The sequence below is a fragment of the Colias croceus genome, chromosome 13 (assembly GCF_905220415.1).
Source record: "Colias croceus chromosome 13, ilColCroc2.1".
Lineage (NCBI taxonomy): Eukaryota > Metazoa > Arthropoda > Insecta > Lepidoptera > Pieridae > Colias > Colias croceus.
The window spans coordinates 668,178-812,356 of NC_059549.1; the positions used below are offsets into that span (position 1 = coordinate 668,178).

A 144,179-nucleotide genomic window follows, 5' to 3' on the forward strand; every position below is an offset into this window, starting at 1 on the left:
TGTGTGCAGTGTGCTGTGTACACCCACCTCCCGCACGTGCACGGCGAGCTGCGAGCGCGCGGCGCCGGCGAGTGGCAGCAGCGCGCCCGCCACGTCCATGGTGTTGTTGATGTTGCGGTGCTGTACTGTGTGCTGCGTGCTGTGTGCTGAGTGCTGTGTGCTGTGTGCAGTGTGCTGAGTGCTGTGTGCTGTGTGCTGAGTGCTGTGTGCTGTGTGCTGTGTGCTGTTTTCTGAGTGCTGAGTGCTGTGTGCTGTGTGCTGTGTGCTGTGTGCAGTGTGCTGTGTGCTTAGTGCAGTGTGCTGTGTGCTGTGTGCTGTTTGCTGTGTGCTGTGTGCTGAGTGCTGTGTGCTGTGTGCTGTGTGCTGTTTGCTGAGTGCTGAGTGCTGTGTGCAGTGTGCTGTGTGCTTAGTGCAGTGTGCTGTGTACACCCACCTCCCGCACGTGCACGGCGAGCTGCGAGCGCGCGGCGCCGGCGAGCGGCAGCAGCGCGCCCGCCACGTCCATGGTGTTGTTAATGTTGCGGTGCCACAGCTCCAGCACCACGCTGCGCCGCTGCTACTTGTAGCGGCCCGGGCCCAACCACCCGCAACCGAATACCTAAGGCAGATACGCAGTAAACTTTATTTTTAAATCTTTTTACAAAAAAAAAATCAAGAAAATTCACTGCAGTACGTTAATTTACGCATACGCACAAACTTGAATAATAGTCAATAATTTTCATAGCTGAAAAAAAAGTATTTCCGAAAAAAAAAATATCTCATTTAAGAGCAAAAATAGAAGTTTTAACCAACCAAATTATATCAAAATCACATTTCAACAATGTCAAAACCAACACAAATCCAATCCCAATTGTACCACCTACCTGGCACACGACGAGCGCCAGCAGCAGCAGCACGAGCAGCGCCAGCACGGCCCACAGCACGGCGAGCTGCGTGAGCGCGAACACGTACAGCGTGCGGTGGCACCACTGGTTGGGCTCGAACAGCGTGGGCGCGTAGTCCGGCCACATGATGCCGAGCGTCCAGTAGTTGCCGAATGCAAACCTGGACACAATTTTTTTGGATTGCGCTTTCTTTCCACTTCATTCGCTTGGAAGGTCTTAATATTTTTAGTTAAAGAGTAAACTGTCCACATAAATAAATAGTTTAAAGATAGCTCAAACTGTACAAAGTTTTATTTTGTATAGACGCCCCGTATGCGTAGGCCACTCGCTACAAAGTGACGCTCACTTCTGACCTCTAAGCTTCTGACACTTACAAAAGTGGCGGAAGCGTGCGATACTCACCTGTGGTTGTGATCGGCCACATAAATAAATAGTTTAAACACAGCTCAAACTATATAAGTTTTATTTTGTATAGACGCACCGTATGCGGCCACACGCTACAAAGTGTTGCTCGCTTCTACCACTTACAAAAGTAGCGGTACCTTACGAATACGATAACTTCTTTGTGCATATTTTGTACTTGTATTCGCGATATACAAACAAGTATTGACATTTCATTAAAGTACTCAAAAGTAAATTCCTGTAGCAGCAGACTAAATCAATGTTTACAATTTACATACATAATATACATAAAAGAAATTGTAAAGGTCTACAACAATAACACATTTTCATATGTACTAAAAGAAAACAACTGAAAGCCTGATCTCCAAAAACACTCCATAGTAAATTTCCATATTACGTTACACATTCCCAATGATGGATTCACACGAGGTTATGAATTTCCGACCGACGTTCCTGTCCTTCTAATTCTATTTGCATTTGGTGTACATGAGTGCTCATTTTGCTTGCTTTTGGTATTTTATGATGAATCAGATTTATTAATAGGGATAAATTATTTATTTGAAATGTTTGTGTTGATTTGCAAGTAGAAATTTTCGAAAATGTTTTTGAAGTTAATCTTCTTTTTGGAGCATTGGGAGTAAAATTTCAAGGTCACGTCATGGTAATATCGTTACGTCATGGAGGCGACGATTTTGGTATTTTTGAATATTGCCAAAGAAGTTTCATTTCTGACACGTGTGCTCGGATCGCACACACTCTTTTTTATTTATTACGTAGTAAACAACACTACTTTTTTCAGTAAAAAAAAACAAGGGTATGTAGACCATCGTGTATAATACTGATTTATATCTTGTCTCATGTAAGTTGTCATGGTGATAAAGTTTTTCACAACATTCAGTCATATAAGTCACAAACGGTTTAATTTAACTGAATAGGTAGTAATCACTTATGTTACTAAACCCTATTCTGACGATATACTGTTCTCATCAACGTCATATTTCAACAGGGACGGAGACTGGAGACCTCGAAGCGAACGTGACCTAATTGAACGACTCCCACGAGAACTTGCAGTGAGATAAACAATCATAATATAAAAAACTAGATTTGAATATATTATTTAAATAACAAATGCTAGATTTTAAATTGACTCATTTATTCTTATATGCCCGGTTCCTATATTTGAAAAACGATCCGTTTTAGTTACGAATAGTAGTATAATTAACCAAGCGTAAGCGAAAATCGTTCCTATAAAAAACGTCTCGTCAAGCAACTTACCGACGGCTTCCTACTGACGGATGGGAGGGTTACTATTAACGAACGGTAAGCATATTGTATGGAGAAGACAGTTTATCGCGTTCCTATAAATATTTTTAACGTCATTATGCTGTCAAAGTTACTATTCGTATAGCATTTTGTTTACCCGTCGATTTCGGGCGGTTAAATTCTTACTATTTCATTGTTTCCGCTTCAATATCGAAATGTGGAGTTCAGATAGTGATAGAGAAGTGTTTAATATTATATCGAATTTCGGAAGAAGATAGTGGACGTGAAAGAGTATATATTATAGAGAAGGAGTGGATTTTTTTGCGACCCTGGATTCTCACGAATTTCAATTGAGATTTCGACTTGATAAAGAATCTGTTGAACAATTACTTCTTGAAATTTATCCAGACGTACGAATAAAAGGAGCCAGGTTAGTTTAATTAATATTATACCAAACACGTCTAACCTTATTACATACCTAATTTATGTTGTCATTTCAGGAATCATGGGGTATCTCCATAACATCAATTACTGTTGACGCTGAGGTTCTATGCTTTAGGCACAATATCGATATCAGTGGCAGACCTATTTCCCTTGGTCACGGCATCACGCGTGAACGGGTGGACCGATTTCGATAATTATTTTTTTATAATATTCCTTGAAGTACGAGGATGGTTATTATGGAAAGAAAACATAAACATGTACCAAGGGCGAAGCCGGGGCGGACCACTAGTATATATATATGTCTATGTTTGCAATGTAGAAATCAATTTTTTAAACATTGTATTGTAAATAATAAAAAATAAATAAAAGTACATAATAAAATGGAATAAAAGTTTTATTTCTTTATTACAGTTTAATTTTACATAATAATATATGTAACTACATAATATATGCTAAAGAACTGTCCTGTGATTCTTACGCGACAACCCTCCATTGATTATCATCTTCTATATTATATTCCTTAACGCTGTAATAGGCTCTCTGAACTAAATACATTTTTTACATAAGATTTACATTTAGCACTAACAAATTCTTTTTCTACCGTATGTCTAGATATTATATTGCTTAATAATATACAAAAATTAATTAGTTATTGTGTGTTCAGTATTTCAATTATTTCTTCATAATATTTGTCAATCATCCTTATTATGTTTGAATTTTTTGGCTGAAAATAAAAAGTTTTCCTGGTATTTGACCACTTTTTGCATTAAATGTGTTGGTCAACGAAGTCCAACATTCATCCTTTAATTTATTAGTAGAAGCATTAGTCTCCTTACTGGTTATAATAATTGAGCAACCTCGTCTTTACTCATAGCCTTCTTCGATTTCTGTAACAGAAATACCTGTTTGACTTAAGAGTGTCCGAAGCAAAAAGTAAGCGGCAGACGATTTTAAAGAAGAAATATAAAGGCGTACTTACCGGCGTAATATCCATTTTTAATAAATATATATACAGTCGTCGTTGTATTGTTATTCTTTAATTATAAAACTTGACAATGAATGACAATAATTTGACAACTGACAAGCAATGCACGCGTGCGCGAGAAAAACGTTCCGTTTTTGCTTTCTGTGTAACGCATTAGGTTGTTTAGAAGGAAAATTATCACGCAGATGTCTACAAATATATAGTTCTTTAGTATTAGTTCTTTATTAATAAGAAACTTTATTCTTAAAGTTTATAATTCGGCTGTATATTTAACTTATTTTGTCCTGAATTTTGTGTAATTTTAATTTCAATTTGGCTTATAACGAAACGCACATCTGTGAGTGAAGAGGGCTCGGTATTTTTATGACCAACGGATGTCCGTCGATAGCACGTCAAGAAATAAAATTGTGGAACGGTATTAACGACTCGTAGTTAGTTCTAGAAAAACGGATAGTAGCTTTGATACTATGACGATCCGTTGAATATAGGAACCGGGCATATGTCATCTATTTATGTTCTAATGCCCGGTTCCTATATTTGAAAAACGATCCGTTTTAGTTACGAATAGTAGTATAATTAACCAAGCGTAAGCGAAAATCGTTCCTATAAAAAACGTCTCGTCAAGCAACTTACCGACGGCTTCCTACTGACGGATGGGAGGGTTACTATTAACGAACGGTAAGCTTATTGTATGGAGAAGACAGTTTATCGCGTTCCTATAAATATTTTTAATGTCATTATGCTGTCAAAGTTACTATTCGTATAGCATTTTGTTTACCCGTCGATTTCGGGCGGTTAAATTCTTACTATTTCATTGTTTCCGCTTCAATATCGAAATGTGGAGTTCAGATAGTGATAGAGAAGTGTTTAATATTATATCGAATTTCGGAAGAAGATAGTGGGCGTGAAAGAGTATATATTATAGAGAAGGAGTGGATTTTTTTGCGACCCTGGATTCTCACGAATTTCAATTGAGATTTCGACTTGATAAAGAATCTGTTGAACAATTACTTCTTGAAATTTATCCAGACGTACGAATAAAAGGAGCCAGGTTAGTTTAATGGAGGCATTAATATTATACCAAACACGTCTAACCTTATTACATACCTAATTTATGTTGTCATTTCAGGAATCATGGGGTATCTCCATAACATCAATTACTGTTGACGCTGAGGTTCTATGCTTTAGGCACAATATCGATATCAGTGGCAGACCTATTTCCCTTGGTCACGGCATCACGCGTGAACGGGTGGACCGATTTCGATAATTATTTTTTTTATAATGTTCCTTGAAGTACGAGGATGGTTATTATGGAAAGAAAACATAAACATGTACCAAGGGCGAAGCCGGGGCGGACCACTAGTATATATATGTGTCTATGTTTGCAATGTAGAAATCAATTTTTTAAACATTGTATTGTAAATAATAAAAAATAAATAAAAGTACATAATAAAATGGAATAAAAGTTTTATTTCTTTATAACTATGTTTAATTTTACATAGTAATATGTAACTACATAATATATGCCAAAGAACTGTCCTGTGATTCTTACGCGACAACCCTCCATCGATTATCATCTTCTATATTATATTCCTTAACGCTGTAATAGGCTCTCTGAACTAAATACATTTTTTACATAAGATTTACATTTAGCACTAACAAATTCTTTTTCTACCGTGTGTCTAGATATATTGCTTAATAATATACAAAAATTAATTAGTTATTGTGTGTTCAGTATTTCAAGGGCGAAGCCGGGGCGGACCACTAGTATATTTATATGTATGTCTATGTTTGCAATGTAGAAATCAATTTTTTAAACATTGTATTGTAAATAATAAAAAATAAATAAAAGTACATAATAAAATGGAATAAAAGTTTTATTTCTTTATTACAGTTTAATTTTACATAGTAATATGTAACTACATAATATATGCCAAAGAACTGTCCTGTGATTCTTACACGACAACCCTCCATCGATTATCATCTTCTATATTATATTCCTTAACGCTGTAATAGGCTCTCTGAACTAAATACATTTTTTACATAAGATTTACATTTAGCACTACCTAACAAATTCTTTTTCTACCGTATGTCTAGATATATTGCTTAATAATATACAAAAATTAATTAGTTATTGTGTGTTCAGTATTTCAATTATTGTGTGTTCAGTATTTCAATTATTTCTTCATAATATTTGTCCATCATCCTTATTATGTTTGAATTTTTTGGCTGAAAATAAAAAGTTTTCCTGGTAGGTATTTGACCAATTTTTGAATTAAATGTGTTGGTCAACGAAGTCCAACATTCATCCTTTAATTTATTCGTAGAAGCATTAGTCTCCTTACTGGTTACAATAATTGAGCAATCTCGTCTTTACTCATAGCCTTCTTCGATTTCTGTAACAGAAATATATGTTTGACTTTAAAAGTGTCCGAAGCAAAAAGTAAGCGGCAGACGATTTTAAAGAAGAAATATAAAGGCGTACTTACCGGCGTAATATCCATTTTTAATAAATATATAAACAGTGGTCATTGTATTGTTATTCTTTAATAATTATAAAACTTGACAATGAATCATCAATCAACAATGAATGACAATAATTTGACAACTGACAAGCAATGCACGCGTGCGCGAGAAAAACGTTCCGTTTTTGCTTTCTGTGTAACGCATTAGGTTGTTTAGAAGGAAAATTATCACGCAGATGTCTACAAATATATAGTTCTTTAGTATTAGTTCTTTATTAATAAGAAACTTTATTCTTAAAGTTTATAATTCGGCTGTATATTTAACTTATTTTGTCCTGAATTTTGTGTTATTTTAATTTCAATTTGGCTTATAACGAAACGCACATCTGTGAGTGAAGAGGGCTCGGTATTTTTATGACCAACGGATGTCCGTCGATAGCACGTCAAGAAATAAAATTGTGGAACGGTAATAACGACTCGTAGTTAGTTCTAGAAAAACGGATAGTAGCTTTGATACTATGACGATCCGTTGAATATAGGAACCGGGCATAAAAGTACCTCGATGAAATTACTTTTAGCTGACTTTCTCAACTTACCAAACACTCTGGAAATCGATTTGATATTATTTTAAATAAATAAATCAACATTAATACATAATACATTATTTACGAAATTTTCAGCAACTAACATATTATAGGGATGTTTTTTTATTAGTGTTTTAGAATTACCGTTGTAAGTACCGTTCGATTCAACTATACGGCTGGATATCATTCAGTTCGTCAATTAAACGTCATTTCATCACGAGTTTAGGCTAATAAAACAGCTGATATAACCAGCTACCATAAATTATTATTATATTCGACAATATTCCACAGCAGAAGTAGGTTGAGATTGTCTTGTAAATTGAAGCTTTATTCAAATGGGGCTTCAAACTTAGCAATACGAGATCTAGAGCAAATACTAATCGAGTTAGAGAATTCAATTTTCGCCCAACTAGATAATATTAGTAATACGTTCATTGTTTAATTCGTGTTTAGTTAAACGCTTAGTGTACTTCTGTAATCTATTAATTTAATATAGAGAGTATGTATTTGTGAGTACATACCTGCGTATGTATTTAATCACTTTGAAATGGTTTCGTTAGATTAGTTTAGATATTGATTTAACATGTTAGTTCTAAGGTTTACGTCGATTGTTTTTCGACATAACTATTTTTTGTTAAAATATACTTTGCACAGTTGTAAAATGTCAATTTTCTTTATTTTATAAAAGGAAGTAATTTAATGTAATAAAAAATTAAATTAAAAACTTTATCACATAGAATGCTCGTTACTAAACTTCCAATTGAGAATATTGTCTACTAAGAACCATACAAGATACAAGATACATGATTTCGAATCTTTCTGCAACTCAAGACGTTATTACCCCCGTACGTCTGTAACCCGTACTACGTAGTACTTATTATATATTCTGTGCCTGTATCATGCATAATAATTCTATTGTGGAAAATGACGGAACTATATAGGTAATCTAGCGCCATCACTTTGCCAAACTGGAAATAATACTGCTTAAAATATCCATCTAAAGGACAATAAAATGTTCAATGATCCCCCGGGAATGTACCAATTACAGGAGGCAAAAATGCCGGTATGTTCTACGCTAACAAATTTAATTATACGTCCAAAGTTGTGGAGCAGCTTTGATGTTAATTATATACTGTATATGGTAATGTGATAACGTTTTTGAATTTGATAGCTTTAGTTCTTTGAAAAATTTAGTTGTTATTTATAGAATCTTTGTAATTACAATCTGAGTTTAGAAGTATACAATTATACATGTCACAGTAAGTTCGGTTTATTATACCATTTTGTAAAAAAACAGGGGTTGGGTGATGGCCCTCCTAAAAATAAACATGACGCCACGTCCCATACTAAATCTGGCATTGTCCTTTATAAGAATAATCTCTCGAAGTAAACAAATACAAAATGGCATATTATTACAATTAGAATATTTCACACGTCCAAAGCAATCTTCTAACGTAGGTAACGTCTCGGTTATCAAATAAATGCATAAATTCCGTATGAATAATAAAATTTTACAACATCCAAAGGTTCAAATCGATAGAAAGGTGTAACCCATGTCTGCTATAATCCACACTGACGGTGCGCCCCACATAATCCTGTCTTATCGAATTCCTTACGTGACTTAGGGTCTATAACAACCTTTAACCTTTGGCCTGCTTCATTTTGTAGTACAACAATGAACGCAATCTCAATCAATTTTATAAATTGATGTTTGTCAAAGTTACGGAAGTTTTCCGCTTTTAAAGGAGTGTGTTGTTGTTCATAAAATGGAAAGCTGAAATAAATTAATGAAAAATGCCTTAAAATACTGATAGGAAAAGAAGTAAGTACATTTCTTGTTTGCTAGCTGACCCACGCAACTTCGTGTACTCTGCAAAGAAAATATTTGCTTCTGAAACATTTTTATTGTTGCTCTGTTTCTATTGAATCAAGATATTATGGTTTAAAAAGAAGAGCACGTGTGCCTACGTGTCAGAAGTGAAATATCTTTAACCAGATTCAAAGATACCAAAATCGTTGCCTTACTCAACGGTAATGCCATGACGCGACGATAAAGAAGATTCACTTCAATAAAAAAAAAACCACATCAATTTATATAGTTAACCCATTGAGCCCCAAGCGGCCCGATCGGTCCACGACACAATAAATTTTCTATTGTGTCTGTGGTTCCGGGACCTGAGTTATCTCACCAGCCCATGAGGAACACGGTGAGGGTATAAGCCACGACCTGCTTGGGCACCAACTTGTATATTGTATACTGTTAGACGAGGTTCGGGGAGCAGTCGCGGGTATATTGCACTCCTAGCAGATAGGTCTATAGCTGGTGATGTCTACTGTCTAATAGCACTCCTAGCAGATATTTTTTTTTTAATGAAATAGGATAGCAAACGAGCATACGCGTCACCTGGTGTTAAGCGACACACGCCGCCCATAAGCATCCACTCCACTGGGAAGTGGGAAGTGGATGTGTTGCTGTCCTCAAAGGGATTTGGAAGGAGTTGGGTAGAAGGGGCGAGGATGGGAGGGAATGAAGATAGGGAAGGAGAGGATGGGTAGGGGATGGGAAGGGATGTGGGCCTCCGGACCCCTCACTCACCGTATGGAACGCGACAGTGTTTAGTGTCTATAGTGTACCTATATATTTATTTAGTGTCTATATTTATTTAGTGTCTATGGCCGAAGATATACTGTGTACAACTCACCAGCCCATCAGAAACACGGTGAGCGTATAAGCCACGACCCGCTCGGGCACGCTGGCGGGCGCGGTGCTGCTGCGGCCGGCGAGCTGTGCCCACAGCAGCCAGCTCAGCCCCGCGCCGCCCGCCGCGCCCCCCACCACCATGTACACTGGCAGCCGGGGCTCGGCGGGGCAGTCGCGGATGTATTGCACTCCTAACATACAAATAAATGTATTTTATTTATTTCCCTGTTTCTAAATGTATAATGTAATTATGTTGTACAGTTTGGCGGGGTACTAGATATTATTATGTTATTGTTATTTCTGGAATGTAAAAAAAACAACTTGTGGCACACGGGGACTGCCGCGGTAAAGCTATTGCATGCTATGCCTTCAAGCCACACCTCCGCCCGTCGGAGTGGGGAGCGTGAGGTTTTTCGTTACGCAATTTCTGAATTCGGTCCCCGCACTCAAAGCCCACGATAGAAGCTATGCAATAGCTTAATACTAAAATGATCTCTTGATTTGATCAAATCATCCAATTCTGCTAAAATAAACGTATTTAATATGTTACTAAGTGTGCTCTGCGGTTTTACCCATAGTGCTCCGCTCCTGTTGGTCTTAGCTTGATGATATAATATAGCCTATAGCTTTCCTCGATAAATAGGCTATCCAACACAAAAAGAATTTTTCAAATCGGACCAGTAGATCCTGAGATTAGTGCGTTCAAACAAACAAACTCTTCAGCTTTATAATATTAGTATAGATTTGTTTTTTATATAGAAGGATGTGTGCTATGGATGCGTGCTGCTAATACACTGTGTATGAATCAGTAATATTAATTTGCCTTTAAGTTCTATTATTTTTATATACACATGTAGTAGGTAATAAAAGTTATCTCTTGATTCATTCAAATCATCCTACGCTGCTAAAACAAATAAAAAGTTGGTATTTTATGTGTTACGTTGAAACTGTCTGTACAATTTGAAAATACAATAAAACGTCTTTATTCTCTCACTAAAATAATAGCATTAACAACCCCAAAGAAAAGAACTAAATCCAAGAATTGCCGCGTCAATTTTAATCAAATAATTGCTTAAATGATTTCCTCGTGAATATTTTATTCTACTCTTGTTAAGAAGTTAGCTCATCTTGAATTATTAACGTTGAAATAACACGCTGGAGATTCTCAGATTTTGTCGTTTGCTTTGTTAATTTTATTGCAGTCTGAAATTGAATTGTTTTTTCGACTGTAAAATGGATTGCTACTTAAAGATGTCTCTTTATCTAAGAAAATAATCTCTATGTAAGATAATCTAAGAAAATAATCTCTATGTAAGATGAAAAATATACCTATTATTTGTACTTTTAAGAACCTTACAATACAATGTCAATTTTGATTAACGTACCCTTTTCTTTTAAATGTTTTTAAATTGTAATTGGGAGAAATACCTAAATTTAACTATAATTACCGTTTATCATACACAATTAGGTAGGTACATCACTCATAATTGACCACCTGACAACCAAACAATATGCAGGTTGACACTTTTAAAGATTTATTCGAATTTGGATGGAACATTTGACAGGCCCGCCCGTAACTAATATGAAAACAAGATGGGTCATATTTCGCCTGACGTGTTTCATTCAATATATTATATTGCTATGTTTTGGGCACATTTTCTTGTAAGAAATAAGGTGTTAAATGGAAGTATGAATAAATGATAGTGAATTTTAATAATGATCGGTTACATAATATTATATTAATGTCACGCAAAAGGGACACAGTTAATTTTCAATTTATTTGGATCGAAAAACGTAAAACGGAAGAATTAATCAATAGAACAACAGACGTGAAAACGAAAACATCAAAAAGAACATACAAATAAATAAAAAATCACAAAACAGTTTTTCCTCTTTTAAGAAGAAACATTTTCCATTCAATTGAAATAACTACGAGCCATAGTTTCTCGGCAATTGTTCACAAAATCGATTACACGCCGTACCAAAGACTTAAAATATTTAAGAATTGCTCGCCAAATAGAATTCTCAAAATAACTGCCGTAGGTGTTCCTTGACAAAGGTTTTATGTAAGGAGGGTTTAGTACTTGACGAAAATTGCTGTAGGTTTCTTCTTTATTGTGTACAAAAGAGTATTTATGTTAAGTATTTTCTTTTGTTTGATTGCTATTAGTGGGGAATAAATATAGGTGATAAAGCTACAACGAGGCTATTTAATTGTCCTTAACTACGCTCGTTCTTAAGAGTTTAAAACGTAAGACCTGTATTTGACCTTCTTAAGCTTTTTAATGTCCAAAATTTTTTATTGAATTTCAAAACGAAACAAATTGTGTACACCTATTCCTTAAATATTCGTTGGTACTTACTTTTAGACTCTTCTCACTACTGTTTTAATAATAGATTATTAGATAAAGTTTAGGACTAGGAGTATAATTATTACATAATGACGACCCTTCCTAGATTTCAAGGTTATTCAAATAATTGCTACCATTATTACACGTTATTCGATACGAATGAAAATAATTAAAACTAATTGAGTAGCAGGAACACAATATTTAGTTTACAATTCGTCTTGTAAATACAATAATTATGAAGTAGGCAGGTATTTTCATTCATTCATTATATTGATATCTTCCAATGTTTACTTTTTAGTTTGTTCCGTTAAATAAATAATGAATCGCGATTTAAATCTGTTATAAATACTTAATTATCTATATAGTACTAACCACAATATGTAATGTTAAGGTACTTACATTACATATACATATATTATATATAGTGGGGAAATCTTGCATAGATACCCACGGCCTCCGGGGAAAGGGCCGTGGGTTATGTCGGATTCCTACCGACCAAAACGCCACTGTGTTTCGTCAAGCCACATCAACGACGGGGCCACGGGTATATAAGTAGAATTCGTCCGTGACCCCATCAGTAGCTGCCCGTCTCCAGGCCAACACAAACTATGAGCCCGCCAGCTCTGACCTCATGGGGCGGCGTGAGCGGAACACGTCTCGCGCCGCCTCATCTCACCGGACGATGGACTAAATCCCCGCTCCATCGCCCGGACATTACATATACCTAATGATTCTCTATTAGGTTTTATTATTAACTAGCTTACCGCCCGCGGCTTCGCCCGCTTTGTCTAAAACCTAATAAATTATATACTAAAACCTTCCTCTTGAATCACTCTATCTATTAAAAAAACCGCATCAAAATCCGTTGCGTAATTTTAAAAATTTAAGCATACAAAGGGACATAGGGACAGAGAGAGCGACTTTGTTTTATACTATGTGGTGACATTACTCGCATAAATCGAATGGAGAAAATACTAAAAAATGGTTAATTGATGCAATCAATCTTGAAAGTTTATTCTTTGTCTTATGATTTATTAAAATTTCAATAGAATTCCAGGTGCTAGTAAATAATAGTTTATTTGAAATCTCTCATTAAAGATGTATTTCACGTATTCAAAATATTATTTGAACTCGACCAATTAGATCATAATAAGTATTTATATAAGTGTTGAAGCAACACACAAATATTGTATCGTTTGTGTCTAAAAATATACAAAATACTTCGGTATATAAATAGAATTGTTTGGTACTAATATTTGATATTGTCAAGCTTTTAACTATTTGCTATGATTCTATATTTGATTTAGGTTTCATCTGTATCTAGGTATATGATATTTTTTTGTAACTTTGTCATATGATTTTAATAGTATATACATGTTCGAATGGATATTTGTCAATAAAATTTTGCCCAAGCAATTTTTAAGACTGCTTTTCACTTTATGGAAAATAATTTTATTTTTATAATGACACGAATTAAAAATATATTGTACTTTAAGCATGAAATGAATCCATTAAATAACTATACTAAAAATATCCCATTTCCTTTCCTACCAGGTTGGCCGCCTAATAATTGTGCATAATTTTTGTACCTCATTAATTTGTACCAAATTTCCTACATTGTTTTGTACAATGAAGTATTATAAATAAAATAAATAAAAATAGCAGTGTCACTTACCCATAATCAACATAATAACAGGTAGCGTGGATAGACAAGCCAGGAACACCGTCATTACAACTGAAACAAAAAGCTTAATTATTTAATGCCATGCCATTTTAATATTCCATCGACGTTACTTAGTTTAATAGGAAATGTTACTTTGTTGAAAATAGGAATATAATCAATACTTGTTTAAAAATAAATTGAGTCATCCATTCTTCAGTCTTTCTTTATAATTAAAGATTATTTTTCAAAAAACTAAACCACCATCAAATTGTCAGATCTAGACAAAATTTAAAAGCAATCATCTGAAAGGCATCAGCTTGCAAATATAAAAAAAAGAAACATCTTTTCACCCTGTCGAAAGTTCTGAAGTGAAAATACAGCCGAAATATTGTATTCAACACATATCAAAATTTTCTTATTTAATATTATTTATACATCAATTACGATATAACTTTCATTCACCCACAATTCAGATGATATTTGTGGACACTGTACACTTTATTCAGTAGAAATAGTTTACAAAATAAACTCACTAGTCCTATTCATAATCTTAGCAGCTCTGCACACAAAGTCCACGGTTCCAGAAGCTTCCATGTTCGCGTCCTTCAGCTGATAAGCAACAGAGCCGTACGTAGTGAGTCCCACCCCGAGCCCCAGCCCCGTGCGCTCGCTGTACTTGGCGTGCTCGCCGCACAGACGGCGCTGTTCATCCCCTGATACCTTAACGACAATTATACAGGGTTAGTTTTCAATGATTGGCCAAATTTTCAGAAATTGTTCAGAATCGATAACTTTTAGATCTATCTTTATATATATTTTAATCTAATTTAAAAAAAGTTTTTTTTTTTTAATTAGATTTCATTCCTGTCCGCCACTAAATTAAAGCGAACGTGTGGACATTACAAAAGCACAATTCAGTTCAACAACCTAGATATGTAGAAGTTAGCACACACATAAATTTGGCGATGCGCGCACGCACACAAGTGCATTGATTCTGGCGGTGTTTATGATTTAGGAAATTTTTAAGGCATTTTCAAATGAATGCTATTATTATTTTTATTTTATTTTAAGCGACAATAATGTTTCAAATGTACCTTTGGTTTAATATCTAGATCTTAATATTACATTTTAGCTGGTCATTGAAAACTAACCCTGTATTCTAATTCAGAAAAATGTGTGCGTGTACTAGTGTACACACGTAAGAAGTGAAACTATAGGACCTATTTTTAAAAAAATAATTTACCATATGCAACTTTACAGAAATACGTCGAATCACGCAAGGGATAAAAAAAGATGGCGCGAAGCGGAAAAATGTCACGCGTAACGAAAAAAAATGTGACACAACATTTTTTTCCAACCCCGATAAAGAAGTTTCACTTCAATAATTATTTCAATTATACTGATAAAATAATTGCTAATTGAAAATTTAAAATAAGGGAAATATTTTTCTTTTTATTGCATTGAACGAAGCCAGAAAAATAGCTTTAACGTACTATGAAGTTTCTGACAATTTTTGTCTTTATAACATAAAATTAATGTTTAAATGAAAATTAATAAATGTGAATATAAAAGTGATGTTAAGAAAGGATAAAATTGAAATCTAAATTTCTTAGAGGGATTTTAAAGTTAAATAATTGAGAGACAATAAATAAAATGGGAACATATAAGTATACGAACTTGACTAACAGAGCTGGAAGCTCTTCTCGATCCAGTATCGGATAGAGCCTGTCTTCCTCCGACTGATGCTCTGTATGGTGACACGCTTCGTCCTCGAGTATCTGTAATAAATTCAGTTAATTTAAAATTATTGTACATAAAAGTGAAATTAAGTAATTTGTCCGTAAGTCAAATAGAGTAAAGCTTACAGATATTAATAACGCAAATCATATTTGTAATTGGTAGGTACATAAAAAGCAAGGTAAAAGGAACTCACTTGCTGTCTGACTATCTTCACTTGCCCGCCTCTCTCTAGAAACCAAAGGTTCTTGAAAAGTTAACGTCAAACTTCCCCGCGGGCTGACCCTCGCAGCTTCTATATCACCAGCCACCAAACTACCCCTTGCACTACGTTCTGATGGCGCGATACTTCCTCTAGGGCTCCTTTGGCAATCAGGTATTAACGAACCACGCGGGGTTCTGTTCAATTCAGAAAAATCTTTCCTCAAAGCATCAGGGGCTATGCTCCCTCGCGGACTGGTCCTAGGACTTGGCCCCAATTCTTTCTGATTACGAGCTGGATCTATTTGTATACTCGCTACGGAATGTCTAGGACTTCGCCCCACATCTGGTACCAAGGAATTCCGCGGTTGATTCCACGACGTGCCTTCTGGGACTAAACTTCGTCGAGGCGTTCTGGCGGTTGCATCTGGAGTAATACTATTACGCGGCGATCGATTAAAATCTTGTGGATTAAGGCTTAAACGTGAACCATACGCCTGTTCAACGCCTAAGTTATTTCTGCTTGGTGCAAGACTATTTCTGATTAAAGCAGTTTCTGGTGTTATTGAGTTTCTGGCTGATCTTGTCTCTGGAACGAGGGAATGACGCGGGCTGCGATGATAACCCTCTAACGCTGCATCAGGAGCGAGACTTGCTCTGGGACTCCTTTGTGGTGGTGGAGGTTCGAGTTCATCGTCAGTTTCTGTAGTAGCTAAAGATGCTCGTCTTGAAGTTTGTGCAGATGGTCGAGGTGATCTTGTTTGTGGTGACGTTGCCGCGCTTCTCGAAGCACGCCTGCGTCGGGAGGATGAACTTCTGTGCAGCATTTTGACTGTATTATGCAAGCATTAAACAGAGCATTCTGCGCTTTCGTTCAATTAGTCCTTGTGCATCTGTAAACAAAAAAATATTATAAGTAAATAATACGATTGTTAAGTTGCTACAAAATGTTAACATTGCTTGTATATAACAATCGCTACGCATTTCAATATAAACGCTTCATAGAAAATAAATACCTACACCATAATTTAATTGACGAAATAAAAGCAATCGAATCGTTGAGACAAAAATAAAAACCTCAAGGGAGATTTCAGTACCTATTCAATCCAAGGTATTTCGCAAATTCCCTAAGCTGTCTCAGACCTTAATTTAAAGTTCTTAGTTTGGAAGCGGCCAATTAATCTAAATTATATTTGAATGGCGCTCAAGTAACCGACACAATTTGTAGCAAAGGATTTACAATACTGACGCTTCTCAAGACAAATTAATTTTTACCGTAATTCAAAACGTGATCAGAATTTTAAAACGCTCGAATATAAATATGATAATATTAACGAAAATATGAATTTACAAAGTAGCGAGCTGGTCGCTTACTTTGTAAAGTTCCATTAAGCAGAGTGGACCTAGTGTAGCATGTGATTTTCCTAAATTAAAATGTTAGCGAGGGGAAAGTTTATGAAGAAAATGTTATATTAATATTTCATTATATAAAAGTAACATTACATATCGTAGAATAGGACAAGTGGTAATAAGGATTCGATACTCATTTTCTATTAAGAAATTATAAGACATACAATTTAATGTTTAAATCACATTGCATAGATATAATATACAAATAACAAACAAGTCTTGGAATAACAAATACGTGCATAACCAAATACCAATAGGAATTTAAATGATACAAAAATAATTTTAACATGAAACTTGTACGTCACCGTGTAGCCAGATAATAATATCCAGAACATTATTATTTGCACAATATAAAAACAAAACTAAAATCTATTATCACTTAACACGCAAATAAAAATATATTCACGAATTACTAACAATAACAAAAATTATCAAACGTGTCGAGAAAAAAAAATAAGTTGAAATTAAAACCACATTAAAACGCAGAAAAAAAATAGCATTCCAAATTTAAACTCCGCGCGCTTAGCACATGCCACACGTTCAGAAACTTAGAAAAAAGAATGCATTCGCTATGGATTTAATTTTTTAATTTTCTATGGACGTATGTAATTGTTGCCAGCCTACCCAAAGAAGTTTTATTAATTTTCAAATTTTACTTACACAAAAAAGAAAAGGATTTGAGTATTTAAGTGTAATAAATTAAATTACGCAAACATTTTTCACAGTTTCTTTTAATAATAAAAATCTGTATAATAAGAATAAGAATAAATAGATAATAACTTACACACAGTCATTAAATTCAAGGACAGTACCTTAGAGTATATATACTATCTATAGAGTGCGAACAACCAAGTGGGAACAGTAGGCACAGGTGGGAACAACACGACGCTCCCGCCGCGAGCGCTCGCAGTCGTGGTTGAGTGCTCACGAAGTGCATTGCTCTAGATTTTTTTCATATTTACGAATAAACGTGGTGAAATGTGCAGTTCTATCTTGCAAAAACGATACTAGAAAATAAACAAAATTGAAATCCACTATCAAATTTCATCAGTAAGTCGATTGTTTTACATAATTTGATGAAAATAAATCTAGCATCGCGGGGGTGAAGAGTAGGTGGGAGGCGGACACGCGCAGGCTCGCTCGCGCGCCTCACTGCCGCCACGTGATCGTAGTGATGTGACCTGACCAACGCTGTACTCGATATAAAGTTTACTAGAAGAACTATATTTTAACAAATTATTTATTTAACTTTAAAATTAAAACTCTTTTAAAAATGTATTATAAATAAATTTGTGGTGTGTTTTGTATGATACACTTTCTAAATTATGAATACGAATGTATTATAGTGTAAATGTAAAATATGTAATGTTACGATATATTTTCTGAACCGCTAAATTGATTTTGAAGATTTTGATAGTAGAATGGATAAAATTGAATAAAAAAATTATTAATATTATTTATTATATTATCATTTTAAATTATTAATTATTCCTTAATATTTTTTACCATTTTTAAAACATTATTATTATTGTTTGATTTATTATTAAATAAATAGCACTAAACCCGAACTTTTATTTTATTAACTTTATTATATTTTAACAAGTACTCACGTTTTTCTGATATTCCAATCAAACATATTTTTTAAAGTACTTATAATTAATACAAGAAAATTTCTTATATATTATTTAATATTCAAATGGAATAAACAAACTTTATTCAGTTGGTAAACAAATTTAAAATTACATATTTATACTTTATTCATAAATATTTTTCCTTTAATAACTTATTGAACATAAAATTTACTTATGATACATATTTATTTACATAACTTATCGATAGTTCAACACGCAATTGATATCTACCCATCCCTATTTGTCACACACACATCTATATAGTATCTATAGCTCATCTGCCTACGATGCGCACTATGCAATTTGTGCAATACACTCGCTCTATACTATTGTAATATATACTCTAAGGACAGTACAGAAACTAAACAAGCCATAAATCCCACTTTATAAGAGACACGAAAATGTCTCTCTTAATTCACGTTGGCAGAACAGTTTTTAATATCGTCACCATAAATCCACGTTAGCCTCTAGCGAGTCATTTTTCACGACTTTTGCTAAATTGAAACGCTTAGTCGAGATTTCTTTTGTGAGTTACTTTAAATAAGTTTCACAAACTAAAATGGCGTCGCTTTTTTGGTCCTTTCAAAGGTTACTAACATTTAAGGACTAATGAAATCTTTTAAATAAAATCATATTTGAATTAAACTTGGTAATAACGAAACATTTCCTTTCGTTTATTAATGGCGGTTAACGAATAATTTAGCTCTAAAAGCGTTTATTACTCTGCTTTTTCAGTCGAGATTCATTTGTAATTAAAACGTTTACTCCGGTAGTAATAAACTTTATTATGAATATTATAACCGTTCCAGTAAGTAATTACGACTTATTTTTCTTAATAAATAACTTTGCGAGGGTGAAGAATATTATATTACGATTTTTACTAGATTGGCAGAAAAAGGTACAGTACTCCAAAAGTGATAATGCGCATAGAAATCTTCGTCACAGTTCGGTAACTGACATATTCTCGGAGCGTCCGAAGACGATATGTATATAGAGTGGTAAAATACATTTTCTTCATGCATAATTTAGTAAAATTTGTTTAGTAAAATAAATACATTTTGGAAATACACACAGCGAGCGTTTCAAGCGGGAGCAAGACAATTGCAATTTTTTGTCCTGCACGCACCGTAGAACGACTCATATTCGTGCACAAATTATCCATTGCGGAGTAAATATGAGTGTACGCAGATCGCCAACACGTTTAACCAGCAGTGGTGCAGTGGGTACTGCCGGTGGATCGCATCCCGATCTATCGAAGCTAAGTTCGTTTTCAACGAGTTCTACGCCAACTGATACTCAAATCACTTACAGAAAACGGAAACAACCGCTAGAACAAGATTGCAGATGTAGTGATGATATGAAGGATATTCGCTCGGAGTTGAGCCGTATTAGTACATTACTTGAAAAATATGTTTGCTCAAACGAACAAATAATAAACAAAATTCATGAAAACATTTCGGAGGTAAAAACACAAATTACCGAAATTAAATCGTCCAACGAACAATCCTTGAATTTAATTCGCCAAAATACGAATCAAATCAATGAAATTAAGTCATCAGCATGTATGATAATTACTGAACAAAACATATTGAAGAGTACTATTTCTCAATTAGAATCCCAGATCAACCAGGGTGAGAGTAAAATAAAATCACTGGAGTTAAATCTTCAATCAATAAATCAGTCATCCAATCCATCGGGTTTTACGTCTAAAAATCAACTACATATAAATGAACACTTAATCAAGGAACTACGAGACAGAAAAAGCCGCGAAAAAAATGTAATTTTTGCTGGTTTCCCAGAATCGACATCTCATCATAACTCAGAGGAGAGGATATCTAAAGACAACTACGAAATTTTAAAAATTACCTCGCTAATAAGTTCAGACCTACCGAAGCCAGTAAAGATATATAGAATTGGCAAGTATTCACCGGGGAAAAATCGTAGAATAAAGGTTTGCTATGACACAATTGAATCTGCTAAAATAATCCTACGTAACAAAAATAAACTACCCAACAATATTAAAGCTTTTAGTGATCAAACGCCAGCTCAGGAAAAATATCTTAAAAGTTTACAGGATGAACTAAACCGTCGCATTGGTGAAGGAGAAACAGATCTCACAATAAAATACGTTAACGGAATGCCTACTATAAAGAAAATTATGTCAAAAAACTAGAAATAAATTTAAAGACAAACAACCAAAATATCAACTCCTACGAAATACTAGACAGCTATGAAAATTTGCAACTCTCCCGATCCAGGCTTAGATTTATATACTTCAATGCGCGAAGCATAAGAAAAAAAGGTAAACTAGATGAAGTAAAATGTATCCTGAGCTCATTAATAAAACCTATCCACGTAATTCTAATTACTGAAACTTGGATAAATTCTGATGCGCAAGCTTCAGAATTAAATATTGATAATTACACACATTATTTTAACTACCGGACTGACGCAAGAGGAGGTGGAGTCTCAGCATACATCCACAACGATTTAAAACACAATCTTATTGAATCACGATACGAGGAAGGGAACAATTACTTATGGATAAGTTTAGAACGATGTAAAATTGATGTAGGCGTTATCTATAAACCGGGCTATACTAACTGTCAAAAATTCCTTGAAATGTATGAATCGCAATTACAACAAAGGCACAGAGCTATTATTTTTGGAGATTTTAATATCGACTTGTTAACAAAAGATAAAAATACCAAACTATACAAATATACTCTTAAGTGTAATGGACATATATTACTCAATAAACTAACTAAAAAATACAGTACAAGAGACTCCTCAAAAAAATCTATCATTGACCATGTAAGTACGAACCTTCAAAATGATAATATACCATATGACCATATATGAGATATGACCATATGACCATAAGCACATATACGTAGAATTAAAAAAATATTTACCCCCAAAAAGTGTTAAAACTCAATATAAAGCAATTAATTACGAAAGATTATCATCCCTGTCTGACTCCATAGTTGATACTGAAATAAACAAAGATTATACAATATTAGAAAATAAAATTAAATCTATTATAGATAAAAGTAAGATTACTAAAACTAAATTTCTAAATCTGCCCCGAATAGACTGGATAAACAAAGCAATTTTAACAGAAATTAACGAAAGAAATTTATTATGGTCTCAACTAAAAAACAACCCTAAAAATAAAAACCTTCAAATAAAATTTAACACTCAAAAAATAAAGGTAAAAAAATTTATTCAAGACACAAAAGATTCTTACTATTACCAAGAATTTACAAGGAATATAAAAAAACCCAAGAAATTATGGACTTTAGTAAATAAATTAGCTAATAACAAAACTGTAAAATGTACTTTACCTACTAAATTACTTATAAATTCTGAATATATTACCGAGCCAAATGAAATATGCCAGATATTTAATCAATATTTTTCTACAATAGGATCTCGTCTAGCAAATTTAATACCCCTACAATATCAAACCAACTCTTCCTCAACCTTACCTAAATCACCATCAAAAAAGTACGAATTATCCACTTTTGATCCCTGTACACCTAATGAAATTTTAAAAATTATAAATAACCTTAATTCAAACTGTAGTACAGGTCTTGATGGTATTACCACAAAAGCAATTAAATGCATTAAAGAAAAATTAAATCATACCTTAAGCGATTGTTTCAACCAAGCTATAAGTCAAGGACGTTTTCCGGATTCGTTGAAAATAGCGAAGGTAACTCCTATCTATAAGAATGGTTCAAAATTTGAACCTGGTAACTATAGGCCAATTTCGGTGTTGCCAGTGTTGTCAAAAATATTAGAGAAAATTTTACACACGAGATTAGAAAAATATTTAGACTCATTTAATTTTATTTCAGTGCGTCAATACGGTTTTAAGCCAAAAAGTAACACTCTGTCAGCGACTATAGACCTGACTACTAAAATAAAACAGAACATTGACGCAAAAAATTTAGTTTTGGGAGTATTTATTGACCTACAAAAGGCCTTCGATACCGTTTCTCACGAACTTTTAATAAAGAAATTAGCATCCATTAACATTACTGGTAAAGCACTAGACATGCTGAAATCATATTTAAAAAATCGATCACAAATCGTTAAAATAGATAACTACAATAGCATTCCCTTACCAATTACGTGTGGCATACCACAAGGTTCGATTTTAGGCCCATTGCTTTTTTAATTTATATTAATAATTTACAAGATTTAAAACTAAATGGTCATCTAACACTTTATGCGGATGACACCTGTCTGTTTTATTTTGGTCCCTCTATACATGACATGATAAAGCAAGCACAAAATGATTTAAATAAATTAAATAAATGGTTTCAATACAATCTACTAACAATAAATATATCTAAAACGTGTTATATTAAATTCAAAGCTCAGAACAAAATTATTCCACCACACGCTCCACTTAAAATTAATGGTGTTGTATTAGAACATAAAACCCACGAGAAATACCTAGGTTTGCGAATCAACAGCTCTCTAAAATGGAATTATCACATCGACCACCTAAAAAATAAATTATCAGCACTTCTTAGATCTCTGCGTAATATCACTTCTTGCATTCCTCATAAATTACGCCACACCATCTACAACACGTTAGTCAAACCTCACCTAATGTATTTAATAGAAGTATGGGGTAGCGCTTACAAAAATAAATTAGCGCCACTACAAATTTTACAAAATAAAATTATTAAAACCATTTTTAAATATCCTTTTTTAACTTCTACAAATAAAATCTACGACGATACTAAAATAATGAATTTAAAACAATTATACTTTTATAATACGTGTATGTTCATCCACAAAGCGCTACATAAAAACATAAATACAAATATAATATTCTCAACATCAAATCGCCACTATCCTAATAGACGAGCTAGCTATCTTGCCCTCCCGAAGATCCGAACGAATTATGGAAGGCGAACGGCAACATACGAGGGAGCACGTTTCTATAACGGTTTGCCAAGCAAATTAAAAAGTGTAAACTCCTTCATTGTATTCAAAAAACAATTAGCGAAACACATCCTGGAAGACCACACGCTCAAACTTTGAATGCAATGAATGAGTACCTAACCTAAACTTATGTTTATAGTATGTAACTTACTCTAAATTTTTATCTAACGAATGATATTTTTTATAAATACCTATGTTTAAAATTTAAGTTTCTCATGTAAGTGACTTTATGTCTTAATGGGAATAAATGTCTTTAAACCTTAAACCTTAAATACGACAATAAGCGAAGATTTACATGCGCATTATTAATTTTGGAGTACTGTATAGTATTGTATCCGTGGTAATACTTTTTCGCTTTTCGAGTAGATAATATATTTTTTTTAATTCACACAGAAATGTATCGTTTTATTCGTTTTTTTGAGGAAATACTAGAAATTTTTAAATGTAGTGTCTCGCAGAAAAAAATTGCTTATTTTTGGTGCCATATTAAACATTTTTTTTAAATATTACCTTATTAGATACTTACTTAAAATGACGAGTACTGCACTGATATAGTATAACATTATTAACTTTTCTGGATTAAAAATGGATGAAGAATTTGCATTGTCGATGCAATAAGCAGAAATGAAACGCCTACGATCTAGAGTTCGATTCAATGGACGAAAATGTATTATTAAATTTTCCTATGTAGGATTTCTGAGAAGTAATACGGAATGAAATTATGTTCGGAATATGGCATGTGAGATTAAAATATAATTTGAAAATTTTTAATATGCTCTTGCAGTATTACAACCTTCAGTTAAAATATTTAATTCAAGTTGATTCCTCAGATTGTATATATAATTATAGAGTTTGTGTGTATGTTTTTTTTATGTAAGTACTTAATTGAATATAAATTTATGGGTTAGTCCCGCTATGGTATGGTCCCGGTATGGTACCCTCTTAAAATACCTATCAAAAAGTGCCGCTATGGTACCCTTCAGTTTTTGGTACTGTTGTAAAGAAAAGTTATACAATGCGTTAAGAAAAAAATAGTATTAATAAAAAATATCTTTTCTTAACTATTATAGTTAAGCAAGATAATATTTATTAATACTATTTTTTAAACAAATCACGCTCGGTAATTGTCGTTTCACTTCAGGTAGTTACCTGACCAACCGGTTTTTTCGTAAAACAATAGAGACGAGCCCTTCCTCGAATTCGTATCTAGCTCTTCCCTTTTGTTTTTATGAAAATAGAGAGAGACAGTATTATTCCGGGTTTAGTTTGCTATTTGCAGGATAGCTTGTTAGTTTTATTGCAATGTCTGGGTCAAGTAGTGCACGTGGTGTAAATTTAATAATTATTGACAGTCGACGCGGTGGAAAAACTTTATTACGTGCCGGACATAAATATATTAAACGCAGAGAAAATAAAAATTCAAGTACTTGGCATTGTGTAAATAGGAGAAATAGTATTAAATGTAGTGGATATATAACTATTGACAATACCAATAATACAATAATTAAAGATTATAAACACAGTGATCAGTGCGTGCCACATTCTGAAGACAATGAAGTTCAAATGGCTATAATTGAGTGCAAAAAAGAAGTAAATTCAAATTACGGATCAGTACAGAAAAGTATATTATTGGCTGTCGCCTTCTATTACAGACGGTTACTGAAAAAAATATAGCTTAACTTAAATAACTGATGATTTTTGTTATAGCTTTCGACTAAAAAGATCACCTATAAATTCAAGAAAAAGAACAAGTATAGAAATCGACCGCCAGATTCAAAAGCTAACAAAAAGTTACGAAAATAAAGCTATCTCCATTGGTGATTTTCTGATTAACATATCAAAGTCAACATTTCGATCAGAACATTTAAAAAAATAGTTTATTTTAATTTTGTTTTTAGCCTATTAAAATGTTTAATACTTTTTCTCGATGTTGATTATTTTTTGTAGTTTATGTTTACAATTTGCGCCTTTTTCTCCATGTTGATTATTTGTAATTAATATATTTGTCTAGTTGGTTGTTGATTATTTTTGTAGTTTATATAAATTTACAATTACTGCCTTTTCTTAATGTTGATTATTTGTAACTAATATTTATGTCTGGATGTTGTTTTTATTTGTAGTTTATAATATTTACAGTAATACTTTTCTGAGATGTGGATTTTTTATATTTTTTTATTGTTGATTATTGGTAATTAATATTGTTGATTATTTTAAAAATTACATTGCAATTAATATTTCGTTTTACTGTTTGATATTTTTTTATAAATATTTTGAATTAATAAAAGACTGATTTAATATCGCAAACAGACGTTTTATTGATACACTCCTAAAAGTATTTATTTATAGATACACTTTTCTTTTCAGTTGTACCTTCTATTGTCTAACGTAGATCTAAAAGATGGGTACCATAGCGGGACTTTTTGATAGGTATTTTAAGAGGGTGCCATACCGGGACCATACCATAGCGGGACTTATAATCTTAGGAGTTGTAGAATGATTATAAAGGATAACGAAACTTTTAACATTACAGTATATTTATGTATTTAAACCAATAATAGCATACAGCTCTCTTTTAAAAGTCATCTAACAACAGACTTCAGAATTCATAAAGAAAAGAAAACAGTAACTCTTTTTTTCATTGTCACCCGTATATCAAGCCAGTTATATTTATAAAACTCCGTCTTCAAACCCTCATGTTCATATTGAGGTTAAAAATAGCTTAGCAATAAATAACAGTGCGAAGTTAATTTAGCACAAGGGAAGTTGTAAGTGCGTTGCTGAGTTTTGCAATATCCGCAGGCGCTCGCGCGATCGGATGCGCGCCATTTTGTTTTCCCGCCAAAATTTTTTCCACATTCTGTCTGTAAAAGTTTGCGTGTGAAAGTTTTGACGTTTTTGTGCGTTTAGAAATAAAAACAATATTTTTTGAGGCGTAAATTACTTTTATTTACAGTAAGGAGATACATAAAAAACATATTTTATGAACTTGAGTAGGTATATAATCAAAGCTTTAAATATAAAACACATATATCTTTTAGCACAGAATTACATAGATAAATATATATTTATGCTAAGAGTTAAGAGTATTTACTATCTTTATTTGAAACCGAAAAAAAGAAATTCTTACCAAAAGATTTTCTCTTAAAATAGAATCTAAGTAAATCTTTTTCCACTTCCCTTGAAGCTATAAATAAAACAGACAGATAAGTAAATAAGTAATGAAAGGAAATCGTAAAAATAGTCTTCGAAACAATTTTATACGGTTGAAATAACTTAGCACATCGAAACCAATTAAGTTAAAATACTTAAAGCTGGGAGCTTAAGAGCTTGAAAATAATGGAAACGGCTTAAGTTTTTACAGGCTTTTGGAAAGCGTTTTCATGTAGCAGCCATTAAGATGGGATTCCTGTTAAATTAACCATCACTAGTGGAACACTTCGGATGTATTGGAGATCTATTTGTTAGTTATTTATCACATTTGTGGATGAATACTAAAATAATAAATACCTTATACTTGTAATAACTATATTGTAAACTATTATATCGTTACATCATAGAAACGTTGGCTCAGGATTTTTCCTATTGATAGGTACATACCTTTTTAAAGACAATTTTACGATCGATATGAAATTTTTGATCAAAAATTGCCAAGGGAATTTTTGGCAAGGGATTGCCTTATCTAACTGTATAGGATATCTTAATGTATAGTTTAAAAATCTCAACTCATTTTATTACTACATAATAATTAAAATCTTAAATCAAACACCAGCCAGCCCTTATCCAAATTAAAATAAATAAAAGTAAATTAAAGACATGAAAATCTGCTTAAATTACCGGAGCTTCAGTCATACTTCTGAAACATCGCAGACAATTATCATATTATTATATCGTTGCCATGGAAACCGTAATTACCCGTCAATAACGTGCTTGTGCTTACGAGGACAAGAATGATGGTGAATGTTTATTAATTTTGAGTTAATTACTGATAGGGTGTTGTTACTTTTTACAATAATTATAAAATACGTAGTATAATTTTTTCATTCTTTTTACGTCTTCGCTTTCTGCATTGAAAAATTAAGACGGTTTGGCTTTTATCAAATGAATGTTTGAAATTCTAACTCAGTAATATTACCTATAAATGTGAAAGTAATTATACCTATTAGATGAGCACTGAACCAATTTGGATACAATTTGGCACATACACAGTTTGAAGTCCGAGTAAGCACATAGTTTTTATCCCGGACAATTCACAAGAACGGGACATATACGGTATTTCCTTCTACAAAGCGGGCGAAACCACGGGCGGAAAGCTATAGTACAAAATACATACTGAGGAGATTAGTCAACGGTACCGGATTTATAACAATGTAGCATGTCACTGTATGTTAAAATGAATAAGTACGCACGTAAACACAAATACCTTCGCTTTCCTTGGCACAAATACATAACACACGAACGTAGGGAAATCACTACATCACTACATATTAAGTATAAAACAAAGTCGCTGTCCCTATGTCCCTTTGTATGCTTGAATATTTAAAACTACGCAACGTATTTTGATGCGGTTTTTTTAATAGATAGAGTGATTCAAGAGGAAGGTTTTAGTGTATAATTTATTAGGTTTTACTAAAAGCGGGCGAAGCCGCGGGCGGTAACTGGTAAGCTAGTATATCTATATGATTAGGTAACTAGGTACTTAGAGTACTAAACCGAGGTAATTGAAACAATCCAATTGAATAAAATGATTCCTTACTTCCCTGTGTCATTGTAACAAAATTTTATTAGAATAACAACCAAGAAGATCAATTTATTTCAATTTCATAATTCACTCCCACCAAATTTAATTTGGGGAAACAAAATCAAAAGTTTGTTCGTCGAAGTTGTAAGAAGATGGAATCTAAGACAAAAGTTTTGAAGCGAGCTTAATTCATATTAATTATAACAGACTCTATTTGTTATCAATATTATGATATGTATAACTTTCTTGGTTATGAATAATGTATGATTTGTTAGGATCGAGCTAGAGTTATTTATTTAATAATAGGTCTTGCTGGTGTTTTGTAAGAAAATAGGAATTCTAATTATAATGCCTAGGAGATATAATAGAAACACTAGAAGTCAATTTCCTCAGTCGGCGTCTTATATAAAAATATGACTCAATAACAATAAAAATTTGTATTTTTTCATGGAAATTGGCATTAATCTTGAATGTATGATGTCCAAAAGCTCACTACGGATAATGTAAGATCGGGCTTGTAAATCGTGATTCATAGTTATGAAAATAAATCGACATCCTTTTGTACAAAAAGGTTTTTCACTGTTACTGTTATTGCTTGATTTTCTGCTTCAGAAAGTAGGTACTATTAAGATTTTTATAAGTATACTAGCTTACCGCCCGCGGCTTCGCCCGCTTTGTCTAAAACCTATCTATTAAAAAAACCGCATCAAAATCTGTTGCGTAGTTTTAAAGATTTAAGCATACTACAAAGAGACATAGGGACAAAGAAAGCGACTTTGTTTTATACTATGTGTAGTGTGTAGTGATTTTACTCTTTTGTAATGGAGATAGCAGTCTGGATTTTTCTTATGACATAAACCCTGATCACTATGGATGTGGATGATATCGTTACGAACATTTTAGAGAATTTTCTTCAACACTGATAGCTATAGATTGACCTCATTGGACATTCCCTCTCTATAAGGAGATAGTTTTCTTATTCCTCAAGAAAAATCGATAACTAAATGCATCTTCCCCTTAGCTTGGAAAAAGATAAGAACTTTTACAATAGAAAGGACATCTCGAACTTTCCAATAAATAAAATTGAAGTTTTACTCCTCCGTAGAGTCCAACGTAGTTTTTACGAATTTGCCTGAAGAACTCGTAAGTTTATTTCAAATCGTCTTGGAATAAACTTGTGTAATACGAGATATATAATTAAAAAAGAATGGAAAAATTTATTCGAGCATCGCGATACAATACATACATACAATACAATACAATACAATACAATCGCGATACAATTTTTTTATTCCTAAATATTTCAATTACGTCACGATGTTTTTATTAATTTGTAAGCGTAAATAACTGAATCTGGAATGTTCTTTATTTTTCCTTTGAATTATAAAAGAATTTTTAATCCACGAGGTACATAATAATTCTTAAATAATTTATACTAATTTCTGCCCTTTCTTTTGTTGTCACTAGCTCCAAATTCTTTTCAATTATTTTCAACTTCTTTATTAGAGTTGCCCAACATCATACATAATTCAAAATACAAAAATACAAAAATCTTTATTATTACATAAACATTTGGTAGATAATACAATGCACTAATCTCCACACTAGGATTCCCTGTGTTGTGGAGAATAGTCTCTTCCAGCTTACGTCTATTTACACAGTTTATACAGAGGTAAATTCTTAACTACGAAAATACATACAATATGCTAGTTGAATAAATTTCTGCGAGTGAATGAGATAGGATGAATGTCTTGAGTGAGTTTGTGGAATTATTTTAATGGTCTGAGGAAGTTTTCCGTGTGTTCGTAGTCCAAACCACAAAGGAAATTTTTTACATGTTTTTTGCATTGCCTCTTGGTCAGGGGTAGGAGGTTAGTTGCTAAATTTAGTTTTTCGTAAATAAAAGGACCCATGTATAGATATGATTTTTTGCCAAAATTTAGTTTAGTTTTAGGTCTATTCCATTTTCTGCATCTTTGGGAACGAGAAGTGACATACATATTTGATGGTGCAGTTTTGTGAAACCGAAGAGCGACCGCCATAATGTAAAGTTGTCGCACTCGCATACAACCGGTCTCCTGGTAGAGGATATCAGTTGGGTAGCGACGAGGTTTAATATATGATACCTTTAGTATGGCTCGTTGGGAACGCTCTACTCTCATTAAGTGTGTTTTATGTGCAGCACCCCATACTACAATGCAGTAGTTGATTATGGATTCGCATAATGAGCAGTAGATCATTTTAAGCAGTTTGTCCGAAGCGACTTGGCCCATTCTTTTAAATATATATATTAGCTTACGTAGGCGACCAGAGACATAATCAATTTGTTTTTGAGTTGAGATGGTTATCTACATAGACTCCAAGATAACGAATATTTTGAACTTCTTCGAATACGGGACAGTCGCATATTATGTTATTTTGTGAGCAGTTGCCATAGTGGAATTTAATGGCGAGAATTATGAATTATAATATAATACATTATAAAAATACCTGTAGGTCAAACTATCTGATTTCCTAGTTGCAACTAGTACTAACTAGGGAAAACACATTGTAAAAATAGAAATTTATAAAAGATTTTCGCCTGCAGCTTCGCCCGTGTACCTAGTCAAAGAAAAACAAGACACACCCGCAGTCTTAATCCAAGTAACCCTCTAAGTGTTTGCTAAATTTCAAGAACACGGTTCACAAGTTATTGCCTGAAGAAGTAAAAAACAAACATACAAACTTTCGCATTTATAATATTTGTAGGATACGTAGAAAACTACCATTAACCAGATTAATTTCTCTCCGGTTTGTTTCAATAGACAGGTGCTCGGAATTCAGATGCCCTCGACTGAATGGCAATCGGCAAGCTTTGATCAATGTGATTTAGTTACCACTCATCTTATAGTGTTAAAGAGTGATGGGAAAGTGAAAATGTGCTGTAAGAGACGTTTATTAATAAATAAAACTGTTTTAAGAATAAATTTATGGCATTGTTGTTTACGGAACTCGGGAAGGAAATTATAAAGTGCTATGTGATTACATGTACGAGTACAAAAATGAGCGGTAAGTTGTATAAATAAACAAAACTATTTTGGATCGAATCCATGATAGAATATAAGTGTTTTAAATTATATCATTGGTATAATTAATATACTTTTAAAGTACCTATTATAGGAAAGATTGTCTATAGAAATTATCAAAATAAGCCACAGTTCGGCAAAAACAGAAGGAAAATCATCTATTTTACAGGCAGTAAAGAAAATCGCTCATTAATGTATCTGCTCTATATCTAAGGCTCTATACTTCACAAAGTAACAATACTTTACATTTTAGAAGTCCAATAAATTGTAGGCTGTCACTTGCAAGCAAGACGTATTAAAATTAATGATTATTCCATTGACTTCGAATTGAAACATTGAATGATATATTAAACCCAGTCTAGACAAGTTATTATACTGACGTTTGAATGATAGTGCCTTAAGTGACCGTCTCGCAGAGCCTCGTATTCGTGGTACTCATTTGTTGAGTTAATCAACAATGTTGTTGAACTATGTCTTAATAAAAACACAATAAAAATAATTTTTGACACATGACTAATGTATTTTTTCTCGATAGTTCGACAGATTCGTTTACGCTATTAATATAATATCAAGCTATGAACTTTGAAAAACGCTTGGTAAGGTGCTTTTTATTAGGTAAATATTCTCTAAGCGGTCCACCCCGGCTACGCCCGTGGTACATGTTTTTGTTTTCTTTCCATAAAAACCATCCTAGTATCTACTTCAAGGAATCTATTAAAAAAATAATTGTCGAAATCGGTCCACCCGTTCACGCGTGATGCCATGACCAAGGGAAATAGGGATTCATTTTTATATATAGAGGCAATGTAATATAAACTGTTAATTACACCGAAATACTTTAGGTGTATTATTCCTTTGTAATTCCCATTCCATAGACAAGCACAAAGAGGAAAGGTCATAAAGACAAACGAAAATATACGATATAATCCATTCACGAAATTTGTCATATTTTACTTTAGAATCAATGTATTTCGGTTCATTAGATGCAGAGCGGTTTTGAAGTGATGCGTAAAATTATATTCCATATAATATACTGTTCCAATTCTACCTGAATTCAGTAGATTTATACTTGAATGAAAAAAGGGAAATTCAGCAAGCAGAATGGATACATGCAAAACTATTGAGACAAATAATTTGCGTAAAATAATATCTCTTACAAAACGTACTTATGGATAAAAATAATTTAGTTTATTTTCGCTATATCGTATTTATTTTTATTTTATAAACTAAAATATAAACTGTGTATAAAATATACCCTTAATCGAGTAAAGCGTTTGTATTAACTAGTATAGTTACTGTATACTTAAAATAAAATAAATTTTATGAAAATAGTTTTGTCATAGAGCAATTGAGGTAGGTAACTAACTTTACATCGTAAACAGTATTATTATAAAGAAAAAAAAATGAAATTTGATATAATATTTCCATCGAACCTTTAACGAGCATATAATAAAAACTTATGTTTTCTTATAAAATAATAAATTTTATGAAAACACAGTTGTCACAGAAGAAATAATTACACTTTACATTTCAAGAATCTTATATTTTATATTTAAAACAAAGGTTGGTTTTAAAGAACAATTCTCTAGTTAGGATGAAGTTAGTGTTCGTAACAAAGGGTTGAATTGCAAATTGGCAGAAGCTTTACTGTCAAAGCCGAGACACCAAATTACGTCGAGTATTTAAATAAATGCCCAATTTAGTTACATTGGCTTGACAGAATTATACGCAATACTACTGTAAATAACATGATCTAAATTTATAGCAAGATGTAACTTTATTTTTTGTTTAAAAGTTTTGTGTTTTTTAATTTCCATTTAATTTCTATTGTATGCGACAAAGCGACATATTTTGAAAGTTGTGTTTGTGTTCTCACATATTCTCAGAAGGTTCTGACTGATAAATGTCATTCACGAGAACTTTAATCTGAATTTTTGTCACCACTTACACAGATAAAAATATGTTTTTAATATTAATAAATCTGTATTTTCAATACAAATCCACGTACTCTTAGTTTATGGGAATGATGGAATATGGATTGGACTTGGCTCATATGTTTATTTTAACAGAGATTATTCGTCGTTACGTTACGTTGTTATTATTTACTAGCTATTCCCCGCGGTTTCACCCGGATTGCTCCGCTCCTGTTGGTCTTAGCGTGATAATAATATATAAGTAGCCTATAGCCTTCCTCAATAAATGAGATGATCCTGAGATTAGAGCGTTCAAACAAACAAACAAAAAAACTCTTCAGCCTTATAATAATTATTAGTATAGTTAGGTTAATTATATCATCTATCCTGTATCATCCACAATACCGAATACTATTTGCTCGAAATTCGCTGAATTTGAATATCAAACATGACATAACGTTAATCAGATAAAGTTCCAAGGATCCTTTGATAGCAAATATTGTGCTAAAAGCAATTACTATCATTTCTATGAAAACAAAGGCCAACTGTGTCTAACTTCATGCTGTAAGATGCTACCAAATTAATTGGTTTTATGAGCCTTCTCCACAATGGGTAGCGTTGGCCCAACAATTAATGATACCCATAATGACGGCCGATCATAGACATTGACACTCTACACTATCGTGATTGTCTCTACTTTACTACTTGCCCAACACTGCCCATTGTGAAGAGCGCCCATTAGATAATACATTAATTTGTAGAATTGCTGCTATGTGATATTTCATTGTTTCGGGTCTTTCAAGGAATTGCGGTTATTTGTATATAGATAAGGTTAAATTAATACTTTAATAGTTTATGTTCGGTTTATTTTACTATGGTTAGTTACCTACTATGTTGTAGTTTTCAAATAAATGTGTGGCCCACAGAACAGTAAGAACAAACAACATTCTATTCAAGTTAAACATGTGTGTTAGGTATGTGCCATCCGGATAACGAATATTATTATGTATACTTAATTATATCCTTAATTCAAAATTAATTGTATAATCTGTAAAATACTAGCTATAGTAAATACGTAGTACACAATTTAGCAGAAACGTTATATAAAATTAATCAGAGTAAACGCGAGTTTAGCTTAAAACGGGAAAATGAAAATATAATACGATAATAATTAAATTTACAGTATCCGCAGTGATATAATCCAATTTTTAATAAAAGCAACAACGTCATCATTTGCGAAATACGGAGTCGAGTTAATTTAATAAACGGACAGTTTTGACAAAATTGAGAAGACAGCGGTGGGACCGTGGTCATGGATATAGCGATAGCGGGATATAATAAATAATAAATAATACATAAAACGTGTAATCATGTTTATAGAGTGTTTATGGACAGGAATGAGGTAATACTTTGCTTGCTTTGCCATTAGAAATAATTGAGATCTTCGTAATAACAGGGCGTAGACAAAATTGCAGGCTTATTTTGAACTAGCGGTCCGCCCCGGCTTCGCCCGTGGTACATATTTCGCAATAAAAAGTAGCATATGTCCTTTCTCGGGTATCAAAATATCTCCATACCAAATTTCATGCAAATTGGTTCAGTAGTTTAGGCGTGATTGAGTAACAGACAGACAGACAGAGTTACTTTCGCATTTATAATATTAGAGGTAGTATGGATTGTTCAAAATGTAGGTGATTGTGAGCCAAACAAACGTCTTTTGTAGTCATGAAATCTGCATAGTTGCATGAGGGCACGAATGATTTTTTTAAATCTATACAACTCATAAATGACTAAAACACAACATTATCATCTTTACCGCTTACTTCCAAAAACTGTCCGTATCCTTGGCAACTCTCTAAATGCATTCTATAGTCGCCAAACCTTTCAATCCACCAACATTATCCGCTTATAAGTCCGCCCAAATTAATGCTAGACTTTCGAAACAGAGCCGCTGTCACCATCGCTAGTGTAGCGAAGTTATTATAAGCCAGGGATAAAATGAAAATTGAAATTTGAGTGCACCAGACCTCGTTACCACGAGACGAAATAACAATCTGTCTTTATGTTCTGATGAATAAATGTATAGCTTCAAGCTTTTTATGTCCATTGAATGTATTTATGTATGACAGTCTCGGGTAGTAAAGTACCTAATGTTTAATACATATTTTAAAGATTTGTGATAGAGTAGGTACCAGATTAGTATAATTTAAAGTATGGTAGCATTTAAGTTTGTATCTTAAAGTATTTAATTTGATTTAATGAATATGAATATTAGGGGAATTCCGTATGTGGGGTAATTCGGAAAATTGTGAACTTCAGATCATCGTTTTATTGTGAGTATCATGAAGGTATTGTATGAAAATTAAGTGAGTTTGATAGTAATAGCATTCATATTGGTTTAATCAAATAGTTACGTATAAATTTAACACTACCTATTGCATTTAACCGTCATCCGGAATTACCCAAGGTTGCCTGGAAGAAATCGCTTCAAAGCGATAAGGCCGCCAATTTGTACGGTGAAGATTCATTTTGTATGTTATTGTATTTTTTAACCGACTTCAAAAAAAGGAGGAGGTTATCAATTCGGCCGGTATGTTTTTTTTATGTATGTACACCGATTACTCCGAGGTTTCTGAACCGATTTACGTGATTCTTTTTTTGTTCGATGCGGCATGGTGTCGAATTGGTCCCATAAAAATTTTATTTGGATAGGCCCAGTAGTTTTTATTTTATGAGCATTTTTGTCTGTATTTGTAAATGTTGCAAGTGCAAGTTTGAAGTCGGTTGTTTTTAACGCAGTTATTGACTTGTATATCTGTGCATTGTACAATAAAGTGTTTTTTTACTTTTATTATTATTACCCTAATGCACCTTATTAGTTATATAGAAAATATTATTGTATATAATGTAAGTTTAAGTTGTTTCGTCTAGATATAAATAACATAAAATAATAATGTTATACAACTGCACAACACACAGAAATAAGCTTTATTCTGTCTATTTTTAAATACAGTTACTGTTTATCTCTTTGTTCATAGAAACCCGATACGATCTCCCGAAATTGATAAATTTAATAAATACCATATCTTGTTCGAAATAAACACCAATATTGAAATAATACAATTCATAAGACTGAAGATAATCTCTGGAATAAATTATCAGCCTTGGAAAATTCTTCAGGACATAAGTAGACAGTTACTTAACTCTGAGTGCTGTAGTTTTAAACCGACTTTCCTTTCATCATTATTTATGCGAAAGCAATCAGGATTAGTGAATATGTATAAATTGTGATAATTGTTGCTAACTATAATATAAAAATACCTTTTATTCGGTTTACCTACTAGTTTAAATCAATTAATTATTTTTATGTTATTCATATTGTATGAAGGACGTTCCTATGCGAATAATAATTTTTTATGTGAATAATTGGATAGATACAATTTTTTATAGTGCTGCAAGAAATGGAGTCATTTGCAAGTGTTTTCAAACAATTGTTTTATATTATTTTAAGTTGGTTTTCACATTAAAAAAGTAAGTAGCGTAAATTTTGCTTGTCTATGCCATGGATGTACATTTTTATTAATTGTAGCTTGTTTACAATTTGTATTTTCACTTGTAGATGGATGTAAATCTTCTATAATATAAAAATGAATCCCAAAATGTATTGGTAAGCGCATAACTTGAGAACGGCTTAACCGATTTCGTTAATTATTTTTTTATAATATTCCTTGAAGTTCGAGGATGGTTCTTATGTAGAGAAAACGTGAATATGTACCACGGGCGAAGCCGGGGCGGACCGCTAGTTTTAATTAATTGAATGTACGCTCTGAACAACATGTCCATTAAATCTCGTGTTTACACAAATACGGTTTTTGGGTCAACGGAGGCTATTGGTTGAGATTTATCGAGTGACCGTTAAGTGTTGGGGGACACGATACGCTTATCTAAATATAGATTATTGATTTCGGCCATTTATTATGGAAACGAAATAAGGTATGTCAAAGATTTAACGTTACGAAAAATGATTTGTTTCTGTTATTTTTTGGGTGTTTTAGAAGATGATCTGTGATATGATTCCGATAGTTTTTATAATATTGTTTTAAATATTAATAAATGATTTAGTGTGTGATTCGATTCAGATGGTAGAATATTGTCTTAAATTTATCACTACATAGTATAAAACAAAGTCGCTTTCTCTGTCCCTATGTATGCGTGAACGCAACAAATAATTTCATAGTTCTATACAAATTATCGTCAATAATATGATTGGTAAATCCATTGATGGATTAAGCAATTTACAAAGTTTCATGTGGAAAAATATACTGAAAATATATTCAGTCAGTCATGAAACTAATTTCCTATAATAGAATAGCTATGATAGAATAATTCGTATTACCTGTACGCAATATCCTAAACGTTCAAAAACAAATAAATAACTGTATGCATATAACGTTTACGCCATAACTTAATAACTTTCATGAAGGAATAAGTAACTGTATTCAAATATTGACATGATCATTGCTAAACATAATATTATCATTCTATACGCGCGGTTTCACCTGCAGACTTGAGCAAAAACTTTCATACATTATTTCAACTCTTTATGGGTTAATAAAAATGAGCCTATACTATTTTAGTTCCAAATTTTATCATATCATTCACTGTAGTTAAACTGGGAAAGTGGAACATAGCAACTGACTGAGTTTTTATTTTTTAAAAGAACCATTTTAAAATAACTTTTCACCACAAAGAGTTTTATATATACGAAATATGTAACATTAAACTTTGCCAAAATAATGCCGATGTTAATTAACGAATACAAAAGTTTGAAACTTAAAGGATCTTAATTAAGGTCCAAAGTTACTTGGCACGTGTGCTAAATACGAAAGTAACGTAGTTATCTGCAAAGGAAAAATCATGAAAGTGTTTTCTATGGAACAATTAGTTTTGAAGAATTCCCTTCTGGTGTCGAATATAATTTTTTAAACCTAAACTGAAACGTTATTATTATACGTTAAAAACTTCTTTAAAGTTCTTTTGAAATTGCTTTAATTTATAAAACACTGTTTATATTAAATCAAGTGAATAAATCATTCCCAGAATCCAATTAACAATAACTATTATTTAACAGTATGATATTATTATTTTCACATACCTAATTAAGAATGGCTTCAATTAAAATGTAATAATGTTGTACACTAATTAACATAATATTATGACGAAATGATAATATTATGTACAATATAATATATATGTACAATACACCGAAAGAGATTAGCGTGTTCAAACAAACAAATTTTTCAGCATTATAATAATAGTATAGATTAATTGTTCGCTAAAAATAATATAAAATCAACTGAGGTTTTTCCTAATTGCACGAATTATTTTTTAATTACTATTAATTAGTATCAACTATTTTTCTTATCTATACTTCTATACTATAATATTATAAAGTGGAAAGGTTTGTAATTATGTATGTATGGTTTTCACGCATAAACTACTGGACCGATTTCAAAAATTATTTCACCATTAGAAAGCTGCATCTTCACTGAGCAACATAGGCTAGGTTTTATCCCGGAAATCCCCCGGGAAGGAGAACTATGCGGGTTTTTCTTTGAAAACGCGGGCGAGGCCGCAGGCGGAAAGCTAGTTGCTTCATAAAGGAAAAGTCCTATAACGTTCAGTATCACCTTCCTACATGGTTTATTGTTAAAAATAGCCCATCTATATTTGTCGCCTTGTCACGTTATTGGCAAGTGACGTTTATTACTCGTGACGTCATAATAACATAATGGCTATTTTTCACATAAGCTATTAAAAAGTTATGTGAAAGTTTCTGAAGGTTCTATTTTCAGACGTCAATAAGGGATAATTTACGGTTTTAGATTAAAGAGAAAGTTTATACTGAAACCTTAGACTGAAACTATCCGAATTCCAAATAATACACACCCAGATTTTGTTTTTGTTACTAAAAGCTACATTGTTTAGTTTATGATAAGTTATGATAGTGTAAAATTATTTGTTTGTAATACTTAATTATTCACTGTGAATGAAGCCAATATTGTATTTTTATTTCAGTACAATCCAACTTTGGTTGAATATTTAGAACATTATTTTAATTACTTGATGGCTTTATAGGGTCTCTACTTTAAACCTTAAAAAATGTAGAAGAAAATATTCAAAAAAAAATATAACCATACGGAATAAGGAAAGTATTATAAATCGCATAAAAACCGCCAGAATACAAACGAAGTTAAATAGTTGGAAGTAAATTGAATGAAAGCACTCAACGTTCATTATCAACATGGCGCAGGCTGCAATGGCGTCCTTTTGGCGGGAGAGTGCATTTTTAGATTCGCGCCCATTACCATGAAGGTTTTACGTTTATGTAAACTTTTTGAAGTGAAACTTCTTTAGGCGCGTTGAGAGTAAAATTTCAAGGTCGCGTCACGTAAGGCGACGATTTTGGTATCTTTCAATCCTTCCAAAGAAGTTTCACTTCTGACACGTGTGCTCAGCACACACGCTCTTTTTTAAGGGAGACAGAAAACTAAGGTATGAGGAAAAAACAATGACATTTATATTTAAAAATAAAGAAACTTAGGGATAAGGAAAAGGAACAAAAATAATGACAGAAATATTTTTAAACAAGGAAAAGGAAAAACAACAGATGAAAAATAAATAATGTCTTCAACAAGAGGATCCTCATTATGCTCTTTTTATTACACCTCATTTAACCCTTGAAATAATGTATCATTTGCTGTTTAATGAATCTTAAGGTATATACCTAATATTTTAAACGTTATAAAAAAATGTATTTGTAAGCTATTGCATAGCTTCTATCGCGGGCCTTGAGCGCGCTGACCGAATCGAGAAATTCCGTAACGAAAAAACCTCACGCTCCCCACTCCGACGGGCGGAGGAGTGGCTTGAAGGCATGCTATGCAATAGCTTTACCGCGGCAGTCCCCGAGTGCCACACGTCTTTTTTTTTTCAATGATTTGGCACATGGATTCCGAATATTTTCAAATAGTTTCCCGTCCGCGGCTTTGCTTTGTCGCGCATCAAAATCTGTTAGGTACGTAGTTTTAAAGATCTAAGCATACAGACAAACAGATGGAGGAAAGCGACTTTGTTTTATAATAATAACTAGCGGTCCGCCCCGTCTTCGTCCGTGGTACATGTTTATGTTTTCTCTACATAAGAACCATCCTCGTACTTCAAGGAATATAATAAAAAAAGAATTATCGAAATCGGTTCACACGTGATGCCGTGACAACGCGAAACGGGTTTCATATAAATATATAGATATATTATGTTATATGAATGTTTCTCAAAATGGTTAGATATGCTACTTTTTAATTTAAATTTAATTTATGTTAATGAATTAGGTATATACTTCGTGGACCACGCCGTGGTCGTTATCAAGATTACTTAATCTATGACTTGGAACTTATGTAGGTACACAATCCGTTAACTTGTAAAGTACGAGAAATTTCATACAAATATTGAGGTTAACAATTTAAGCATAACACAAACACGATAATTATAATTAAATGGTAATTGATTATCTAATATTAATTAACAATTAACCTTTCGGTGAGGATTAGCTAATATGCCTAATATTAATAATTTTGTATATCATTAACTAGCTCTACCACGTGGTTTTACCCGCATTACTCCGCTTCTTAGTCTTAGCGTATTAAACGATTTCCTCAATAAATGGGCTATCTATAGCCCATTTATTGAAGATTTTTTCAAATCGAATAAGAACCGAAAAGAAAACAACCGACGAATTCATTTTTATCACGCAATAGTTATTAAGGTATTTATTTTGTTATTTGAGAACTATAATCGAATTTTTCAAACTTAAATATATAAAAAACTAGAACGACCCTATTCATATAACAAGCATATAGGGCGTTAAAACACCTACGCATTCGCGTGCGGCAGCGAAACAACGAAAAATCTGTCAGTAATGTGGCAGGATTTCGCATATGATAATATGTCTCACTCTAGCACATAGATAGATGAAATAGTTGCGTCCTTGTCAGTATTGTTTCGCAAGGAACTGCGAAATGGCCATTACACAGACGCATTGCGAAAAAGTTGCGAAAACATTGCTGTTTACTAACGTTCCGCAGATATTTCGCTACGCAGTAGTTTCGCAAAGATTCGCTGCCGCACGCGAATGCGTCGGTGTACTAACGGCGTAACCAACTAAAAACGTCTGAAATCAAATGTCAAAAGTTGATTCCACGGATTGCACGTAAAGGAAATCGATCAATCACACAATACATGTGAAATGCATCTGCCCCGGAAATTTGAGTTCATTTAAGCATTTATTGCATCACTTTACTAGAGAACAATTTTGTGTGGGTGTTTCTGGAAAACCTTTATAAACACCTGAAATCCTAGAATTATCTACAGCTTATATTTTCCATTAATAAATACAGAATGTGCGTAATTTTACTGCCGTTGCCGTTGTTGTGTGCTACCTATTTTAATTTTTAGGTCGGAAAATGAGAACTTATAAATAAAAAAAAATAATGTGTGCGTGTACTAGTGTACCCACGAAAGAAGTGAAACTTCTTTATGACCTTATTTTTCAAAAAAAAATTTACTTTATGCAACTTTACAGAAATACGTCGTATCAATAGGTAAATATATAATATAGGATAAGGTAGGTGTAATGGTAGGGATAAGAAATAGATGGCGCGTAAGGGAAAAATGTCACGCGTAACGAAAAAATGTTACACTACATTTTTTCCGGCCCCGATAAAGAAGTTTCACTTCAAAATTTATGTAGTATTAAACTTTGAAGAGTTTTCCGTTTCCTAAAATATTTCAATCTAAGAATTGAATATAATATCCACTGCTTTTTACTATCGATGAAGTGGGTATAAATCTAAATCGGTGGTCAAGTCCAAATTCTATCCATTAAAATTAAATTCTTAATATTTGTAACGAGTCGTCATTAATATGATAAATGTAAAAACAATAATAATTTGTAATTGAAGTTACTTTTAAGTATTTTCTTCTACTGAAAATAATATAAAATCTACCAACGTCAAATACTTTTATATCTTCCTGGGGTTTATATCAAAAATATAAATGTATTTAAAGTAACAAAAGAACGGGTGCGATTCGAGCGCTATATCGGCGATATAAGCCGACTTAGTGATAATAACTCGATTTAAAATCCACATTCGTATAAAAATTTCCACATATGCTGAATGTATAAAATACAAATGTATGGATATACTAGCTGCTCCGCGCGGTTTCACCCCCGTGGCTCCTCTCCTCTTGGTTGTAGCGTGATAATATAGGTATCTATAGCCTTCCTCGATAAATGAGCTATCTAACACTGAAAGAATTTTTCAAATCGGACCAGTAGTTCCCGAGATTAGCGCGTTCAAACAAACAAACAAGCTCTTCAGCTTTTTAATATTAGTATAGATTTCCCTTTTTATAATATTATCAAGAACCTGAAATAAAAATTAATCACCATTCCATGATTAATTAACAAATTTTTATACTTAAATTCGTAAATAACGTTATGATTCACGCATGATCGTCACAGCTTGATTTTTCCATTTAGACCTATTATGTGGCGTTTTTTCACACAAAAGAAAACGATGTTCATTTCTGATTATTCGTTGATTTGATTGAATCTGATTCAACGTAATTCGAGCTAGAATGTCGAATTGATTATCTTTATGCCAAATGCCTGAAAATTATCGTATTTTATACACCTAATTGATTTTCGGTAATGTTGTGAAAATATTCATAGTATTCGGTATTGTTAGAAACATACGTATATTTTAGTTTTAGATTAATACTAGCTTTCCGCCCACGGCTTCGCCCGCGTTTTCGAAGAAGAACCCGCATAGTTCCCGCCATTTTCCGCGATAAAACCTATCCTATGCGTTAATCCAAGTTACTCTCTATATGTGTGTTTTTCATTGCAATCTGTTTATAAGTATTTACGAGAATGAGTAACAAACACACACACATTCTCACAAACTTTCGCATTTATAATATTATTATAGTAGGATAGGATAGGATTGTTGACTTAATTTTTGTTCGTTATTATAGGTGAAGTGATGGATTAAGTAACTTTAATTCTTAGATCGAAAGTTCAAACTTTTCTTTCAGTTGAGAAGTTTGAACGCTGGCCGTAAATAACATGAAATAACCGACATGTCTTAAAAACTAAAAAGATTGATGGCATGTTACTTTTATAAATTGGCTAGAATGGCGTTTTCATAGAAGGCCTGTACCTAATAATAGTACTAGTAGGAAAAAAACTGGCTGATGGTAAAGCAATTGTTGATGTTAACTTTTAACTATTTTAAAACTTTGTATAGAAAAGCTTTCGCTTTCGCTTCTGTTGAAACAAATCGATTTATCCTCATCATCTGATAATATAAAACAAAAAATTACAGTTGTTTATTGAAGTGAAACTTCAATCTTTATCGGGGTTGGAAAATAATTTAATGTAACATTTTTTCGTTACGCTTGACATTTTTCCGTTACGCACCATCTTTTTCGTATCCCTACCACGCGTGATTCGACGTTGTTCTGTAAAGTTGCATATAGTCAATTATTTTTTGAAAAATAAGGTCATAAAGAAGTTTCACTTATTACGTGTGAACACTAGTACACGCACACATGTTTTTTTTGTATACGTCGTTGTGCATCAATTTTAATATTATCATAATGTAAGAACATACATATTATCTATCGCTATTTGTCTTTATCAATATATCTAAAGGCCACAATCAAGCGTCAGTCCTTAGGTATACCAAAGAGAAACTAGTCTATAATCTATGTTAAGTCAATTCAGTTTCGTACGGAGATTGTTACATTGTAGCTACGGAATATATTGTATGTGTTGATTGTGATTAGATTCTCCCTTTATGTAGGTACCTTAAGGAATTTTGGTGAATTACATACATTGAAATACGTATGTTTTTGTCAATTCACAGATAAAATATAAATGGTAATTTACAGAACGAGTGTCTTATTTCAATTTATTTGGCAAATTGTTGTTGGCAAGTTGATAAAATGTAGGTAACTTAAAAGTTAATATAAAAATTCCTAAAGATAATTTCTGAACACATTTTGTAATCTACTGAACCGATTTTCATATAATTTACATATTTCCAAGTTGAAATAAATGGTTCGCAAAAAAGCAATGGCGGTAATTCGATCGCTAACTTTTTGGAAATGCGTGAATAAATTTGCATGATTATACCTTTAAATTGTGTATTTTATACTAAGTAAATGATATTTAATATGTAGAATTGTAGAGTCAGTTGAAAGTGCTGCAGTTTCAATAAAATAGCTTTCATAATCTTTTCAAAATCATGTCAATCTATTAATATTATAAAGTTAAAGAGTTTGTTGGTTTTAACGCGCTAATCTTAGGAACTTGTGGTCCGATTTGAAAAATTCTTTCCGTGTTAGATAGCCCATTTATTGAGAAAGACTAATTATATTATCATAACGCTAACACCAACAGAAGCGGAGCAATGCGAGGAAAACAACTGGGCAATTGAAATAAAAAGGCGACTCTACTAGGCACTATTTTTTTCTAGAACAAAACAATAATCTATCAAATAATTATACAAATTATACCTATACCATATAATACATATAACAATACATAGTACATACTTATAATACATTCTCACAATCTCTAGGATACAGAAATTTTAAGCTTTCATTCAGAAAGTTTCGCATTTAAAATAAAAGAATTGTAAACTATCGGAACAGTGCAACTTTATCAGAATCCGTTGGACTGAAAACTTGTTAGTTAGTTGTTAAAAAGAATAACATAAAGCCGTGGATATATTTCAAACAATGCGAAGACATTTCTATGTATTATTTATTAGCTTATAGTATTGTGGAATTTTGTTACGGCGCCATGCGGTTTTCTGAATCTTTACATAATACAGAAAATATTTGATTTTCTTATTTGTTAGTAATGGGTACATTAAAAGCTTATAAATCGGTTTTGATTATATCATCAATAATAATATTCCAAAATAAAACTATCTAACTACGTAAGTCCTGAATGAAATGGGCTATTATTTGTGTTTATTTCGAGCGTAAATATCTATTTTTTGAGCAAATAATAGATTATATTTTTATAACTTTACTAGGTATCTATCTCCTTGACCGATTTTATAAAAATCTGTTCTAGATTTTAGAATTTATCCGTACGTAAGTGCAAGAGTTTTGTCGTGCAAGTTAAAGTTGGAATTGTGTAAAAGTTTAACCTCGAAAGTTTTATTCAAGTTAAAAATAGTATTTAGGAACTTTACATTCTCGATACCTTAATCCCTATCCCTACTCCCTACTTATTTGTAAATGCGAAAGTAGCTCTGTCTGTCTGTCTGTTACGCTTTCCCGCTTAAAACTCTCAACCAATTTTGATGAAATTTGGCACAGACAATCTTTAGACCCTGAGAAAGAACATAGGCTACCTTTTATCAAAACACCACACGGGCGAAGCCGCGGGTGGAAGCCAGTTCAATATAAATACAAAAATTAATATATTATGTCTGTCAATCGGAAACTTTCCAATAAACGTGAAATGCGGAGCGCTACAATGATATCATATAGCAGATGTGAGAAAGAGATGGCGGTAGATGACTTATATAGCGCTGTCCTTTTCCTACACTGGAAATAAAACTGCTTTAAGACATCATGGTACGGTGGAGTGAAACTCCATACGTTCTCATTTAATAAAATATTCAAGTTAACATTGAACTCGTTCGCTATTGATTCAATCGCTTTATTTCCCACGTTTAAGGAAATTCCGGTAGGGAATTGCTTGGAATTGCTCGTGCGTGGTTTTAGGTAAAAGTTGAAGTTGTATTTGGCAAAATATCCTTGTAACACACCATTGTTTAATTGAATTATACAGCATAATGCATATAAAAAATTAGTAGTACCTAGGATATAAATAAAATTTCTAGAGGCCTACAAAATTACGAAAGAACGTTTCAGGATCATTTTAATTATGTAAAATATAAGAGCTCTTTGTTAAAGGCGAGATTTTATTGAAAATGTGATAATAAAAAGAAACGCTCAAGGAATTGCTAATATGTCTGATAGTTTTAATTAGTGTTGTACCAGAAGGTTCGTTCGGAAACATGCATTAAATAATAATTAATAACCACTAATAAAGTAAAACTACGATGGCATTTAACGCCAATATTCCAGATATTTCAAATGATTTCACTCAGCTCACAGTAAAAGCAAAAAGCGATCCGGGATCTAATTTTATCCTAGCTCTAAATCAAGAGAGACGGACCGACACTGTCTGAAAGCCCTAAGCTAGATCTAGTATATCAGCATTTTAATATTCCTTCAGCGCCTGCTGTAAATTTATCAAACGTCTGGATAGATTTTATGTAGAAGATAAATCTTTTTAGAGAATGACTTTTGATGTTTTATTGTTTTGGACGTTTAATTCGTGTTTATTTTAAATAGCGGTTTTAATATTGCTGTAATTTATGACGACAAAATATTATATTCTTTAAGAACCAGATTTCGCATCGCATGGCGTTAATAATGTTTTTATTGGATTTGTAATATTAAATTTTAGTGTATTTATATAATACATTATATATATACCTATAGTTGTTAATAATTTGTAAGCTACAAATTTATATAAGCATCGTATTGTCGTCTGTAGTTGAGTAGGTACTTAATTGTTTACTAATCTTTGTGTAATAGAGGTCGTTAAACACACATCACAAGTATCAACAGTCAGCAATAATATGAAACTGCTATGCACCTAAAGTTTAAATAAACAATTTATTTACTACATCATAACGAGAACCACGCATATTTCTAATCAACGTCCCCTTATTATCCTACTTTATGACCCATAACTGCCATAACAAAATGCATAAAACACGAACGAACTACAGCAACGATTAAAAATAGAAAAAAACGAGCGTTACATAACAATAATTCGCTCGATAGTTGCCCGCGACGCCGCTCGCCTGACACGGTTCGTCCAATCATGTGGAAACTTGAAACTTCGTTCCATGAAAACGTATGGGTTATTTTGAACTAGTTATTGCCAGCAGCTTCGCTCTACAAGTTAATAAATTGTATACTAAAATCGGTGAACTAGTTATTGCCCGCGGCTTTGCTCTACAACTTAATAAATTGTATAATAAACCGTGCTCGGTAACAACTCTATTGAAAACGCATCATGATCAATTGCGTAGTTCTATTTACAGTCACTTTGTTTTATAAACTAAGTAGTTATTATGAAGTATGGATTTTATAGTAAAATATGTAGCGGGAAATTGTTTAAATTATATCGAGTAGTGTTATGAAAGGACACTTGTTCGCATCGTAGAGACATAATTTCACACTTGACAGTCAATTAAGGCCATGGCAAGAAATTATAGTTTGGAATATACTTTCATAAAGTGAAAAAAAAAAGTGACGTCCCATGTCCCCATAATGGGGTAAGGGGCAGATGCATTATACATCTGTTTCACTGATCGATTTTCTTTAGGGACAAGTAGGTGATCAACCTTCTGTGTCCTGCCAGACCGAGACATTTTTTTTTCTTCGTCTCCACCGGGAATCGAACCCAGGACCCCTCGGTGCTACGCTCACGCGTCAACCACTGTACCAAGGAGGCGGTCAGATACTTTCATAATAACTCATAATTTCACACACAACGTTAAAATGTGTACGTCAAACCTACGTCTTGAAAAAAACAAACATAAAAAATGTTCCCTTGTTTAGCCGGTGATTTTCTTAATATTTCATCTCTACGACCGTAAGGAACGAAATTGATTATAATTCTAAGCGTATATAATATTATAATATTATGTAGTGGGTAGTATTTTCTCAATTGAAAGCTTTTCATAATAATATTAATTTTACGAAGTAGTTAACCAGAATCAAGTACCTAGAGATATAATTCAAAAGACGGATAACACAGCAAACTCCATAAAAATCACAAAACAAGTCACACGAAATATCACCCTACAGAAATAGCACCATAAATTCTTCGAAAATTCCTGAAAATGTGTTATGAAGCTATTTTCCTGTATCTTGTCACAACAGTGTTCAAATCAAAATGGCCGACAGCTACTCGCGATCAATTGAAATCATGAAATATTGTCTTGAAGTGATGTTTGTTTCGAATGGCTGCAGGTAAAAGAAAAACTTAACATTATTTCAAAATTGTCTAGTTTTCACGTAATTATTTGGACCATTTCTAAACCTAACTAGTTCTTTTAAAATTACTTTAGTGATAAAACCTGTGGATAAAACAGTCTCTTATTCTGAGTCAATTTACGAAAATGTATTTGTAAATTAGGGAAAGGTTTTTTGTCGATACAAGCGCTCACAGAATTTCCACATTCAAAAAAGACCATTAAAATATATGAGATTATGAAAATGAAATTTAATTTTAACCAAAGCTAATGTGAAACTTTATTAATACTATTGAACGGAGGATTTTATGGAGTTTCTTGCCGATTCTTCTCCATAGATACTGCTTTCCGAATCGGTGGTAAATGTTAAAAATATAATTATGTAATGACGTTTCGTAAGTGCTACTAAAAGTAGTCTTTGAATAAATAAACGTACCGACTTAGTTACTTACTCAATATTTCAGATTTTATGTAAGAAATATTATTATCATTCAACTGAATAAAATAAAAAAAATAACTGCGTTAAAAACAACCGACTTCAAAAACGGAAAAGTAAGAAATAAAAAAGATTTGATATTATTAATTACTACATATCGTCACTGGAAAGGCTAAAGTACTAAAGCGCCAAAATACCTAAAGTGCGTTTTTTATATGGTTGAGTTGGGTTTTTTCTTCTCTATACAATGGTCTAGGTCTTTTAGCAATCTGAGCATTAATTAAGGAGATAATGGCGCTTTAGCAGTGGCATTTTTCGTTTTTGTCGATGCGTCTATTTTACTTACCTAAAGAAAAGAAAATAATTTTTATTGTTATTGTTGGTTAGTTTTTTTTTCTTACTGCCATGTGTCCTTCAAGGTAAGATTAGAAACCTAAAGTGCGTCATTCAGTTAATTGTTGTCGTTTAAGTATTATTGACTTGCCGCAAATGGTAACAAAAAGGTCGTTTAGTAAATTTGCCTTACGAGAAAATTGATGAACGTAGGACTATTACTACTATTACACAAAAAGATGTCCTGCTATTCGGGACAGAGACAAATCCAAGAAATCAAAGATCAAAAGTAAGGTTAGTTAAATTAGTTGATGTCTTTAAATTCATTTCTTACGTTTAAGTTACAATGACTAAAACTGTATTATTCTGTATATTAGTTGTATGTGGCATATTAGTTGTTTTTCTTTTCCTAAATATCAATGGATGTTAGTGATTAATATTTATGCTTTACTGTGTCTGAATATGTTCATGGAGATAAGCGCTTTTGGCTCACGTAGTTTTCAGAGCATTTATACTAAAGCGACACTATCTTCGAAAATACAACAGTAATACGCATTATGTTTATTTTAAATGGTAGATAGAATTTTTATAACGATTTTTGCCTTCAGCATTATTACATCGGAATACAAGAAAAAAAGTTATGCCTGTTTGAACAGAAAAAAAAACTTTAAGTCGCTCTCCTGTAAAATGCACTTTTGGCGCTTTAGTAATTTAGCCTTTCCAGTGACGATATTATTTTTATGTGCTATTTACTAAAAAGTTTTGATGTCGGTGCATGGGCTTAATACTAAGTGCTTAGTGTTTGGCACCGACTTCAAACCTATTTAATAAATAGCACATAAAAATAATATGTAGTAATTAATAATATCAAATCTTTTTTATTTCTTACTTTTCCGTTTTTGAAGTCGGTTGTATTTAACGCAGTTATTTTTATTTAATACTTTTTAGTGTATTTTTCAACACGAATCAAACGAGCCCAAACTCGATAAAGTTGAGTCAATATATTACTGAGTTCCTATGGCCACCTTCCGATTCCATCATCAGATCAGCTCCATGTCATGATAATGTTTCATCGCTATCCAATTTACATTCGTATACAAAATTTCAGCTCAATCGGTTACCGGGAAGTGAATCAAAGTTACTTGCTACATTGAAATTAAGTCATCGAGTACAGACAAAAATGCTCATAAAATAAAAACTACTAGGCCTAGCCGAATAAAATTTTTATGGGACCAATTCGACACCATCCCGCATCGAACAAAAAAAGAATCACGTAAATCGGTTCAGAAACCTCGGAGTAATCGGTGTACATACATAAAAAAAAAAAAAAAAAAAAAAAAAAATATACCGGCCGAATTGATAACCTCCTCCTTTTTTTTGAAGTCGGTTAATTAATCCTCTTTCAATATTCGAAACGTCTCTTTATAACATAAATAGCATTATTAAAGCATACGTGTAAAATAAGTCTATATTTATTTATTTAATTCTTTATTTAACACACACATACATACCAAATTTGGTTTATATAACTCAAATAGTTTTCGAGTTATAAGGGGGTGAAAAGTGGCTCGAAATGGTTCGTGTAAATATACACACGGCTGCTGCTCGCCAGTTCTCTTCGCTTGAACTCGGCTTGACACGCTGCCGCGTGTCTAGATAAGATAGGTACACAATATGTTAACACTATAATAAAATTTAGTAGTCACAGATTGAAACTTACTATTACCATTCATGAATTTCTCTTAAAAAGCAAAATATATTGAAGTAAAGTCAATGCGAAATCAAAAGAAAAAAATAAAATATCCCGAGACCTGCGTCTTAATTTATATAATGAGATCTTGCTTGATGTAAGAAATGGGATGTCGATGGGATCCAGTTTTTGAAAAAGTTAAGTCTATTATATTTAAAACTTGATTTAAGGGTATATAGTTAGAATTTAGTAAGTTAAACATAATTATTATTATAACTAATAAATCATTATATTAATAAATAATAAATAATAAAAATCTTTATTTGTATAATCATTATATTTATTAATGTTCATAATATTAGTTGCGTACATGTTAATAAACGACAACAAAAATGACTTCACCAGTATATGGTCATTTCACCATACCAAGTAGGTATCTGAAAACTATAGCCTAAATTTTTAATGCAATAAAATAGAAAAAACTTCAAATACAAAACTATCTATACTAATATTATAAACTCTTCAAGTTTATTTTTTTGTTTGTTTGAACGCGCTAAGGTCAGGAACTACTAATCCGATTTGAAAAATTCTTTCGGTGTTAGGTAGCCCATTTATCGAGGAAGGCTACTTATATAGGCTGTATATCTTCACACTAAGACTAATAGGAGCGGAGCAATGCGGGTAAAATCGCGAGGCACAGCTAGTCAAATATAAACAGCACGCTATTATCACAGATAATATAAACTATACAAGCTATTATCATTTTAATGCTTTAATCTCAATAAATTAAAAACTTATAAGCAAGCAGATTGTACCTAATTATGCAGGAGTCCGACATAACCCAGAGTCCTTTCCCGGGGGCCCTGGGTATGCGTAATTGCATTCTAAAGTATAATAAAATATTCGTTTTATAGAATATGATAAGAGATAGAGATTTTATTCATAAATATTACGTTTTTGAAGTGAAACTTCGAAGTAATATTTCAAAGCTCGCGTCATGGCAATACCGTCACGAGATGGAGTAAGGCGACGATATTGGTATCTTTGAATCTTGCCAAAAAAGTTTCACTTCTGACACGTGTGATCAGCACACACGCTCTTTTTTAATTCTATAGTTATTATTAGAAGCTTGTCCTGGAGGCACTGTGAAGTTTTTAATTAGATAATGGGCAATTCTGATATGACGATCAATACATTTAAACTTACTTTAATTTATAATGTATCTAGAATTTTACGTAGACGTGTATCAATTAATTATACTTTCCCAAACCCAGAAGTGATTACAAATTTACATGACCTCTCTCCCATATCAAAACTTGAATTAAACATGTCAAAATCGGCAAGACATTTGGTACCCATTAATAAAGTTCCCATTCATGTTCCTAGTTACCAACTTCCAAGGTTAGAGAAAGGTTTAGGATTATTACGTCGCGTTGGAGAGATTAAAAGTTTTGTACATTTCAACGAATCTTACTCAACTCGGGTCACGATTCGCAACTATTTGGTAACTTTGGGAATCGATCGCTTACCCCATTTCAACACTTACAAGTTGGTACGAGCTTTAGGTATCTGTATAGTTAATCTATATTCTCTTTTAGAGGTTTTAATGTTGGAAAGTATAGGAACGATGACATGATTGTGAGACGAGATTTGTGTCCGCTTGGAGGCAAGATTTGTGTCCGCATCTTCCGAAAAAGCGAGAAATGCTTTGATTTACTTGTCCAAGGTTTTAGATTGATTTTCTTGTATTTAATTGTTCTTATCAAGGCATTTGAATATTATTAATAAGCATGGGTACGCTAAATACATTTTCTTAGTTACGTTATCTATTTATTATAGTCACTTATTAATTGCTGATTCCATATTTCTAAATTACAATTTTAAAGTAGTTTATATTTAATACTAGCGGTCCGCCCCGGCTTCGCCCGTCGTACATTTTTACGTTTTCTCTCCATAAGAACCATCCTCGTACTTCAAGAAATGTAATAAAAAAGAATTAACGAAATCGGTTCAGTTGTTCTCGAGTTATGCGCTTACCAACACATTTTGCGATTCATTTTTATATTATAGATGACCACATAATATAAGAGTCTTGATTAGATATAAGCTTCTCTTGGAGTCTTGATTTTTTTTGTTGTTATTTTTTATTTGTAGCTGTAGTTATTATATCGATATTAATTGATTAGTTAATAAGTCCAATTTGCCACGTTTTTGTGAAGATTAGATACAAAAAATTAATTTGCAAAATTCGTGTTGTATGATAGAAAATTAAATATTTTAATTTATAAAAGTAATCAACATTTTCATGGCTTCATACTTCACAATATAATAAGATTCTTCAAAGATCGGTTTTCCTCAGATACTTATAATTCAAAAAGTAAATTGTAATTTTCCATCTGTCTCGGAATTTGTCACTTGCCCGCGAGGTGAATGAAATCCCATTATGAATGTAATTGGAAATTAAAAAGTTGTTTACAAGTTTACAATTCTCAATTGTTATTGTTTACATTGCTTTTGAAGTGAACAATGAATGATAAATGCATAAAATATTGTAAACCTATTAGTGACTAAAATATAGAGAAATCGTAAAACATAAATAGTTCTTGTATATAGTATATTTGTTTCAAAAATTGTGTCAATGCAAGAAGGGCCAAATTATATTATCATATTAAATGTACTAAGTAGGAAAAACTTTTCGGCACGTATAATTAACTAGCTGTCCGCCCGCGGTTTCGCCCGCGTTTTTTAAGATAAACCAGTTCCCGTTTCCGTGGGATTTCCGGGATAAAACCTATCCTATGTGTTAATCCAAGTTACCCTCTATATGTGTGCTAAATTTCATTGTAATCGGTTCAGTAGTATTTGCGTGAAAGAGTAATAAACACACACACACACACCCTCACAAACTTTCGCATTTATAATATTAGTAGGAAGTAGGATACGCTCGTTTATTAGCTGTATAGTATTATTTCTATCGACTTTACTTCATTTGAAATACCTAGTATTCAATTATAGGAACCATTATTACATTTTGAATGAATTGAAATAGCCAGAACTATTTATATTATTGAAGCGTAATAGTGTGATAGACATTCGTGAATTATTAAATGCGGTATTAAAACATAAATGATGAAACTATGACCTAACACGGCTTACAAAGAGCGGTAAATGTCACATCAATCACAATATATTCACTAAATGGATTCCCGTGTTTAGCTTTTATTAGCTTCATAAATTTTGTAGCTTTTCTGTCATAACAGTTTCTAATTTGTCGTTTGGAATTGTATTATTATAAATATATTAATATTAAATAAATATTATCTATAGGACATTATTACACAAATCGACCTAGTCCCACAGTAAGCTCAATTAAGGCTTGTGTTGTGGGTACTAGGCGACGATAAATATAATATAATATTTAATAAATACATATAAGTATAGATAATAACACCCAGACCCAAGAACAAATAAATGAGTTCATCACACAAATATTTGCCCTGATCGGGGATCGAACCCGGGACCGTCGCGTCGGCTCAGTAGGCAGTTACTAAAACTAAATCCTATCCTATTACTGTTTTACTGTCGCATTTATAATAATAAAGGATATAATTTTAGTAATTCGTTAATTTTACATTCATTCATGTATGTATTCTAAATGATTTAAAAAAGAGCGATATAAAAACCTCGGGCAGTTTTGGAAACGTCATTTAAAAGTGTTTTTGCGCTTTCCATTGAAAACAGTAACGCAACCTTTTATAACTCAGTCACGCATCCCTCATTTGAACATTTCAAATTTTAAAGTAGTAAAGCCTCTTTTAATTGGATTAAAATTTCCAACACATGTTCTATAATATTATCACTAAATATTTTAAACTAAGTTTCCGCACAATGTATAAGCTTTTAAAAGCTTCATCTGTATGTTTGTATTCTTGTACATTTACATTTAATCAACTCCTTTCGATTCGATTTTTATCCCATTTAAATGGAAAGATTTAATTCAAACTTTTTACACTTATCAAGGATCAACAACGACACAATAAATTCATGAGTAAGACTAAAGCATACCTTTTTAATTGTATTTTATTCTTTTTTCGAGGGTAGGCGCCAAAAAGTAATAACGTATTTTTCTTGCTCTGAAGTGTTTATTATTAAAATAAAAGGATTTTACATACAAATTTATGGAATTACAATCATAAAATATTCTGTACCTACCAGCTTTCATATCCATTTAAAAATTTCTAATAATAATAAGCTGCTTACTAATAATTTCACAAGAAGTAAATTGTTCCAAAACATGACATCTATGGAGTCACTGAAGCAGTCCATGGTGGACTTGACTGCCACATTTAACAAGAGGATGGCAGAATTCCAGAAGAATCTGGAAAATAAAGCCCCTGCAAGCACTGATACATCCACTCAAATTGCTGCCGAGTTCAACACATTCCGTGCGTTTGTCACCACTTCACTTGATTGTTTGCAGTCACAATTGGAAATTTTGATGAAGTTATACGATCAACAGGAAACCAGAAGTAGACGCAAAATGTTACTCATCCATGGTGTGCCTGAAAAGAGCCAAGAGAATCCATCACTTCTTGTGTGTGATCTCTTTTCTAAACATTTTAAACTTCAAAATTTCTCTGAAGAGTCCATCAACCGTTGCCATCGTTTGGGTCGAGTACAGGACAGCAAACCTAGACCGATTGTTCTGAAGTTGACTGATGTGAAACTCCGAGATAAGTTGTGGTCGAATAAAGTCTCCTTAAAAGGTTCCGGTATTACTCTTTCTGAGTTTTTGACCAAGCAACGGCATAATGCTTTTATGTCTGCTCGTAAGCGCTTCGGTATTGATAAGTGCTGGACCAGAGACGGCTGCATTTTCATAATTGGACCAAATGACACCCGCTACCGAGCAACCTGCATTGCAGATGTTAATGCAATTCCCATTCCAAATGCTGCTTGTCCTACATCTTCTGTTCCTGCCAGTGGAGATCCATCGAAAGATGACAAGATTGTAAGCACAAGGCCAAAAAGACTGCATAAAGTTAAATAAGTACTTATATATAGTTTATTAATGTTGTTGTGGATTCTGTAAGTAATACTGCACTTTCTAATCTTTGCGATGATTATCTTATAATTTCTATTCATCCTTTTGTCTCATATTTTAAAATTACACTATTCTTAATACAAACTTTCTCTAAATAATCATTTATGGATAAAAGTAAGGTAAATGTAAAGCAATCAACATTAATACACCCTTCAAACTTTATTTTTTATTTTTCATATTTCATTTGTCAAATGTCAAGTCAATGTCACGTCATCTGTCAAAATGTACTTTATAATATGTCAATACCCTAATGGAGTCCTTGATACTCGGACATTGGTTCAATTTATTTATATTAAGATTAAAATATATTAAGTACTGTCTTGTTTTGTATAATGATATAAATTGTGAAGCGTTTATTATAATATAATTTTTTCCTTTTATGTTGCTGGAGGGTACAGGATAAATGAAAATAACTTTGATTATCTACATAAATATTATATTATATTTTACTATTTATTAATTATATCTATTTATTTATATTTTTAAGTCTATTCATATATTATTATTTATTATAATATATATTTTTTTTTAAGAATGTCTTTAAGCAGTATAAACAGCAATTCTGATGAATTTCTATCTATTTCATCGTCTGGTAGCTCGTGCAGTGACGGTAATTTTTACGATGCATCTTTTCCCTCTATCATTTCCTCTATTTCTTCCGTATTCTCCTCTTATCCTAAAAATTTCAACGTCGTTCACATAAACGCTCAGAGCATTCCGGCGCATTTTCCTGATATGTTGGTCTCTTTTGCCTGCGCAAATCTCCATGCCATCCTGGTGTCCGAGTCTTGGCTCAAACCTAGTCTCCCTTCTTCTTTCTATAATCTTCCTGGTTTTGAATTAATTCGTAACGACCGTGTCGGGAGGGGTGGTGGGGGTGTAGCTATATACGTACGTTCACACATTCCCTTTACTGTTATTAGTTCTTCACCTCAGCCTCCTCCATCCGATGCGGCGGAACATCTTCTCATCGAAATATCTTTGCTTCATACCAAAGTCCTTCTGGGTGTTTTCTACAGTCCTTCTCTAACTACCAATTTCTTCAACTACTTTGAAAACACTCTTGATGAACACATTCCTTTATACACTCATGTTATTTTGATGGGTGATTTTAACACGTGTTTATTAAAACAGGATTCGCGTAGCTCTAAACTCCTTTCTATCACCGATTCCTTTAATTTACATTGTCTACCTTTAAATGCAACACACTTCTTTCCTAACTCTACTCCTTCCCTTTTAGATTTAATGTTTGTCTCGAATCCTAATCTTGTCCCTACGCACGGGCAATTCCCAGCTGTCCCCTTTTCCTATCACGACCTTATTTTTCTCTCCTATAATATCCAGATGCCCCGTGTTAAGAAAGTAACCGTTCTGCGTCGTAACTTTGGTGGTGTAGACATAGAGCGACTTTGTGATGATGCCCGCAATATTAATTGGTTGTCTGTCATAAATGCTGAATCGATTGATGACAAGGTGCAAGGCTTTAATTTCCTAATAACTCAGCTATATGATAGGCATGCACCACTAAGACCAGTTAAATTAAAGCACGCGCCTTCACCTTGGTTAACTCCCGAAATCAGACTTTTGATGAAGAAGAAGAATCGCGCTAAAGCTAAATTCAGATCCTGCAAATCTGATGCAAATCGTGAAAAATACAAGAATATTCGAAATCACTGCAACACTATGTGTAGAGATGCACAACGACGCCATATCTATGATTCGGTCGAAAACGGCGACCCCCAACATATCTGGAAATTTCTCAAATCATTAGGAGTTGGGAAAAATAACACTCATCAGCTTCCACCCGACCTTAACCTTAATAATCTTAACAGTTTCTTTTGTTCATATAACTCTATCCCTAATTTCAATAACCAAATAAGTATAAATCATATTTCTAGCCTTCCAACTCCTAACTATCCCCCGTTTACTTTCACTCAATTCGCCGTAGCTGATGTTAAAAAGATTATCTTGTCTATATCTTCGAAGGCCGTTGGCACCGACTCCATTTGCCGTAATATGATCATTCCTATCCTTGATATCATTGTTCCGATCATTACTCACATCCTGAATTTTTCAATTTCATCCCACAGCTTCCCTACCATTTGGAAAGATGCTCATGTTATCCCTTTACCTAAAAAGATTAATCCGTCATCCTTCAATGAGTATCGTCCCATTTCCATCCTACCTTTCCTGTCCAAAGTACTGGAACGCTTAGCTCATAAGCAGTTAAGCCAGTTCTTGTACGGTAACAATATCCTTAGCCCATACCAATCCGGTTTCCGTCCTGGTCATAGCACGGTAACTGCCTTAGTCAAAGTCGCCGACGATATTCGCTTAAGTATGGACAAGCAGCAACTCACTGTATTAACTTTATTGGACTTCAGTCATGCTTTTAACTCTGTTGACTTTGAAATCCTGCTGAGTCTGCTCAAGTCTATTAATATCTCTCCTACGGCAATTGATTGGTTTCGTAGTTACCTGACTGGTCGTCGGCAGCGTGTTATGTATGATGATAAATTTTCATCGTGGTGTAATATCGTTGCTGGAGTACCTCAGGGTGGCGTGTTGTCCCCACTTCTCTTTGCCATTTTTATAAATTCCTTGACTCCTCATATAACGTCTCTCTACCATATGTATGCAGATGATCTTCAAATTTACACCCATTCAGATGCAGGGTCTCTACCGGAGGCTATAAGAGTGACAAATGCTGATTTAGCCTCAATAAGTAATTGGAGTACACTTTTTGGCCTACAGATCAACCCTAATAAAAGCCAGGTTATTATAATTGGAAGCCCGCATCATCGCTCAAAAATTAGCTGGTCCGATTTACCCCCCGTACAATTGGATGGAATTGTCATACCTTATAGTTCAAATGTAAAAAATCTTGGCATAACTTTTGATGAGGTTCTTTCTTGGGTGCCACATGTTAAAACTGTTAGCAAAAGAGTGTTCGGAGCTGCAAGCTCTTTAAAGCGGTTAAGTCACTTCTTGCCTATACCCACTAAGGTTATGCTTGCTCAATCCCTTCTCCTTCCCCTATTAGACTACGCGGACTCTTGTTACACGAACCTGAGCGAAGACCAACTCAATAGACTTGAGCGATTGCAAAATTTCTGCATCAGGTTTATATTTGGCCTTCGCAAATTTGATCATGTGTCTGAGTTTCGCAAGAAACTCAAGTGGTTACCAATCCGATTGCGTCGGAATGCTCACACTCTCCACCTCCTCTATTCCCTTCTTTTTAATCCACATACTCCTAGCTACTTGAAATCCAATTTCCATTACCTTGCTTCCGAGTCCTATACCCTACGATCCTCTAATAACTTTCTTCTTCGTTTCCCTGTGCATGGCACTAAATTATACGGTACATCGTTTACGGTGTCAGCAATCCGTTTATGGAATGCCCTTCCGGAAACGATTCGACGCGCCCAGACGTTACGATCGTTTAAAAAGATGCTGAAAGACTACTATCTATCTATATAAGTACTGTCTATGTATAGTATGTTTGTTGTTTATGTATATAATATATTTAAAATGTATCTATGTACATATATGAATATTTATTTAGTATGTTTAATGTTTATGTATATATGTATTGTATTTATGTAAACATAGTGTTTTGTGTATTATGCTTTATTTTATTTAAATATAGTTTTATTTTATTTTTTATTTTTGTTGTCAAATGCAAAATTACTAATTGGTACCTAAAGTTTTGATTTGTCCTTTGCCTGAAGGTTGCCTGGCAGAGATGGCTTTGAGCCATAAGGCCGCCATTTGTACATTTTGAATGGTTTTGTTGTATTTTTATTTTATAAGACTTTTGTAAGTACAATAAAGAGTAAATAAATAAATAAATAAATATTTATTTTTTTATCATCTTCATCATCATCATTATCAGCCTAAACTTTATATTATTTTTTTTATAATTAGGTATATTTATTCATTAATAAGTATTGAAATACAACCTTCTCGTAACATAGGTCACGCATAACGCTTTTAAAGCGACAATAAGCTCGTAAAGCATTTGTCCCTACTTCAGTCAACTTCAATAAAGGTCAGACGTTAATTTATTAAAGAGGCCTCTTCACAGAGCCTGCTATCGACGCCAGGACGTTTTAATCTGGATGAAATAATATTTCAATACATCCGATCGTGAATGGTAATGAATTTCTGTTTACGGTTCTATTTTCTTTTATTAATAGTTAAAGTTATGTAGAAACATAATTTTGTAATTGTTATTAATGGAATGGTTTTCTTTGGAAAATTAATTTATGAAAGAAATTCGTAATGGAATTGATAGAATAGTTGTATAGTATTGTATAAATTGACGATTTCGCGGGATTCACTTAAACACTCAACACTTTAAATTACTTTATTTTTACTTTAACACAATATTACACAAGTTACACAAGATACACAAGGCAGATAATTGACATGAAATTTCTTATACGTATTCAACAAAACATTTCGCTAGTGCGATGCAAAAGTAAAGTGTCGCCATCTATTGGTAACTTATGAAACTAATTGTCGTAACTTGACATATTGTAACATAATTAGACATTCCGCCCACCAAGGACTAGTCCGGAACAAAAAAATAACTAAAATATACCTCTAAACAAAACAAAAAATAACTAAACAAAACGTTACCGATACCGCCCACCGTGATACATCAACGTAGTGGCGTTAAACTCATACACAAACAAATACATATTAGCACACTTCAATCAACTGACCTTCCTAAAATTGAATAACTTTATAAGATAATCTTCTATTAACTAATCCTTTTATTTAGGCAAAATACTAATTTTACTTAACGGTCGTTTTAAATATCCATTCTTACACTTAATTGTTACAACACGAGTTATATTATCTGATCCAATATGTTTGTTTACAATTTTTCCTAAAATCCATTTAGAAGGTGGAACGTTATCATCTCTAATTATACAAATATCATTAATATTAGGTTCTTCTAATTTCGAATTCCATTTATACCTCTGATTTAAAGTAACCAAATATTCTTTAGACCATCTACGCCAAAAATTATTAACCATTTTTTGAATAACATTCCATCTTTCTAATTTATTTACATTACAATCATCATAATTACGATCACTTATATTTATAACCGGTTCACCTATTAAAAAATGACCTGGGGTCAGTGGGAGAGGGTCATCTGCTTCACTACTAATAACAGAAATTGGCCTAGAATTAAGACATGCTTCGATCTGTGATAGTACTGTAGCTAATTCCTCATACGTTAAAATGCTGTCACCTATGACCCGTTTCAAATGGTTCTTAGCACAACGCACTCCGGCCTCCCATATCCCTCCAAAATTAGGTGATTGCGGCGGTATAAAATGCCACGTCGTAAATTCCAATGTAAGAAGTTCCGCAATTTCATTAGGTAAACTGGATTTAGCAGAGTCAAACATTTCTCGTAAATGTTTGTCCGCACCAACAAAGTTTGTGCCATTATCACTGAACAAATCCTGGCAACGTCCACGTCTAGACGTGAAGCGTCTAAAAGCGGCGATAAATCCCTTAGCGGTTAAATCTGTTACAGCCTCAATGTGTATAGCCCTTGTGACCATACAGACGAAAAGACAAATGTAGCCTTTATAAGACTTTGCCCCTCGACCTGGAGAAAACTTAATATTGACTGGGCCTGCATAATCAACACCGGTTGCCGTAAATGGCTTGCAAGGCTTCAGTCTAGTATCTGGAAGCTGTCCCATTAACTGCACTCTCGATGCTTTCGAATATCGTAAGCACGTGAGGCACTTCCTATAATGTTGTTTTACTAGATCCCTACAGCGTACTATCCAATATTTTGTCCGAATGTAATTTATCATGATTTGCGGTCCACCGTGCAAAGTTTTTTCGTGAGCATCCGATATTAACAACTGGGTAAGATGAGACTTAGCTGGCATAATTATCGGGTGCTTCGTGTTATGGTTTGCGTGAGCCTTATCAATCCGACCACCGACTCTTAATATTCCATTTCGATCTAAAATGGGACAAAGAGTACGAAGGGGACTTCTCTTCGGTATATCCTTTTTATTCTCTAAAACCTTGATCTCTTCTTCAAACGCAATCCCTTGAACCTGTTTAATACATTTTTCTAATGTTTCATTCATTTCGATTTCGTACAGTTGATTTTTCATACAGCTCTTCACACAATTGTTCCTCTCTTGTAAATTTCTTAACAATCATATCTGGCTCAGCTTCTAGTTCCCAAAAACGCTTCAAAAAATCATCGTCAGTTCTAACCTGTAAATGAAAACTTTTAGCCTTGTATTTATCTGAAAGTGAATCAGATACCTTACCCGATAAAACCCAACCAAAGGCCGTATTCTGCGCTATTAAATTTCCCTTGGGTTGTTTCATCATACCTGTTAATAAAATCTCAGCATAAACTTCTGCCCCTAATAAAACATCAATCTTACCTGGTGTTGCATAACCTGGGTCCGCTAATTCTACATTCTCGAGTTCGAGCCAATTCGGAGCATCTAATTTCACACATGGAAGCATAGACGTAAGTGAAGTTAATACATAAGCCTTAACATTAATAGAAAATTCTGAGTTATGACGCGATTTTAAACATAATGTTACAACATGTTTAATATGCATTTGACCATCTCCCAGACCTGATACCAAACCATTAACAGATGTACGTTTAAGACCGAGTAACTGAACAGTTGCTTCAGTTACAAATGACGCTTGCGAGCCTTGGTCTAGCAATGCTCGTACCATAAATAAGTTACCATTGTTTGACTGAGCCTTAAGTAGTGTCGTAGCTAGCAGAACATGATAGCTTTTATGCTCTCTTTTGGCAAAATTTGCCACAATCTTTGATTCTACTAGCGTAGACGAAGTTTTATTCTCAATCCCATCATTTTCTTCTTGTGTCCTTTGAGTGTTTTCAATGAATCCTGTCTTCTCTAAATGCAACATAGTATTATGTCTACGTCCGCATTTCTTGCAACAAATTGATTGTCGACATTTACTTACAATATGTGTAGGTTGCAAACAATTAAAGCATAACCCCTTATTCTGTACGTGATTCCTTCGTTCTTCTACTGATTGCTTCTTAAACTGTGTGCATGTATTTATATAATGATTGTCACCACAAACTGAACATATATTCTCTGTCTTCTTATTCTGTAGGATAGCTCCGTGAAAAGAACTTTTAACCAATTGCTTCTTTTGTGACGTCTCATGTCTTACAGGTTGTTTTCCCGAATCTATCATCTCCAAACTACGAAATCTCGCTTCCAAAAAATCCACTAACTGAGACCAAGTTGGTAATTCATCGGCACATGACGTGCTTATCTGATTCTCCCATAGTTTATGCGATTGTACATCAAGCTTTGAAACTACCAAATAAATCACAATTGCATCCCAAGTTGCTGTTGGTATTCCCATATTATTTAGCGCTTGTAATACTGATGTAGTTGTATCCAGAAGTTGCTTAATCGCTTGTGCAGATTCACCATTAATTTGTTTTTGTCCAAATAACTTTTTTAGAACAGCATTTAAATTATATCTTTTATTATTGTATCGTTTTGTTAATTGGTTCCAAGCCTCTTGGTAGTTTTTATCAACAGTAGGAAAATTTCGTAACAAATTCTCTGGTTCTCCCGAGATACTACTCTTTAAATAATGCATTTTTTGCACGGGTGATAATTTTTCATTATTGTGTATAAGCGACAAAAACATATCGTAAAATGTCTGCCACTCCTCATATTTTCCTGAAAATGTTGGTAAATGAATTCTCGGTAGCTTTACATCGTCACTAGTCATCGTATTCGATGTTGGTATCGGGTTATTGAACACTTCTTCAAGCTTCTCTTTTAGTTCCGTCACATGGTCTATGTATATCTCCTCAAACTTATTATAGTCGTCTTCTATAAAATATGGTAAAGATTCTAGTTGTTCCGATGTTACTATTTGTATTAGCTCTGTATGATTTCGTTTGAATTCTAAATAAAAATCTTCCAAATTTTTTATTCTAGTTTCCAAATACTGCTTAGTGATTCTACCTTTCGGACTCTTCTTAAAGTTTATTTGTGCCTTTTCTAATCTTGACAACAAATCCGCTTGATTTTTAATTACTTTTGAAGCCATATTAAATTAAATATTAATAATATAGTTTTATAAATTTTAAAATTTTCAAAGTTTCAAAAATCTCCAAGTCTATAGAATAATTCAGAAATTTCTTCAAAGTCCATATAATAAATTCTCAGATTTTTCCAAGTCCTTACAATAAAATCTCAAATATTTTCTAAGTCCATATAATAAACTATCAGATTTTTCCAAGTCCTTAGAATAAAATCTCCAATATTTTCTAAGTCTATATAATAAACTATCAGATTTTTCCAAGTCCTTAGAATAAAATCTCCAATATTTTCTAAGTCCATATAATAAATTATGAAATTTTTACAAGTCCTTAGAATAAATTATCTTCAAATATTTTCTAAGTCCATATAATAAAATATGAAATTTTTACAAGTTCTACTTATCGGAAATTTTTCTAAGTCTTTCAAAGTCCAAAGTCCATCTTAGGTTTCGGCACCATGTATAAATTGACGATTTCGCGGGATTCACTTATGCCCGGTTCCTATATTTGAAAAACGATCCGTTTTAGTTACGAATAGTAGTATAATTAACCAAGCGTAAGCGAAAATCGTTCCTATAAAAAACGTCTCGTCAAGCAACTTACCGACGGCTTCCTACTAACGGATGGGAGGGTTACTATTAACGAACGGTAAGCATATTGTATGGAGAAGACAGTTTATCGCGTTCCTATAAATATTTTTAATGTCATTATGCTGTCAAAGTTACTATTCGTATAGCATTTTGTTTACCCGTCGATTTCGGGCGGTTAAATTCTTACTATTTCATTGTTTCCGCTTCAATATCGAAATGTGGAGTTCAGATAGTGATAGAGAAGTGTTTAATATTATATCGAATTTCGGAAGAAGATAGTGGGCGTGAAAGAGTATATATTATAGAGAAGGAGTGGATTTTTTTGCGACCCTCACGAATCTCACGAATTTCAATTGAGATTTCGACTTGATAAAGAATCTGTTGAACAATTACTTCTTGAAATTTATCCAGACGTACGAATAAAAGGAGCCAGGTTAGTTTAATGGAGGCATTAATATTATACCAAACACGTCTAACCTTACATACCTAATTTATGTTGTCATTTCAGGAATCATGGGGTATCTCCATAACATCAATTACTGTTGACGCTGAGGTTCTATGCTTTAGGCACAATATCGATATCAGTGGCAGACCTATTTCCCTTGGTCACGGCATCACTCGTGAACGGGTGGACCGATTTCGATAATTATTTTTTTATAATGTTCCTTGAAGTACGAGGATGGTTATTATGGAAAGAAAACATAAACATGTACCAAGGGCGAAGCCGGGGCGGACCTCTAGTATATATATATATGTCTATGTTTGCAATGTAGAAATCAATTTTTTAAACATTGTATTGTAAATAATAAAAAATAAATAAAAGTACATAATAAAATGGAATAAAAGTTTTATTTCTTTATTACAGTTTAATTTTACATAATAATATGTAACTACGTAATATATGCCAAAGAACTGTCCTGTGATTCTTACACGACAACCCTCCATCGATTATCATCTTCTATATTATATTCCTTAACGCTGTAATAGGCTCTCTGAACTAAATACATTTTTTACATAAGATTTACATTTAGCACTACCTAACAAATTCTTTTTCTACCGTATGTCTAGATATATTGCTTAATAATATACAAAAATTAATTAGTTATTGTGTGTTCAGTATTTCAATTATTTCTTCATAATATTTGTCCATCATCCTTATTATGTTTGAATTTTTTGGCTGAAAATAAAAAGTTTTCCTGGTAGGTATTTGACCAATTTTTGCATTAAATGTGTTGGTCAACGAAGTCCAACATTCATCCTTTAATTTATTCGTAGAAGCATTAGTCTCCTTACTGGTTATAATTGAGCAACCTCGTCTTTACTCATAGCCTTCTTCGATTTCTGTAACAGAAATATATGTTTGACTTTAAGAGTGTCCGAAGCAAAAAGTAAGCGGCAGACGATTTTAAAGAAGAAATATAAAGGCGTACTTACCGGCGTAATATCCATTTTTAATAAATATATAAACAGTCGTCGTTGTATTGTTCAATTCAATTCAATTATAAAACTTGACAATGAATCATCAATCAACAATGAATGACAATAATTTGACAACTGACAAGCAATGCACGCGTGCGCGAGAAAAACGTTCCGTTTTTGCTTTCTGTGTAACGCATTAGGTTGTTTAGAAGGAAAATTATCACGCAGATGTCTACAAATATATAGTTCTTTAGTATTAGTTCTTTATTAATAAGAAACTTTATTCTTAAAGTTTATAATTCGGCTGTATATTTAACTTATTTTGTCCTGAATTTTGTGTTATTTTAATTTCAATTTGGCTTATAACGAAACGCACATCTGTGAGTGAAGAGGGCTCGGTATTTTTATGACCAACGGATGTCCGTCGATAGCACGTCAAGAAATAAAATTGTGGAACGGTAATAACGACTCGTAGTTAGTTCTAGAAAAACGGATAGTAGCTTTGATACTATGACGATCCGTTGAATATAGGAACCGGGCATTAAACACTCAACACTTTAAATTACTTTATTTTTACTTTAACACAATATTACACAAGTTACACAAGATACACAAGGCAGATAATTGACATGAAATTTCTTATACGTATTCAACAAAACATTTCGCTAGTGCGATGCAAAAGTAAAGTGTCGCCATCTATTGGTAACTTATGAAACTAATTGTCGTAACTTGACATATTGTAACATAATTAGACAAGTATGTTCCCATCAATTTGTGTAATTTTGGTAAATAATAATGTGTCAACTAAAAAGCCAAGGGTTTGAAAATTAAAATATATAATTTACTATAATGTAGGTACATATAGGTTATGTAACAGCTTTAATAATAAGAGCTTGATCGAAGGACTAGACAATTTCAAGTAACATTTAGAAATAATGGTATTTCAAGCTTATCTACACTAATATTATAAAGAGGAAAACTTTGTTTGTTTATTTGATTGTAATGAATGGGCTCATAAACTACTGGACCGATTTTAAAAATTCTTTCACCATTCGAAAGCTACATTATCTACAAGTAATATTATAGGCTAGGTATATATTATCACGCTAAGACCAACAGGAGCGGAGCCACGCGGGTGAAACCGCGCGGCACAGCTAGTATTTCATAATTAATTCGTTGAAGCAATCAATATAACTAGGCTTCATGACAGCTTAATTACAACATAATTGGAAGAAGCCGGCGGCGGTCGCTAAATAACCAATTAGAGGTTAATGACATAGTGTTTATCCATTTAGAACTATCTAATTTGACTTCTAACTATAAGCTTAATTATTGGAATAGGTTGACTATTTTTTACGTCAGCGTATGAAAAACTCCATGTATACCGACAGTAGGACACCCTGTATATAGATGGTATATAGGTGGACATTTTGGTATACAATAAATCTTGAATTAGCGATTTACTCTAAAAAGTTATCCAATTGCAGAGATCCATTTTCATTTACAATGAATTATGAGTTTTGTTAACTCTTATTTTACTGTTAAAAACCAATCAGTGAAACAGATGTTTCCACTATAATATAAATCATCTAAAATTCCACAGTTGAAAGAGGAATGGGTACATAACTTTTGATGCTTGCCCAACTTTTAAGTAGACCATAACGACAGACTCATTTCTTGTGAAATTACCTCATTTTCCTTTTTTATTTCTTTGTGGAACGAAATATTACTCTAAGTTATACTTCTGTAACTCAATTTTGTATTTTTGACACAATTACTGTATTTTCAATAGTTTACCTACGTAAAATTTATGGAAAAAATCGTAACTAAGAGTATATCATTTATTTTAAAATTATTTGTTTGCTTATAATTATTATTCAATTTATTAAGTGGATTTTTATTAATTTACACGTTGTAGATAGCGTAGATAGCAACTACAACCTTTAATGTAACTAATTATTTTGCTAAGCTAATCAAATTAAAAATATAATTATTTGTTGGTGTCTCTAATAAGACTAATAAAATAAATGATGTCGGCGTATTTAACACTATATAAACTTGATCATTGAACACCCAAATCATAAATGGAATTTAGAAACATGCCTTTTATGTAGCTATGTAAAATAAAAATAAATAAAAAGGATAAAACCTTTAAACCACACAAAAAGGGACGTTAAAATAGAAATAGTTCACTAGGTACGATGTGGTGTGTGACAGGATGCATCAATGGGTTTTTGGAGATTTTAAACGAATGCGTTTTTGCTGTACATTAGAAAGGTTATGGATCAGGATCAGGCTCACATATCTACATTCATAGATAGCTGAAATTACTACCTAAAAATATAATACTATACTAAAATAAAAGTTTTAAAAAAGGGATTTGCAGATTTTTTTTAATCATTTCGGTAACAATATCAAGGTCTCACATAGAACATAACATACAAAGCTGTGACTTGGTAGTGTGTAAAGGAAGGAATGAAATAAGTACCTATTAATTTATAAAAAACATTGTGTGCGGTGATTACGCTCCTTGAAGAGCTTGCATAGAGTTATGTAGAACCATAAACTATAACATACAAAGGAATGACATTACACAGAACATTCTACTAAATTATTTCAAGTCGGAAATTAACCTCCGAATCAGCCAACGGAATTGATATAAAAATAGGATTTGAATATACATACATTTGATTAAAAAAAATGCAATATGCTGTATATAATGTACTAAGAGTTAAGAAATCGATATATCCCCTAATCATTATCATTAAAAAAGGAGGAGGTTATCAATTCGGCCGGTATGTTTTTTTTTATGTATGTACACCGATTACTCCGAGGTTACTGAACCGATTTACGTGATTCTTTTTTTTTCGATGCGGGATGGTGTCGAATTGGTCCCATAAAAATTGTATTCGGATAAGCCCAGTAGTTTTTATTTTATGAGCATTTTTGTCTGTATTTGTAAATTTTAATGTTGCAAGTGCAAGTTTGAAGTCAGTTGTTTTTAACGTAGTTATTGACTTGTTTTAACATTAATATCACAAGGCTTAAAAGGCAATATCGTTACCAATACCTTAACTTTATAATTAAAGTAGCTTCCATAGATCGGTAGATAGGTACAGATAAAAGGCTAAGTGGATAATTCAATTGCCTCTAAAAGATACCTGGCTTCGATCCTAACATTACTTTTTAATTACTTAAATATTCCTTAATGGATGCTCGAATTTTGAGATTAGATACCTTGCTAAGGGATATACCCTTCCATCTTGATAAGAAATTGTATCGGGATCGGGAGATTTATATCTAAGAAAATTTTATAAAATTAAATTTTGTTTTTAGTCACGTCTTCAAGTAATGAGGATAAATTAAGGAAACACAAAGAAGAAACGAGCAAACAAGATAAAATAAATAATTACTTGAAATACGCTAGCTGGACTTAGGTATATAGGACTTATGTAGAGGGGATGCGTAAATGCATTTCCTAGCGTTATATAAAAAATAAAAATAAAACTGGAAATAAATTACAGCGCTGTCATTTTTCCACACTGCTTTAAGATATTATAGATGAAACGTTTATTCATAGAACACAATAACACTTACAAATAAAACACAAAACACAAAAAGCAGACACACACACACAGAAATCGTCATCGGTAGAGGCAGATCATTATTACACTAAAAAGCGAAAAATACATACTGCTTTATACATACATGCTTAGAAAACATGTTTTAATTCCCAATTATCACTGAAACAAAAAACCAGCAAGAAGCAAGTCAGCGGAATGAATCCCACAGGAATCTATTTGAACCTAACTTCATTATTAGCAATGCAACTGAGTCGACGTTTTGGTTAAAGCCAGATCATTATCTGCTAACTAGCTTTTGTATAAATCTATTCATTTATAATCTATTTATTTTCTGCTTAGATCTTCGACTAATTTTCAACTCTAATTCTAACGTCATTTGTCTGTGTTCTTGGTCAGTCTAACTCTATCTCAAACATTTATTAATTTAAATTAGACTTCCTTTGAAAGCAATTTTGAATCTAAAAGTAAGAATCGATTGAATTAAAATTACAAAAAAAAAAACTTTAATACAAAGGAATGGAAATCAACGTAAAACCTGTATTACACTTAAATGTCATTCAATAAATAAGTTAAGAGTGCCTTTTTTAAATCTATTAAAAGCATAACAACAAAAAAAGAATTATCGAAATCGGTCCAGTCGTTCACGCGTGATGTTGTTATCAAGGGAAATAGGGATTCATATTTTTTTTTATTGAAGAGATATTAAATAGATAGTACTGAGTATAAAAATAATTAATATGATATTTTACTGTAACAAAAGCTGGATCGCAATGGAAAGTAGAAAGAGCAATGTTTATTGTGCTTGCTATCTACTGATTAAATGCAACCAACTAAAAGTTTTCTAACTGGTCTCTCATGTATAAATGTATAAGTATTATTTTCTCTAACTAAACTATATTTATAGTTTTATATAGCCAGCAGGATGGTAAATTTTATAAAGGATTTTCCGATCTTGTTTTAACAAGTCACTTGCTCTCTTAATTATCTATACTTAAAATATTATAAAGCTGAAGAGTTGGTTTGTTTGTTTGAACGCGCTAATGTGAGGAACTACTGGTCCGATTTGAAAAATTCTTTCGATGTTGGATAGCACATTTATCGAGGAAGGCTATAGGCTATATATCAGCACGCTAAGATCAACAGCGGAGCGGAGCCACGGGGTGAATCCGCGAAGCGCAGCTAGTCTATAATATAATATGTAGTACTCGCGTAAAATCAAACACAAGAAAAAACTACTTATAACGTTATTCCTAAGACTTAAAAATCATAGAATTTTCTTAAGATTCTCTACATAATATATTTTTACGTGAATGTACCCAAAGGAGTACTATGTTATCTAGTGTACTTACATAATATGTATGAATATTTCTTTCATGCTCTCTGTAGCGTAAAATACTTGAGGAATTTAGTTTGAGAGATGTAATTAAATTCGTCTTAACTTTGAGAGCGATACTGAATATAATATAATGGTAAAATAATTTACTTATATTATAAAATGTTATTTGATGAAAAAGAGTGTGTCAGAAGTGAAACTTCTTTAGCAAGATTCAAAGATACCAAAATCATTGCCTTACTCCAGTGACGGTATTGCCATGACGCGACCTTGAAATTTTACTCTCAAAGCGCCTAAAGAAGTTTCATTTCAAAAGTTTCTGCTTTTTACACCAATATCTTCGTGTTTTGGGGAAAAAAGTGAAAAAGTATCATCTTCTATGATAATTTACAGATAGATAAATAAATAAATAATTGAAATGAGGATTGAAAAAAATTTAAAAAATTTAAATGCTTTAGTTATTAGTGTAATCTCAGTTTTCAAGAAACCAATTTACGTTATCCTTCTTTAAAGTTTTTTCGGGGATTTATCTTTAAAATTTTCAAACGTTTTTCTCTATCCAATGTCTTTAATAACTCAGCTCATTTCGTTGTTTATTTATTAATTTAATTGCATATTTTAAACATACTATAAGAAATTCGAGGATTGTACTAATAATGTAGTTAGATATAAGTTTCATATATTGTAATATTGACATGATGTTAAAAGAGCAACTATGGAGTTTTTTGCCGATTCTTCTCCATAGATACTGCTTTCCGAATCGGTGGTAAATGTTAAAAATACTTATCTATGTAATGACGATTCGAAAGTGCTACTAAATAGTAGTCTAATTGAATAAATGAATGTTTGAGTTTGAGTTTAGCCTCTGCAGTTTAATTTCGATTAATAGACATTTAATTAGACCTTTTCAGAGATTTTTATTTTCTCCTATTTTGCTCTCTCTAACTGTAAGACAGCAAGCAAGATTTTTTTACTGCTTTTCATTTCTGTACGACTTTTTATAAAGAGTTTCTATTCATTCCCATTTACAAACACCCTAATTAAAGCAACTACTTGAAGATACGATCTCACATCTCAAACAATAATGTGCTCTATATGTAAACACACATAAGCTAAAGTCGTATAACATTGTAAGGTATCTTAATAACTCCTTAATACAAGGGTCTATATTACGTTGTTTGCGATAAAACGTAGTATTGCGTAGACAATAGTACAATGCTATTTTATTTGAAACAGACTTAACGGGCGGTCTGGATCAAACGGATTATGGTCCAGAGAGAAATAAGTAGACTTAATATATATAGGAATAAATGGAATAAACAGTAATACTTTTTCACTTTCTCAATTCTAGTACCACACTTAACTTGGCTAGTTAGTAAAATGACTAGAAAATATATGATTATGTGTAAATGTTGGCTTTAGATATATTTGTGTGTGGATTAACCATCTTTATGTCTACCTACTTATAATAATTTAAAGAAGTAAGTAGGCATAAAGATGGATTTACTGAGTCGTTTTAGGGTTTACCAGAAATAAAATATTTTATAGGTAATTAAGATGTAATAATTTCATGTATTTCGAGAATTCATCAACATTTACAATAATTTGTAATGAATAAAATTCATATTATAACATATGCATATTGCTCTTTAAGAACCAGTACCATATTAAATTGAATTTTTTTGAATAAATGTTATAAAATGTAAAATGAAAAGCCCGCGTGTAATCAGATGATTACAATAAATCGGTCGGAAAGGCCCGATGCGTTCAATTATTTACAGATACCAGCTTAAAAGACTCCATTTAATGAAATTAATATCCGCTTTTATCAATTTTACTGACATTTTGTGAATTTTTAAATTAATACCAGCAGTGATGAATTTTGCTCCAATTTAACAAAATTGCAACGATTTATCGAAGTTCAAATGATGTTCTTTGGTAATCAAATTAGTATAAAATCTATATTATAATTGGTTAGTACAGCAATACAATGGACGTTTGATTTCCCGAATGTTTTGTTTAATCCGTAATAGATAATATTAAGGGCCGATTTTTCAATCCTTGGTTAAAATTATTTATCCGTCCAATAAAGTATTACACGAACATTTTAAAATGTCACCTGTAAACTGTAAAATACGGACAATTAGAATACATTTTTGAAATGAATAAGTTTTAACCAGGAATTGAAAAATCAGCCCTAAATGTCATACATTTCCACTCTGCACAATCATATTTGTTAAATATCAATAAAATACTATTCCATTGAAATACACGAGGTTCGTAAAAAAACATAATTATTCTACGAACATAATAAAAATCGCAAACATTTTTGGAATTATTCTAACTTTTCGGCCGAGTCTCTACTCTGTAACCAAAATTTTAATAACAGCACGTAGTACAAGTTTGTACAACTTCAAAACTAAAATAAATACAAACAGGATATGCTGAAAATACCTTCTAATAAGAAAACTCATCTGTAGTCTATACATCTATACAAATATTATAAAGAGGAAAGGTTTGATTTTTTGTTTGTTTGTTTGTTTGTATGAATTGAATAGGCTCCGAAACTACTTGGCAGATTTGAAAAATTCTTTCACCATTCGAAAGCTACATTATCCACGAGTAACATAGGCTAGGTTTTATCCCTGAAATCCCACGGGAACGGGAACTATGCGGGTTTTTCTTTGAAAACGCGGGCGAAGCCGCGGGCGGAAAGCTAGTAATAAATAAATGAATGAATATTTCAAGACTATTTTCACACTCGGCACGATCTGATCCCATACTAATCTTTCGCTTGTCACTTGTGTTATGGAAACCAGATGGCTGACAAAAATAGACATATAATTTTAAATAAATACTTATATAGATAATCAACACCCAAAAAATAACAATATCTATTATCTAACGACTTTCATCTAACCATAGAAATGTGTTTTTCCGTAAAATATACATCCATACCATATTATTATCTACTATAGTCGATGCAGTCACTTCACCAGAGTACATGAAAAAATCAACGCAGTTCACGGCTCAATTACACTTTAAAATGGAGGGAAAAAATTATGAAGAATCGACTGCAATATCAGAATATTAATTGGTGTTGGATATTACAAAACATTGATCCTGAGACATGCAGCCTTCAGAGCTACGTAATTGGATGACCTGATTTTTCAAACTTATCTTTAGGTATATCTGTAGAAGTTACTTTGACTTTTTACCTCTATCATAGGTTTTAACGTAATTTTTAAGCTTAAGGTAATTAATTTTGATACTACATAGTGTTAAAAAAGTCGCTTTCTCTTTCCCTATGTATGCTTAAATCTTTAAAATTACGCAACGGTTTTTTTAATAGATAGAGCGATTCAAGAGGAATATTTTAGTATATAATTTATTATTGTTTTAAGACAAAGCGGGCGAAGCCGCGGGCGGAAAGCTAGTAATGTATAAAATGCTATTTCTAAGATATAATAAACCATACGTAAAGCACGTTCCTTAAGGAAGATTAAGGATCAATGCCTGAATGATTTTGTTAGTAATTGTAGATAGTACATACAGTCAAACATCTCTTAAAAATTCTTACGGCATTGAGACATTCGTAGAATATTATTTTTATCTCAAAGAACTGTTCAGCCCCCCTAGACAGGTGGCTTTCTGCGTAACGTTTGATAGAATAGATTATGAATGTATGAGATTGACGTAAGCTGTCGATACATTTATCTACAGCTTATGTCAATCTCATACATTCATAATCTATTCTATCAAACGTTACGCTAAACGAAAGCCACTTGTCTAACCCCCCAGATCGAATTATCCCAAAACACGTAACAATACATAAGCAGTAAAATGTAACCAATAAAACATTTTTATAGTAACATTTAGAAAAACAAGACGCTATAAATCTTATAAGAACATAGGCTGTAGCAAAGCCTTTGAGAGGCGGCTATCAAATAAATTATGAGCTGGATTCAGTATACCTAATACCTATATATTATGTGGAAACGATTGTATATAATTTTTATTACCTTTGTGTACCTGGAATACAAAATAAAATAAATATTATGTATTGTAATCGCTTGTCCCGCCTCTGGCTGAGTTAACACTTCACACAAAATAATAATTTATTGTGTTTTAGTCGTCGTTTTTGTTTATTGTCGTTTTATTTTAAAAATCGAGAACAGCTCGATCTACTCGGCTCGATCTATTCTAACGTTTTTGTTAAGGCTTAGGCCGGTTTCAGAGCTTGACCGACCATCAGTGCGTACCTACGTCAATCGCGCTTGTCATATGTATGGAAATTCATAAAACCGTTCATAGCTAGACCGACCATACGTACGCGTATTGTCATGCGTATAGTGTCATAGTCATACACAATGGTTGATGCGTATTGTCAGGACCGACGTACACACTGATGGTCGGTCAAGCTCTGCAACCAGCCTTAGGCCTACAGATAAAAACGTAAAAGGTATTCAGGCCTGTGTGGACATCTAAGTAGTTTATTATATTGTTACAGTCACATAGAGGTAGCATGTACAAATTTTCATGTAAATAGATTATATAAAGGCCTTTTTATTTTTGGACGCCACATAATAATTCATAAGTATATGATATAAAACAAACCTTTCGATATTTTTAGAATTTCACAGAATATGACTGAATTATTGAATCATAACTAATATTGACGGGCACACTGACGTATATTTGAAGACGGATAATTTTTAGCATAATAGTGGTTTATTATATTTTCGTAGTCCTTTTTCTTGGAATTGGTCATTAACTTCATAAATTAGAAAGATATATTATTATTACAATGAAGAATATTGAAGTATTACTTCTTTGAAGTGGCAATCACGGGAATGAGTGTAAGTATAGAGTTAATAATTGTAGAAAATACATCTATTATGCTTGTGACCAAATTTTTTCTGGAAATCTAGTCGATATATTATATTCTCCTTATTATAAAATATACATGAAATTTTGGATTCATCAAAAAACTTTGAACGAAGATGGGATCATAGATGAAATATGAAAAATGTTTATATAAATAGGAAAAAATGCACACAGAAATCTAAGAACCTAACTTTGACTCTAACTAAGAAATGTATTTTAAAGACGAAGAATATTTCTAAACGCAATATCTAATATATGTATATGAGTGAAGCCAATATCTCAAGCATGACCTCTTTAATATGAGATAAAGTGGGTCCCGGAGGAAATAATAGCCGTAATATGATTCGAGCCGTGACGTGTAGTGAGCGACGAATGAAAGAGTTCTGTATAGATATTGGGATATAAGATAATTTTAATATTTTGATTAATGCATCTATACTAATATTATAAAGCTGAAGAGTTTATTTGTCTGAACGCGCTAATCTCAGGAACTACTGGTCCGATTTGATAAATTATTTAGGTGTTAGATAGCCCATTTATCGAAGAAGGCTATAGGCTATAATATTATATCATCACACTAAGACTAACAGGAGCGGAGCAATGCGGGTAAAACCACACAGCACAGCTAGTATTTTATATGCTTCCGAATTAGTATTAAAGGTTTCACGTAGAGTTGGATAAACATATTTTGGTAACAACAAACATACAATTATCGGTTGATTGTTCTCATCATATGGGATTTAAAATAGTTCCGCTCCCTTCATTGATAAACATTGACATGATCGTCACAAAAAAAAATTTTGTTCATATCAATAGTTCATGATATAAAGTCTCTCAACCATATTATAATTGCACACTGTTTTATTGAAGCCAACAAACATTTAATTTTTTATAATTTCAGTTTCCCTACTATACAAAATGATAAATTTTTCCTATCCTTAGTTCATAATCAAAGACATATTTTATATACAGATATACACACATACCGTGGACCTTTCTCGAATTTCACGAGAAACAATTGAAACATACAATGTTTTCACGCGGCATTAATTATTTAAGCGCACAGAGGAAGCTGTCAAGAGGCGCCATTTTTTCGACAAAGCTGGAACTCGTATTTTTTGGCATTGTTTTTTGTATGTATGTTGTGTCCGAAAAAAAAAATGTTTTTCCTTCTTTAGTTCTTATACTTTTCATATACATACACTTGAAATAATATTTTTAAATGGTTTACGAAGATGTCACAGATACAATTATAAAATTCTATATTTTCACACTTTATTCTAAGAACTAGTTTTAATACAGAACCTTTTAAGTTCAAGTTATGCTTTTGATTTATAGCAGAATCATTGAAATAATGCTGTTTAAGAATTCATAAACCCATGAACAACATTACCCAAAAAAATAATAATACAATCATTTTAACGTATTTCTCTTTTACGCACTTTGATAAATCTAAGCTTTATACGAAAGTAAATGTAATACATTTACGGTACTCAAGCGACTTTAATATTTAATCAATAAACAATCAAATAAATAATTCAAGAAGCAAGGAAACACAATCAGGGACGTGTTGTCCGTTCATTTGTTATTGTAATTATATTAGACTTTGTTAGTAGCTTAATAGGGAAGAATCGCATTTGTACTAAACTAGCGCGCGCCCTGGCTTCGCACTTCTTTCGCGTAATTTTAAAGAAATATAAAGGGATATACAGACACCGGAAAGTGACTTTGTTTTCTACTATATAATGAAATATGTTCAAGAAAAACGTTCTACAACTTTCTATGACGTTTTACGTCTGCCACGTTACACTCAGCCCCTGTAGTCTGTACAAATTAGTCGGTAATTACCGATAACTTATTTATAGACCCGTCTTCAGCAATGAAAATGATGTCGCTTAATACCTCTCCCCAATTTGATGGAAGCATACAATGGATACATATTTGTTTATAATTTTTATTCTTCACAAAACTTTCCTTTATGCGTCAAAATATTTATATAATAATAGCCTTGTAGCAATGCATTTTTATCTAAATTAATAACATCATTATTTCAATTCCGTAGATATATGAAAAATAAATAAAATATAGATTTCATGGATTTGGAAAATCATTTCTTTGCAACACATTCGAATATTGTCAAAACAAATTATTCTTTGACATTGTCAATCGTTATGATTCCGACGTTTGATCTCGACAAGATCTCGAAGGCCCTTCTCCCATTACGCTACCGGTATCCTACACGTCCGCGACTAGTATTATAGGTGGTCGTTTTTGCGTCGCGTTTCGCGCGTATCTCTTCGGAAGAAAGATAAAAAATTCTTATCATGTTGTAGTTCTCGTGCGGCTATAAAAACTCTACAATTTACTTATGTTACTTTCATTATATGGATGAATCCAGTACATCCTACTTTTACATCGTCACTGGAATCGCTCGACATAGCGTCCGTCTACAAAAACGAGGCACAATAATGATGAATTTAGTCATTTTTCAGTCGCTTAATATGCGAGCATCGGGCAGCGAGCAAATATCTAACTAGTATTCTACTCGAGTATCGTATTCTAGAAGTATCGAAATGGGAGAAGGGCCTTACGGTTTGTGTGGATTTGTAGATACGGTTGATAATATCGGAAACATTATATATTATTATAATTTTATAATAAATAGAAGATATTTCACACTTCCGATGCTATATTATGATTTAACGCAATATTTTTTTCTTTTATTTAATGTTATTGCAATTAAAATAAAATAAACAAATAATGTTTTATTTTTAAGATGGTTTCAAAATCTTATTGAAAATGTTAAGAAGCCTCTTATATTATATTAAATAAATATTAAAATAGTGTACTGCTGTCTGCATTTATTCAGCCTAAATTATTGCATTCATATTCGATTAATTTCTTTTTGAACTTCTAGGATAATAAAATTATACAGATGAATACAAATAAAATAAAACGATCCAATTACGAAATAAATTTATTAGAAAATTTTAATTTAACAGTTTATAATAGCGTAGTTGAAAATTTGGCTCAAAACCATCATCCCTCACCAACATAATAATTCTAGTAACTTGTTCATCTGTAAAATATAAAATTTATAGATAAATATTTATATTTAACACATAAATAATATTAACCGTGAACCGCTAAATCAATTGCATTGCATCCTTTGCTTATTAACTGTAATAAAATATACAATGATGCACATCTATACATATAATAAATCTGTAGAAGGGTCAATTCTGTACATTGAAAATATTGAAAAAATAAATAGCAGGGGTGTTACTGGATCGATACCAAACCCAAATATGTTATTAAAAAAATTGTTGTCTGTCTGTCTGTCTGTCTGTATGTCTGTCTGTCTGTATGTGAAGGCATCACGTGAAAACTAGCGGTTCGATTTCGATGAAACTTGGTATAATTATACCTTATTATCCTGGGCGTAAAATAGGATACTTTTTATCCTGGAAAAATACGTAGAAAAAAATTAATCTTAATTTTTCAGTTTTATTCATAGACGTTGTTCCGTAGAACCGCGAACACACGTTGCGTATTATTATAGGCCTAGCCGTATTTGAATTGGGTCCAATAGATATTTATAAGATGTTATTGACAGAGGTACTCAAAATGGAGAAATAACCATCCACGCGAAGACCGACATCCGCGCGGACGGAGTCGCGGGCGGAAGCTAGTAATATAATATAATAATACAAGCTAAAAATACAAGTGATACAAATTATCCGTTCCGTCCTTAGTTTTAGTTCCGTCAGTTTCTATGATGTCTTAAAGATTTCTCAAAAGGATTCGAATTGAGAGCTTTTGGAGCCCTATCTTGTAGAGCTTTTGGAGTCTTTTGATTAGAATTTTATTGCACTTCACAAATAACAAAATATTACTAAACTAAAACTAATAGCTTTAACTATATAAAAACATAACGCAGATTGATATTTTCTTAGGATATTTGTTATCCAATAGATTTATAGGACTTTTAAGAACATAATTAAAAATTATCCTCTTGAAAACACACAATTTATATTTATTTTGATAGAAATATTATTTTCATGATTGATGATTGATGTCAAATGTCAAAAAAGTAAATAAAGAGGTTGCCATACATGGAATTTTGACTTCCATGAATATGTAATTAATAGAACATTAATTAAACGATTGATATAAAAAATATCGAATTTGATTAAAATTAAATTAACTGCCATGTTTTTTTGTGCATAAAATTTGCTTTTTTTATATGCAATTGCAATTGTAATAATGCGAAAATTAATATAACTAATTTTAATTTACTATCTATTCCCTTAAAACTAAGCTAAATTTCTTGGAAAAAGAACACTAAATTTTTTAGGTCTATACTATAGTTACTGATTGGTTACTGATAATCGTTAGTTACCGACCGATTTCGGTCGATATCGATGTCGATTAGTGTCGAGACTACGCCTACAGGGTTTGCATAGTTAAGGTTTAAACTCATAGGACGCTCATGTCCCTGCAGTGGGAACAAATATAGCCCGAAAGTGATTGGATGGAGGCTTTATTTACTTAGTATCTGAGTAGAGTGAACCCAGGACGTATCAGTTGTATGCTCGTTCGGAAATTGGAACAAGGAGACTTTCGTGAAGCTTTGTGAATATAATACATGAACGTTAAACAATACAATCCTATCTATATATACAATAAAGGTGCATCAATGTGTAAAAGATTTAAAATTAATGATAAAGGTTTAATAAAAAGTTCGATGATACATTTTTAATCGATTCAAATATGGATGTCTAATACGAAAGGAGAAGGTAGAAAGTTATAAAAATAAGAGAGTATTATAGACTATACTAGCTGTGCTCCGCTCCTGTTGTTTATGGTGTGAAGATATATAGCCTATTATAGCCTTCCTTGATAAATGGGCTTTCTAACACCGAAAGAATTTTTCAAATCGGACAAGTAGTTTCCGAGATTAGCGCGTTCAAACAAACAAACTCTTCAGCTTTATAATATTAGTATAGGTAAGTTTCAGTCAGTGTAATTTAAATGTAAAAATAAATAAGAGTAATGAGAATAAAATGAAATAACAATAAAGTATTTATTATTAAGCAGAAAAGTCTGAGTCTTTGTACAGGAAATTAATAATATTGCCTTTATATAAGTCGGAAACAGAGGATCAATTCAAAGAAAAAACTTTCTATAAACGTTTATGTAACAAATTGAAATCTAGTTTCAATTATCGAATTTGGAACAAGAAGGGTTAAATTAGATTGTAATCGAACTTCTTCAATATTAAATCCATGTCTTGTTAAGAGTATTAATTATTCAGACAATGTTTTAGTTCTATTATTTCTTAGTAGAGGTTATGTCCCGGGTTCGCCCGTGATACATGTTTACGCTTTCTCTCCAAAAGAACCATCCTCGTACTTCAAGGAATTTATAAAAAAGAATTAACAAAATCGATTCCTCCGTTCTCGAGCAAAAACACATTTTGCGATTCATCCTACTGGTGGATAGATGTTTATTATTCTATCACGTAAAAACTACTCTACCAATTACAATGAAATATGGTATGTAGGTAGCTGAAGACCTAGAATAAGGCATAGGCTACTTTTTATCGCAATCTCACAGAAACGGGAACTATGCGGGTTTTTCTATGAAAACGCGGGCGAAGCTGCGGGCGTAAATATAGTATTTATTATATAGATGTCTACAGGGAATACGCGCCATCTATCAAGAATAGGTATATCATTGACCTTACTTCAACCTACGAAGACATACATACACACGTTGCGTAGGTACGGTGTAGCACTAACGAACTTATTTCAGAAACGATAGAATAGATTGGAAAACATTTCCTTTAAAAAATGAAGCGGCACTGTTTCGGTTATAGGAGCTATGTGTTCATAAATACCACTAGATGTTATATTTCATGTATATTTCCAACTGTTTGCTCGTAAGTACTATACAATAAATAATTCGATTGAATTATTAAGACCTTATTATCCTTATATATCACAATTTACTTTTACTGGATAACACAGAAACGAAAACAAAAATAATGAAATAATCTCTTTATCAATAATCTCTTTCTCAAAGATATCCGGCATAAATGTTTACACTGTAAGCTGGAATTTTAAAGGTAAATATTGTTACTTAAATAAAAATTGTATTTCTTAAAATCTCTTAGATAAACCGATATAAAATATGCATAATTCTAAATATTTATTAAACCAAAAATATTCTGTCTACAGAAAATATTTTTCCAAAAAATTCCGCTCTCACAAACATACGCGTCGCTATAAAATTCACAACCAATCAGAACCATCGCTTATATCCAACTTAAAAATAGCTACACTCACCATACGTTCAAGTTCGATAACTTAAGTTTACACAAATTACATAAACTATTCACACACACTTCAACGAAATGAATCGTAGCACACCGTAGCGGCGTAGACGTTTGCTACGTTCGCGCGTCGTAGAGATACTAAAGCTACGAGGGCTATATCAAGATACCTATAAGCATGATAGATTGTGTTGTTTTCAATAGTATGGCTTTCAAATAACTGAAATTATTTTATTGGATGTTATGAAACTTGAAGAAATGTTGACTTTAATATTATAATAATTTATGTTGACAATATGGATGTTGAAAATCAGATTATACACATTATCTATTATTATAAGACGACATAATAAAATCTAAGAAAATAAAAATTAAGCAAGCGAATTGTAGTTTTATTAGCTGTTACTTTTAATACATTTCTTAGTTTGAGGGTTTCGGCGTATGTTATTTTCGTAATAAGAAATAATTGCTTGTTATTGAAACTCCCACTATATTAATCTATACTAATATTATAAAACTGAAGAGTTTGTTTGTTTGTATGTTTGAACGCGCTTATCTCGGGAACTACTGGTCTGTTTTGAAAAATTATTTCTCTGTTAGATAGCCCATTTATCGAGGAAGGTTATAAGCTATCATCACGCTACGACCAACAGGAGTGGAGCCACGGGGGTGAAACCGCGCGGAGCAGCTAGTTATTTATAAATGGAAACTTTTTATAAAGAGGCTATCAATATCAAAATCGTTGAGAGTAAAATTTCAAGGACGCGTCATGGCAATACCGTCACGTCATGGACTAAGGCGGCGATTTTGGTATCTTTGAATCTGGTCGAAGACGTTTCACTTCTTACACTCTTTTTTTACTATAACTCTTCAAGTAATACCGAGATTTTTCTTTTGTTAAGTCGCTCAGCGTTACTGAAGCTTTTCCTTTAAAATGTTAACCAAGTTATTAGGGAAAAAGTTTCACTAATTAACTACAGAATTCTGAAAGTCACTCGAGAAAATTCTTTTCATTCCCTCAATTAAGATTTTTGAAACACGAGTAATTTTGTAATTTCCTTTCCGGGTAAAACTATAAAATATGAACGACAAAATGGTTCCGTTTTTCTTTATTTAAAAACAATTGGTGTATTGACATTTCAGTTATCGTGCGACATGAAAATTTAACCAACGTCACTAAAATTGATTTATTTTTGAGTAAACAATTGGCTAATGTTTTCATAAAATAAAATAGAATGAACAGTGTTATTATATTGAAAATAACGTTATGAAAATATTTCGCGTGAAGTTTATTTGAAATCCTGCTGGCAATGTGAACTACATTTTCTAAACGTGAAACTTGAAACTGTAAACTGTGCTTTTGTATATATCTGTGATACATTTTCTACAATTTTTGTGTTTATCCCAACCAAAGCAGGTTTTTACATTTTCAAAAAAATCCTGCATAGTTCCCGTTCCCGTGGGATTTCCGGGATAAAACCTATCGTATGTGTTAATCCAAGTTACCCTCTATATGTGTGCTAAATTGCATTGTAATCGGTTCAGTAGAATTTGGGTGAATGAGTAACAAACATACATACATACACATACATCCATCCTCACAAACTTTTGCATTTATAATAATAGTAGGATAGGATAGGATACGGCTATTATAGATTTTTTTAATATTAAAATCAAAAAATTCTTAACAGCCTGATAAGAAATGAAATCAAAACAAATCGATTTATGTTCCCTTGATATCTGTAATGCTTTTCTGATGATTGGGCACCGACTAATGACCTGTGAATCTTTGATAATAACTAATGGACGATACAAATTATAGTATTTAGGCCATTTTCATTATGTACTGTAACTATTGTTATTTAATAATATATCGTTAACAATTTAAGTGTAGTTTGGAATTTTGATTTATGTGTTATGAATGGAGACTTGTAGAAAACTAGTTTTTATAATGCTATATGTTGTTTTTAAAATAAAGACAATTTGAATTTGAATTTGAATTTAAATTTGCTTCTATGTTTCTTAATGCCTTTAACTGATTTACAGAGCTTTTTATTAAGTATTCTTTTTTATTGTAACCATGGTAGAGAGCGGGGTCTATTTGTATATGTATATTGGAATAGTATAAGGGAATAGATATTCCATGATTTTTCCAAACTTTACTTCGAAAAAAATAAGCCAATTTCGAAAAAGCTTTCACTGGCTAAGTTCCTTTCATACGTTATATAATAATATGCTCCAACACAAAATGATAAGGATTCCAAACAGAATATTTAACGTGCCGAAAATGTAATTTAATATTACGATAAATTCACATAACATTTAATTTTGTGTAACAATGATAAATTAAAGTAATATAATCACTTGTGAGAAACAAAAGCTTGAGTGGATGTAGGTCAATTAATGCGGAGCCCCCTCGACGAAATGTCAATGACCTTAGTAATTCGGTACGGAAAGATCTTTAGGTAGTAAATATATTTGTGTATTGTATATTTTGCTAGCATTTTGCGCGTGGCTTTGCCCGTGTAGATAAAGGAAACTCAAATAGAAATATGCTGTAATAAGTGGCATAATATCTTTCTAGACACCTAATTATCTCTAGGTACAAAAATATGACCATAAAATCGTTCCGTTGCGATTTGAAAGAAAAAGAAACAAATAAACAAACATGCTTGCTACATGCTTTAACATTTATAATATTAGAAGCTCTTATTTAATTTCTCTCCGTACGTCCGGTTGTCTGGAAGAAATCGCTGCATAGTGATAAGACCGCCAATTGTTGTAATGTATTCTTAGATTTCTTAGAAGCTTTCGTAGTGAGTATTAGTTTTTTTTTCTCAGTTCTTAAACTATATACTTTGTGCCAAATTTCCTCCAAATCACAGAAAGTTACTTTCACAGTAAAGACAGTAGAGATTAATAACGTTTACGTTAAAATTAGTATGAATTATTAAAAAGTATACTTTTTCATTATTGGATAAGAAAAATATTTTGTCGCTTTTTCGTGAAAAACACCATTGATCATATCCGTTTGAAAAATACTTATAATAAGATTAAAATGTGGACTAGCTACTAGCCATAGTTTAAAAGACCCCTCAATTCACTTTATGGCACCACAGGCTCATTAGTTTTAACAATTGCTCTTTTATGACTAACGATGTGTATAAATATATTGAAAGTTATTAAAAAGTTATTTATGTGTTATAAAGCTTGATAAAATAAATAGAGACGAAAATATAACTTTAATAATATACCATATTGCGATATAACAACTCTGCATTTGTCAAAGGAACACAATTGATAGTTAAGCCATGAGTAAAATCAAAGAAACGAAACATATTATTTTGTGCCCAATTATCTTTTATTTGTGAATTATTTTATTTTTAACTATATTAATTGTTACTGTATGAATTATGTAGTGTCTATTTAAAGTATTAAATTGAATGTATCTTAAAATTATTTAAATCGTGAAGTGTTGTGCTTGATTTTGCGTGTTCAAAAATTCGACTTACTGTGTAGTGTAAGATTTAAAACGTATTTTTGTGTTATGAACTGAATTGAACTGTTATGTATAGTTTAATTGATAGATAATATTATATTATCTGGATGTAATGACGTAATTAAAACTATTATTAATTTTTGGCTCTATAACTCTACTTCTCTCTATTATGTGAAGAAACTTCTAAAATTAAACAAATACAAAAACGAATACATTTAACATATGCCATTTGAATAGATATCACTTCATAATAGTATAAACCTTCAAGCGAAGAGTGAACGGGTACCTTCTAGGGAAGCGCGCTCCATCTTAGGCCACATCTCAGCTTACCATCAGTCGAGATCGTGGTCAAGCGCTTCCCTATCACACAATAAATAAAAAAAATAAAAAAAAGATAGACCAAAATGGCTTGTCAATGTATGTGTGCTTAGGTCTTTAAAAATTTTAATGCTAGTTTTTCTATGCGTAGAATTAGATCGCTCGTAATAAAATATATTACAGAAATAAAAGAAGTGAGAAGTGAGAATATTCACCAATCTCAACGGATTTCAAAATCACGTAAAAGTAAAAACTCTATCAAAGGCCAAAAAAGCGTTCCCGTTTCCAATTTCGTAGGTTAATAGATTTTTTACGTGTTACGTTGAAGCTGAATCGTACTCATCAATCAATCAGCTGTTGCTATGTGCCCTTGAAAGTTCTTCGATAAGATAAGTATAATTTTGCTATGTTAAATTCTGGTATAGTAGGTTAAAATAAGTGTTTATTCGTTGTGTTTTAAACGTTTATATAAGTTTGTAAAAGTATCTGCTTATCGTGCTGGATTTTAAATGCGTAGTACATAAAGATGTTATTGATAAATTTTTTACTTGATTTTCGTTACCTACTTAATAATTTTAACAGAAATTCATATAGCATTGTTACTTTTATTGAAAACTCGCTGCTCCCGCAGACCTTGTTCTGCTCTATTTTCCCTTTTTCATGTTTTCCCCCCATATGAACCTTCCTTCTGCTTTAACGAAAAAGTTTATTTTTATTCCATAGATATTTCTGTAAAAACCAAATTTCCAGGTAGACAAAATTTTTCAAATCAAGTTTTTATAACACAGCACACTACTATTTATTTGAATATACATTTCATAAATTACGGTGTCACAACAGACAAAACCCAAATTCTATATTTCCTCCCATTTTCTTGTACGTTCTAGCAAAATTCACTATTAAAATAACGCTTTTATCTCCTTAGATCTTTAAACAAATGCATCATACGCTGCAGCACATTTATCACTCTCATCGCGTTTCCTTTTAGGTATTACCTTGTACACTTTGGGATATTTTAAAGATCCATTGTAAGATAAAAGAGTATCTTTTTGACGTATGAGAAATTTATTTACTACCTTTTGTTATATTATAAATATGAAAGGATTGTAAATGTGTTTGTATATATTTTTGTTTGATTTTAAGCAATAATTGTGATATCTATATCTATATAATATATAAAACTCAAAGGTGACTGATATAGTGATCTATCAACGCACAGCCCAAACCACTGGACGTATTGGGCTGAAATTTGGCATGCAGGTAGATGTCATAACGTAGGCATCCCCTAAGAAAGGATTTTAGAAAATTCATCCACTAAAGGGGTAAAATAGGGGATGAAAACTTCATGAAAATTTATCTTTTCCACGCAAGGGAAGCTGCGGGCAACAGCTAGTAAATGAATAAAACCCGTTAATTTTGTTTAATTTGCTTGTAAGTCTACGGAAGTAACTTCAAAAATTATTTCACTAGTAGAAAGTAACATTATCCGGTATCCCTGATATGTAGTTTCAATCCCAATTCTTACTTGGGGTTTATAATAACCAGACTGGCCTTAAAAATAATATGGATTTATATTAATGTGTTGAATATATAGATAATAATGAATTATTATCATAATCAAAACATATTTGATGTAATTGTACAGGCACAATCGTCTTACTGCGATAAAATAAAATACAAAACTGTTATTATTAACCGAATAAATTGTTTTTTTTACAGATGGAATATTTGATGAGCGCTCAGATATTATTATGAAGATTTTCTGAAGGGATGTACACAGGACTTACCGATTCATACACTACGTGGTATTGGACTAAGAAGAGGTGTTTAAAAGGTGTTTTAATAAATAAACATGTCAAATATTATGACAAATTACAAAAAAATATATTATAGGATCCTCGTATTAGATCAATTTCATTAATTTATAGTGTTCTTAAATAAAGTTTCTTTGTTCTTAATAGAAATTATTGTTTCATTTATTAACAAAACCATGTATTCTTATAACCATTGTACTAGAAGAATTTAATAATATACGAAAATTTGTTAAATTATTTATGTACAAGGTCCATTAGAGCTGAGTTGCTCGTTTAAATTATTTCTTAAAATAAACATCGTTATCCTTTAGCGCTTTCTTTTTGAGGCCATTAAAGTGACTAGAAAGACTACTATGACTTAATTAGAGGAAAGGGGATACCCAACCTTTTGATATAATATATATTTTTTAATTTATCTTCCATTTGAAAGTCAATATGTACAGTATTGACAAGGTACCTAATACCTATGTATATGAGGCAAGTTAAAAATAAAGTTTACAGTAAGTAAAGTGTAATTTTTTATAAATTATTCTAATTAGAATCATAACAGATTAAATAAAAGAGAAATGTGGAATAACAAATGTCACCACACACCTTTTATTTATTTTATGAATAATATTGATACACATAATTATATACTAACTTTCATAATTAAGATGGTTCTAAAGACAATTAATTCTAAAGCTGTCCCTCTCTTTCAATAAACAAACAATGTAGCATATTTCAATGTAATCTATTGTTGGCTAAATTTCAGCAAAATAAGTTCAATAGTTTTCACATAAAACAGTAAAATTTTAGCATCTATTTATAATTAGTAAATTGTATTATATAATATCTTGATAATACACTGAAGTGGACAATTTATCGCTTGTCCCATGGCCCCGTCTTAGCCCCCGACTGAAACAAACAATGCTTGCGAGCAACAGTCCAAATAACGTTTTTTGTGCCTTTTCTTTGATAAATATATTATTAGTAACTTTTTACTTTAAGATTTTTGTGAAAGCTTTTAATTGGCTAGTGGAATGAAATATATGAAAATATCAGGACTTTACTTGGATTTAATGATATAATTATTTATAAACCAAAAAATTATAATTGGACTGTTTTAAAATAATCCTTTAAGGTACATAATCATTACATAATATTGTAATATATATCCAATGAAACAAAACATCTGAAAAAGCTTAAAATTTATGACGAAAAGCTTTTGACAAATTCTTGCGGAAAGTGATCCGAAAAGGTTCCGAACGAAGTGTCGTTCTACCGTTGCCAGTTTAAAATATGTTTTATTTTTTAATTTCGATGTTTCTGTTACTGTAAAAAAAATTACTTACTAAAAAAATGAGTGAAGATACGACTTTGTCTGTGTGTTTGTGTGCTATAACGTATTAACGCAAAAAATTTAGTGGATTCTTAAGAAATTTAGAACGAAATAAAATTACAGCTAAGACGATTTTTTCGTTTAACCCGTACGAAGCCGGGGGAAAAGACATAGCACCTACCTTTAACGATTACCTTATAAGTCTTCATTCAATTTGAGAAATTGTAAGATCATAATTCCAGTTGGTCTAGAATCAAATAAGATTAATTTTCTAAATAGAAATGAAATATAATTTTGTGAGAATTTTTCTTTAGTCAAAGTGAGTCTTATTTTTACAATTACAGCTCGTAATAAGATGAATTAATGGTGTTGGTCAAAACACTCATATAAATTTTAATGACACCGTTTTAGCTTAAACAATAAACATGTGTTATAATTTTTATTACTGACTTAAAAGAAATTAATTAGCCGGATGTTTTCTTTAATAGATCCCAATTTAATATTCAGAAGAAAAATAAGCTTTTTTATCATTTAAGTCTCAAATTTATTTTTCATTTATTTTTCGCCAGTGTCAGAGGCCATGTTAGTGTCTCCTAACGACACCATTATATTGTGACCCAGTTTTCCTTTCTCTCGTGAGATATTGTCATGTATTCACAAAGACGAGGATTCGTGACATTCAATAAATAAATAAAACCCAAGGTGAGGATGGTCTAGATGTAGGTTGAAATTTAGGAGGTCATTCTTTTTTGGTCTTAATTTCATTTCAAATTCTTTTTTTCATATAAAATGGTATTAAATTTTTAAATATATAGATAATTATTACACCCACACATACAGATATAGTAAGACAAACCGAGGCAAGTATGTACAAATGGCAGCATTATCGCTAGGTAGCGATCTCTTCCAGTTTACCATTAATGTTTCTCTTTTTGTTAAGCCGATCGGAGTATAAAATTCAGCAATTAAGTCACTTGTTTTATTCTTATTCTATCTTTCATCTAATCCATAATAATCCGATTAATTTACGTCCACAAATGAATAAGTATATTTTTTGTGTCCTTTTTTCAATTAAGAACAAAATCCAAATCGTAGTATAATTGAAAGCATCATTCCACAATCAATAACTAATAATACGCAATCCGTAATCCCTTCACAAAAAGACGAACCAAATCCCTATTATTTGTTTCCCTAAAATGTTTGAAACTCCCCAAAAATATGTGACACGCGTCAAAGTGACAATAATAATTATAGTATAATGTTGATAATGGCTGATGGGCTGTCAGTATAGTATTAGAGAACAATATAATTACAGGATTAGGGATAAATGGTGAACCGTATTTTTAGTTCAAATCTGTCTCTTTCATAAGCTTTCGTTTGATTATTACGATTTATTTCCTTACTAGCTGTTCCCCGCGGTTTCACCTGCATTGCTCCGCTCCTGTTGGTCTTAGCGTGATGATATATAGCCTTCCTCGATAAATGAGCTATCTAACACCGAAAGAATTTTTCAAATCGGACCAATAGTTTCTGAGATTAGCGCGTTCAAACAAACAAACAAACAAACATACATTAGTATAGATTACAATGCTCTTTGATGTATTTTAACTTTATTAAAATCGTACGTTTGAAATGGTTAAACTCAATATCTACACAGTCATTGTAGAAAACGGATTCACCAGAACAATCTAGTAAACTTGATATATAAGTTTCATTTCTTTTTATTATCTATCACGATTCTACCCGGAGCCGGAGGCGAAAACAAAAATAAACATCGCAATCAGTTTATTCCTCAGTAGCTACAACATTTTTTGTTTAGTATAACATATAAAAAACAATTTGATAACCTCGGCGGATCAAATCTGCAAAGCCCAGGTATGCAATCACTCCAACTATGTACACCCACTCAATCGAAATTGTCCTACAAATCCAAACTTTACACACACCGCTCTATTGTCCACAATACAAAAGGATTGTACTTTACGTGATATGGATCTTGCAAAAACAGGGTCAGAATTGTAAAAAACGTAAGGGTTAAAAGATTGTTTTGCCTGTACGGCCATTTTTCTTGTGACCATTTGAGGGTTAAATTCGAATGGATTTAATTGGATGGTGTTGATAATTTATTTGAGGTACTGTGTTGTTTTAAATTAACAGGGTTAAGTGTGATTTAATATGATGGTTTTTTTGTTAGCTACATGAAGTATTGGGTATTATATAATATATTGTTTGTTATGTATATCTGTCGCAGTCAAATTGTATTATTTCGCCGTTTACAAACGCTTGGCATTTTGTAATATGTCGAGAATTCGTAATCAGAAGTTTTTGGTTTGGATAAGGGGGTGGGTTAAGTTAGGTTTGTGTTTTTTTAACTACACAGAAATGGGAGCCCCGCGAAGTGGGGCTCCGTCGGCTCGCGACAGTCTTTTTGTAGAATTTTGGAAAATGTAAATCCTCAGCATTTTACAAAATGCCGAGTATTTGTAAACGGCGAAATAATACAATTTGCCTGCGACATATTATCTATTGAATTCTGCCCAGTTTAACTTGGGCTTAAATTTTACGTTAATATAATATTACATATACCAGAAATTATGTAGCTTTTACCAGTGTAAAACGATTACTAAATTCCATAAAATATTTAATTCTATTATACAAACAAAAGTAAATCTTTCTTATTCATAATGTTGTCTTAATTAAATTATTCTTTAAAGAATTACATCTTATTTCATAAAGTTGATTGAGTTGAGCACAGATGCATCCGTAGCGAACCTCAGCTGCATTGGCACGTTAATTCCATTAATTTCAGTTAAGCGATTCTGTTGGAATAGAGGCGAGGTAAGAGTAGACAAATAGAAATAATCTACTTTTAAAAAAAATATTATCAATCTACAAACTGCAATTTAAATAGATGAGTTAAAAACATTGTAAACAACAAATAAATGGTAAATCAGTCCATCTATATCTAATGTGTAAAAATAAGAGATTTGATTTGATTGTAGAAAGTCACCGTAATTTCTTTTAGAAACTAAGTTAAATATTGAAATCCTAGAATTCCACTGCACCTATTTGTTATTTTTTTAATTAATTATCAGTATTTTATATCTTGTCTGGTCATATTTTTTTTTTTAATTTTAGGTATTTTACATAAAATTAATAATATACAATAAGGTGAACTCCATTCATTCGCAGGTATTGTCCTCTAATGACATTCCAACGCCAAACCATACAAGCAAACTTAATTATTTATATCGTTTATGTTGTGTTTTCACGCTATATTTTTGTATAGGTAATTATTATTTTGTATGCGTCTGATTAGATTTACGAAAGTATGTTGGTGTGAATGTGCTTACAACGCGATGAATTATTTTTGATGAACATTAGCAATAAGATAGATCATAAATAATATTATAATGTCCCTATACCGACGGATAGAGACATACCAAATTTAAAATGTGCGGATGAAGTTTAAATGGTAATAAAATAAATTAAACTAATATATTATCTAAACTCTACATATCAAACACTTATATAAAATCTTTCATACAATACAAAAAAAAAACTCATAGTGATATAAAACGCCAAGCGAATTTTAAAAATATTTTAATAACAGTTTAACTGAACAGGAGATTTATAACAAAGATCTCTCAATCTTTTAAATAAACAATATTAATAATCGGGTCTTTATCTACATTCTACAACATTCATCTAAATATATCGGCTATTTACCCGACAATATTTCTGCATTAACATTTTACAAAAAGCTTGTAATAATTCAAAGGTTATCACTAAACCAAACTAACTACAATTGAAACGTTGGGATTAAAATATGACGGGCCATAATACATTGTGGGGCCACAAAACGAGTCGAGCATTTAAATTAATACGTTAGTTCATATGTATTGTTAATTAATGTATTCGACACATGAGTCAAAATTTTATCTGTTTTATGTGTTCTATTAAACTGGATAAATAAAATAAAAACTCTTGCTGTAAGATAAAGGAATCACTTCATTTAACTTCATTCATAAGAAACATGCAATAATTAAACTATTTAAACAATAAGTTTACCGCTCGCATTTCTCTGGTAAGTAAGCAATAACTAAAAGAAATTTCTGCCATTTTTACGAAATCAAACGTATTGTAGTTTAAAGTTTTTAAAAACTATGATATTTTACTCAACAATATATTTATTAATTATTATTTAACAAAAACTCTATATGACATCTAACATTACCACTCTGCGTCCCAGAAAATCGTTTCCGCTACATCTTATGAAAACGTTCGTTTAGTACACCTACCTCTATTTGCTAAAGCTAATAAAATATAGAGCGATTTAAACTGTGAGAACATTAAACAAGTTATGAATTACAACTATATTGGAACGGATGTGTTTTGTAGCGAATTGCCCTTTGGCAAAGCTTTGTAAATTTGCTAATATTATTTAGAATATTTACGTTTTTTTATGAATTAACAGGTAAAAAGGTTAGAAAATGGTAGTTAGTATACTTCCCGTCCGTATTTGTTTCATCAAACGTTGAAAATTTCTTATTTTACACTGAATTGAGTTTCTTATATAGATAATTATTTGTTTTATTATTGCTGTTTGTACAATAATAGTAATTGGTACTTGGTAGTTGTATTAAATTTTGTTAAGATTGAAGGGTACTGAACTTCAAATAGATTTGAGTAAATCAAGGCTTATTTACTTATTCAGTAAGCTTATTTAAAGAGCGCATTTAAATCGCTATATTATACAACTAGAATCCACAAGTTGAAAAATGTATTTCTAGAAAAATAGTTAACAAAAAGTACCTTTTTTGGAAGCTATATTTAATTTGCTTACACTATGAGATTTAGAGTAATTACTGCATATCGCCGTCCCCGGAGAATAAAATGATAACTGCAAAAATCACAACTGTTCAGGAGAAATAAAAAACCGATAATTGACTATAACTTGCCAAGCTATAGACGTAGAGAGATAAAAAAAGGCTCAAAGGTAGCTAATTTTTTAACCTTTTATTTTGTATCAAAATATATTAAACTAGCTGTCCGCCCGCGGCTTCGCCCGCGTTTTCAAAGAAAAACCCGCATAGTTCCCGTTCCCGTGGGATTTCAGGGATAAAACCTAGCCTATGTTACTCGTGGATAATGTAGCTTTCGAATGGTGAAAGAATTTTTCAAATCTGCCAAGTAGTTTCGGAGCCTATTCAATTCATACAAACAAACAAACAAAAAATCAAACCTTTCCTCTTTATAATATTTGTATAGATAGATAACTTTAAGAGAACTGAAGATAATAAACATTTAAAAAGTTAGTGCATTTGAATGACAATATGTAAATTTACTAATACACTTATCATTTTATTCTCGTTCATATTGGACATATTATGCATTAATGGATAATATCCAATGTTCTGGGAGTTTTTAATAAGACAATATTAGTGTAATTGTTCGTGTTCGTGTTCGTGTTCGTTTTTGAATTTGAGTTTGAGTTTGATGTTCGTGTTTGATGTTCGTGTTTGATGTTCGTGTTTGATGTTCGTGTTTGATGTTCGTGTTTGATGTTCGTGTTCGATGTTCGTGTTTGTTGTTCGTGTCCGTGTTCGTGTTCGGGTTCGTGTTTAATGTTCGTGTTCGTGTTCGTGTTCATGTTCGTGTTTGATATTCGTGTTTGATGTTCGTGTTTGATGTTCGTGTTTGATGTTCGTGTTTGATGTTCGTGTTTGATGTTCGTGTTTGATGTTCGTGTTTGATGTTCGTGTTTGATGTTCGTGTTCGTGTTCGTGTTCGTGTTCGTGTTCGTGTTCGTGTTCGTGTTCGTGTTCGTGTTTGATATTCGTGTTTGATGTTCGTGTTTGATGTTCGTGTTTGATGTTCGTGTTTGATATTCGTGTTTGATGTTCGTGTTTGATGTTCGTGTTTGATGTTCGTGTTTGATGTTCGTTTTCGTGTTTCTGTTCGTGTTCGTGTTCGTGTTCGTGTTCGTGTTCGTGTTCGTGTTCGTGTTCATGTTCGTGTTCGTGTTCGTGTTCGTGTTCGTGTTCGTGTTCGTGTTCGTGTTCGTGTTCGTGTTCGTGTTCGTGTTCGTGTTCGTGTTCGTGTTCGTGTTCGTGTTCGTGTTTGATGTTCGTTTTCGTGTTCGTGTTCGTGTTCGTGTTCGTGTTCGTGTTCGTGTTCGTGTTCGTATTCGTGTTCGTGTTCGTGTTCGTGTTCGCGTTCGCGTTCGCGTTCGTGTTCGTGTTTGATGTTCGTGTTCGTGTTCGTGTTCCTGTTTGTGTTCGTGTTCGTGTTCGTGTTCGTGTTCGTGTTCGTGTTCGTGTTCGTGTTCGTGTTCGTGTTCGTGTTCGTGTTCGTGTTCGTGTTCGTGTTCGTGTTCGTGTTCGTGTTCGTGTTCGTGTTCGTGTTCGTGTTCGTGTTCGTGTTCGTGTTCGTGTTCGTGTTCGTGTTCGTGTTCGTGTTCGTGTTCGTGTTCGTGTTCGTGTTCGTGTTCGTGTTCGTGTTCGTGTTCGTGTTCGTGTTCGTGTTCGTGTTCGTGTTCGTGTTCGTGTTCGTGTTCGTGTTCGTGTTCGTGTTCGTGTTCGTGTTAGTGTTCGTGTTCGTGTTCGTGTTCGTGTTCGTGTTCGTGTTCGTGTTCGTGTTCGTGTTCGTGTTCGTGTTCGTGTTCGTGTTCGTGTTCGTGTTCGTGTTCGTGTTTGATGTTCGTTTTCGTGTTCGTTTTCGTGTTCGTGTTCGTGTTCGTGTTCATGTTCGTGTTCGTGTTCGTGTTCGTGTTCGTGTTCGTGTTCGTGTTCGTGTTCGTGTTCGCGTTCGCGTTCGCGTTCGTGTTCGTGTTTGATGTTCGTGTTCGTGTTCGTGTTCCTGTTTGTGTTCGTGTTCGTGTTCGTGTTCGTGTTCGTGTTCGTGTTCGTGTTCGTGTTCGTGTTCGTGTTCGTGTTCGTGTTCGTGTTCGTGTTCGTGTTCGTGTTCGTGTTCGTGTTCGTGTTCGTGTTCCTGTTCGTGTTCGTGTTCGTGTTTGATGTTTGATGTTCGTGTTCGTGTTCGTGTTCGTGTTCGTGTTCGTGTTCGTGTTTGATGTTCGTTTTCGTGTTCGTGTTCGTGTTCGTGTTCGTGTTCGTGTTCGTGTTCGTGTTCGTGTTCGTGTTCGTGTTCGTGTTCGTGTTCGTGTTCGTGTTCGTGTTCGTGTTCGTGTTCGTGTTCGTGTTCGTGTTCGTGTTCGTGTTCGTGTTCGTGTTCGTGTTCGTGTTCGTGTTCGTGTTCGTGTTCGTTTTCGTGTTCGTGTTCGTGTTCGTGTTCGTGTTCGTGTTTTATGTTCGTATTCGTGTTCGTGTTTGATGTTCGTGTTCGTGTTCGTGTTCGTGTTTGATGTTCGTGTTTGATGTTCGTGTTTGATGTTCGTGTTCGTGTTCGTGTTTGATGTTCGTGTTCGTGTTCGTGTTCGTGTTTCTGTTCGTGTTCGTGTTCGTGTTTGATGTTCGTTTTCGTGTTCGTGTTCGTGTTCGTGTTCGTGTTCATGTTCGTGTTTGATGTTTGATGTTCGTGTTCCTGTTCGTGTTCGTGTTCGTGTTTGATGTTTGATGTTCGTGTTCGTGTTCGTGTTCGTGTTCGTGTTCGTGTTCGTGTTCGTGTTCGTGTTCGTGTTCGCGTTCGCGTTCACGTTCGTTTTCGTGTTCATGTTCGTGTTCGTGTTTGATGTTCATGTTCGTGTTTGATGTTCGTGTTTGATGTTCGTGTTTGATGTTCGTGTTTGATGTTCGTGTTTGATGTTCGTGTTTGATGTTCGTGTTCGTGTTCGTGTTTGATGTTCGTTTTCGTGTTCGTGTTCGTGTTCGTGTTCGTGTTCGTGTTCGTGTTCGTGTTCGTGTTCATGTTCGTGTTTGATGTTTGATGTTCGTGTTCCTGTTCGTGTTCGTGTTTGATGTTCGTGTTCGTGTTCGTGTTCGTGTTCGTGTTCGTGTTCGTGTTCGTGTTCGTGTTCGTGTTCGTGTTCGTGTTCGTGTTCGTGTTCGTGTTCGTGTTCATGTTTGATGTTCGTGTTCGTGTTCGTGTTCGTGTTAATGTTCGTGTTCGTGTTCGTTTTCGTGTTCGTGTTCGTGTTCGTGTTCGTGTTCGTGTTCGTGTTCGTGTTCGTGTTTGATGTTCGTGTTTGATGTTCGTGTTCGTGTTCGTGTTCGTGTTCGTGTTTGATGTTTGATGTTCGTGTTCGTGTTCGTGTTCGTGTTCGTGTTCGTGTTCGTGTTCGTGTTCGTGTTCGTGTTCGTGTTCGTGTTCGCGTTCGCGTTCACGTTCGTGTTTTATGTTCGTATTCGTGTTCGTGTTTGATGTTCGTGTTCGTGTTCGTGTTCGTGTTTGATGTTCGTGTTTGATGTTCGTGTTTGATGTTCGTGTTCGTGTTCGTGTTTGATGTTCGTGTTCGTGTTCGTGTTCGTGTTTCTGTTCGTGTTCGTGTTCGTGTTTGATGTTCGTTTTCGTGTTCGTGTTCGTGTTCGTGTTCGTGTTCATGTTCGTGTTTGATGTTTGATGTTCGTGTTCCTGTTCGTGTTCGTGTTCGTGTTTGATGTTTGATGTTCGTGTTCGTGTTCGTGTTCGTGTTCGTGTTCGTGTTCGTGTTCGTGTTCGTGTTCGTGTTCGTGTTCGCGTTCGCGTTCACGTTCGTTTTCGTGTTCATGTTCGTGTTCGTGTTTGATGTTCATGTTCGTGTTTGATGTTCGTGTTTGATGTTCGTGTTTGATGTTCGTGTTTGATGTTCGTGTTTGATGTTCGTGTTTGATGTTCGTGTTCGTGTTCGTGTTTGATGTTCGTTTTCGTGTTCGTGTTCGTGTTCGTGTTCGTGTTCGTGTTCGTGTTCGTGTTCGTGTTCATGTTCGTGTTTGATGTTTGATGTTCGTGTTCCTGTTCGTGTTCGTGTTTGATGTTCGTGTTCGTGTTCGTGTTCGTGTTCGTGTTCGTGTTCGTGTTCGTGTTCGTGTTCGTGTTCGTGTTCGTGTTCGTGTTCGTGTTCGTGTTCATGTTTGATGTTCGTGTTCGTGTTCGTGTTCGTGTTCGTGTTCGTGTTCGTGTTCGTGTTCGTGTTCGTTTTCATGTTCGTGTTCGTGTTCGTGTTCGTGTTCGTGTTCGTGTTCGTGTTCGTGTTCGTGTTCGTGTTCGTGTTCGTGTTTGATGTTCGTGTTTGATGTTCGTGTTCGTGTTCGTGTTCGTGTTCGTGTTTGATGTTTGATGTTCGTGTTCGTGTTCGTGTTCGTGTTCGTGTTCGTGTTCGTGTTCGTGTTCGTGTTCGTGTTCGTGTTCGTGTTCGTGTTCGCGTTCGCGTTCACGTTCGTGTTCGTGTTCATGTTCGTGTTCGTGTTTGATGTTCATGTTCGTGTTTGATGTTCGTGTTTGATGTTCGTGTTTGATGTTCGTGTTTGATGTTCGTGTTTGATGTTCGTGTTTGATGTTCGTGTTTGATGTTCGTGTTCGTGTTCGTGTTTGATGTTCGTTTTCGTGTTCGTGTTCGTGTTCGTGTTCGTGTTCGTGTTCGTGTTCGTGTTCGTGTTCGTGTTCGTGTTCATGTTCGTGTTTGATGTTTGATGTTCGTGTTCCTGTTCGTGTTCGTGTTCGTGTTTGATGTTTGATGTTCGTGTTCGTGTTCGTGTTCGTGTTCGTGTTCGTGTTCGTGTTCGTGTTCGTGTTCGTGTTCGTGTTCGTGTTCGTGTTCGTGTTCGTGTTCGTGTTCGTGTTCGTGTTCGTGTTCATGTTCGTGTTTGATGTTCGTGTTTGATGTTCGTGTTCGTGTTCGTGTTCGTGTTCGTGTTCGTGTTCATGTTCGTGTTTGATGTTTTATGTTCGTGTTCGTGTTCGTGTTCCTGTTCGTGTTCGTGTTCGTGTTTGATGTTTGATGTTCGTGTTCGTGTTCGTGTTCGTGTCCGTGTTCGTGTTCGTGTTCGTGTTCGTGTTCGTGTTCGTGTTCGTGTTCGTGTTCATGTTCGTGTTTGATGTTTGATGTTCGTGTTCCTGTTCGTATTCGTGTTCGTGTTTGATGTTTGATGTTCGTGTTCGTGTTCGTGTTCGTGTTCGTGTTCGTGTTCGTGTTCGTGTTCGTGTTCGTGTTCGTGTTCGTGTTCGTGTTCGTGTTCGTGTTCGTGTTCGTGTTCGTGTTCGTGTTCGTGTTCGTGTTCGTGTTCATGTTCGTGTTTGATGTTCGTGTTTGATGTTCGTGTTCGTGTTCGTGTTCGTGTTCGTGTTCATGTTCGTGTTTGATGTTTTATGTTCGTGTTCGTGTTCGTGTTCCTGTTCGTGTTCATGTTCGTGTTTGATGTTTGATGTTCGTGTTCGTGTTCGTGTTCGTGTTCGTGTTCGTGTTCGCGTTCGCGTTCACGTTCGTTTTCGTGTTCATGTTCGTGTTCGTGTTTGATGTTCATGTTCGTGTTTGATGTTCGTGTTTGATGTTCGTGTTTGATGTTCGTGTTTGATGTTCGTGTTTGATGTTCGTGTTCGTGTTCGTGTTTGATGTTCGTTTTCGTGTTCGTGTTCGTGTTCGTGTTCGTGTTCGTGTTCGTGTTCGTGTTCATGTTCGTGTTTGATGTTTGATGTTCATGTTCCTGTTCGTGTTCCTGTTCGTGTTCGTGTTTGATGTTCGTGTTCGAGTTCGTGTTCGTGTTCGTGTTCGTGTTCGTGTTCGTGTTCGTGTTCGTGTTCGTGTTCATGTTTGATGTTCGTGTTCGTGTTCGTGTTCGTGTTCGTGTTCGTGTTCGTGTTCGTGTTCGTGTTCGTGTTCGTGTTCGTGTTCGTGTTCGTGTTCGTGTTCGTGTTCGTGTTCGTGTTCGTGTTCGTGTTCGTGTTCGTGTTCGTGTTCGTGTTCGTGTTTGATGTTCGTGTTTGATGTTCGTGTTCGTGTTCGTGTTCGTGTTCGTGTTTGATGTTTGATGTTCGTGTTCGTGTTCGTGTTCGTGTTCGTGTTCGTGTTCGTGTTCGTGTTCGTGTTCGTGTTCGTGTTCGTGTTCGTGTTCGTGTTCGTGTTCGTGTTCGTGTTCATGTTCGTGTTTGATGTTTGATGTTCGTGTTCCTGTTCGTGTTCGTGTTCGTGTTTGATGTTTGATGTTCGTGTTCGTGTTCGTGTTCGTGTTCGTGTTCGTGTTCGTGTTCGTGTTCGTGTTCGTGTTCGTGTTCGTGTTCGTGTTCGTGTTCGTGTTCGTGTTCGTGTTCGTGTTCGTGTTCGTGTTCGTGTTCGTGTTCGTGTTCGTGTTCGTGTTCGTGTTCGTGTTCATGTTCGTGTTTGATGTTCGTGTTTGATGTTCGTGTTCGTGTTCGTGTTCGTGTTCGTGTTCATGTTCGTGTTTGATGTTTTATGTTCGTGTTCGTGTTCGTGTTCCTGTTCGTGTTCGTGTTCGTGTTTGATGTTTGATGTTCGTGTTCGTGTTCGTGTTCGTGTTCGTGTTCGTGTTCGTGTTCGTGTTCGTGTTCGTGTTCGTGTTCGTGTTCGTGTTCGTGTTCGTGTTCGTGTTCGTGTTCGTGTTCGTGTTCGTGTTCGTGTTCGTGTTCGTGTTCATGTTCGTGTTTGATTTTTGATGTTCGTGTTCGTGTTTGATGTTCGTGTTCGTGTTCGTGTTCGTGTTCCTGTTCCTGTTCGTGTTCGTGTTCGTGTTTGATGTTTGATGTTCGTGTTCGTGTTCGTGTTCGTGTTCCTGTTCGTGTTCGTGTTCGTGTTTGATGTTTGATGTTCATGTTCGTGTTTGATGTTCGTGTTCATGTTCGTGTTTGATGTTTGATGTTCGTGTTCCTGTTCGTGTTCCTGTTCGTGTTCGTGTTTGATGTTCGTGTTCGTGTTCGTGTTCGTGTTCGTGTTCGTGTTCGTGTTCGTGTTCGTGTTCATGTTCGTGTTTGATGTTTTATGTTCGTGTTCGTGTTCGTGTTCCTGTTCCTGTTCGTGTTCGTGTTCGTGTTTGATGTTTGATGTTCGTGTTCGTGTTCGTGTTCGTGTCCGTGTTCGTGTTCGTGTTCGTGTTCGTGTTCGTGTTCGTGTTCGTGTTCGTGTTCGTGTTCGTGTTCGTGTTCGTGTTCATGTTCGTGTTTGATGTTTGATGTTCGTGTTCCTGTTCGTGTTCGTGTTTGATGTTTGATGTTCGTGTTCGTGTTCGTGTTCGTGTTCGTGTTCGTGTTCGTGTTCGTGTTTGATGTTCGTGTTTGATGTTCGTGTTCGTGTTCGTGTTCGTGTTCGTGTTTGATGTTTGATGTTCGTGTTCGTGTTCGTGTTCGTGTTCGTGTTCGTGTTCGTGTTCGTGTTCATGTTCGTGTTCATGTTCGTGTTCGTGTTCGTGTTCGTGTTCGTGTTCGTGTTCATGTTCGTGTTTGATGTTTGATGTTCGTGTTCCTGTTCGTGTTCGTGTTCGTGTTTGATGTTTGATGTTCGTGTTCGTGTTCGTGTTCGTGTTCGTGTTCGTGTTCGTGTTCGTGTTCGTGTTCGTGTTCGTGTTCGTGTTCGTGTTCGTGTTCGTGTTCGTGTTCGTGTTCGTGTTCGTGTTCATGTTCGTGTTTGATGTTTTATGTTCGTGTTCATGTTCCTGTTCGTGTTCGTGTTCGTGTTCGTGTTTGATGTTTGATGTTCGTGTTCGTGTTCGTGTTCGTGTTCGTGTTCGTGTTCGTGTTCGTGTTCGTGTTCGTGTTCGTGTTCGTGTTCATGTTCGTGTTCGTGTTCGTTTTCGTGTTCGTGTTCGTGTTCGTGTTCGTGTTCGTGTTTTATGTTCGTATTCGTGTTCGTGTTTGATGTTCGTGTTCGTGTTCGTGTTCGTGTTTGATGTTCGTGTTTGATGTTCGTGTTTGATGTTCGTGTTCGTGTTCGTGTTTGATGTTCGTGTTTGATGTTCGTGTTCGTGTTCGTGTTCGTGTTCGTGTTCGTGTTCGTGTTCGTGTTCGTGTTTGATGTTCGTGTTTGATGTTCGTGTTCGTGTTCGTGTTCGTGTTCGTGTTTGATGTTTGATGTTCGTGTTCGTGTTCGTGTTCGTGTTCGTGTTCGTGTTCGTGTTCGTGTTCGTGTTCGTGTTCGTGTTCGTGTTCGTGTTCGTGTTCATGTTCGTGTTTGATGTTTGATGTTCGTGTTCCTGTTCGTGTTCGTGTTCGTGTTTGATGTTTGATGTTCGTGTTCGTGTTCGTGTTCGTGTTCGTGTTCGTGTTCGTGTTCGTGTTCGTGTTCGTGTTCGTGTTCGTGTTCGTGTTCGTGTTCGTGTTCGTGTTCGTGTTCGTGTTCGTGTTCGTGTTCGTGTTCGTGTTCGTGTTCGTGTTCGTGTTCGTGTTCGTGTTCGTGTTCGTGTTCATGTTCGTGTTTGATGTTCGTGTTTGATGTTCGTGTTCGTGTTCGTGTTCGTGTTCGTGTTCATGTTCGTGTTTGATGTTTTATGTTCGTGTTCGTGTTCGTGTTCCTGTTCGTGTTCGTGTTCGTGTTTGATGTTTGATGTTCGTGTTCGTGTTCGTGTTCGTGTTCGTGTTCGTGTTCGTGTTCGTGTTCGTGTTCGTGTTCGTGTTCGTGTTCGTGTTCGTGTTCGTGTTCGTGTTCGTGTTCGTGTTCGTGTTCGTGTTCGTGTTCGTGTTCGTGTTCGTGTTCGTCTTCATGTTCGTGTTTGATTTTTGATGTTCGTGTTCGTGTTTGATGTTCGTGTTCGTGTTCGTGTTCGTGTTCCTGTTCCTGTTCGTGTTCGTGTTCGTGTTTGATGTTTGATGTTCGTGTTCGTGTTCGTGTTCGTGTTCCTGTTCGTGTTCGTGTTCGTGTTTGATGTTTGATGTTCATGTTCGTGTTTGATGTTCGTGTTCATGTTCGTGTTTGATGTTTGATGTTCGTGTTCCTGTTCGTGTTCCTGTTCGTGTTCGTGTTTGATGTTCGTGTTCGTGTTCGTGTTCGTGTTCGTGTTCGTGTTCGTGTTCGTGTTCGTGTTCGTGTTCGTGTTCGTGTTCGTGTTCGTGTTCGTGTTCGTGTTCGTGTTCGTGTTCATGTTTGATGTTCGTGTTCGTGTTCGTGTTTGATGTTCGTGTTCGTGTTCGTGTTCGTGTTCATGTTCGTGTTTGATGTTTTATGTTCGTGTTCGTGTTCGTGTTCCTGTTCGTGTTCGTGTTCGTGTTTGATGTTTGATGTTCGTGTTCGTGTTCGTGTTCGTGTTCGTGTTCGTGTTCGTGTTCGTGTTCGTGTTCGTGTTCGTGTTCGTGTTCGTGTTCGTGTTCGTGTTCGTGTTCGTGTTCGTGTTCGTGTTCGTGTTCGTGTTCGTGTTCGTGTTCGTGTTCGTGTTCATGTTCGTGTTTGATGTTTTATGTTCGTGTTCGTGTTCGTGTTCCTGTTCCTGTTCGTGTTCGTGTTCGTGTTTGATGTTTGATGTTCGTGTTCGTGTTCGTGTTCGTGTCCGTGTTCGTGTTCGTGTTCGTGTTCGTGTTCGTGTTCGTGTTCGTGTTCGTGTTCGTGTTCGTGTTCGTGTTCGTGTTCGTGTTCATGTTCGTGTTTGATGTTTGATGTTCGTGTTCCTGTTCGTGTTCGTGTTCGTGTTTGATGTTTGATGTTCGTGTTCGTGTTCGTGTTCGTGTTCGTGTTCGTGTTCGTGTTCGTGTTCGTGTTCGTGTTCGTGTTCGTGTTCGTGTTCGTGTTCGTGTTCGTGTTCGTGTTCGTGTTCGTGTTCATGTTCGTGTTTGATGTTTTATGTTCGTGTTCATGTTCCTGTTCGTGTTCGTGTTCGTGTTCGTGTTCGTGTTCGTGTTCGTGTTCGTGTTCGTGTTCGTGTTCGTGTTCGTGTTCGTGTTCGTGTTCGTGTTCGTGTTCATGTTCGTGTTTGATGTTCGTGTTTGATGTTCGTGTTCGTGTTCGTGTTCGTGTTCGTGTTCATGTTCGTGTTTGATGTTTTATGTTCGTGTTCGTGTTCGTGTTCCTGTTCGTGTTCGTGTTCGTGTTTGATGTTTGATGTTCGTGTTCGTGTTCGTGTTCGTGTCCGTGTTCGTGTTCGTGTTCGTGTTCGTGTTCGTGTTCGTGTTCGTGTTCGTGTTCGTGTTCGTGTTCGTGTTCGTGTTCATGTTCGTGTTTGATGTTTGATGTTCGTGTTCCTGTTCGTGTTCGTGTTCGTGTTTGATGTTTGATGTTCGTGTTCGTGTTCGTGTTCGTGTTCGTGTTCGTGTTCGTGTTCGTGTTCGTGTTCGTGTTCGTGTTCGTGTTCGTGTTCGTGTTCATGTTCGTGTTTGATTTTTGATGTTTGTGTTCGTGTTTGATGTTCGTGTTCGTGTTCGTGTTCGTGTTCCTGTTCCTGTTCGTGTTCGTGTTTGATGTTTGATGTTCGTGTTCGTGTTCGTGTTCGTGTTCGTGTTCCTGTTCGTGTTCGTGTTCGTGTTTGATGTTTGATGTTCATGTTCGTGTTTGATGTTCGTGTTCATGTTCGTGTTTGATGTTTGATGTTCGTGTTCCTGTTCGTGTTCCTGTTCGTGTTCGTGTTTGATGTTCGTGTTCGTGTTCGTGTTCGTGTTCGTGTTCGTGTTCGTGTTCGTGTTCGTGTTCGTGTTCGTGTTCGTGTTCGTGTTCGTGTTCATGTTTGATGTTCGTGTGCGTGTTCGTGTTTGATGTTCGTGTTCGTGTTCGTGTTCGTGTTCGTGTTCATGTTCGTGTTTGATGTTTTATGTTCGTGTTCGTGTTCGTGTTCCTGTTCGTGTTCGTGTTCGTGTTTGATGTTTGATGTTTGATGTTCGTGTTCGTGTTCGTGTTCGTGTTCGTGTTCGTGTTCGTGTTCGTGTTCGTGTTCGTGTTCGTGTTCGTGTTCGTGTTCGTGTTCGTGTTCGTGTTCGTGTTCGTGTTCGTGTTCGTGTTCGTGTTCGTGTTCGTGTTCGTGTTCGTGTTCGTGTTCGTGTTCGTGTTCGTGTTCGTGTTCGTGTTCGTGTTCGTGTTCGTGTTCGTGTTCGTGTTCGTGTTCGTGTTCATGTTCGTGTTTGATGTTTTATGTTCGTGTTCGTGTTCCTGTTCGTGTTCGTGTTCGTGTTCGTGTTCGTGTTCGTGTTCGTGTTCGTGTTCGTGTTCGTGTTCGTGTTCGTGTTCGTGTTCGTGTTCGTGTTCGTGTTCGTGTTCGTGTTCGTGTTCGTGTTCGTGTTCGTGTTCGTGTTCGTGTTCGTGTTCGTGTTCGTGTTCGTGTTCATGTTCGTGTTTGATGTTCGTGTTTGATGTTCGTGTTCGTGTTCGTGTTCATGTTCGTGTTCATGTTCGTGTTTGATGTTTTATGTTCGTGTTCGTGTTCGTGTTCCTGTTCGTGTTCGTGTTCGTGTTTGATGTTTGATGTTCGTGTTCGTGTTCGTGTTCGTGTTCGTGTTCGTGTTCGTGTTCGTGTTCGTGTTCGTGTTCGTGTTCGTGTTCGTGTTCGTGTTCGTGTTCGTGTTCGTGTTCGTGTTCGTGTTCGTGTTCGTGTTCGTGTTCGTGTTCGTGTTCGTGTTCGTGTTCGTGTTCGTGTTCGTGTTCGTGTTCGTGTTCGTGTTCGTGTTCGTGTTCGTGTTCATGTTCGTGTTTGATTTTTGATGTTCGTGTTCGTGTTTGATGTTCGTGTTCGTGTTCGTGTTCGTGTTCCTGTTCCTGTTCGTGTTCATGTTCGTGTTTGATGTTCGTGTTTGATGTTCGTGTTCGTGTTCGTGTTCGTGTTCGTGTTCATGTTCGTGTTTGATGTTTTATGTTCGTGTTCGTGTTCGTGTTCCTGTTCGTGTTCGTGTTCGTGTTTGATGTTTGATGTTCGTGTTCGTGTTCGTGTTCGTGTTCGTGTTCGTGTTCGTGTTCGTGTTCGTGTTCGTGTTCGTGTTCGTGTTCGTGTTCGTGTTCGTGTTCGTGTTCGTGTTCATGTTCGTGTTTGATTTTTGATGTTCGTGTTCGTGTTTGATGTTCGTGTTCGTGTTCGTGTTCGTGTTCGTGTTCGTGTTCGTGTTCGTGTTCGTGTTCGTGTTCGTGTTCGTGTTCGTGTTCGTGTTCGTGTTCGTGTTCGTGTTCGTGTTCGTGTTCGTGTTCGTGTTCGTGTTCGTGTTCGTGTTCGTGTTCGTGTTCATGTTCGTGTTTGATTTTTGATGTTCGTGTTCGTGTTTGATGTTCGTGTTCGTGTTCGTGTTCGTGTTCCTGTTCCTGTTCCTGTTCGTGTTCGTGTTCGTGTTTGATGTTTGATGTTCGTGTTCGTGTTCGTGTTCGTGTTCCTGTTCGTGTTCGTGTTCGTGTTTGATGTTTGATGTTCATGTTCGTGTTTGATGTTCGTGTTCATGTTCGTGTTTGATGTTTGATGTTCGTGTTCCTGTTCGTGTTCCTGTTCGTGTTCGTGTTTGATGTTCGTGTTCGTGTTCGTGTTCGTGTTCCTGTTCGTGTTCGTGTTCGTGTTTGATGTTTGATGTTCATGTTCGTGTTTGATGTTCGTGTTTGATGTTCGTGTTTGATGTTCGTGTTTGATGTTCGTGTTTGATGTTCGTGTTTGATGTTCGTGTTCGTGTTCGTGTTCGTGTTTGATGTTCGTGTTCGTGTTCGTGTTCGTGTTTGATGTTTGATGTTCGTGTTCGTGTTCGTGTTCGTGTTCGTGTTCGTGTTCGTGTTCGTGTTCGTGTTCGTGTTCGTGTTCGTGTTCGTGTTCGTGTTCGTGTTCGTGTTCGTGTTCGTGTTCGTGTTCGTGTTCGTGTTCGTGTTCGTGTTCGTGTTCGTGTTCGTGTTCGTGTTCGTGTTCATGTTCGTGTTTGATTTTTGATGTTCGTGTTCGTGTTTGATGTTCGTGTTCGTGTTCGTGTTCCTGTTCCTGTTCGTGTTCGTGTTCGTGTTTGATGTTTGATGTTCGTGTTCGTGTTCGTGTTCGTGTTCGTGTTCGTGTTCGTGTTCGTGTTCGTGTTCGTGTTCATGTTCGTGTTTGATGTTCGTGTTTGATGTTCGTGTTCGTGTTCGTGTTCGTGTTCGTGTTCGTGTTCGTGTTCGTGTTCATGTTCGTGTTTGATGTTTTATGTTCGTGTTCGTGTTCGTGTTCCTGTTCGTGTTCGTGTTCGTGTTTGATGTTTGATGTTCGTGTTCGTGTTCGTGTTCGTGTTCGTGTTCGTGTTCGTGTTCGTGTTCGTGTTCGTGTTCGTGTTCGTGTTCGTGTTCGTGTTCGTGTTCGTGTTCGTGTTCGTGTTCGTGTTCGTGTTCGTGTTCGTGTTCGTGTTCGTGTTCGTGTTCGTGTTTGATGTTTGATGTTCGTGTTCGTGTTCGTGTTCGTGTTCGTGTTCGTGTTCGTGTTCCTGTTCGTGTTCGTGTTCGTGTTTGATGTTTGATGTTCATGTTCGTGTTTGATGTTCGTGTTTGATGTTCGTGTTTGATGTTCGTGTTTGATGTTCGTGTTTGATGTTCGTGTTTGATGTTCGTGTTTGATGTTCGTGTTCGTGTTCGTGTTCGTGTTCGTGTTCGTGTTCGTGTTCGTGTTCGTGTTCGTGTTTGATGTTCGTGTTCGTGTTCGTGTTCGTGTTTGATGTTTGATGTTCGTGTTCGTGTTCGTGTTCGTGTTCGTGTTCGTGTTCGTGTTCGTGTTCGTGTTCGTGTTCGTGTTCGTGTTCGTGTTCGTGTTCGTGTTCGTGTTCGTGTTCGTGTTCGTGTTCGTGTTCGTGTTCGTGTTCGTGTTCGTGTTCGTGTTCGTGTTCGTGTTCGTGTTCGTGTTCATGTTCGTGTTTGATTTTTGATGTTCGTGTTCGTGTTTGATGTTCGTGTTCGTGTTCGTGTTCCTGTTCCTGTTCGTGTTCGTGTTCGTGTTTGATGTTTGATGTTCGTGTTCGTGTTCGTGTTCGTGTTCGTGTTCGTGTTCGTGTTCGTGTTCGTGTTCGTGTTCATGTTCGTGTTTGATGTTCGTGTTTGATGTTCGTGTTCGTGTTCGTGTTCGTGTTCGTGTTCGTGTTCGTGTTCGTGTTCATGTTCGTGTTTGATGTTTTATGTTCGTGTTCGTGTTCGTGTTCCTGTTCGTGTTCGTGTTCGTGTTTGATGTTTGATGTTCGTGTTCGTGTTCGTGTTCGTGTTCGTGTTCGTGTTCGTGTTCGTGTTCGTGTTCGTGTTCGTGTTCGTGTTCGTGTTCGTGTTCGTGTTCGTGTTCGTGTTCGTGTTCGTGTTCGTGTTCGTGTTCGTGTTCGTGTTCGTGTTCGTGTTCGTGTTCGTGTTCGTGTTCGTGTTCGTGTTCGTGTTCGTGTTCGTGTTCGTGTTCATGTTCGTGTTTGATTTTTGATGTTCGTGTTCGTGTTTGATGTTCGTGTTCGTGTTCGTGTTCCTGTTCCTGTTCGTGTTCGTGTTCGTGTTTGATGTTTGATGTTCGTGTTCGTGTTCGTGTTCGTGTTCCTGTTCGTGTTCGTGTTCGTGTTTGATGTTTGATGTTCATGTTCGTGTTTGATGTTCGTGTTTGATGTTCGTGTTTGATGTTCGTGTTTGATGTTCGTGTTTGATGTTCGTGTTTGATGTTCGTGTTCGTGTTCGTGTTCGTGTTTGATGTTCGTGTTCGTGTTCGTGTTCGTGTTTGATGTTCGTGTTCGTGTTCGTGTTCGTGTTCGTGTTCGTGTTCGTGTTCGTGTTCGTGTTCGTGTTCGTGTTTGATGTTTGATGTTCGTGTTCGTGTTCGTGTTCGTGTTCGTGTTCGTGTTCGTGTTCGTGTTCGTGTTCGTGTTCGTGTTCGTGTTCGTGTTCGTGTTCGTGTTCGTGTTTGATGTTCGTGTTCGTGTTCGTGTTTGTGTTCGTGTCTTTAGGGTGTCGTTAGGGTGCTTTACCATCAATAATGTGCGAGGATTTGTAGCGAGGAATGGGTTGATAAACCTCAGACCAACCGTTATTTATTTTTCATCTTATTTTGTCTTATAGGGAATGTAGGATGGACATTTTATTTTACGCTAATAATGAATAGGAATGGTAGCTAATTTTTTAACCTTTTATTATGTATCAAAATATATTAAATAACTTTAAGAGAACTGAAGATAATTAAAATTTAAAAAGTTAGTAGTAGCATTTGAATGACATGTAAATTTACTAATACACTTATCATTTTATTCTCGTTCATATTGGACATATGCATTAATGGATAATATCCTATGAACTTTTATTCTGGGGGTTTTTAATAAGGCAATATTAGAGTAATCAACTACCATTACATTAAAAAATGAAGACAATAAAAAGTAATATAAATCAGTCTTCCTGATCATCATCGTGATCATAATGTTCATGGTCATACGAATGGCGCCAAAACATAGGTATTTTTACGAGAATAAAATAATAGGCGTTCGTCATTTTATCGCCGATTCGTTTTTCCGAGAATATTATTGTAATAACTATTATCACATTAAGAGTAAAGAAACTTTTTCACTATCAGAATACTATCTTTATTTTCTAGTACGAATATGTTCTGGGAAAAGGCAGTGAATATTATTGTAATATCTTATAACTTTGTGGATTACAGGAGAAAAATTACAAAAAAAATTGTATAGATATACTACGTAGGCTTCAAATATCGCATAACAATAAAACTATGATAATGGCGATTATCATTTTATTCTCCGGGGACGGCGATATCATGAAATATGTTAAGAAAAGTGAAGTTGTAATGTTTATTTTTCATTATAGCAGAAAATAAATTAATCAAATAGTTTTCTAAAACGGAGTTAAAAAAACTGAACACATCGTGTTTGTTTCGATCGATCTAAAACAAAAGAGTAAAGACTTCTTCATTTATTAGAAACTTAATCGAACCTTTGTTTAATGAATAGTTTATAAATAGCAAGTTCAATAAAACAATAAACGTTTAAAGCTATTAGTCCCGTGGGCTGCACAATCGCATATAATTAAATTACCAAGTGCCGCTCGCAAAATAATGGCTTGGTTTCGCTTGCGGCTTGCTGACATTAGCGACGGAGTTTACATTATCGAAAGCTAAATTTAGTGTTTTACATTATATAAAACATTGTTTTCTCTGTTTTTTTCGTGTGAAATGTACACCTATGTACGTTTATTGTTTTGCCGCCCGCCGTGTCAAAGCTGCATTTTTTCTTTTTTTGGTTGGTTTTGTCGTGTATGAATAAATTTGTGTGTTTTATAACTAACTGATTGCCGTCATCGTGGATTAACTTATTTATATATAGTAAAATATTGTAACACAGGAAATGTAGATTTTTACGAGAAAAAATATTGTCAAAATTAGTAAACAGTTTTAAGGTTTATCTATTTCGAAGAATGCAAAAAAATTGTATTTCAATCTTCTAAATTGTATTGTGCTTGAAAATGTATGCAAACAGCATTTATGATAACTATTTGCAACTTACTCCCATTACTAAACATCCTGATACCTAAATGAGAATATCGTTTCAATGTATTTAAAGTAAGAATTTCAATAATAATAATTGGAGTTTATTGTATTGAACGCTTGCTGAATGCGATGACCGTTCTTCACAAACTATACAGTTGGAATTATGTATTCTTCTATCATGGTTTTGCATCGCCAAGGACTTCGGACAAAGGGTCCTGGATCATGTGGAACTGCCACTTGTCATTGAGCAGGGAACTATACACTAAACAGTGTTACTTACAACATCGTAACTTTCAGTAACTCGCAAGTATATGGTACAGAATACAACCCCGCCAAATTTGATTGACTTATTTCTCTAACACAACTTATTGGTCACATCATCATTATCTCATTTGGTTGGCTAACCTCTTGGCTATAGGTTATTGGTCACAATTCATCTCATTTGGTTGGATAGACTCTAGGTTAGCCATAATTCAAGAGCATCGACCGCACCCAGTGATTGCTCTCTAGGGTCATTATAGTAATGAATGTGGTCACTAATTCTACGCTACAGTGTAACCTGTAATAATTTTAGCAATTAGTGACGATATCTGAATAATAGCAAATTGAGTTATTAATTTTATGTACCTAGGTATAGTGCCTATTAATGTTGGTGGACGCCTAGTAGTTTTAATCGTTACTAGCTGCGCCCCGCGGTTTCACCTACTTGGCTCCACTCCTGTTGGACTTAGCATAATTATATATTATAGCCTAGCCTTCCGCGATATCTAACACCGAAATATTTTTTCAAATCGGACCATTAGTTCCTGAGATTAGCGCGTTCAAACAATCTCTTCAGCTTTATAATATTAAGTATAGACAGTACGAAGATTTGAGATTATTGATAGATATTATATAAAATTTTCATTATAGGTATTATATTACTAATAAGTTATTATTAGTAACTAAACGTTTTTGCCAAAGTAGTTTTTTTTTCTGTTTACGCGGCGAAAACATTGATTTCTTACTTGTTATGAACTTATGAATAGATGTAGCACTTCATACGAAATCGTTATGGAAACTTTTTCCTAATTGGCTATTTGGAGTATTCGGAGATGACGAAGCAATATCGATAAAAACCTAGAAAAAGATCACGCAGGTAGAGTAAATTCAACATTTTTGTAATTTACCACTATATAACAACATTACGTTATAATTATATATGAGCACCTTGTTGTTATAAACAATTTCCTTGTTGTTTTGCGATATCTTCAACAATCTTCCATAAAGTATTTGACATTCTAAGAACCATAGGTCTGAGGTAATATCTAATTTCCATCTAAGTTCAAATGTTTCAATAACTATATTATGGATAACTGTTGATAACAAAATAAATTTATTTATGCAATAAATTGGGAAGATTTTTATAATTTTTCATTAAAGTTAGACATGTCCAAATTCTTCTCATTGAAACCATAAGAATCTGTTTCCAACAGGAATCTATTTACAAGACATTTAAGATAAGAGAAGCCCAATTTATTTGTAATACAATACAATAACAATTACCTGTAGTCTTCTGCATCTGACGGGCTTATGGAAGCTTAAATGTTTATCACAATACTGATTAAATTTTCTTGAAGATTCGGTTACGTGTTATAGATTAATTAGGAGTTAATTAGGTTTCTAACTTGTAAGGTAGCATGAATTTTCAATGACTAGCTTGTGGCTTAGTCCATGATACAGGATTTTTTTTTATAAACATAATAATAAGTAATATGGAGGCTAATTACTCCTTTTAATAACACATGACAGTTAGTTTAGTAAATAACTAGATTTCCGCCCGCGGCTTCGCCTGCGTTTGCAAAGGAAAACCCGCATAGTTCCCGTTCCCGTGGGATTTCCGGGATAAAACTATCTTATGTGTTAATCCAAGTTACCCTCTATATGTGTGCTAAATTTCATTGTAATCGGTTTAGTAGTTTTTACGTGAAAGAGTAACAAACATACAAACTTTCGCATTTATAATATTTGTAGGATATTGTTGTTTTATGTAAACGAAAAATACTACATACTTACCTATGTAATTAAAATCATAATATTTGATCATCTTAGTGTAACACTTACGCAATTAACTTTACCGATACATGGATAGAAGAAATCTTACTCAAAAAAACGTTTAATTTAATCCAAATACTTCGTGCAGTATTTGTTTAAACACTTCAAAAAACTATAAACTAGTTCACTCTACAGCAAACCATAGGAGGCACTTCAAACCAATATAAAATAGACCATCCATTCAACAAAAATTCGCAAAAGAAAGCATTGCAATTCAAACACAAAAACAGTATGAAACAACAATTGTATGTTTCCATTTCGTTACAATTAACCTTAAACTCGCGTTAATGTTCACCATTCACAAAATGTTACCTGCTAGTTGTAATAAATTACATGTACTATTGACCACAAACAAGTATGAATGAAATTTTTAAGAATGAACGTAGGACCAGACAGGCAGGCGTCGGCCATTGTGTAGCAAGTCATGTTATTGAATATTGTCTCTTTGTCAGGTTGATAAATTTGTAGGCCCTTTGGTATGCGAATTTGTATTTCATATGGTTGTGAATTTTGAAATATTGGTATTTTATAGAGAGGTAAAATATGTGATATTAAATGGTAAATAAAGTGTATGTATATACAATAAAATTTTAGATTTTTGTTATACATTATGTTCAGACTTATGTTCAGAGGATCATAAATTAAGTCAGTGACGAAGCATTATATTAATTAACTAGCTGTTGCCCGCGACTTCGTCCGCGATTACGTCGTTTTTCGTCATTCGTCGTTTAAAAAAAAATACGTGACACTTTATTTTTGAATGTTCTTAATTATTGTCTCTTATAAAATTTAACTACATTAAAATTGAACACTGATAAGAAAATCTTAAAATCTAAAGACAACATGAATGAATGTGATTTAAATTCTACATTACTTAGTATTTCAAATAATAATCTAAATTAAATGTAGATTAACAGTTTGAGCGCACCATTATAGAATATTTACCTAAGTATTAAATTACGTCAGTATACATAGTAACTTTACTAAAAACACGATGACTTTCTTTCGCGCTCGGTACCACAAACTAAGCATGTTTGTGGTACGTGGCCCGCGTCACTTGACCCCCCGCGAGTTCCCCTCCGTTGCTATGCGAAAATACATTCGTTGCTCTACTGTAGGAAAAATTGTAATACTGTGGCCTGGGCGTTATAACACGTCCAGGGAGTTCCTGAGTGCCGATATCACCATCTTGAGGAAAAGCTTCTAATGTCGATTTAAAACTGCATACAAACGAATTAACCTGTTCTAAAATAATTGTGAAATGAGTTCAGTTTTAAATTTGAGAAATATTGATTTCTTGTATTCCACTATTCGTTGTAGTCGAATACAAAATATATTTAAACAAACTTAGGTTGGCCTTCAGGCAAAAGGGATCCTATCAAATGGTAAACTTGACCTTGTATCTTAAAAGTAAGCATGAAAGGACCTTCTGATTCATCAAAAAAAGAAAACACTAACATTAAATATGAAAACCATAGAGAGGAAATGGTTTTTATTAATACCAATGACGACTCCATTGACGTTTAACAATCGAAGAGTGTAATCCCCGATCCAGGATTACTGTGAGCTTTTAATCCGGGATCGGAAGTAAGAGAAGTCAGTATAAAATACAATATAAGATAATACTGTGGAAACTTTGGTAGATGCTTGGAATGTTGATGTTTATAAGTATAAACTCGATATACTCCTGGAATAATTAAGTTAGATAGGACTTTGGTTTTATAATATTCATGAAATAATGTATTTAAATGGCACGCTTTTTTAAATAGGAATAGAAATTGGTATCTACAGTTTGTTATTATTTGATGAAAATTATTAACATTGGGTTAATTGATTTAATTAACAGTTAGTTGTTCGCATGTAGTTAAAGCTTTCATTTTCATGTTCAAAATGTGAATGTTTTTCTGTTTACATCCATACTATAATATTATATAATGAGAAAGTAACACTGTCTGTCTGTCTGTTACTCAATCACGCCTAAACTACTGAACCAATTTTCATGAAATTTGGTATGGAGATATTTTGATACCCGAGAAAGGACATAGGATACTTTTTATCCCGACAAAAGGGCTTGCCTATAGGTACCTACTACCTTGTTAGGGGTAGCCTATAGGTAGGTATTTGTAGTTGTAATGTTGTGTAATCAGAAAATTAACAATTATATTTCGTTTTAGAAAGGCCATAAGCGACCATAATAATGCATTCTGACCTCCTTTACATAATAAGTATTTTACATAGCATATTCCCGGCTGATCCGAATGCAAATTACTTCACTCCACTTCTTTGTTATTCACGTATTAGAATTCCGCATCGAGATAAAAATAAAAACTAATTTATTTAGAGTAAAATTAAACTCGATTTATTTAAATGTCTCGGAGGGTTTGTCTCATTCGCTGTACTTAGATAATAGATTAATTAATTAAGAAAAAAATGATAAACTAGAATTTATTTGTAGAACGATATTAAATTACCTTTCGTTTTAAAATATACATTTTAAGTAGGTATCATTATATTTTTAGATACCTACAAGTAATATAAGCCCTAAGAGAAAATAATCGCTCTCTATATAAGTTAAAAACAGCACTGTAATTGTATTAGGAAGAATAAATATTATTCAACAGTTGGAATATATAATTTAGTAGCTTTGTCTGTCGCACGGTTTTACGTGTAGACGAATTCGGGATGAAATCTAGTATTTCTATAGCTCATGACGTGTTATTCTGATGAAATCCATACTAATATTATAAATGCGAAAGTAAGTCTGTCTGTCTGTCTGTTACTCAATCACGCCTAAACTACTGAACCAATTTGCATGAAATTTTGTATGGAGATATTTTGATACCCGAGAAAGGACATAGGCTACCTTTTATTGTGAAATATGTACCACCGGCGAAGCCGGGGCAGACCATTAGTAACCTATATATTATAAAGTTTCATACAAATTGCAGTCACAAAGCTTACATTTATAATAATAGTAGGATAGTTATAATATAACAATACAATTATTTTCAGATTAGTGAATAGCAGGTGCGAGTGATTAGACGTTGAATTTCGACCAAGACTAACTTCGACCATTTCTAATTTCGGTGTAGTTTCTACACGTAGTACGTGTGAAAGGAAAAAGTAGACAAAATGGCGTCTGTAATTTATCAACGTGTCCTATTTATCTGAGGCTAGACTCTATGAAGCGATCTAGAGAATGGAACAGGATTCTGACCCAATTTTTTCCTCGAATGTGCAAACGAGGACATTATTATGAAAGTTGCTTATTCTTCAAAATATATCTAAAGAGGAAAGAGATTTTTATTTGTATCTATGTTTATTACGATAAACAATATCTACTATTTAAAAGTTATATCAATGCCATGTAATTTAAGCTCTATATTATGTATATATTTTTTGCAATACCGTCACGTAGCGTCATGGAGGTAGACGATTTTGGTATCTATAAATCAAAGAAGTTTTACTTCTGATACGCTATTTTTTGTTTCTTATTTATAAAGCATTTGAATGCTATATAACGAAACATCAAACCTATAAATTTGTTTTCAGAACAGTATCCCTTCCATAAATAGACCATAATACTTAATCCTATTAACACTACTTAAATACAAGTAGTGAGAAATAGGTGTGAAAAAACTAATTTATTCAAAAGAAAAACTATTCAAGAATTTAATCAGAAAATACAGAACTTGACGTTTAATTTTTCAACGGGCTTAGCGAGACCGTAATATGATTCAAGAGCCGACACTCAGAGGGAAATTATTTTAATTTCCTACTTTGTTTTATTTTTACTTTGGCGCTAGTGGAGAATTATTTTTAGTTACGTTTTGATGTAATTAATATTTTTATTTTTATGCGTGAAGAACAGTGTAAGATAGGTATTATTTCAAGATCATTGTATGTTCATGCGTAAAGTGTATCTTATATCTTAATGTAACTTCTTTATCGGGGTTGGAAAAAAATTTAGTGTAACATTTTTTCGTTATGCGTGACATTTTTCCGTTACGCACCATCTTTTTCTTATCCCTACCACGCGTGATTCGACGTATTTCTGTAAAGTTGCATATAGTAAATTATTTTTTGAAAAATAAGGTCATAAAGAAGTTTCACTTCTTACGTGTGTACACTAGTACACGCACACATTTTTTTCAGAACATTGTACGTTCAGTTACCTGTGTATTTCCCAAAAATATATAAAAAAATACCTTCTAAACGTTTTGATACTCTTGTTTATAGTAAAACGATTTACTTAAACAAATACATTTTAAATCATCACCAACCCAATTGTAGAGCAAACATTTATTTTATTTTATTTTCCTTTGTTTTCACTTCTATATAAATGCTGCTAAGCTATTTATTTTATCTCTTCTTGACTCTTTTTCAATTTTTAAAATATTTAAATATGTTTTATAAGCTGTAGATTACTAATATTAAGTAGTAAGTACTAAATAGATTACAGCCTACAGGTGTCAAATATAAAAATAAACTCAACCAGAATACTAACTACTCGTATACAAAAGCATATACTAACAAAATAATATTCTTATATCCTAAAATATCCAAATCCATTTGATGGATACGCCCCCACTCACGACTGTGACCTGCTGAAAATATTTACCGTACGTGTTTCAAGATGATAAGGAATATCCTCTCAAAATTATTTATAGCGACAACCTTCACAGACTGAAGGATAACCGAGTTTTGTAGGGAATTTTAGGGAAAATCCGCTGAGGAAAAATTTTATTTGCATTATCTTAAAGCATATGAATTTTGATATCTATTTGGTTGAGTTGATTATGCTTTGTATGGTCTATGTGATTCGAAATAAATGTATCTATTTATTTATTTATTTAGGACAACTCATAAAACACCATTACAATATGATAACCTTGTTATTTAGATTTCTATGATGATAACAGATATAAAAGCCTATCATGTCGAATTTTGTTTCAATTACAAGTATTCAATATATAATTATGATTTAAATAAACAGCGCCATTATTATCTAACTCGAGGAACCGCGGTCAGTAATTTCCGTAGCAATGTACACTAGCATTATTATCTAACAGTAAGGACAAACCGCAAAAATTTATGTAGCAATGTCAGTACAGAACAACTACTTATTCGCAAAGAAATATCTATATAACATAGAAATTTAAACTAGATAATAAAATGTTAACAAATCAAGACGTCTAAAACCCATCGATCACATCACACAACAACAGGATACCGAATCCTTTGCAAAAGCCGAAAGTGTACTTCAGAAACGAATAAAACGTGCATTGCAATATATTTGGAAGATTCTGGAACTTTTTATAACCTTATCAATCAGTAGTATCTGTCATTGAATGTTGTACAAAGATTCGCCGGCAAAGGGTTTTGTAAAACACCGATAGCGTAACGTGCAAAAACAACTCTTTTATATTTATCGCGTGGTGTGAAACGATTTGAAAAATATAGAGATTTTTTTAAATGTATTTTGGTGTGGTTTTTGGTATTTGCGCTTATAAAAGTATCGTTTACATAAAAGTAGATATTCTTTAATTTTATACTAAGTACAGTTATTAGTTAGTTATATAGCATTAATAAAAAAAAATATTGAAAATAAACTATTCGAGTAGATAATAGCATCGTCCTTTTTGTAATCATGTCGGCAAATCAATAAAAACACACAGGATGAATAATTTATTTGAAATAAAATATATTTGTTTAAAAAAAAACAGATAATACAACATAAAATTTGTAGATAGGTACATTTTTTTTACATCAGAAAATAATAGTACTTGATAATGTAGAACTACAAACTATTAAAATAATTTCACTTAGCAACACTATCTACTAAGCGCTAAAAATAATAACATATTAAAAACGTCTGTATAATGAAAAATTCCTCAATGTTGAAGGCTTCAATAAATTCACTATAAGCTCGCATTTGAGCTAGTTTCAGGGAAAGATTGAAAGGAACATTTCTTGGGAATTTTAAAATGAAATAACTGATGTTTGAAATGCTGTACATGTAGATAATGGTGCTTTTACACATTCACTTGTTATCTGTCCTCTCTTTGATTATAATATCTGAAAGAAGGCTCTCAACGAATAACACGCTTTTTTTTCAACTCACTTTTAATGAACAGATGTAGTTCAAACGTTGTATACTTACTTGCATACAAGCATCGGGACACAATAATTCATTATTTCATGAATTTATCTTATTAAAACGTGATTTAGTTTTTTTGGTTTACATATCAACGCGTGTTCGTTATTCGCCTCGCAATTCGCATGAATGTGTAAACGCACCGTAAGAACTAAGCACCTACTTCTCGTAGGGTCAGAAGACAATTTCCTGGGTCAAGTGTGCTAGAAGACATTACGCTAACAAATGTGAAGTTTGCGCTCTATCATTATGTTTTACTACATTATGTATAAGACGAGTTTTAGTATGTTTGTTTGAGATTGCATGGTAATCATAGGATTTTATATTATGATTCTCTTATCTATTTATGTATTGGCTTTAGTTATCTCTTCATAAAGTTTCATTCCTAACCAATTTCAAACAGATAAAAATTATATTCTAATAGAATATGGAAAATATTCCTTATGGTTTTTGGCCGGTTGGCAAATTAGTATAATATTCCGATTATTACGCCAGAAGTCACAAAACAACTTTACTGATTTATACAACATCTTCACTCATTTAGCCCTATCAAACAATTATCATTATTCAAACCTACAAATAAATCCTAAAGAACAAAGCATAATTCTACAATCACAGTCACATTTAGCAATTAATGCAAAATCGAGAATATATGGCTGTTATAAATAACAATTAGTGTTATTATTATGAAAATCACGTTAGCAATTAGGACGAGGGTAATGAACGTCGCATTGTGTTTTTTGCGGGTGATCTGTTGACAGGACATATGTTACCGGGGGTGGTTTTAAGGGATAGGGTGAAGCGATTAAGGTAAAATAAAACACTATTTATTTCGCAAATCCTGTATTTATTAATTTAACACTTTATTAGCTGTATAAAGAACCTTAGAATTACTTACAGCTAAAAACAGAGTACAACTTGGCGGCCTTATAGTAGATAGTATTTTAATTTTAATTAAACTTATATTATCAAAGTGAATTAAATTAATCCATGTAAATTAACGATATTAAACAATCATTGACGAAATTAATATTGTGCGATTCGTTTCATATTAGGTCTAACTCGCTTCTGTACTGCATCATACAAAAACTATATATGCATGTCGTTTGTATTGTTTCACAATCCATAAGAGAGGCAAATACCTAGAGCTAGCAGTTCCAATAAAAATGGACTGCCAATGGAAATAACTGAAACATTGCCGTAAGATTTTTGCATAGTTGTTGTAGTATGTGTAGTATTTAATATTTTAACATACGAGTATTGTTGTTAGCGTAAAACCAGATACAGTTAAACGAATAAATATAATTTTTATTCCACCATTCTCACAGTGCGTTCTGCAAATTTAATATCCACTTAAAGTTCGAGTTAAAGATATTCGAATACCATCCTTTTAAAAATATTCCTAATTCCCACTTAAACAAAAATAAACAAACCTATAAACCTTTATTCCTAGTAAATAAACAGTAATTTTTAATCCAGAAACATGCAGTTTAGTTTAATGTAGATCTAAGTATAGAAGTTAGTAACTTGTACCACACACCAACAATCCCTAACTCATTGTATGTATGTAAATTATATTTATTTAATTGCGGTACATTTACTTGGTATTTGTTCTGTGTTGTATCAAATGTAAATATTGAATTTATGTTTAAATAGCTGATTTCACCATGGTTTAATAGTTACTTTGTAAGCGAGTAGGTAGTCCTAAATTCGATTCCCGACGAACCATGGAAGAGTTATAATAAGTGATCATTTATGATAACTTGTACCATAAATAAATTGAATCAATAAAACAGATATAAATTGCATTTTCCCCACATACTCCTTAAGAAAATACGCAGCTTTATTGAAAATGTTTTTAAGTTAATTCTTAAATATACTTTAAAATCAATAATTATAGTATTTTCTAGGGTTTGATTTTACGCGAGTATTATACATTTAGAAATTAAAGACTTTTTAACTTTTTAAATTAAAGACTCTTTACAGCGAGCGTGGTCACGGGGAGACTCCCCGTGACCACGCTCGCTGTAAAGTGTTCGAAACGTCGGGAAAATAATATAATGATTAAATCGCGTTTAAAATCCGTTAAAAAGTATTTAATTTCTAAATCAATAATTATTTTAAAAACATTGATATGTTACACTTGTGTAAAAATACACAATTTCTTTTCAGAGAAGATCCATGGAATACCTGAAAATGATCATTCTACGTTAGCATGTGCTTTTTACGAAACTCTTCCTTCGCGAACTGCTTTTTTAAAAATATCACACATCTCACTTAGACCAACAAGAGCGGAGCACTGCGGGTAAAACCGCGGAGCACAGCTAGTGGCTAATAAAATAAAATATATGCAAAGTATTAAGCTTAATACTAAAGCAAGTAATTTTATTCTTGTAAGGCGTGGCAAGCCCCGCCCAGTGGAAGGGGTACCAGATGCGCGTGAGTTGAAACTTGAAAGGGCTTTGTTGATAGCATCTCCGACCTAATTGCCCTTTTAAACGTTTAACTTACTGTTTAATATTTGTTTGAATTTAAATTCGTTTAGAGTTCGAATAGAGCCACTGTATATTTCGTATTTTTATGAGTTATCTTATTTATTTATCAAGTACAAAATAAAACAAAAACTCTATACCTACTTACATATTTGGAAAATAAAGAAATATTCTCTCCTGTTAATTCTTCAAAATTTGTCAAAATTATAAAGAGATAGATTTTAAAATAAACTAATCTCTGGATACCTATAGGTAGGTAAGTACTCAAGCGATTTATAAAATTATTTTACCATTGCAAAACTATGTAAGTATTTCTTTATCAGCCGAGTAAAGCTAACTGTATGTAGAATTACATTATATTACAAATTACAATAGGTATTAGGTACCTACTTTACAATTTTATCTTTAAATTGATTTCAATTCGTGATAAAAATATAACACATTATCAGAAATAGCATTAAAATGTACAATTATTAAACAATAGCACCGTTAAATCACTTCAAATACAACTATAATCAGAGTCAATGAATTAGTAAGCCGCATTCTTTTGTAACACAAAACCCGCCAATTTCAAAGCGCTTAACGTGTCACAAATATATAATTTTGACGATAAAATCTATCTATCGGCTATAGGGCGACAATTACAGCTTAATAAAGAATGAAATTTAAAGCCCTATTCATTCTATTATGAATGTAACATGAAACTATTGTATGAGGTGTGAGAGGCTTAAACGGTATTTGATTTCTTTTTTATTCCTGCTAAACAACATGTTAATGTTATTGGCACAGACTAATAATAATATACTGGTATTGGCTTGTATTGAACTTGCGGGTCGCTTGTGTTTAAAGCTATGCCGCCTTATGCCGCTTTTTGAAGACTCGAATATATGGTAGCCAGTTATATTATGAGTAGATAAGAAAGAAAAGCAGACAACTAGAGATGAAGAATTTAATAGTATAGTATTTTGAATTTTTGAAGTGAAACTTCTTTATCAGGGTTGGAAAAAAATTTAGTGTTAACATTTTTTTTTTGTTTCGCGTGACATTTTTCCGTTACGCGCCATGTTTTTCTTATACAATTGCACAATATAGTAAATTATTTTCTGAAAAATAAGGTCTTATAGAAGTTTCACTTCTTACATGTGTACACTAGTACACACACACATTTTTTTAATTTATATTTGCAGCATTTTTTATTGTATAAACGTGAGCATATTTCTTGACTTGGATTTGACTACTTTAGTTTTACTGTTCTCATGAAAGGATTCATTTTATATAAACAAAATTGACCTGAGTGTTGACAAAATCTCAATTACCTATTAAAAGTCCAGCCTTTGCTGTCGTGTTATCGACAAAAAGTTTTTTTATTAAAAGTTTTAACGGAATATAAGAACGGAATGTTAATGCTGAAGTCTATTTTAGTTTCAACGTTTATTTACCGTTACGATTATCCAGGGACCATGTAATGGATATAAATTTAACTAGATGTAGCTTTATATGAAAAATAAATATTTATATGTTTTTGTACTCCGGTTCTAAAGTAGATATGTGAGAAATACGTAGGCAGATTTTTTGGCGGCGAACCTCAATCCGGAAGGCCAGACTGAAAATCAGCGCTGTTGCACTCTTTCGAGTCAATCAGCATAGCCTGAGTCTGGACCTTTTGCCACAAAACTATTTCTTTTTTCTTTTCTCATTGTTTTATTTATTATTATTTTATTGTGTTCTTTAGGTTAAGTAGATTTGAATGTATGTATCAAACTTGTTGTGGCAATAAACGTTTCATTCATTCATTCAAAGGTTCCTGTGTTTTATTTGCTATAGCTACGGCAAAGTGAAATACGCGGGCTCGAATCCTGTCCACGAAGTACAATGCTATGAAATTGTTATTGGTAGGTATGTATGTTTAAGAAGAAAATAAAAAAATGCGTGCGTGTACCAGTGTACACACGTAAGAAGTGAAACTTCTTTATGACCTTATTTTTCAAAAAATAATCTACTATATGCAACTTTACAGAAATACGTCGAATCATGTGTGTGCGTGGTATGGATAAGAAAAAGATGGCGCGTAACGGAAAAATGTCACGCGTAACGAAAAAATGTTACATTAAATTTTTTCCAACCCCGTTATAGAAGTTTCACTCCAATAATATTAGAGTATGACCTAGTATAACAGCGTAAGTAATCATATTTCTAAGAAAAGATAGTTACACTGGTACCTAATATTAAATTTCTGATTGGTAGACCGTACTTAATATAGTAATTAATAACACACGTAATATTCCGTCTTTATAAAACATACCTACGTGGTTTAGACTTTTTATAAAGAAAAACTAAATTTATTTCCAAAGACATAACTACGGCAGAATTTGAGTTTGAATTTGAGTTTGAAAAAATATGTGTGTTGTTCCCCCTCTTCTATTCGTTCTAATAAATATTCAAAATTTCAAAAAAAAAGTTATGATATATTGGAAAAACAAAATTATAAAAATTGCTAGGTAATTGGTCGGAATCTATTCTAAAACGGCATTCGTAAAAGCTCTAACTTCTAGACACGTTATACAGTTAAACTAGCAATAACGACATCTAGTATATACTCTAAATCTATTTACAATTGTTTATTTTAACTTGGAAGGCCATTCTCAAGAGATTTCACAGCACTGGTTAAACTTGTGTGGTTTTGTTTCCAATAGCTTATGAAAATAAACCAGAGTTACTGGTAACATGAACTTCGTTTTTATATAATTGTAACAATAATATTATAATTGTAACTTTTAGTGTAATAGTGATGTGGTTGGTACTTGGTATGATAACATATACATTTTTAAGTGGTAAGTATTAGATGTTATCTCAAGAAAATTACTTAGTAGGGACATGGAATGCTGGCTTTTAAACACCACGGGACACGTCCTGTACTCTGAGATAATAATTTTTTATTTTATCTGTAGAATTATTATGGTACATACTACATTCATACAATTTTAAAAGAAAAACTACAGAGAGAGCTTTTTTCCTTTCTTCTCTGTTTAAACTGCTTCCAAACCAATTCCTTCTTTGTTCAAAGTGCTTCAAAAACAATTATTGTTTATACCGAAGCGCATTTGAATTTAGGTTTATTAATAATCTTTATTCCTAACGCATGACTCTACATTTTAAAATATGTTCCTTTTATCCTCTTCTGCAGACCGTACAATATATTATTTTATAGTACCTACATGTTATAATGAACACAGATATATTAAATATAACCTAATCCCAGTTCCCCACCGCAATCTAACCGAGACCGCAGCAAACTTCAACCTGGTAGAGATAGCAAATAAAATCATATTTATTTTTTGTTTTTTATTTATTTTTGTTTAGATATTGATTGTTTCTGCTTCGATATAATATATTATGTATCGTTGGTAAGTGGCGGCTCCCCATAAGAATTCGCCTAAAGTAGCGAGAGAGAAGAAATTGTTAGGTCTATATGTACTAGTAGTACAAAATCTAATGTTTTAAAAATAGTAGTGTATATCTGTCACCGCATGTGAAAAAATGTATAATGTTAACTTTTATCATCTACTTCGTTATAGCAAAAGTAGATTTCACTTACAATATTATATTAGTTTAAGATAAAATAAACATCTGATTAACATTTTATATTTACCACATAGATCAATACTTTTTTGCACTATCCCATATTCTTCAGGTTGCCAGATTGAGATTGCTGTTCAGCAAGAAGGCCGTCTTTTGTAAAAATTATTCTTTTTTAACACTACATCATATACATAACTAGCTGTGCCGCGCGGTTTCACCCGCATTTATCCGCTCCTGTTGGTCTTAGCGTGTTGATAAATAACCTATAACCTTCCTCAATATAGCTATCTAACATCGAAAGAATTTTTCAAATCTGACCAGTAGTTCCTGAGCTCGTTCATACAAACAAACTCTTCAGCTTTATAGTATAGATATAATATTGTTTTTCTTCAGTTTGTATAATAAAGAAATATAAATAAATAAATCAAATTAAACTCGACTTGTTTGCTATCTGTACTTTTATAGGCTCATCCTGTGGCTTGCATCGCTAGGGAATGAGTCAGAAATTTTCTAATACCGTGTGTGGGCAATAGTGTCTCTTATGTCTAGATTATTATTGGGATCTAATGTTTAATATTATTTTTAAAATTAAAATTTTTCTTTACGTGTAAAATATATTAATAATATGATTAATACATTAATACCTATAATAGATTTACCTGTTAGTCAAATCTATATTCCCTTCCCTCGGGATCGTTGAACAGTATATACGTGTTTGTGCTAAATCCGCATATTAAATTTGATTCCAAAAATTAATTATTTCAATTTAAATATTTTGAAAGTAGGTACTAGGATAACATAAATCACCAGAATACATGCGAGTGAAAAACGGCATCACGCGTGAACGGGTGGACTGATTAGTCGATAATTTTTCGACGATTAATTTCGATAATTAATTTCTTATAATATTCCTTGAAGTACGGGGATGGTTTTTACTTTTTAGGGAAAGAAAACATAAACATGTACCACGGGCGAAGCCGGGGCGGACCGCTAGTTAATTATAACAATACAAGAATGTTTATTCTTATCTTCGGAATTATTCGAACTATAATAATGGGATTTTCACGGGTTGATAATAATTGATGCTAATTGTTATAGGCTATCTAAGACAACTGACAAGCAATATAAGAAAGACATGTTTGAAAAAATTACGCTCAAGGTAAGGACAAGTACATGAAAAGGGAGATATTGCATTTATTTGCAGATTCCATCTATATATATTTATATATATATATAAATTATAGATACAGTTTTCACCTATACATTTTAAATCGCCTCAAATTATTAAAACCCAACCTTAAACCGGAGCAAACGGCTACTATTGATCAAAACTAGCAACGCATGACATGATGTTTTTATATAAAATCATTGAAGTGTAAAATTTTGATATCAATCAACATCTTTAGATTTTTTCTTATGTCTCGTGTCGCAGCTGTTCCACTAATATCACCGAAAAACTGATCCGCCCACTATTTTGGCCAAGGTGTAAGAAAATAATGTATGAGTGGGTTCCGTATATTTAGGAGTGGTTTTTTTAATATTCTATGTAAGGTATTTAAAATAAAAATATGCTTTATATTTTCACTGCTATTCACTCAGAATTCAGAATTTTAAGACAACGCTTTATTATTGTATTGAGTTATAAAATTATCTAAATAATTTCGATGCATCATTCAGTTGTTTCTGAGGTAGATTGAAGAGATTAGGATTACAATTTTATTTATTTGAACAACATTAGGTTACATCCTGCGGATCTCTAAAACGATTAACACGTGGCCAAAAACACCGGTCGAGGGTCACATTTAAAGATATATTTTGTGTTTTTTGAGCACGCGTTTATTCCTTAAACAAACTAGGCTTAGTGGTTGAACTTAAATATAATATTATCTTATATAATATAATATGTATTTATACAGAATTAAATAGATACACATTTTGGTCTTTATCTTTAAAATTACTGAATCAATTTTGGTGGAACCCCATTGTTCCCTAAGAACTAAAATCACATTCGAAGATTAATGATAACGAAAAAATCTCGAATTATTGAAGATGTTGACAATTCCAGATACGATAAGTATCTATAAAATTTTAAATTTAAAGATACCTACATAATATTATAACCTAGGTACACCGAATTAAATTCAATTGGGGACCTTTCCAAAAAAAAAAAAATAACAACTCACCAACTTTCACAGAAAATTGTTTTAAACTACATCAATGATGCCAATTACCTTTATCTATATATCTACGCAATTAAAACCAATACAGATAAATCCCTCACAAACATGGACACAGTAAACCTTTAGGTACTGAAGTCGGTTAAAAATAAACCAAATTTAGCGTCCGTCCAGACTCCAGCCGCTGTCAGTGACGTTGATTGTCTCCCGAAGTTTAATTACAGCCTCTGTTTTGTAAACTGGCTTCAAGCTATCATTCGATGTTGGATGGGGAAATTAATTCGGTTTTAAGCGATTAAACTGCCTTAAAGCAGGATTTATAGGGTTTAAAAATGGTGCATGAATTTCAACATTATTGAGAACCTCTTTTTTTAAGAATTGTCGTGATACTCTCATAGAAATTGCAGTGTCACTAACAAGTTGTTACAATGTAACAGACAGACAGTTACACTGTGGTTACACTGAACAGCGTTTTAGGTTCATAACATTTTTATTAATGTTAACAAGTGTTTAGATATACCTATCTATAGGTAAATAAGTAGGAAGTGTCCTACGATCTATCCAGAACATAATATCCTATTAACAGCCAGGTGCCCGATTCGTATTTTACTTAAATTCATATTCTACTAGCGGTCCGCCCCGGCTTCGCCCGTGGTACATATTCACGTTTTCTCTACATCCTCGAACTTCAAGGAATATTATAAAATTCCTTGCCGTTGCCGTTCTCAAGTTATGCGCTTACCAACACATTTTGGGATTCATTTTTATATTATAGATATCATCCGTAGTCCTGACCTAGGAACTGTCTTAATAAGACCTAGATAGGTACTATATGCTATTTTATACACAGTTATGCGAAAATGAACCTTAACTACAGCGAATCATTAGATAAAACAGAACGTCCCCGATGTGCGTCTTTGAATAATAAGTAGTTGAATTAGTAGTTTAGGAGTTGGAGAACTTAATACGATTATTAATTAACAAATTAAATCACATATTCTCGTAAGGTTTGAGGCGAGTGCATATACATCCGTTTCACTGATCGATAGTAACAAGGTCGGTAATCACTAATCAGCCTTCTGTTCCATGACAGTTTTTTTTTATTCTATCTGCTTCGAGTCAAATCTAGGATAACTTTTTTAGGCTATACTGTTTTATTTGTACCTGATCACATTATTGTATTGATAAGTTATAACTGAACCGATAACAAACAAATAGGTACGTGTATGTTTGTTGTTCTTTGATACGAAAATCACTGGACAGTTTTTGATTATTATACTTAACATTTGACAGTGATATAGCTTACATACCAGAATAACACGTATGGAATAGAAACGATAGAAATATCTAATTATCTGCACCAATGGATAATTCTAATATTTATAATTTAGCTTTCCGCGCGCGGCTTCGTCCGCTTTGTCTAAAACCTAATAAATGATATATTGAAACCCTCCTCTTGAATCACTCTAGCTATTAAAAAAACGCATCAAATTCCGTTGCGTAGTTTTAAGGATTTAAGCATTTAAAGGAACATAATATGGACCGAGAAAGCGACTTTGTTTTATACTATAATGTAGATAGTGATAACTACAGCAGCTCTTAGCCAATTGAAGATTCCAAATTAGTATGAAACGACCGTCTCACCTGTGGTCTCACCTGTGACAAATTGTCGCCAATCTGTTCGCTAATTTATTATTCATTACGCTCTAATAAGTTACTTTGTGGTGAACTCAAACTGGTAAATATTTATGTGTTTATTACGGAAACACGCAATGTATAAGCTTGGAATATACTTCTAATATTAAACATATAATTTTGTGGAAAGGAATTGTGTTAAGTAAATATCAAATCAAAAGAAAGAAAAGTTCTTTTCTCTATCCCTATCTATGTCTATAATAATATAATTCCCGTAAAATGTTTGTATACAATAAAAATTACAAAATACTAAATTATAAAGTTTGTAAGAAAGCGTGGCGCCAGCTTTAATTAATATAAACAAGTTTTCCTCTTTATAATAATATTAGTGTAGATAGACAACTTTATTAATTTTAGAATATTATTTTTTCTTGTAAGTTGTGTCACCAAAATTTTGACACAATATTATACTTACATTTACATCGTCAAACATGGTTACTTTTACTTTATGCTAAATAAAAGATTCACAATTAGCTTAAATTACGATTTACAAAATTATTAACATCTTCAAGTTAATAAACTCTCATCACCTTAACAAGAGAATATTCTGCAATCACTCGATACATTATCGCACGAAATTACCCATTAGTAATTAAACAATGAGCGGTAATAAGCGCCTCGCGTGAGATGTTACTGAAGCATAAGTGGAATGATTTATTATTAGATTTCCCTTCATATCGTGACATTTATACGAGTATAACACGCGAGTGTAATTAGCGAAAGATTGTGTTACTTATCTGTTCTGCAATAACATATTGTGTATGTATTTTAGTCCTGATTACCTATGAATTACTAGCTTTCCGCCCGCGGCTTCGCCCGCGCAGTCAAAGAAAAACCCGCTAGTTCACGTTCCCGTAGGATTTCGGGGATAAAACCTATGTCCCGAGGTAAAAAGTAGCCTATGTCCTTTCTCGGGTATCAAAATATCTCTATAGCAAATTTCATGCAAATTGGTTCAGTAGTTAAGGCGTGATTGAGTAACAGACAGACAGAGTCACTTTCATTTATAATATTAGTATGGATAAAAAGAATAAGACTCTATGACGCTTGCAGATTTTTGCAAAATATAGTAAGTAGTAACTTATTTTTTATCTAACCTAGTTAAACCGTCGCGGTCGCGTCGTAACAAAACGCATAACGTATGCTATGAATTATTATTAAATCTATGTCACAGAATAATATATCTTATAATATTTGTCTGTAATGTCCTATAAAGAATCGTGAACTATGCATTTGATCATGATTGTGATAATCTTCATATTATAGTGTTGTGCATGAGCTCACGAATGTTCCTTCTTCACTCCTTTTCTTGAATCCGATTAATCTCTTACCTACATTCATCGTATACCTACATAGGTACCTACAGATTAGAGATCTGAAATAAGCATTTGTAATAAACCACGTTGAGGACCTGTATAAGTTATCAATTTCTTAAACATTATACTTTTAAATTAATAAAACAATACGAAACAAATCTAAGATAGAATTAGGAATAATAAAAGACATAGGTCGTTTGAAGGAAACAAGCTCACTTGTGATAGGCCGCTATAAAAATCTAACGAATTACTCTCTACCACCAATCTGTAATATATTTTGTTTTGATATGATATTTTTTTTCTATAAAAATGCACTAAATTATAGGAACTTGTACCGTAACTGTGGGAATTTTGTACCTTTATTATTATAACTCCTAAATGGATGTAGGTACGAGCGAAGTGTGAGGTGACAAAAATTTATAATTATAATATTTCGGGAAACGAAATGTGACGTTATAAAATTATAATTTAAGCTTTAGACTATATGTACCTATATAAAAATTTTGCGTGAAGTGACAGTAGTACCCACCTCAACGCTTCGCTTATGAGGCGTGCAATACATCACATCAACAAAATATAAATGAAAGTACATATTAATATAATTTTTGCCTTATCCACATTTAGTTGTTCTTGTGTTTTAGGTTCAATCGTAATACGGGGAACAATTAAGTGCTTGTAATCAAAGCTACGAGCTAACCTTGCTCAGAGCTATAATAATTATAGCTCTGAGCAAGGTTAGCTCGTAGCTTTAAATTATTTACACTAAGGATTGGATGGTGCAGTGATTAATATACTGATATAGAGGTACGAAAGGTTGTGGGTTCGATGCTCGATAAGCAAAACATTTTTTTCCACTTGTTCGTGATAATTTCATGCTATATTTTTTTTTTAATCAAAATACATTAATTTTTTAGACTCAGCTATGTAGGTATTATAAGGTACACGTCCGCCAAAAACAACATAGCGGTTTTGCAAATCAGCAAACAGACAGACTGTTCTGTGTTAGGTTCCGCATGACGTATAGCTACCAACGTATCTTCATAATAATAATATAATGAATTTCATATTAAAAAAAACCTGTTATTACAACATTACAAACAAACACTTCAATCCAATATTTGTATAGATTTAAATTATCAAATTTAACGGTTATACAATGACTCGAATAATTTATTATTCCTAATTAATTTGATGACGTCAGCGTAACGAATGACATTCGCAACTGAATAAAAGATACGAATTAAAATATTTATTTTATCACCAACTGCTACCTTTATGGCACTCAATTCAAATACAAATCTATTTCAAACAAAAATAAACTCTAATTCGCAATCATAGAGTTCAAAATATACAATGCAACATCAGACAAAATTGTAAATCAGTAATTGTATTTGACTAAATGATTCGGGAAAATCGATCCTGTTACGTTTGGATAAGGTTCAAGGTCGCAATGATAAGCATAAGTGTGTAATAATCTATTAAATAATTGAATCGAAGGAAATTAGTTTCTTATACTCATGTGATAAGGTTTGTTTTCAATTGAAAGAACGGTTCACTTTATTGGAGTGTAAAAGGATGTAAATTGGCCGTAGATAACCAAAAAGGATCCAACCCACAAAATGTTACTTTTGAGTTATTGAAGTTTGAAGTTTAACCTGTGTTTGTTCATATAAAGACTTGCTTGTGTTAATTGCTTCTTAAGGAAAAGTGTGTGTGTCAATGTATATTTTATTCTTACAAACAAATTTTATTGAATTTAGTTTTATTTCTTGAAATATTCAGCTAAATGTGTGTTAGGATCCTTTTTGATAAAACCTATTTTCAATTATGATAAGTGAATTTTCATTTCGCAAAAACGATTCAAAGTAGCTAATTGCTACTAAGATCCTTATTTTTTTTTAATTTCGTAAATAAAACAACTAACTTTCAATTTTTTTTTTCATTATTTATATAAAACATATTAATTCTATCCGATTTACTATTCTTCTTCGTGTGCAAAGTCCGGTTCATCGCCATATCTACATCGTCATGAAGTCTTGGATTGCCCCCTTGGATTGATTTATAGAAATCCAGGCAGTATTTAGATAAATAGTCAAAGATTGACTCCAAATCGTCTAATTGGGCTTTTCTTTAACATTTGGCCATAGTCATTGAAAATCATTATCAGATACCTCCGAAGATTTACCTTTCGAGCCCGCCCATACATACAACTTTTGCATCGACTAAACTGATCTGTCGAGCTGTATTCTCCTCTTGAATTCAACATGACTAAACTGTTTAGTCGATGGAGGTGCGCATACAATCGATTTCAGTCTTAATAATTTATATCCCCAACAAACCTTACAGTCTTCTATAGGCAATTCTTGAATGAAGGTAATAAAGATCACATGAGCGCGTGATCGATAGTTGTGCGAGTAATTTTTTTTTTGTTACTTCGACATGTTCGTCAGCTTCATAAATTTTTTCAGGTATTTTCGAAGTGCTTCTATTTTAGAAAAATCGGTATAAAAAAGGCAAAGATGTGTGACCCGATCAAGATACTTGGAGTGTGAACTTAATGCATGCCTAACGCCTCAAGCTTTAAATACATAATATTCAGTCTATCCAAATGTTCTGAATCGTTTTTGTTATTAAACCAGTATACATTTCTACAAAATTCAGTTTAACAAAAGAGATCCATGCTTTCTGAATCTTTTTAGTGATTTATCTATTGCATCATAATATCATAAAAATTAAATATCTAAAAGGATCCACATGCTTTTGGATTTTTTTTAACATTTTAGTTTTGTGTTAGTTTCTTAGACTGAGCGTTTTACAATATGATCCAAGAAGAATGGATTGTTTTTACGAAACTAAAATATGGCTTCTCCATACATGTGGGTTGGTACCCAGTGTCAATTTAACGTCAAAATATTCATATTTTACTTGGATTGTTTTTGCTAATCGAAAATATAGACCTAGACGAGCAGTTTGGTATATTTAACTCATTTTCGGTCATGTTGTGGGTTGGATCCTTTTTGCTTATCTACGGCCAATTAATAATTATGTTTATATGAAAATGAGCTCTATGAATTAGCAGATAAGTCTTAATTTTTAAGTATTACATTACGGAAATTTGAAGCATATGTGCACTTAAGAAATCACTTCAAACGTAAGGGTAATTACATTAATTCAATTAATTATTGCTATTGTATGTTTGAATTATAATAAAGTAGGGTTGACTTCTTGAATTTGCATGTATGTAATTATAATATTATGTAGGTACTTCGGTACCTACGTAAAAACACACAATATACCTAATATTCAAATTCTAAGTAAAGATAAAAGAAAGTTTGAAATTAAATATCACTCAAAAAAGTTCTGAAAGAAAAATATTTTTACAATACATTACCTAAATGTACATTCGTATTCTTCTTATATAGGAGGAAAATCCCTAATCGAGTGGATTTTTAATACTCCAAATAGTATATTTTTACTCATATGATCATATCCAAACAGACTAACAAAAAAATCTGAAAAACTTTATCCATCTCATTAAATTAATAAAACTGCCAAACAGCCAGAGGCGATGATTAGGAAGTGTTTTCGGGGTATACACAGACAAACAAACTAATTAGACGCTAATCTGTGTATACAAGGTCACGTGTCGTGCCCTCAAGCAACGGGAATGATGGGAAATATTATAATTAATTGTAAGCACAATATTCCTCTTGGAAAAACAAATAAGGTAAGGATTAGGGATTTATTAGCTCGAAATAAATATACATACCTAGTTACTAGGGATGGGCCGAAGTTCGTTTCACATATTATTCGGTTTACCGAAATTCGTTACATCATCGACTCATCGTCATAGTATCTTGTAGGTGGACCAGCATACATACATATCACGCCGATAATCGATATCCCTTGCAAGAGAGAATGAGCATCGATAATAATTATGTTCAATTAAAATAATTTATTTAATTAATTATAGGTTTAGTTAGGTGAAATATATATAATGAATTCATAAACTTTATTATTTCTTGAATCTTGATTATTCAAAGTCAATGGGATTATATTATTTCAATGAAATAAAACGCAGAATTACGTATGAAAAGGAAATAATTATTTATTTTTAATCATACATAATGTTAGGTAATCATAACATGAATGACTCATTGAATAAAAGGCGCCGGGAAGATCTGCCGAACTTCGAATTCGGCGTTGTCATGTAGGTACTTAGCGAATGTTCGGCCGAAGTTCGAATTCGGTTCAATCCACATTCGGCCCATCACTAATAGTTACTTATCTATTACCTAACTACTTATATTATTTTTTTATCGATGTCGAAAAAAACGTTGAATTCCGTTGATATTTTTAATATGCACTTGGAAAAGGAATCATTTTTTTTAACCACTATTCCTTTAAATTTGATGATATCGTTAAAATAGCCATAGTAGAGAAAGCATCAGAAAAACCTTAGTAATATTATAAATTTTTCATTTACATATATTATGTATATTTTGTGTGTTTGTTTGTTTCAGGTCACGAATTTCAGCGAATTTATAGCATTATTTTTATGGATGGAGATAGAGAGATGAAATTTATCATCTCGTTCCCATGGAAATTTTCTTTGACCGCGCGAGAGAAACCACGGGAAGAAGGCTAGTTCTCTAGACCGATAATGAATTTTGAAACAGAACTGTAATTTCAACATTCCTCTCGTCGCCTCCATAGCTCAGGGGTTAGAGCACTGGTCTTGTAAACCAGGGGTCGAGAGTTCAAATCTCTCTGGAGGCAAAGAGGATTTTTTTTATTTACTTATGTATGAATTTAAACAAAAAAAGGCAAATGTTTAAAATAAATAAAGAACTTTTCACTATCATTATTATTTTTTTCCCATATAAATATGAGTGTTGAATCAATGTTAATAAATTTTAACTACCTATGTAGGTATGAACATATTTTGTAATTAATAACTATAAATGAATGATTTAATAAAGGTACCTATTGTTATTTTCGTCTTCATTTATTTTACAGTTTCTTTATAATGTGTTAGTATTTATATATAAAACTTTTCCTAGTTCCTTCTAATCTTTCCTAAATACTACCAATAATGCGTAAGTGTGTGAGGATGGATGGATGTTTGTTACTCTTTCACGCAAATACTACTGAACTAATTACAATGATATTTGGTATGTAGGTAGCTGAAGACCCAGAATAAAACATAGCCAAGGTACCTACTTTTTGTCACGGAAAGCCCACATTTTATATTTTCAGATCATATTGACAATTTTACGGTTAAGTAAATGGAACATATCTTTCATAAAATAAATAAGCGAACATATTTCTTATATTTAATATTAATTATTAAGATCTATGAACTAGGTACCTACATAATTTGGTACCTAATATTTTCTTACAGATATTGTTCATCGCCTCCATAGCTCAGGGGTTAGAGCACTGGTCTTGTAAACCAGGGGTCGAGAGTTCAAATCTCTCTGGAGGCAAAATATTACAATAAAATATTTGTAATTGTTGTTGTTGAATATATTTTCAACATATTTTGAGCATATTTTCGAACATCTTCCCAACTTCAAATTGAGTGATCATTTTTTAATTATTAGATAGGTAAGTGATATTATTAATTTTAATTACTCGTTACAATTCTTATCAGCAAAAACATATTGATAAAATGAAAGAAAGAAAGTTCAGTCAAATCGATACAGCAGTATTACCTATTTCTGCAACTTTGCTTGCCGTAATAACTTATTTTAATTATAGATTCCATGTAAACACTCGTATGCTTTTCAGTAAAAACTGTTAGGTATACTTATAAATAGTTTGGAAAATCCAAAAGTGCACGCCTCATAATCTCATCCTTTACAATAAAATTGATTATTTATAAAGAGTAGGTACACTATAAATATAAAAAAAGAAATAAAATAAAACAGTTGGAAAAGTAAAGAAAGCGGTACCGTAATAATTGAGCTATTTTTCTTGTGGCCCCACCTAGATGTGAAACTGCGCAGGTTTAAGGGACTGACTACCAACTTATTTTTTTAAACCTTGGCTTATAGTATAAAGAATCGAGTTTATAATGGTGAATTTTGAGTACACTATAAATATAAAAAAAAAATAAAATAAAATAAAGAATATAATATATAGATATACTAAAATTATGGAGAACAGTCGATATTTTTTTTTGTTTATTTAATAACAATTAACCACATCGAATCAGACCCTGAAAAATGAAAGGGTTCTATTCCTGAGCATACTCAAGCGTAAGAGAAAAAAAAAGACTCGATTAGTAAAGTATTTCGGTCGCTATCGTGTTAACAAGAAAATCCTCCGCACATACAGACACACGGACGTCCAAGACAGAACTTTTTTAAACTGTTTTTTAACTAGTTTAAATAACAAAAATGACATCAAAAATATCATGAATGTTAAAAATAGTGTTTTTTCTTAATATGTGTGTGTATGTATTATCTTACAAGTGCAATGTATGATACATAAAGACATTTTAAGTTTGAAAAATCAGATGTTTTGCGCGAAGTGACAGTAGTACCCACCTCAACGCTTCGCTTATGAGGCGTGCAATAAAGGTTTTTTTACACACTGGTATAAGTCCTACGAATGCGAAAGTTTGTGTGGATGGACGTGTATGTGTATGTTTATTTCTCTTTTACGCAAATACTACTAAACCAATTACAATGAAATTTAGCATAAGTATAGGAGGTAACTTGGATAAACACATAGGTTTTATCCCGGAAATCCTACGGTAACGGGAACTATGCCGGTTTTTCTTTAAAACGCGGGCGAAGCCGCGGGCGGAAAGCTAGTATAATATAAAAGGAAGAGACAACGCTTCTATAATTCTTCAAAATCTTCCCCAAATACCACACGCATTATCCAAAAGCACGGAATCTCCGACCATTATGAATCAATATTATTTATCACTCCTGGGCGGGGCACGGAGTTTTATTTAGTGTTAAATTCACTATACATGATAGAAAAGCGTGTCAAATACAAGCAGATGCGTCGCGTGTTGTATTTATACGTTTTTTATTGTATTTCGAGAACATTTTGCGCTAAATTATAGGTTTTGTGACCGTAATGTGCTTTTTTCGAATATTTTAATAGTTTTGGGAACTTGAGGGATAGTTTTACATGAATGATGGAAATATGCATACACTTTCTGAATTGTGATAATATTCTCTATAATACTATTGTTCATACTCTCTACTTTACGAATGGTTTTTAGTAATATTTTTGATATAATAGGTATATATAGATAGCAATGTTAATATGTAATTAATGTTATCCATAAGGTTACTATTTTTCAGTAATGTTTATTGCAGTTATATTATGAATTATGAATATTATGATTGCTGTTTTTCGGGAAATATTTTTACGCTCGGCTTCGCACGCTTTGTCTGAAACCTAATAAATTATTTGCTAAAACCTTCCTTGAGAATCAATCTATCTACCTATTAAAAAACCGAATCAAAATATGGGGAAAGCGACTTTGTTATAAACCATGTAGTGATAGTGATTTAAAACAATAACTTGTTACAAAATACATAATAATACCTATGTATAATCAACTTTTCCATAAAGTTTTAACAAATCGTAATTCATCTGCATACACTAGTGACCGTTTATCGGAATAAACGTACTGATATCTCTCCGACAAGCTCACTCAAGCACATCTCCTATTTAATATTATAATACATCGATTAATAAATATGACACTAACAAGAATTTGCGATCGAATAAACGATCCATTCGGAACAATTCACCATGCCTAATTCGGTCGCTTCATTCAAGTAGCTCTTCACTCCTCACAATGGATTACAATTGAAAAAATACGGAGGCATGCATGAAATTCCTTCACACAATACGATATAACTATAATACGATAACACCGTGTCATTTCAAACCATTTTTCTGTATCTAACAATGCTTAAAAGCTATAAAACTTTAAGTTTACGATGGCCAACATATTCGTGCATGTGTTTTAATTTTAACGACTTAAATGCGTTGGGTTAAGGTTGAGATTTGATTAGCACGTTGTTTCTGTGAGTTTGAAGGTTGTCGGTAAGAATGGCAGACGATTTGTCGCCAAAGACTTGTGAATGAAAGAAGCAAATGAATGGTTATGCAATTGATTAGAGGGGGCGGTGCTCGGCGCGTCTTTTGAAAATGTATCTTTGCAAAAACGATATTAATTGTTAGATATACCTTCGTAGGTATAGCTTTAGATGTTTTTGATATTGTTATGAGTATGTGGTGCATATAACCAAATATTAATTTTAATGGTTTCTTATTTAAAGATAACATAATATTATTTGTTTCAGTTCCTTATTGTATTATGAATTAGGTAGCTCGTGTGGTACTATCACAGAATTACAATAAATATGGTTATACTGTGGTACTATTTTTAAATTTAATCGAGTTAATTTTTGATGTCATAGGTTAAGGTATAAACTTACTTTCTATCAGTATCAAAATCTGTTTTAAGAACCAAAATATCTGTATTTACATTATAAGTAACGTAGTCTTTAAATACAACAAAATAAAACTTTATAGTTTATAGGCACCTAAATAATATTATTATAGTAACAGAAATTTTTATCGCTAATCGCTTATACTGTGACTCCATCTATAACGTAACACGAGTCAAAGACACCGCTACTTATGGTCATATTCTTACACTCCACCGCCTTTCTGTGCATCCATTCATAACATCTTCAATACAAGATAACAATGAACAATACCGCCAAGCGATTGTGTCTACTACACCCTTGATAATACAGGATTTAAGGTGGACAATCGTGTGCTACGTTATACATTTCATCATTTGCACTTTTGCATTCAGTGCATACGAAGAAAAGGCAAAAGTCGTTATGCGATTATCTTTACTACGCCGTAAATGCGTTTGTTCGTAAGGTTGATTATCGCTTGAATTATGTAATATGTTTTTCACGTGATTTTCGAGTATTATTGTAAAATTATGAATGAATTCAAGTGACCATGTCGAAGTACTTTCAATGACTGGAGTCCATCTTTAATAGTTTAAAAGCGTAAAAGTGGAACTTTTAACTTTTAAGTGCTTTCTCACGACATATTGTATTTAACGATTTATGTCGGTTTGTTCATCTTATAACAAATGAAGGAACAATTTCATACATATTTTTTATTTAATATTGATGAACACGTGAAAGTTATTCTTGTTCGTCTAAATTCTATGACATCAAAACGATCGAATGAATATTGGTGGAATTGGACACTTAATTTATTTAGTTCCTACTTCCTACCTAGTTACCCATATATAAATTAGAATAATAATATTTACTGACTGCATGACTCTATATTTTGTACCTGTTACTTTGGTATATGGTATATATATTTCGAATCGATAAGTCCGTAGTTCGAGACCAGGCGAGCGCGCAGGAAATAAATTGATTTTTCAATTTATCTGCGCATGTTGTAACATCACCACTGCTCGAACGGTGAAGGAAAACATCGTGAGGAAACCGACATGTCGAAGAATTAAAAAGTTCGACGACATGTGTCATCCGCCAACCCGCACTTGGCCAGCGCGGTGGATTATGGCCTGTACCCTCATGGGAGGCCCGTGTCCCAGCAGTGGGAACGTATATGGGCTGATGATGAATGATGATGATGAATGAACTTTGGTATATTACCCGTAAAGTCGAAGACTAGAATAATTATATTAATATTTATATTTTATTTTATTCCATATACCTAATATGCAAATAAAATTTCTACGTTATTGGATTATATCAATTTAACCAGGTGCTAAATATTTCAAAAAACACCTTCTAAAACCTCATCAAAACCATAAAATTCAAATTAAAACAAACCAATTGTAGCGACATTTTAAAAGTCAATTTTCAAATGGATATAGCTATCATCCCTCGCTTGCGGAAGTGACGTCACAGGCACGCCACCGGATGTATCGTCACAGCAATTTATCAGCCCACATCAAAACGGTATCCCATCAAAATTTAACTCCATTATACGTTATATTACATTAAAACTGTAATTTGTGTTTTCATTATATTTGGAATTTTCTGCTTCATCGAGCGGCAAGTTTTTTTTTTTATTAAAATGTGCTAGGTAATGTATAATAGGTACTTTCATTATTACGAAAATAGGCAAGTTTTTTTAACAAAACCCTGTAGAATCGAATATAGTCTTACTTTTAACAAACTTACAGACAGAAGAAAAACAATAACAACTGACGAAAAAACAATAAAGTGGCTTCGCCCGCTCTTTAGACTTAACAAATTATATAGGTATCTACTAAAATCATCCTCAAGAACCACTCTATCTATTAAAAAAACCGCATCAAAATCCATTACGTAGTTTTAATTGGGACGGATAGACAGTGAGAGTGACTTTTAAGCTATTGCATAGCTTCTATCGCGGGCCTTGAGCGCAGGGACTGAATCCAGAAAATGCGTAACGAAAAACCTCACGTTCCCCACTCCGACGGGCGGAGGTGTGGCTTGAAGGCATGCTATGCAATAGCTTTACCGCGGCAGTCACCGAGTGCCACACGTATTTTTTTATACTATCTAGTGATACCCGTTTAAGTATATATTTTTTTTTTATCAGAAAACACGAAATCCGTGAACATTATATAAACAGCCTAACTTCCTTTATGAAATAAAAAAACACAAAAACACTTTTATATCAAAACAACATCTCTAACTCAACGAGAAAGTCAGATCAGAGTTCGTCAACATAACACTTGATCTAATAAAAAGTTGTCGTAGTAAATATTTACGAAGAAACACCTTTAGTAAATACAATGAGATAACTAATTTAGTATGGGATAACAAGGTAATGAAATAAGTTGATTTGGAACATGAACATAAGTTATGAGTTATATTCAATTAACACGGTTATTATTATTATTAGCTAGGCTCCGCTCCTGTTGGTCGTAGCCACAGATCACAGAAACTAAAGGGTCGTAGCTATGATACCAATATTATAGCCTAGGTATCCTTCTCCGATGCATGGATGGACTATGAAACATTGAAATAACATTTCAAATCGGACCCGTCGTTCTTGAGATTAGCACGTTCAAGCAAACAAAATATACTCTTCAGCCTGAAAATATTAGGTAAGGTTTATAACCTAGGTAAGGTACCTACTACCTATACCCAGCTAATATAATAATTATGATACATACTAACAGAATTTCGTTTAAAAAGGGTCTACATTTTATGTTTAAAGTTTCTACCTATTGTCAATAATTGTTGCTTTTTATTTGCTTTAATATTTTCAGATAGGTATAACAAATCAATATAATCATACATAAATACATACATACATATAATCATACAACCCATTTTATAATAAGAAGCCAGGAGGAATAAACATGTTTCATGCTATGAATGAAATGAGATCGTTAAATAGCGCGATGGAATTAAAATGATTTTAAGATAGTAAGAATAGAATAGATAATAACTAACTTCTTATAAACAAGTTAAATAAAAAGCACTGCCTCGAAACAAAATATTGTACTCTACATATAAAGTAATTTTGTTGAAAGCGTAGATGTAAGGGAATCTTAGATTTATCCCGGAGCGCCGTTCAAAAGATATGTGGTTTAGAGCTGAGACTTGAGAGTCGACAACTGTAACATTATTCTAAAACTTTAGATACGTATTTTCTTTATCTTTAAAAATCCTTCATTTGAAATTAATAAATATTCTCTCTATTGCACATACATTACATAAAAATGAATCGCAAAATGTGTTGGCTATAGCGCATAACTCGAGAACGGTTGAACCGATTTCGTTAATTATTTTTTTACAATATTCCTTGAAGTACGAGGATGGTTTTTATGGTGAGAAAACGTATCATGTATCACGGGCGAAGCCGGGGCGGACCGCTTGTAGAACTATAATTTATTACAATATGTTTGAGATTGCTATTTATTTATTTATTTATTCATTCATTTATACATCTTTGACTTACAGTACAAAACATACCAAAACGCACAAAGATAACAATTATTAGAAAGTTTGACTTAAAAATAAGGTACAATTAGAGACAAACGATACAATATTAACATTAAATAGGTCAACTTCAGATTTAGCACGTAAAAATTTATTTAACAAATTGAGTGCATGATGGGTGGGTGCACTCCAAGCGGCTCGCGTCCGGAGCAGGCTCTCCGCGAACAGCGGACGCGAGCGCCACTGCACGGAGCAGCTCGGTGCCCACACACCACAGGCACCACAGGCCATTTATAATAGACGACAAAGAGCGTCTTTATCATTCTCTGTAGATACGGTTTTCCATATATAATATTTTGAAACATTTTATTCGTTCATTCAAAGCATGTAACAAAAAAGGTACAAGTTTATTTTTATTGGAAATAACTATAAAAAATATAAATACCGACTAATCCGGAAGAGATAACCCTTCCGAATGAAGTGAACCCTTATTTGCAAATACCCGGATATTGTTGGCCCGCGGGCTATTTTTGCAGGGTTTTATTTTTATTTTAGTCTCTGATTTTGGAAATTGTTGGATGGAATATCCATATTGTAATTATAAGTGTAGACTCTATTTAACTTTTTATACTTTACTAGGCTCTCTGTGCTCCGCGGTTTTACTCGCATTTATAAGTTGGGTAAATGGACTAGTTCCTAAGATTAGAGCGATCAAACAAACAAAAAAACTCTACAGGTTTATTCTATTAGGTAAGTACCTATAGATATTTTAACTTTCAATTAGATAATAGACATATTCATTATTCATATTATATGTTCGTATATTCGTTGGCTGGTAAAGATTGGGACTGAATGTATAATTATTAATTACCTATGTTACATTTTTAGACCCTAAGCCAAAATATGATATCTGTTCAGTTTATTTTGCTCATCGTTCTTTTGATCTTGTAGAATTAAAAATAATAAAAATCAATATCGAAAATTATCAATTATTATAGACTATACATTGATATTTTTTAAGGCGTCAAATAGGTAAACCAAACATGAGCAAAACTAGATTTTATGCTAAGAATATTCAAGCTGACACTTACGGTGCTTTTTGCCTTCGCTCCTAGACCCTAGTCAATTAATTTCTCGAACTAAATAGGTACTTCTAGTAGTGAAAAAAATTGCAAAAATCAACGAGCACGGATTATTAGTTCCTCTCATCACATGTGAGGGGGAAATAAATTAAATTCTGGATATGTCACGCCAACACAATTAGTTTCACTAGTGCAAGTCATTCTACGTATTTGCTTTTGATTAATTATCATTTGGAAGAGAATCTTTGTGAAGTGATAATGATTATCTATTTAGGTGCAAAACATGTTGGTTTCGTTGTCTCGTATGGACGAATAAAAATATACTTACATTAGATTACCTATATCTTTTGGGTATCATTTTGTCACACAAATAGATTATGTGACAAAATGTGCTTTTAAGGGTTAAAAGCACATTTTGTCACATAATATGCTTTTAAATGTAGGTACGTAATTGCAGAATATATAAAATACAAGGGAATAAAAACACTTGAATTTCGTTGATGAAAGTATAAGCCGGTATAGGTACGACTAGTATGGGTACATAATATATTATGCCGGTATAAAGATATTCTTAAAATACTTATTAAAAAAAGCTCTATAATGTCGTTTTGATAAAGTGCATTTTGTGTTTTATAATATACTCCTTTATTTATAGCCAAATAATAGTAAAATGACGTTAAATTACCATTTAACAAAACACCAGTAAATAAACAAATAAATTCAAATTAAACTAATTCTTAAGACGTAAGTACTTACAAATTAAATGAATTAATGACCTAACGTATGTTCAAAACTATGGTCTTTCAAATGTCTTGTTGGTTTGAGGGTACTTCAGGAGTTCCCAGAGCTATCGGCCGTCAATGCTGTCAGCTAAGGGCACTCGCTTGGTTTGACAAATTGTTAAGTGGGGTGTAAGTTAGGGGATGAAGCGGTTGTGTGAGAGTGGTATATTTTATGTAAAAAATATCTTCAAAAAATAAT

The 144,179-nt window shown here is 33.3% G+C and overlaps 2 protein-coding genes and 2 non-coding genes across 4 annotated transcripts; 2 read left to right on the top strand and 2 right to left on the bottom strand.

The window, feature by feature from the left end:
• Window positions 1-556: 556 nt before the first annotated feature.
• LOC123696621 (uncharacterized protein DKFZp434B061-like) lies at window positions 557-82,565 on the bottom strand. Its single transcript, XM_045642937.1, has 8 exons — window positions 82,451-82,565; window positions 15,676-16,573; window positions 15,420-15,520; window positions 14,276-14,462; window positions 13,755-13,814; window positions 9,730-9,919; window positions 864-1,044; window positions 557-598 (listed from the first exon to the last, which is right to left on the bottom strand). The coding sequence occupies exons 2-8, from the start codon at window positions 16,505-16,507 to the stop codon at window positions 557-559; spliced, it is 1,593 nt and encodes a 530-aa protein (XP_045498893.1). The 5' UTR covers window positions 16,508-16,573; window positions 82,451-82,565.
• On the bottom strand, window positions 58,823-64,295 carry LOC123697024. The gene is made up of 4 exons (XM_045643442.1): window positions 63,957-64,295; window positions 62,319-62,438; window positions 61,318-62,272; window positions 58,823-58,857 (listed from the first exon to the last, which is right to left on the bottom strand). The coding sequence occupies exons 1-4, from the start codon at window positions 64,293-64,295 to the stop codon at window positions 58,823-58,825; spliced, it is 1,449 nt and encodes a 482-aa protein (XP_045499398.1).
• A 52,276-nt stretch (window positions 82,566-134,841) lies between the features above and the next one.
• Trnat-ugu lies at window positions 134,842-134,914 on the top strand. The gene has a single exon. It is a non-coding gene; the product is annotated as a tRNA-Thr (tRNA).
• Window positions 134,915-135,551: 637 nt separating this feature from the next.
• Trnat-ugu lies at window positions 135,552-135,624 on the top strand. Its single transcript has one exon. It is a non-coding gene; the product is annotated as a tRNA-Thr (tRNA).
• The last annotated feature ends 8,555 nt before the right edge of the window (window positions 135,625-144,179 follow it).

What these genes read in the sequence shown, in the direction of transcription:
- LOC123696621 (XM_045642937.1), bottom strand. Translation starts at nt 16,507, where the DNA reads ATGCTGCACAGAAGTTCATCCTCCCGACGCAGGCGTGCTTCGAGAAGC. An exon ending in TAAGATTATGAATAGGACTA is followed by an intron (nt 13,815 to 14,275) that starts GTGAGTTTATTT and finishes TTTTTGTTTCAG; the next exon opens with TTGTAATGACGGTGTTCCTG. An exon ending in TGTTATTATGTTGATTATGG is followed by an intron (nt 9,920 to 13,754) that starts GTAAGTGACACT and finishes TTTGTATGTTAG; the next exon opens with GAGTGCAATACATCCGCGAC.
- LOC123697024 (XM_045643442.1), bottom strand. Translation starts at nt 64,295, where the DNA reads ATGGCTTCAAAAGTAATTAAAAATCAAGCGGATTTGTTGTCAAGATTA. An exon ending in ATACGATGACTAGTGACGAT is followed by an intron (nt 62,439 to 63,956) that starts GTAAAGCTACCG and finishes TTTCATTTACAG; the next exon opens with GTTAGAACTGACGATGATTT. An exon ending in CCCTCTCCCACTGACCCCAG is followed by an intron (nt 58,858 to 61,317) that starts GTCATTTTTTAA and finishes TCACTCTTATAG; the next exon opens with CCTCCGGTAGAGACCCTGCA.